Source organism: Pieris napi, chromosome 1 (assembly GCF_905475465.1).
Source record: "Pieris napi chromosome 1, ilPieNapi1.2, whole genome shotgun sequence".
Taxonomy (NCBI): Eukaryota; Metazoa; Arthropoda; class Insecta; order Lepidoptera; family Pieridae; genus Pieris; species Pieris napi.
Genome location: NC_062234.1, coordinates 11596157 through 11740335, shown reverse-complemented (window position 1 = coordinate 11740335; position 144179 = coordinate 11596157). Strand labels below are relative to the sequence as shown.

Genomic DNA, 144179 nt, shown 5'->3' with positions numbered 1-144179 from the left:
TGTACTTATGTAGATTAATTAACGTTCTATACGTTATAAATTTGTATGAAGAGAGATTACAGTGTCCTGTGTGTCCAAACGGTGATTTAAATACGCCTAAAGTTTAGTTTTTTCAAGTCTTCCATACATAAATCCTATATCACCTTCCCGTATTGTTCGTATTGCGTCTAGAATTACTATAGACTTACCTACTTAATTGCAAGGCGTTCATATCGCTGACAAAAAACGTGGTCGTTTAATTGGAAGGTAGAGGAATCCAATATCTCTAGTTTTAATTAACTAAAACACGGTTAAAATGTCCGTTGTCCACGTAAAATGAGTCGCAAGGAATATTCGAAATTGTTCGCTAAAAGTTTCTCTCGTGAAAAAATTCCCGCAACGCCGTTATTTTAGGCATTTTCAATTATGCACGTTGCTTTTTTTTCAAAACTATGCGGGTAGTTTTATTTTGAAACCTTGTTAATGGGTCTGCCGGAATAAAACTGAAATAAGTTCTGTGTGTTTTTGTTTTCGTGTGATCACCAATATATATTTAAGAAAAATAGTGCACAATTTTATGTGTTACTTTAAAACATGTGTGTACACGCGTTAGAAGTTATACTTCTTTGGCGTAACAAGATAAAAATGTTTTTAAAATCTTTCGCCTTATTCTACGTTTGTAGAAAAAACTAAACTAAAAGTAGAAAAAAGGTATTTAATACATTGAAAGTTTTATTATAACGCATTATCTAGTTAAATAAAGTTTATTTAAATATGATAAAAAAATGTATTTATTTTAAAATGTTGACTATGCTTACTTCAGGGTGTCGTTTTTTGTGACGGTGCGCGCGCCCATCGTAAAAAAATACTCTCATAATTTTTCCCTAACGCGCCAAAAGAAGTATAACTTCAAAAACTCGTGCATCTTGTAACAAACAATATATAATCAATCAATTTCAATACGCCCAGGTTCACTACTTCGTATGAACTGCGTGAACGCTTTGATGGTTAAGTTCGTACTAAGTATTAATTTTATAATTGTGAATTGAAGTATTAATTCCTGTTTCGTTGAACATAATTTTAATCACCTATGATTTGCCTATGTTCAACTAGAAATATTCATCATTACATGGGAAATTGATTCGCGGTTAATATGCTATATATACGTATACGTACATAACCTTTGTGTTGGTCTAGTGGCTTCAGCGTGCGACTCTCATGCCTGAGGTCGTAAGTTCGATCGCCGGCTGTGCACCAATGGACTTTCTTTCTATGTGCGCATTTCAGTCAAGAAACTGATATGGGTTAGACCCAAAAAATCGACGGCGTGTGTCAGGCACTGGAGGCTGATCACCTCCTTTCCTATTAGATTTAAAAATGTTCATGAAACAGATTTAGAAATCTGAGGCCAAGACCTAAAGAGGTTGTAGCGCCACTGAGCCAGGGAGCCGTTACTTTGATGGTTTATTTTTGTATCCTAATATTTAAATGTAATAAAAAAGCACCGATATTTCAATTATTCGAACAGAATGCTTTCAAAGCAGTTAGCTTGTTTTCCAATAAATAGAATGTTCCAAAGAGTAAATAAATATTTTCAATGTCCTTCCGACACGCAAGGAATCCAATCTCGGGCCGCAGTATAAAGGTTTCAAGACAGACATTCTAATATATTATCTTGGATACTGTACTTGAGGTAGAATGCTAAGAATGACCGACCGTACATAAAAGTTTTCTATATAAAAGCTAGTATATAGATTTTTTTATATTTTACATAGCTACCACTACAGTAGCCTAGTGGGAACGACTTTCAAACCTTCGTGCGTTCGAACCCCCGGCTGTGCCAATGGATTTTTCAATTTTTTTAGTCGGACAATAGGATAATATCGAAAGGAATCTAGTGTAAGTTTCAGAGTGAGATATAGCGCTAAGCATGACTCCCGTAAAATAATAAATCTTTTATTTGCAAAGCAAGTGGTACATTCAGATTGAATTATTATAAAAAACCGCACAAACTGCCCTATAAAAATAGGCATGTCATTATTAATGATACTATCGTTATAATAAGAACAGTTAAGATATTTATAATTGTTGTCAAAACGTAACATTAAAAAGGATGCCTTTCAAAATCTAATCACCTTCCCCTTGAAAGCATTACTTGGCACTTCTGGGAAGGTGATTAAATAGTTTGATAGTTATAACCCAAAAATTTCTAAATACGTTGTGGTACATGCTGACCCTACAGCCATGTTAGCTCCCTTGGTAGATGCTGCATTTTTCTAAATGTTTTGAATAATTTTGGACACTTTTGTATATGTACTCAATTGCTTCTAGGATATATAAACTGCGTACTGTCAAAATAACAAAATGGTCTACAGCTTACAACAGGTCCAACGCCCATAATAATAACTAATTTTTTTCTGAGTAATTATTCACATCCAACAAATTTCTCCATAAAAGGATACCATAGAGCAGAAATGAGGCATCACAGCCGTAATTGCTGCGTTTTTTGAGGCTTTGCGAGTTTGACTCAAAGCAAACTAAGTAGTATGTTCTAAACTAATTGGATTTTGACTTACCTTAAATCATAATCGACTGCGTGCGAGTTGCAAATGAGGCTGATTGGCAGTATACAGAAATGTAATATCTCTTACATATACAAGAATCTTGAATAACGTGAACAATTGACATAGCAAATCATTATTTGGTTGGATCGCCAATAAAGATAAATGTTATGTAAAATGGTACTAAAAGTCCCCCAGATAGAAGACTGCAATTGAACGCTGTTTTGAGAATGTATTAGTGCACAAAGTCGCACTATGCACTAAATTGCAGCCTTATCGGATGCTCCTTTACGGAAGAAAAGCAAATTCCTTTTCTTTTTAGAGGCGGACATATTTATATGTATGTTTTCTTATTTCGCTGTTTCGATGTTTTTGTTTTTTTTTTATCCACTTATCGTAATAATAATATACAACGGTAATAACAAAAAAATCCAAAGTTTCATACGAATGCATATGTATTAATAAATATAAAATTTATGTCGTACCAAAATACAAGAAGATTGTATAGGGCTTTGTGTACATTATTTATAAAAAAAAAAATTAAATAACAACCTTTTGAAAATAAGTATCTAAATTCACTTACTATTTACTTTTAATCATCAATAATAATCTACATTTGTTAAATGATGCAAAATCAGTACAAATACCCTCCAAGCTTAGCGGATCATGCGGCCTTGTTTTAAAAGCACCAAGCTCATAACTTTATTTATAAAACTTAGTCTTATTTATTCCACAGCAGTCCCTCTCTTTCTTAAATTGTGTTTATGAGAACCGCGTCTTGCTGTAGCCGTTTTTACGTACCAAATTCAAATACTTCGAAGTTCAGCATCAGCTAGTAACATTCATATGAAAGCCCATTAATTACAGTCGCAATAAAGCCATGATATATCATTGGAAATAAAACATATGAAAATCTGCAGTAAAACAACATTAAAATGAAATTTAATCCAAGTGCTGTCGTAATGACGAGCCACTCCACGGTATAAAGTAAAAAGCGAAATATTTTACGTCAGCTTGTAAAAATCGTTAATTACACAAATATGGTACGCGGAAATGCGGATTGCAGTATGGAGGCACAGTTTATGTATATCTAGATGGGAAATCGTTTTTCTTTTTTTTTTGCATAAATGTATATTATATAAATGTTATGTTGGTTTGTGTTGGCCTAGTGGCTTCAGCGTGCGACTCGAACATTCGATCCCCGGCAACGACCAATGGACTTTCCATCTATGTGCGCATTTAACATTTGCTCGAACGGTGAAGAAAAACATCGTGAGGAAACCCCTATGTCTTCCAGATAGAAGACTGGGGGACTTAGACCCAAAAAGTCGACGGCGTGTGTCAGGCACTGGAGGCTCATCACCTACTTGCCTATTAGATTTAAAAATGATCATGAAACAGATTCAGAAATCTGAGGCCAAGACTTAAAGAGGAAATGGACCTGAAATTTTAGCATGATATATAATCTGCATCTAGGATTGTTTTTATCTATTTTTTTTGTTTTTTAATTATTTTTTTCCACTAGTATTGCAAAATTAAACTTATTTAAATCCTCGAGGTTTTCATTATTTACCACTGTTAGTTAGTAGACTGTTAACATTTTTAAACCTTTATGAAGCCTCTGACAATTTTATATGAGGATCCCTTATATACATTATGTATTCATTCTTGTGAATCCATTATTTATAGTAATATTGTTACGATATGGAACATCTGAATAGATACACTATTGAAAAAGGGTTTATTTTAGATACAACCCAACATTTTGGCATTTATGACTTCATTTGTATAGACCCCAGTAGATGCTAAACTCAAAAGTTTGCAACGTTTGATCGGGGTGTATAATTGGGAATTTCGAAGAGATTCAGTTTAAAAAAAAATATAATATGGCCCCCATATTATATTTTAAAAAAAAACGAGTCCAACGAGAAAACCTAACACCTACTGCACCTTCTACCGGATTTATCATGAAGTGTTCGAAGCTTTTTGCCGCGCACCATCACTGTGTGGAACCGTCTGCCCACATTAGTTTTGCGACTAAAAGTCCATCAAGATAAGAGTGTACCAATTCTTAAATGTATTATTCGGTACCGTTTATTCATGTTGACTATTAATTTGCCTATGCATATAGACGCGTTACCCCAGTTTGCTCAAAGTTCTTCTGTATCTATAAATTTGATAAAAAATTGGTTTATAAAAAAAGGTGAAACTTTTATGTTGACCTTAAAGGATGGACACCGCAAGCCTCCCGGCGTTGCAAATGTCCATGGGCGCTAAGCTCTTCATTCAAAGTGACTTGCCTGCTCACCTGTGATTGCCTACTGTGCATTAATGTATGTATTTTTGGCACCTATTAAAGTATATGTTAAAATCCTTACACGTAGATTACAAATGCATAAGTCACCAATTAATGTAATAAAAAAGGGCAAGTAGACATTCCCTCTAATAATATACAGTCCTCATTCGCCCCGAAACCTATCAAATCAATTCGACAAAGATCTTGCATATAAATGCTGTGGCATAGTAAAGGAATAAAATACCAACCGAGGATTTTTAATCATCAAATTATTTATTTTTTATAGTATGTTTGTCTTTCAATGATATTCTTTTGTTTAATGACAAAACTCAGTACTAACAGTCTCGCTGTTTGCCCACGGCCATGAGCAATACGACACACGATTAAACCCATATAATATGTTTGAACAAATAAAATACTTTGAAAATGATGTACAAGTAGTCACGGGATTAGTTTTAATCGGACTGTAGAACCTTCAATTCACGTTTTACCCTCATGAATGAAGCTTAATTAAAAACATTTGAGCTGTTTGCGCCTGATTAACTCCCGAGGTCCCGGGTTCGGAGCCGCTCGTAAAAAAGAGAATGGGTTCGCATTGTTTAAAATATACGACGGTTTGAGTGCTTTTGTCGATCTTTGAGTGGATTTTTTGCTTTTGCTGAATGTGCTTTGGCAGGAAACACGTATAAATGACCGGATTGTTTGGTGATTGTAATATAACTGGCTTGTTTATGTAGGGTACATTTTTTTGGACTTCGTTTATTTAATAAAATCAAACTTTAATATGTTAGTAAAAATTTACCTAAGGCTAATTGTGAACAAAAATTATTTAGCGTCCCATCCTACAATTTAAATATTTAAATTTATACAAAACCTTACTTATAACTTTTAAATTATCAAAATTTTGGTTCTATATCTAATATATAAAATTTTCGTGTCGCGATGTTTGTAGTTAAACTCCTCCGAAACGGATTGACAGATTCTCATGAAATTTTGTGTGCATATTGGGTATGTCTGAGAATCGGACAACATCTATTTTTCATCCCCCTAAATGTTAAGGATAGTCCAACCCAAAATTTTTTTTTTTTAGATATTTTTTTTTTTATGATACAGGATACAAAAATACATACAACCCATAATTTTCACCCCTCTATAGTCGAATTTTTAATTAGACGAAGTAACTGACGTTTACGGTGTTGTCAGTTTTTAATGAAATAAAAATAGTGTTGTGACAAAGTAAAAACCCGTGAATTAATGATCGGTGATGGCACTAGTCGCCGCGCCGCGCTTTGTAATAAGACGTCAAAAAACTGATTGTAGTTACATAGTACTAGTACCTAACTTATATCAGAGCACTTTTATACAATTTTGAAATAGAAATAATATTCTTTTATTGTTTGAAATGATTGACTATTCACACTCATTGTTCATTCATCTGATTGAACAAGAACTGAACGCATCACTATTACTTTAAATATGGCAACATTATTTTACAAAGTGACATTAGCTACTGTCAGTTGGCTTCGTCTAATTAAAAATACGATCAACCACTATTTTTTATTATAAATGATATACATGGCAAAACGACGTTTGCCGGATCAGCTAGTTATACATAAAATTACCTAGATACCCAGTACCTACAGCCCAGGTTTATATACTCAGGTTATCAGACCTACTCAGGTTTTATATATATATAAACCTGTGTAGGTCAGGTCTTTCACTCAGGGTAATGCACCGAAGGACTGCTATTTTATTCCATTTAACATTTGTTTATACAGCGAAGGAAGTTCTTTCTCTCCTAAAAAAATAGTGACGAAAAAACTAGATCACCTACAACCTTAAAAAATAACATATTTAAAGAAATCTATGAAATCTGATGCCAAGACTTGCGCCAGAGGATTATTTGTTCGTTTTAGCTAGACAGGTTGTACAACTAATCTGAATTTTCTTAACATGTCATATGAAAAGTTTTCTATAGACAACTTTCGGAGATGTTTCAAAGACAAGAATCTAAAGAAGATACATCTGACTGAACTCAAATATAAACTGTAGCTCATACTTTCATCACTTTTGGTTTATTTCTGAAGCCTGGATGTAAACTTGAGTTCTATAAGTCAGATGTCAGGTGCTTCACAATAAGGGAAAATTTGCAGTCGTTGGTAGTTGTTTGAAAATATGAGTAATATATTACATTCGTCTGAATGTTGAGAGCGAGGGAGTCTTAATAACACTTGACAGTGCCAACATAATAACTCGGGTCTTATACGAAATCTGTTTGATCGTAAAATTTTTATTCAAGAAGCCAAGTATAGAGGTTACTGTACGTTTATATGGTATCTATACGACTGATTCAGTTGTCTTGATATCCTCACAATTAATGTCTCAAAAACTTATAGGTGAACTTCGTTTAATACTATTCTGGTGAAGCAACTTTTAAGTATTTTTATACAAACACTATAAAGGCTAGTAATAAATGTTAACAGTTCTTTATATAAAGAGTTAACATTAAAAAAATAAATCTTCATCGATCTTCATTTGATCCAACGCAGTATTTCCTGACGTGGGGGACAATTTGAATGTGAAGGGGTTCACTTCAAAAATCTATTTGGAATTTTATTTTCAATTTTTCACTATGTTTCAAAAATTACTCACAGTGTTTCGTTAAAAATGTCCTAGTAATTTCTTCCTAAAACCTATTATTAACGTTTCTTAAGTGAACAATTCAATTTTTTAATATTATAAGTGTGTATATTACATAGGAGAGCCTAGCCATTTTAGAAATTTTAAGGTGGAGTACGACACAAAAAGGTAGGGAAACACTGCTCCAACGATATCGCATCGTATGAACCTTCTTCTACTTTTTACGACATATTAGAACTTTTTATGTATCAGATATTCATAATTCATACTCTGCCAAATCAAGTTCATTCATGATATTAAGGATTTATGCTATTTCTACTTGTAAATATGTATTCTATATTTGTGATACTAAAATGAATGGCTGAAACAAGCATGAATTGTTATAAATATAAATGGAATTGTAACATTTTTCTGTCGCACATTCGTGAACATGATGTTTGCCAAATGTTTTCCCCTTTTCTTTCTTCGACACCTTAGTCATGCTTCGAGGTTGTCGGAGGAGGGTCGAGGTTTGATGCCTTTCAATTCATTCTATAGATTTGTTAAATATATAGTTTCTTTGATCCTTCTCTTTTTGGAAACTTATATCCAGATCGTATCCTAAACTGTAGACAACAATACTATATGTAATACGGTTTAATATATAAATAAAATGAAATCTTAGTTCCACTTAAAGTCTGTTACTATAACGAAGTTTAAATACTTTAGAAAGATTTTTGTATATTAAGATGTTTTTTATTAATTACTTCACGTGATTCATGTGTTCATTAATAAAGCTATTAAACCACTTTTATACAGAATTACGATAAATACGGTAATAATAATTGTGACGGCTCATTGGTCTAGTGGTAGTACCCCTGACTGCGGATCCATGGGTCCCGGGTTCGATCCTCGGCTGTGACAAACATCGATGTGATGAGCATATGGTGTTGTGCTTAGGTCTTGGGTGTTTAAACATGTATTTATATATCTATATATAATATGTATGTATATCCGTTGCCTAGTACCCATAACACAAGCTTCACCAGCTTAGCATGGGACTAGGTCAATTGGTGTGAATTGTCCAATCATATTAAAAAAAAAAATACGTTCGGGGCTACGTAATTATTACAAGTAGTAAAAATAGAAAGACTCCAGCAGTCGACGTGGACTAAAATCAACAAATTCCTTTTATGGATTTAAAAGAAATTGATGTTATTAATAAGTGAATGAATAATGTATCGAGTGATAACCAATATACAACGGTACTGACATGACGTTGGGTTATGTTTGTGTAACCGTCTGACAGATACATTTCGTTGATACTCAACGTACAGAGTGAGTGACTTGATTATAAGAATCTCAGTCATTTTAATTTACGTGGACTTTTAGAATAAGTGGAACAGAAATATTAAAAACGTTTATTAAAAATGATTGTTAAATTTTGAATTTCGAATACTCAACCAATGTCTCTCTCTTATAAAAAATATACACACAAAAGGCTTGAAAGTCGAATCATGTCTGTACAATCACCAAGAAAATGTTATTCCAAGCCTCGTTTCAGTTTGATTGACAGTACTTACTTATTCATTCGCGCCCTTCGAGCTCTGTGGGGTTCGAACTACGCGTGTACGTCTCCAAAATGTTATGCGTAATTGATATTATATTATTATTGAATCGTTTGAGTTGGCAATATCAAAAGTTTATAATTAATTTTGTTCAATTAGCATAATGAATGGGCAGCGAGGTAGTACCTACCGATAAAGGAATGTCATACCCAAAAATTGACGAAGTGCAACTTATATTGAAACTAGCTGATCCGGCAAACGTCGTTTTGCCATTGTTATCATTTATAATAAAAAATAGGGGTTGATTGTAGACGGGTGAAAGTTAGGGGTTGTATGTATTTTTGTATGTTGTATCATAAAAAATAGAAATTAAAAATTTTGTCCAAAAAATAAATAACAAAATTTAGGTGTGGACTACCCTTAACATTTAGGGGGATGAAAAATAGATGTTGTCCGATTCTCAGACATACCCAATAAGCACACAAAATTTCATGAGAATCGGTCAAGCCGTTTCGGAGGAGTATGGTAACGAAAACTGTGACACGAGAATTTTATATATAAGATTAATGATCCAGCAAAGGCAGAAATTTGTCAACCTCGTTTATTAGTGCTTTGTAATGGTGACACTAAAGGATTACTACATTTTTGATAACATTACATTTATTGTATTTACCGAACGAAGGGTAAAAGGGTAAATATTTTGAATTATCGTCTAGTTTCGACAGGCGTAGAACTCAAGATATCCCCTTTAAACAAACCTTGGGTCCATGGAGTCTCAATTATTTAGAGGGTCATGTGTCGTGTCCTATTTATAGACCCCGGAAGAACGGGAATATTAGGGTCTCTGACGTGACGACGTTTTGAGAAAAGGGTAACAGTTTTTAAACAGTTACCTATGGAAATGTTAAAGACATTGATATCATTTTAAAATCATTTACAGAATATATTGGTTTTGTGGAGCTTTATATTAAAAATCAAGCTCTTAATTTCATATAGTGTTGGCCTGGTGGCTTCAGCATGCGACTCTCATCGCTGAGGTCGTAGGTTCGATCCCCGGCTGTGCACCTTTCTTTGTGTTTTATCATTTAACATTCGCTCGAACGGTGAAGGACAACTTCGTGAGGAAACCGGCTTGCCTTAGACCCAAAGAGTCAACGGAGTCAGAAATCTGAGGCCCAGACCTAAAAAGGTTGTAGCGCAGTTTTATGTTATTGAAATAAAAAATAGTGTCCATTTGTAGAGCGCTGTACTGAAAAAGTTATATCAGTGTGTTAAAATAACTGATTTAGGTTAAAAAAAAAACATCGTCATTTGTTAATCTTTTAAATAGTTTTTATTGCAATATTTGTTGATACTTCGCAGCTTTCGATAATACAACGGTCTGACAAATAACATTTAATTACTTTAATTACACTTTTAATGAAACTTTTTGTAAGAAAACGCAGACAGTCCTTCAACGCCGAATGGACAGTATTTATGATATTATTCGCGCCACGTGCGGGTCACAGTACTATCGGACGCTAGAAAGGTCACTGATAAGAGGTTGTTGCCCCCGCCGTTATCAAATACGTGAAAATAAGCGTTAGATCGCGAGTGATCATTTCATGTTTGGGCTTAGTTTTGAGAGAAATTTTTGTTCTAGAAAGGTATGTCGCACATCTGATGTAGCTATTTTGCCTATCTAATGATTTAGTAGTATGTGAGTATGACGGTTAAAGTTTGTAATAACGTTGTAATATCACAAGTCATTGACTCCAACCTCTCTGTGTTAGTAAATTGAATTAGTTTTTGTCATTTTGTCATTCAAAAGTATGTGATTTCTATAGAATTAGTTATGAAAAATTACAAGACAAACTTAGTTTTTAAACCATAAATACCAATCGTAATTTATACGAATCGTGGATTTCTGTTTAAATATCTTTGTAGCCGCTAGATTATTGAGAAGTTAATTTACGAATCGTAGAAATTACGAATAGTAATGCATTTCCCGATGGTTTGGCGATATGAAAGATCGATTTTGCATAGTTTCGATATTGAGTTCATTTGACAATGGTATATAGATAATAGTACATTGAACTATATGTTGTTTTGACGGCTATTTTTTACGACTTTACCACTAGATAGAGAAGGTCGTTTTATTTTTAACAACCTTGATGATATGATTATCTGTTGATGTGGAAAAAAATTGTTTTAAAACTGCTGCTTATTTAAGCAGCTAAGTACTTTTGCTTGCTTATTTAAGATATGTATATCTATATATAAAAAAACGCAAAATATGATAAATTCAAGAATTATTACTTTTTACATCCTTGGACTCTGAGGAAGGTTTTATGGAGAGAAAAATTTGAAAATATTAAAAAATCTACTTTTATTTAGTACTTTTTATTTCGTAAAAGTGCACAGTTTCTATGGAGTGCCATAGAAAAATGTTCCATATGTTGGTATATACTAAAAATTTGGACTAAGTAAAAAATCACTATAAGGTGAAACGAAGTTCTCAGCTAGTTATTTATATAACTAGAGATTTACCATAAACGAAAGACTAATGAATTCCTTGCTAAATTTACAGGTATTTGAAATGGTTTCGAGTTCAGCCTGCCATAACATTTTTGTTTATTCGCACAATTCATTCCTAAAGATCGTGGACAATTGGTGAATCTATAGATATTTATAAATAACCTTTACCATCAAAACAATGTTATTGGAGCCAAAGATAATATTGATAAATTGAGATATTACAAGAGATTGTATTAATACATATACAACTTGTCAATAATCTGTGATAAGCGGTCATTTACCGGAGAAAGTAGATTATATGTCAATAACATAAAATTTCAATAATTTTCGTAATAAAATATTATCTATAAGAATATGTAACTACCTGTAGCTGGCTGTCTATACATGGGTAAATATATATAGACATTAGGCGTGTTTGATGAGAAAACAGCTTTTCATTTTCCTATTATATATATATATATATGCGCTGACTGAGATAAATGATAACACTTGTATAATAAACGTCACTTTAAATTTTGCACTATTAAATTTACATTATAAAGAAATGTTGATTTGGTTGGGTTGGTTCGATTATATCCAAATGTTAAGGAATTAATGGGTCACAATTCTGACCCTTCAATATTGTTTTTTATAGATTTTTTTAATTTCGTATTCTGCCTCGACATCCGATGATGAAACTCAGCTGCAGGTATTAAGCTGAACAACTCCTCTAAAACTCTTTAGATCAAGCCGCTCGGAAAGAGATTGGTCGTAGACGATTCGAACCGTTCTTCGTTGATTACGGTAAAGTCGAAGGAGCACCCGCCCAGTACAGTACTCCATGTGGGACCTAATTTGCGCTTGATAAAATAACAATAACATAAACAATATTTTAAATCTTTAAAATAAATTATTTAGAACACCAAATTTTTTTTATTACAAGGGCATCAAACTATAACTTATATTACAAACTCATACATAATTTCGATAATAAAAATAATAAATCATGTGTTTATCTAATGCAATTCGTTATAATTACAAAATATGTAAAAACAGGGCCGGCCTTAGAGCGGCGATTAAAGGCGGAAACATACTACTAAAACGCGACGCGACGTGTCGTGTCGACACCCGATGTCCATCGTGCACATTACCAACACGCGACACCACGACACGCTTGCAAATTCAAAAGTCATTTAGCTGATTTATTCCCCGCGCAATGTGCCAGCAAGTTTTTACCAATTTGAGGTTCAGATTCGAGGAATGTTTGCAGCGCAATGGTGCACACCTGGATGATGTTATTTTTAAGAAATAAATTTCCCAGATGTCTATTTTAATTGAAATAAAAAATTTTGTGTATTGTATTTAGTGTTTTTTTTATTTTTTTTTCAAATTCGCAAATCTTTCTGGCCCACCCTGTATTTCATATGTAATTTCATATGTAAACTGAATTTGGCAGGTTATTTGTATTAACTAACAACATCCTAACTCCCTGTTTTTGTCCTTGTATTGAGGTAATCTCATGTCATATAAAACAGAATATTGTTTCACCAACTCAATTAATTGTTCGTCGTTCATTTCGCCAAATAAATCCAAAAATATCTAAGTATATAAATTGACATTCGTGTCAAAAACTCGAAAGCATTGACGCATGACGTCATCATCACAACATCCACAACACGCCGATCCAAATCGATTGGATGTTACCGCGTGTGATCACATGGCGTGTTGTCTATGTGCATCTGACCATATTAAATATATGGGATTGATAAGTACTGACATGCGTCGGATGGCGTGGTGTGGCGTCGCGTTTTGGTAGTATGTTTCCGCCTTAACCCAGTTAGCTGGGCTCAGAATTATAACTTGTAGGAAGTAACGCCAGTGACTCAAGCGCATGTGCACTACACCTTAGTGTGGACTTAGGTTAATTTTTTAGTACATTTGTCATATGAAGACAAACTGAAGCTTGATGAGTCTATAATCCAATGCCTGTTTTAGTTGCAGCTCGATACAAGTGTCTTGTAATACAAAACCTTTGCGATTAAATTAAGTAACGGAGTTTTATTTCACTTCTTCTCATTCATTCTATGCCTCTGAAGAAATTATAATTTCATGCTCTTATCTAGAGCGCAGATAAATCTTTTTGAACAGTGTAAACACAATTTGATAGAAAAACACAAATGAATATAAGTATAACAATTAGAAGGCGAATGCTACACGCTCGATATTTATCGTGATATTTATCGTGATATTTATCTTGTATTTTTTTAGTATACTACACACTCGATACGAATCGCGTCAGTACGACGGTAAATTTCATTGAGTACACTCGTACATTTCGTGTTACAATATGAGTAACAATATTAAGAAAGCTTGCGTTGCCATTATTATTATTATTATTATCAGTATATGCTGATATACATCAATATCCAAGACTTTGAATTGTAAACATTTTCCGCTGCAGCACCAGATCGTTTCAAATCTGTTATTTTTTAAATTATTTTCTGTAGTTTGCCTAGTTTGCATTTGAGGTGTCCCATATGGCCGATTTACACGTATTAAGTTGACTAAAAATTTACTAAATATTAACTTAATTTTAAGTAACTTAACCCGTGTAAACAGTGAATTTAGTAAGAAGTTGCAAGTTAAAATTTAGTTGCAACTAAACAAGGTAGAATAGAATTTTGTCTATTTTTCGGTTAAGTTGGTGGGCGTGGCTAATCACTTGACACGTTTGGACAGGCAAAATTTAGTTAAATTTAAGTGAAAAGCATAAGCTGGCGGAGTCATTGCAAAGCTATGCTTTTGCTTTCGGCGCTGGAAGCTCAAAAACATATCCAAAACTATTTGTCCGATATGCGTATACAACAATTAATGAACAGTAGTAGAACCCCTTCCCCAATGAATAATAGTAGCCGTTTTACTCCTTCGCCTTCTTCAAATACGTATTACGTTGAGTCCCCAGAACCTTCACAATCATGTATTGGAGCATACAATACAGTAAATCCCCAATCAGGAAGAGAAAATCCTATAATATTTTGTTCTGTGGTCGTCCATCTTGAGCGAATAAATGAGTTTAACTAATTATTTAGTATTTTTACGTGTAAACGGTTACTTAAAATTAAGTCACTTGAAATTTAGTTAAGACTTGGCAACTTAATACGTGTAAATCAGCCTATACTTATAGGTAATGTTTCTAATACAAGTATGAATTCTCTATATTATTCCGCCACCATATATGCGCGTCCTCTTCCATCGCTGGCAGAATAATTACTGACGCGATAAATATCGAGCAGAGACTAGACGCTCGATATTTATCGACGATAATTGATACGGATCGTGGATTTTTAGATTTCTAGAAATCCAGCGATCCGTATCACGGATCGTGATACGCATGTACTACACATCGTAATTTTGGATCACGATCCAAATATCACGATAAATATCGAGCGTGTAGCATTCGCCGAATAGGTGTTGTGTGGTGAGCGCATGACTTTTAATTCTGAGAACGTCTCACACCAATTGACATTGTTTTTTTCGAACATTAATTATTTGTATTTTTTCAAATAATTTGCACGTCGTTATATTAAAAAAAACAAATAACATATAAATTATAAGGGATGCCGGTGCGGCCTTATCGCTAACAAGCGATATTTTCCAGGCAACCCTAGTTAGAAAACTAAAAAAAGAAATATGATGGGTATAGCACTTCTTGCATAACCAAATCTTAAATAAAAAAAGATATAATCACCAACCTTAATCTAAAATAATACAAAAAAAATTGTAAATTCTCTTACTAAAAGAAACTATCGTGAAGTCAAGTAAAAGTTTTAATTAAGCGCCTAGGGCATTCGAGCGCCATCATCAAAGTAGCCCAGTGTCTCAATGTTGTCACCAGCATGTTTTAAAATAAAGAAAACACTCATAATGCTTTTACTTTTCATGCAACACCTAAGTATCTCCATCATATTTCTACCAAAAATGTATGATAATCGGTCCATTCGTTTAGGAGTTACGACGCCCCGACACTGACATATTAAATTTATCAATGCGTGCGGCTTGCTTAACATACAAAGAACTATTTCTGTTTCGTGGCCTTCTGGTACTTCATACATTATAATACAGCCTGTATTGATAAGTTTGAAGTATAATTCACATGTTTATATCTTGATCAAATGGCTCAAGTTCACAATATACGTAGTGCATTAACCTTGTCCGTTTATCTAACATTCGTGCGGCTCATTACATACTCAATGTTATTGTCTAATTACAACCAAATAGGACGAACAACCAGGTCATTGGTGCTCGTAATAACACTGTTATTAACATTCGATTATATTTCATATTTATATTATACTAGCTGACTCGGCAAACGTTTGTTTTGCCATGTATATTATTTCTAAGAAACACTGTTTTAGTTCAATAAAAATAACTATCTGCTATAATAAAAAATAGAGATTGATCGCAGAGGAGTTAAAATTAAAGGTTGTATGTATTTTTGTATATTGTATCATAAAAAAATAAAAACAAAAAATATTGTCTAAAAATTAAAAAGAATGTTTTTGGGGTGGACACCCCTTATCACTTAAGGGGTTAAAAGATAGTAGCCGATTCTCAGACTTACTGAATATGCATAAAAAATTTCATAAGAATCGGTCGAGCTGTTTCGAAGGAGTATGGGAACAAACATTGTGACACGAGAATTTATATATACATACCTATAGAGATTTACACTAGGTTTTTTATTATTGTATTCAGAGACGATGAGCAGTGTTGGCCTAGTGGCTTCAGCGTGCGATTCTGATCCCTCGTAGGTTCAATCCCCGGCTGTGCACTAATGGACTTTTTTATATTTATTTATAAACACTTCGCTGCATACAGATATATAATACAATTGATATAATTAAATGAAAAGGAGGGCAACTGGCGACATTGTCGATTTCGATCTCTTCCAGGCGTTACCACTGTAAGAAGAAAAAAATTAGATAAGGTAGGCAAGACATATAGTTATTTAGACAAAACGAATGGAAAAACACAGTAATAAAAACATATGTAAACAGTAATCAGAAAAATATAAAAAAACGACACATGAAAAAGAAAAAGTGCACATGAATCACGTTAAGTTTAGATCAGTTTCACATCAGTACGAAAGTGCGTTCGCATTTAAGATTCGCTCAAACGGTGAAAGAAAGTGAGGAAACCGGCTTGCCTTAGACCCAAAAAGTCGACGGCGTGTACAGGGGGGCTGATCAACTTGCCTATTAGATTGACAAATAATCATGAAACAGATACAGAAATCTGAGGCCCAGACCTAAAAAGGTTATAGCACCACTGATTTATTATTTATTTTATTACTCTGAGACGAGACCTAGCGTGAAGTGTGATGGTAGTGTGTCAAAATTTTGGCAAACGGTCACACTTAGACCAAAAACTCTCTGAATCTTTACCTTAATGGGTATCGTTACTAGCGTTGACGCCTGGAGCATCGGGTTTGATAACAAGTCTGCCGTGTTTCGCATCAACCGAATAATAATAATAAAGCCATTTATTTTCACAAATCTTAATAATATTTATATATATAATCATATTTATTGCTACTTTAACCTTCTGTACCATTGATCGGAACCACACATGGTAAAGCCTCCAGCTTTTTCAAAATTGCCTATCTTCTATACACCTTTTTTGAGGGCGCCATCTTCTCCTTCTTTCCCTTGATCAGATTACTTTAAAGTCCATCTTTTATCGGTGGATCTTGCTATATATACTAGGGAATAATGTAAGACATCAATAACTTTTGTTTCTTCTCATTATTAGTACGCTTTTTTTCATTGCTTCCTGACTTCGACTTCGATTCGACCAAATGTCAAACCATTTACGTGGTTTCAGTAGAATTTTTATGATGATTGCAGAGAGGACACTGTTACGATAAAAACGTGTTAAGACACGTAAAATTACAAAATAATGGAACGTGAAAATAATAGAATTATAGATTAGAGTATACGTAAATTTAAAAAATAAATTTAAGCCCTGTCAATAAATACAATATACACGTCATTTTTTAATTTCATAGTTTGACAGGTTTTATAATTCTCAAGAAGCCTTGATATATAAATTGGAATAAAAATGTTAAGACTAAGACTATGACCGATCTTAAAATAAATTGCTCAAACTTAAATCGTACCCAAGATAAATATAGGACATAGAGCCTTTGTTCATCTAGATACGCTCATTATTCATAACATAAAATAAATGCAAACAAAAATAGCAATTGTAGTAAAAATATCATAGCTATTAATTTATGAGTAGGTACTATTCAAGTTTCAACATGTTTAAGAAAATTATTAAAAAAAATGCTTCGTAATCGTCAAATTCGTTATCAGATAGGTAATGGAAAGTAAAATTTCTCCGATTGTGAAACCGATAATTTATCTGTGACGTCACCATGACCAAGGTCAATGACCGGGGCTATGACAAGATCAAGGTTTTTCCATGTCCTTACGTTGTCTAGGTCATGACATTCGTTGGCCGTCCTTACCTAATATATAATGACGTATACCATTTTGATTTATGTAAAATTTTCCATCGTATAAACATTTGGATAATTTTACTAACATTAAAAATAATTACACGTTCGCTCGGCTTCGTAAGGAACTAAGTATGCCATCAAAAACATAACTTGTAAAAAAAACAACTCTCGTAACTCAGTTCTTGTACCGTAAAAAGTTGGAAGATCCATTCAGTCCCTACTTATGGGACCTTCTGTCTTAAGTTATTACGTAATTAGCTATCCTAGCAATATCTTATACATACCATAAATATTTTTAATATTATTAAAGGTATGTATTGTACCTTTAATAATATTAAAAATATTTTACGTTTTGAACACATACATTGAGTCAGGCTTATAGTTTTATCCACGACGAAGTTTCGAGCAACGAACGATGGTACGGCCGTGTCTTTTCCTAGACTTGACCCTTACAGTAAACTAAATATATATATTTTCACGTCTTCTTAAAAATATAGTATGACTGATGTCCCGTCCCCAATGAGGTAATAAAACCTAATGGATCAGCGTCTATTTCTTCAATTTGGAAGGCAAGGAAGTGAGAAAACAATTACCATTTCGCGGAGAATCAAATCCAGAATCACCGCCGATTATGTTGCGTGCATGAAGTCACGTAGATGATAAAATGTAGGTAAATTAAGTTGCTCTTATTTTCTATTAATAAATACTAATCCAGAGTTACAACCCTCTATGGGTCTTAGTCTATGTACCAGCATTTGTTTCGTAGATAAATTTTTCTAGTCAGTCGAAAGTCCAAATCCGTGTTTGACATACGTCAATGCACATTGCACGGTTTTTCATCAGTTCAAGTCGAATTAAACGTGAAGTTTTTATTATAATTCCAGTTCTAAATATCTGAGTTGTTGCTCAATATATCTAAATAATGATGAATTGTTGATTTAGATACTTATCGCAATAATCTGACTTCCTTTTGATAAGAAAATAAGTCTGTTGAATAGGTTATTACGGATATCAAGTACATATTACTGTTTATGCAGAATCTGAATCTCATCAAACTTTATGTATTTTCCGGTAATTTAACTTGAAATAATATTTATGGTGTATCATTTATCAAGGGTATATTTTATTGCTCACCCAGTCTAGCAATAGCAGAGATTCTGTTGCGGGTCGAATACCACATTCCCCTGCTACGGGGACGAATGCGCAAATGCATTTCGACGATACAAAAAGAAGAATGTAACAAAAGACTGGCGAATTGACCAAAACCCGACCCAATTTTAAACCCAGACAATCAAATAGATCTCAATGTACATAATGTAATTTAGTCAAACTACTACCCACACATACACAGAAACTTTCATGCGCCACACAAGCGTAAATGAAGGATTAACTTAAAGAACTGTACTGTGTAATTTAAAAATACTGTAAGTTTGCCATAATAAATTTCTTAGGAAAGAGATCCGCGTGTTCAAAAACCTTGTACTAGAACCAGTAGCTATCGCCGCTTTAATTCCCATTTCCACATTAAAAAATATACATTTCGGGATTATAACTGTGTCACATTTAAATTAAACCTGCATCTCTAATCCCTGCATGGAAGAGTCCCATAATAAGAAAAGAATAGAAGATAAATTAGCAATAGTTGTTATGTTTAAGAGAGTCAGTAAATTTTTTCAAAGCCACACAATCCCACCTGATGTTAAGGCATATGTGGCTTTTTAGAGGTCGACTATTAGAGAGACATCGCCGATGAACCCTTATTATACTGTCTAGAAAAGATTGGAACTTCTTGCCAAAAGTCTTTAGTCCCGTATCTATAAATTATCGATCATTACACATTGAGAGTCATCGACTATTAATCGAGTGATAAGTATAAAATCTTCGTCCGCCTCTTATCGTTATCTGTAGTCGTTAATAGTTGCGCAAATACATTTCTGCAATTTAAATATACCTATTATTCCTATTTTTTACAAATTAATTCAACTCAAGTAGACTTTTGTGTCTTTCTATGAATGTTTTGACGCTATGACAAGGGACGGATGTAGACCGATATACCTACTCTTTAGGTTATATTCCTGGCCTGCCTTGCGATTCTGTAACTCACTTTTCGAACTCACACAGCGGTTTTCACAGCGCGCGGCGGTCGCGCTCAAATCAGTCGTGAAGCAGTCATTTTACGATTTGGCATTCTGATAAGTAGGGAGTTTGTAGTTTATTGTTTATTGTTTACGCTGTGAAAACCGCTGTGTGAATTCGAAAAGTGAGTTACAGAATGGCAAGGCTGTAGTTTTAGGATATTGTAAGTCCTAAAGGTCCCATATGAGGCATGGGACAGACACATTTCTGTGTTTTTAATAAAATTTTGATGAAGAAATTAGCCATCTGCTTAACCAAACCAATTCAATGGCTGTAGGAATCGTCTTAAGAATCTGGTCTGATACGTGACTTGGTACATTTCCCTAAAAAAAATATTATTTTTCGATCTGGCTATTACATGATTTCCAGTACCATCGTCGGGACTTGACAAATGTCAACCCACTTATTTTCACTTGTGTTCATTCGAGTCCAAAACAACCCCGTGACTCAGTGGTTAGCCAGCAACTTACCTTGCATCCCATACAATAATTATTTCTGGCTGGTAATACCCAACATCTAGAAATGATCAATGCGTAGGTACGCGCTTAACACACCTATGGAGACACCGCTAGTGTAGGAAATACATATCTATTGTATACAAGTTCAGTGTAGGTATTTTCAAGTTTATAGAAAAGCAAACAAGATAACATATAAATAGCGGTGACTATGTCGCAGCGACAGCTTGTCTGCCGCCACAACTGATAACGCATGATAACACCGTTTGGAGTAGGACCATATGATTGCAGGTCACGTGATTTTTACATGTTGAGTGAAAGGAATATTCCAGCGTTTAAAAACGGTAAAAATTCCTATTAGGACTTTCACGCAAATTAATAATTGCTTAGTAAGAAATAATTTCTTCCCTTGCTTTTTTTTAACGTAAACGTTAGCTTTAGCGTGCGACTCTAATCCCGGACCTACGACAGGTCTGATGGTGCATAGCCGGGGCCCAATAGACTTCTGTCTATGAGCGCATTAAACATTCGCTTGAACGGTGAAGGAAAACATTGTGTGGGAACCGGCGTGCCTTACACTAAAAAAGTCGACGGCGTGTGTCAGGCACAGGAAGCTGATCACCTACTTGCCTATAAGATTGACAAATGATCATGAAACAGATACAGAAACCTAAGACCCACCCCTAAACCGGTCGCGCCATTGCTTTAAACGTACCTACATTTTAACTTACCTGTTCCACTTATCAAATTTGTTTTAAACTCAGGGCCCTCCAAGCATACCCATTAAAATAAATAGATTAATGAAATGTTAATAGCAATTTAGAAACAAAAAATAAATGAAATACATTTTAAGAAAATATTTTACATTTGTATCAATTATAACGTGCCATTATACTTAATACACAATCTGTATTTGCAAACCGTTGGATTCAATTATGAAAACAACTTAAGCCATTGATTTCGAAATTTCAGAGTTTATCTATTTCAACTTTCTCAATTATTCGACCCTTCGTAGTTTTCTGTTAGGACCTATGAGACCCATTTCACACAGAGTTGTATTCATAAAGTAATTACTAAGCTGTTACTAAGCTATAACAAAGTATATTTAGATTTAAGGACCTTTAAATTCTGTAACTTTAGGAAGTGACTAGTGTTGGCCTAGTACGACTTTCAACTCTGAAGTTGACTCGGAAATTGGCATTTCTTAGACTTCAAAAAGTGATGGTACTGCTAATCACCTAGCCAATACGTAGAATCAAATAACATACTAATAGACAGTGTTTGTACCATTCGGAGTAACGGGCTTTTTACAAATAGTAATAGACTTATTTGATAAGAGTGTTATTTCGGACGCCTGTCTATATGCCGACAGCGAATTGTATCTTATTTCGGCCATACAATGCGCAGAGAACTGATCTGATCGTGGTTGGTAATACAAAAAGATCACGTGGCGGTTTACCAAACAGATGGATCCTCAAAACTATACACTGTCATAAAAAAGGCGCTGGACAGAAACCGGTGGAAACAGATAGTCCGCTCCAGAGGCTTTCTTGCTGACCATGACGCTGCGACATGAGCTGCCGATTGAAGAGAGAGTGTTATTTACTTGTAATTTCTTTTATCGGGGCTCCGGAGCGCTGACGCCTTTGCTCGGTCACTCCTCCCCTGGCGTCGCTGTACCCGTAGTGACCTTCTAAAGGACGTTTAATTAAGCAAACTCGCAAATAAGATTCGAGTGCCTCGGCCGTCCCTTGCAGACTATTATTCAAATTTATCGCTTTAATTTTATATGCCCTTTCCGTATATTAGTCGACTCATTACTCATTTTTGATGACGCCATCAAATTTTGCCCAGAATTCTGAATAGCTTTATTTAATAACGGTCTGACGGACAGAAAAATTAAAAGGTCGGAACGTATCTCTCAAATTATGTTGGAGAGGGATGCAATTAAAATATAATAGTACGTTTATGTATGAATTTAATTGAATGCTTTTGAAATTGTATATTTGAAGTTGCCAAAGTCATTTGATGCTAGCTCATGGCCATTTTTGTATGAAATTAGGATTAAAATTTTGTCTAGTTGAAGTATATATAATTATAACATTGGTTTAGTTACAAATTCTAGTTGGAAATTGATCCCTTGGCGTTGCGTGGAGATGTGGGGACTCTCTGCATCTTCTACCGCATTTACCATGGAGAGTATACCCGGCAGAATACGAAATTCCATCCGTATCACCCTGACGACGATCGTTCTACAACTGGGCGTTATTTAAGGCGTATTTTTTCCACGCATCACCACTATGTGGAACCAGGTACCCACTGAAGTATTTCCGAACCAATTCGACTTAGGGTCCTAAGAAAAGAGCGTAACAATTCTTAAAACGCTGGCAACGCACTAATGAGCTCTCTTGCATTGAGTGTCCATGGGCAATCACTTAACATTAGATGAGCCTTCTGCCCGTTTGCATCCTGTTCTATTCTATTTCCGTACTTTAAAAATAATTAATTTTTAAAGTACGGAAATATCCTCCGTAACTCTGTAATTTCTTAAACAAATTTTCTGAATGCAAATTGTACTGGGTATATTTTCCAATATTTTTAAAATAAAAGATGCCTCGGTTCCTCTTCTTAGAACTGTACTGCAATGGACTTTTCTAGAAAGTGTATCAAGAGAAACCTTAATAATATATGGTATAGCTTTTATATAGTTTAAGTTAAGTTTATATAGATCGACAAACGTTTTATAGTTGTTATCTAATTGATATATTAAAAATGTATTCTTTACGATTAATTCATTCCACTCTTGTATTTAAATCTATAAACTCATTTGGTAATATAAACTGCCAGATATACTGCATACACCTACTTCCTACATTCTTATAATCAGTTAAATACCTCGGTGACATTTTACACTTGACAATTATCTGGTAGTAAAGAGTTTATGTGCTTGACCTCGCATCGGTTTGTTCCTCCTTCCTTGAGGAGGACCTTGTGTCTATATAGTGTCTTGCGCTTGGTACACTAGGCTATGCAATTGTCCTAATTAAAATAAGAATTTTAGTAGAATATATACATTTGATAGAGCTTTCTGTCTGGATATTATTTTGTTTATCCCTCCATACCAATTGTTTTTCATGTATCCCTAGTTGAATCTTAGATTCATACTTACTGATTGCTATATATGTATATCAATATGCAACTTTTTGTATCATGATTATAACTTAGAGGTAAAAGGGATAAAATAAAATTCGGGTTATTTTTTATAAACTGGATGATTTATTTTTTACCATATAATAATATATATTTATTATTGAAACAAAGTACGATACAAAATGTACACGATCGCCTTAAAATAACTACAGTAATGTTATTTCATACTTAACATTTTAAAAAACTACGTACATTATATGCAATAGTACCTAAAGAGATACGAGACAATAATTTATACAACGCCTGATGTTCACAAATTTTACGAAAATAACTTAAACATAAAAAGAACGATTTGCCAGTTTAGTTCCGAAAAGCCCCACCAGAGGGTGCTACACACCGGTTCAAAAGAACTGTGCTTCGTTTATGAGTTATTTACATTTTAGAACCAATACAAAATCCGACAACAGAACAAGTTGCCACTATTTGGTCAGCCGAAAGCAATATTCGTTTAGTGCTACTTAATATAGAGATCCATCGGTAACGGTGTCTAACAGCATCGATTATTTTTGGTATCAATTGAAAAACAAATCTAATAAAAATCAGGTATCAATTATGGAAAGGCCACCGCAAAGTCTGAACGAATCTACATGAACACAAGTCTGCCCGAATATCAAGACTAGAAAGTTTCGGAACACAGCTAATGTGTGACAGAAATCTAAATTAAATTGTGGCCTTAATTTACTATTTACAAAGACAGAGGTGACGATGAAATCAACACTACAGTCCAAATTCAAGTTTAAAGCCATGCTTTTTAGCTTCGAAAGTAGAAATTCGTTTGGCATTAGGTACTTTCAATAACAATAAGCACACACAATTCTCCAAAAGGTATACGTATGCAACTACTAATATATCACTACCTTATAATTACGTGATAAAGTTTAATGGACCATTTTTTTTATAAAATTTTTGTTTCAATACAATTATTTACAGTAGAAATAAATGGAATATTATGTCAAAAATTAAAAGCCTTTATCGCGTATACAATCGAAGCCTTAGACTACTAAAAATATACAGATAATATAGATCTAGACTTATTGTTTATCTGTTCGTTTTTAGTAAACTAGGAGGAGCGAAGGATGTACGCGTCGATACATATTTGGGGGTAACTACTCTATTTAGAAATCATGGAACGCAAATACTATCACACTTACGTTAATTGTTTATTTTCTCGTAATAATAACATTAACTTCTATTATTGTTACACCTATGTTAGTTCCTTGATTTCATTGTGCGAATCTTGTTATTATATTATCAATATAATTAATATTACCAATAGTTAATGACACAGCTACTTCAACAAGATACTTTTTATGGTAATCACTACTGTATGACGTATCAAAACATCGGTTAATATTTTTTATATTATAGACACCAATTATGATTAAGTAAGTGCTAACAGAAAGGTTCGTTGTGTCTCAAAGTGGAAAAGTTTTAAAAACCCTATAGAAGACGCTTATACTTATATAAAAACAACAATACATACATAATATGATACAGATATAGTTCAATTTTCACAAACAACATAACGAGAATAATTTCAACCTTTTTTTCAGTTCTGTGAATAATTCACTAACATTTTAAAGAATTTACAAGACATTATGTCATATAATATACGCTTATTACATATAATTCTGTAAATTCTACTTGCATTAAGTAGTTTAATGTAAAATCAGTAAGGAAAAACGAAAGCTTCATTCTCCATTGATCGTACATCCAAATTATAATATTGTGTTATGAATTAAGCATCAGGGTTTTATTATATTTTTGCTATTAGCGGTGCAATTTTAGGCTGAGAGAGAGGAAGAAATGTTATGATAGAAATTCATTTACAAAAATATGCAACGAGAATGAAGAATGAAGGGAACTTATATTGAAAAATGAACGAAGAACACATTATGTGGATCGTTATCCAAATAAGATTTACATAGTTACAAAGAGATAGACAGCTTTCGAAGTACACAACAATTTCTTTCATAAATATACTTTATTACATACAAAACCTACAACAACTACAACGTCCTCTATGATATTTATTTCTTTGAGACGCATACTATATTTATAATCTAATATTTCTCACAGTGTCGCTTTATTTTGACTTTTTCAATATAAACAATTTTTACTTATTTACATTATTACATACATATGTAGAAAGACCGAAGCCACTACGATAAGAAGCCTATGTTCAAGCAAAATAAGAAACTTGGGATATTACCTCGTTACAGGTAAGACATTGAAGAAGTTACTCTACATTTTAAAATGAATCGTCAAACCCTGATAAGTCCAATTATTGAACCACAACAAGCGCTACGTATATTAAATTCGATGTTGTTTTATAAATACTCAGGGGTCAATAATTATGTCTTCTCTCAAATCAAAATATATAGCACAGCAAGAGGCCACGATTGGCTGACAAAACGATGCTCGCCTTGCGGACAACATGCTATAATTTTAATAAGAAAGAAGATTTTAACACTAATTTGAGCGTTCGTGTCACTTATAAATTTATTGCTTGGAATCGTTGAATTCAAATTTGCAGTTAAAGCAAAATTTAGCACGTAAGAAGCCATAAAAATAAACGACAGTGGTAAAGCTGAGGTATATTCAAAACGTACTCGAACGGAAATTCTTGTAAGTCTGTTCCGAACTTATACCCAAGTAAAATTTTATTGTCGAAGTTTCAAAATACTCGTGAAATAAAGCACACAGAACGTGAATGTGGATAAATTGAAATGTGAGCATTAAATACATTCAAATGTTCTAAATAAATGGAGTAGAAAAGATTTGCTCGATGGATTTTTAATATTGATGTGCTGATACTGACGGAAACAATCCTAGTTAATCTATTGTAATAGGGGCCCGTTCAAGTATTACGTAAGCAGATTTACTGCATCTTATCCCCCCCCCCCCATTCTCTTGTCAAATAATAGTAAATAAACGTAGTAATTTTTCGTTTTCAAGCATAGACAATGTGTGGGGAATATGCGTAAAAAATTAAATAATTACTGTTGACGTAATCACCAAATAAGAAAATCAAAGACCCCCCCTTCCCCAATAGTGCTTACGTAATTCTTTTACGACCCCTTACGTACACGTAGCAAATTATATCAAATGCAAATCTGGCAATCGAAATTATCTTAGTGTTACAATTTTACACAGATTTTAACAGCTTCTACAAAACTACTTGCTTATAAAGATACTTGAGCATCGCTAAAATATACATTTGAAATCGAAATTTTCTTAGGCACGAATTTTTTTTATCCTTTAAGTATCGATTGTATAAATAATATATCATGTTGCCCTACAACACACAGTAGACAGTATAAATTACAGATTTGCAATACAATGTATAGATAACGCGTATTTTTATGTATCTTTAAAAATAATTGGATTTCGTAGACACTTACTAATTATTACTCGAAGTTTTTACAATATGTTTATAAGAATATAATAGTATAAGTAAAGCATTTTGTTTTTAATGATTAGAGCACAACGGATCCCTTGGTTTTATATTAGGGACACAGTAACTACACACACGTTTTCATTATCAAACTAGAGATAGCGTAACCAGAGTGTAATATATATCTTAAGATGAGTGAGGCTAATTTGTAAATATTATGCAAGTAACTGACATAATTTCCAATGAATTGACAGTTTACGAAAATACAAATACTTTTGTTGGACGCTAGTCTATGGAAATCGACGTCTCGCGACTGAATAACCACAGTGAAGCGAAATATCAAAAATATGTCTCGTTTTACATTCAAGAGTTATGCCCAGTTCTAAAAATTAAAAAAGATAGAGAAGCTAGCGCTGCTAAAACTAATCTATGCGATATCAGTCTCCACTATAATATTCTTAAAATTTAGAAATTCCGTAAAGTAAATCACAGAGTTCGAAACAGCAAAATATTTGAGTTTGACAGAAGTATAGTTTTGTTCTTACGATCATAACCGACCCGCGATACAGTACATTCCCCCTTTTGATATGTATCTTTCTATAGACTTTGTGAAGCATGAAGACATAAGAAATGAACTAGAAAGTTGAAGTGTCCCTTCGCATCGATCCTGAGGTGCCGTCATATCTTTAGACAAACTTTCGTACCCTACCAACGCACATAACCCTATCTTAAGCAACCTAACGTAAATATAGCAAGACATATCGACTCAAACTCCTACACAATACCAATGCCATGAATCTATTTAATGTATTTGAAAAAAGTCACGCGCGCGACGGTAAAAAACCTACCCGGCAATAGCAGGGCGCGAATGGCTCGATTCAAAAAGAGAAAACATTCACGCGGCAAGGGCTCATTCCCACATATAGTCAATGTTCTATATCCACTCTACGATCCGCACTCCGAATTCTTACGAATAGCATACCGATCAGCTTCCGACAGTGAAATCATAAACCAAACTATCACTATGCGTGCATCAAAGTATAAAGTGAACTTACGTACAAACGTAAGACAAACATGACTATAACCTAGTCTTAATTTTCTATTACGAATGATATAATATTATGTTTAGTTTGAACGTAAATAAAAAGATATCTACAGTGTAAAAGTTATAAAATAAAGTAAGATAGGAAGGAGTCGCGAACTTAGTTTGAAGAAGCCAACTCGAGTAATGTACTCGTAGAGAATATACGGACGCGACAACGCGACACGACTCCACGACCGTGCGCAAACGATGTGTCCGCGGCTTGCTAATCAGGCGACGGAGAGTTAGACGGAATTTTTTACTGAGATGCGTCTGAGACGTGCCGTTTGGAAATCTATCCGACGATTTGTTTTCAAAGAAAAAATCAATAAAAGCAACACGTTTAAAAAACCAACTCACAGCCTATTTTTTAAAACCGGGCGCCGCGTTTTCAGACGCCAGTTGCAACAGTTAGTTTTATAAACTAAACGATAAAACGAAGTTAAAGCGGCCACGTCGGCCGATCGACATTAGAACCGAAATTTCACACTCGAAATCTTATTAAATAACTTTGTACATTGAATCCAAATGTCGACACGTCGATTGGATGTAGGCACTCTCTAGGCGGGGCGGCGAGCGGTCGCCGCGTCGTCGGCCCCCGTGTGGCGGCTCGAAATGAGATCAGTGGTACCGGCCAGCGGCCGAGGCGACCCGCACACCACTCTAAGACGACGTGAGGTACGACGAAAACGCGGTCTCGTCCCAATCGCTCGTCACGCCGATCTCGCTGAGCATATCCGATACGTCCGGCGTGCAAGAGAACTCAAAGTGCGAGCCCGAAGAGGAAGAGGCTGTCTCGAACGACTCCATGTCCGTAAGCACGTCTAGGTCGACTTCACAGTCAGCCGGGAGGCGCAGCAGGTCCGTTATGGAATACAGGTCCGTAAGGTCTGTCTGCTCGCGCCGAGAATTGTCGTCGTAGAGACAAGCCGACTCAGGGGAGTCGGGCGCCCCCGCCGGAGATGCGGGCAGGGCTGGAGGAGCTGGTGTGTCCATAGGCATCATGGGGACGCTTACAGGTGTAGGCCGAGATCGTCGCCTGGTAACTCCTCTGTTGTTATTTGTGTCAGCCCGCTGCTTGCGTTTGGGCTTCGTGACACCACCATTTCTTGGGGCGGGCTTAGCGGTCTTCTTGCGAGGTCTATACTTGTAATCGGGATATTCTCGCATATGAAGCTGTCTAAGTCGCTCCGCCTCATCTATGAACGGTTGCCTCTCTTCGTCATTCAACGTTTTCCAAACTCGCCCCAAGTTCTTTGATATTTCGGCGTTGTGCATGTCCGGTGTTTGTTCGCATATTTTTCTGCGCTCGATCTGAGACCACACCATAAACGCGTTCATCGGCCTCTTGATGTGGTTGGGGTTGTTCTTTTTCGTCTGTGAACAAAAAACGTTACATTGAATTAAAAAGTTACAATAAAACTGCTATTAAATTGCTATGGATGGAGTCGAATCTATTAAGAAGATTTATGTTTAAAACAGAAAATCGGTGTTATCAGTTAAATTGTAGAGAACGTGATTATTATTTCAGGCATGTCCGATCTGCGCTCTGCCAGAGCCGGTTACCGAATTAGTATGCATGACGTGGCACCATTAAGTTTGCGTCCTTACTATTAATGATACTGTTATCATAGGAATTATTACTATTATTACAAACAAGTCAAAACGTAATAAATTCTAATAGACCATAAGAAAATATCCAACGCAACCAATTGAATACGTAATTGACTAATTCGATTTCACGTTTGGTTCGTGTTATGCGTGACCCAATTTTATTTCTATTTCAAATTATCTGGTGCGTAAATGTACGTGGAGAGCTCTCGGTAGCTTCCGCGTTTCGATCGAATGTTATAAAACATTGAATTGAATCTAACGAGGATATTAAAGGACGCAGGAAGTCATTATCGAATCGTATAGGAAGCGCGGAGGACACGTTGATATGGGATAATGTTGATCTTATTTTCCTTACTCCAATGCCGCGATATTTCGAAGAATATTTTCATAGAATGAAAAACTTTCTAGAGGAGCAAAACAACGCCACGCTAAGACCATAAGCGAATATCTCTTTTATTATTCAAATCTTACTTACGCTAAACTCGGCCCAGTCCCAATGGAAACGGCAAGGAAAAAATCTCACTCGACTTTGTATTTTTTGCTCGTCTTATTTATATTCAGGACAAAAAAGGGTTTGTCAGATGGCGACTAAATCAAGTTCGGTACGCCCACTACGACTTTCAAGGTGAACTGATAGTGTTTTTTGTGCAGTCAACAAATTTAAATTATTGATAGTAATTAGTATTATCACGATTTCTGTATTAGGCAATGTTAAACCTTCATCAATTCTGTATTGAGGTATATATAATCATCAATCACTGTTTCTTGGATTGGAACCAATTTATCATAACGAGCATTAAGTTCCATAAATGCAAATGGCTGTTTCAAAAAATGGAAAGACTGCATCTGTTAGAGCGCGTTTCTTGTATTCAACTTTAAAAGAATATAAAGGATAATATAAACAATTTTCATTCAAAGCTGAAAGACATAAAAGGGGATAGCGAAGGGACAGTTGAATAAAAGGAGCATAAAAACTCGGAGCTTATAAAAGGTTACAAATGAAGTTATATTTTGTAGAACGATAAGAACTATTTACCGGCAAATCGACGTCCCCCTCGCAACAAAATTACTTGATTTCAAGCTGACGTATTATTTCAACTGTTCGAGCTGTTTATTAAAATTTACATACAAAGTTGCTGTTTTTATTTCACTTTTATTTTAATATATACCTATAGCTACCTAGCTACTATTATGTAGATCGTGGCAACGATAAATATATCAATAATTCATTGTTATTTAGAAATACTACTGGATAATTTTGTACAATTATTTAATTAAATAAACTTCAAGGAAAGCCTAATCTTTGGTAGCGGAACTGAGCTAGAGGCGATATGACTACAACCTTCTATTTTAAGCAGCGCAAGCGCACGTACCAACAAGGGCAAGATCTCACTTCCTGTGTAGCCAAAAGGCTATTTAATGTTTTAATTCCATAATTAGGCTAATTAATGGTTCAGTGAGTTTGAATAGTGGCGCTACAAAATTGTGTAATTTTTCTATATAGGTATCTCAATTTCTCTTACATGAATATATTAATTTTAAACATAAAATTACATCCAAATTATTTATGTGATTATATATGTAAAAGGGGGATTTCTTTAGATACATCGACAGTCAAATCTTGCCAGCAAAGACGAAAGTTAAAAAACAATTGAATTGTGATTATATATGCAATATATAATTGTCATAATGACATGTTTTTGTGACACAAGAGGTTTTCAGTATGATGATAGTTACATAATTGTACCTTTAACAGTGGCATGCCACACGAAGCTGTTTGCATCCAACCCCAAGCAATTACTTCAATGAAAATTTCACAGGTCAAGCAATTAAGGTTGTTTATTGATGATAGAAATATCAAATGACAGTTTTTATCTAAATCATAATCATAATAAAACTGTCAGCCAATGAATAAAATTTATTTAATTAAAATCTGCCTTTAACAAATTCATGTGGCAATTTATTTAAGGTCGGATTTAATTTTTATCTGACGGTTAATCAATTATAATTCAAGCGCCAGTCTTTAATTAACAAGTTATAACCCATTTTTTATAAATATGGCAGCAATAAATCTGTGTCGACCGATCTGGTTATTTAGTAAATGTATAAATAGTTAACGTGTATTTTTGTACTATTTGTGTTTATTGCCAGATCCAGATATCTGAGTGGAAAATTTCGTGTATTCATACCAAAACATAATTAATATAATTTCGAATTAATTATTATTCACCTATATTCTAGAAATCTCTAATCTTAACTGCACCGAAATTGTTTAAACTTTGACTGTTTCCTAAGCTGGAATCAACCTAATTCAAATCACTCAAGACTTTTAGTTTCCGATATATATATATATTATATATACTGCTATGAAATTAAAGTTCAAAAATTATATTCTAGACTCTAGAGAGTCAAATCCAAATTGCTGTAGGATCATCTGATGATTCAGATCACAAGACGAAATTTTTGACTTAAATAACGAGAGTACCCATTATCTATTTTGTTAAGCATTACAGATTAAAATCAAACATTGACACCCGAAATTCCTTCACGTATAAATTGCCAAAAATGTATAAACATCGTTTCCTCGAAGGAAGTCGTTGTAAATCATCTTTAAAAAACCTTATCGCGGCCTCGGCGACTCGCGAAACGGCCGGAATTGAAAAATAAACGTGCTTTTAACACGGAAACCGATGCACTCAGCTCAAAGCCATTATTCAGCGTCGGGTGTGGCGTTTTAATGGTGTACAAATACTCAGGAAGGTCACTCAAATTGAGATTTCCTGAACCGAGACAATTTTTGTATATGGTAACTACGCAGCGTAACTGGTCTCCAGCTATGTTCAAACTCTATAAAAACTTAACCTCGAAACTTAACATGGATAAACATTTGCATATATCTTAATATCTCGTATATGTATTAAGATTGGACATATACACAGCAAACATAGTGCACTAATGTCCCCATGGGACTGTTGTACGACATAAACGGAGTATCGTGACCGGCGGATAAAGGTGTACAAATACGTCACAACCTAGGGCTGCAATTTGTTTTAAAAAAATCACAATTTATATTATCCCCATCAATATTGAAACTGACGATAACGTTTCAACACCGTACGAGCCGTATCAAAATTTCATCAACATCACCTTGATGGCTTTTCTTTTGCGAACTATCGAACTGTGGAATCGACTCCCAGTGGGGTCAAAATTTCAAAATTCGATTGTAGGTACTCCTCCCTCAAAGACCGGCAACGCACCCACTAAAAATGGGTGTCTATGGGCGTCCCGTAGGCTTGTTTGCCCCCCCAACAACAACGTTGTTTTTATTATTATAAAAAAACAAAACTCGAATTAGGTGTAATTAAATCTAAATACAGGTGGCATTTTATACTTATTTGTAACAAATTTTAGTCGTTTAAACGCATGGGCGGTATCTGTTTTATTTTTCCATTTTTAGTATTGAAATATCTTTGAGTATTGTTATAACTTGATCTGTTAAATAATCATGAATATGGCTCAAATGTATTAATAATTCAGTACACTCACGCCGCTCAGACTTCTCAGAGTAATAGTATATTAATAATATATATCTAATAAACAGTGCAACTCAGCGACCGATTAGTAAATTTAAAATCTTCATTAAATGCCTTAAGCTGTTAACGATTATTAACATCTCTGAGTACGTGCTAGTTAATCATTTATCCTCGATACATTTCACAATCGGCCATGTGTTTCTCAATGCAAAGATGAACCTTGAACACTACAATGATTATTACCTTATAATCAACTAAAGGTTATTTGTTGGAACCGTAATCTACACTATTGTAATATTGGAAATGTCATGGAACATTTGTTGATGCAATATTTATTATTTAAACTTTAAAATGCACCAAGACATCGTTTATCTTCTTGGTCAGTTATTTTATAAAAAAAACAACTACAAAAATATTAAAATAGATTTAAGTTCCTATAAAAAAGTTTCGTTTAATTTCGCCAGGATGATAGGCATCAGATCCTTACGATCATGGAACTGACGAATTGAGAACGTACTTTTTTTAGGTTTTATATAATTGTAAAAGGATTTCAAATAACCTGTAAGTAGAAGTTTACATTTTTCGATAATTTTTTTTTTGTTTTTTTTTTTAATCTTTTATTCAAAACGAAAAAAAATCGACACTAGAAATAATATACTAATAATAATACATCTAAAATTGATGTTTGAGAAGCCAAGCCCTTCTAATCGATGAACAATCACATTAAATAGTTATTATCATGTATAATAAGTGCGTGAGTAGTGACCGCGCCCTCTTTAGCAGTAGGAAGTCATTATCTGTAGTAATTGAAATACGTTTATAATCTGTAATTATGTAAAGATTTTATAAAGTGAAATCACGTCATTATCCTAATGAAGGATCGATTGCGAGTTGTGTAAATAATATGTGGTCAATTTATTTCATTTAAACCATGGTTAAATTTTGCTTAGACAAGTTGGTGGTAAAAAAAATGTCTGCTGTTTACATGTTTACAAGTGGAACTTGTATGTCCATTAGAAGCGACGTCAAGTCATTTTTATCTATGAAGTTTAAAGAAAAATGTATCCAAGAACACGCTTCATAGCTTCTGTGATTTAACAGAAAAATTAACATTTTGCGACTTTAAACTTGGAAAATAATCAGAGAAACCTTTTCACGGGTCCTTCGTCTCTAGTCATTGTCAATAACTGCAAAGGTTCCAAAAAGTTTCATTTCATCTATTGTCATTACCCACGAACAAAGGGCCTCATCTGAGCCTTCCAACAATGGCTCTAATCGGGGCCTTTGTCAGAATGGGATTGTCAACATAGCCATTAATATTTCACTCATTCAAAGGAGGTATTACTGCGTTTAACACTACATTTAAATTATCTTAAGAGCTGCTAAATTTATTTTGTAATAAGACAAGACTTAGACATTACCTTTGAACTGATAATGAAATACGTCCTTTATCCGGCCTAAGGCCTTAACGGAAACTTCGTTAATTCAACTCAATAAGTGCTTCTACAAGTATGCTTTTAATGTGTGCTTTTGTACAAGAACAAGTGCGATTGAGTAATCTGGCTGTACCTAGTGTAGAACCGCAAATATTTAATAATTTGTGAACAGAACAGACATCACCTGTTTAATGCTATAAGCAATGACATTTTCCACATATTTTAGCTTACAGCTTCGGGCTACTGAACCCTCAAAATATATCTAGTTTCCGGTTGACCGGAGATTTTATTAAAGCTCTGCCTTATTACTGAAGCAATTTGATCGGGTCCGTTGAAAATAAAGAATGGAATTTAGCCGCCATCTTGGGCGTTATTGAGTCGCCTTTCAGTTGAATTGTTTGTGTGAAATTATATTTGACTCGTTGGATATTGTAATTATAACAATCTTTGAGTGAAAATTTATATTTTTCATGAAAGTCCGCTACGTTTTAATATTTCGAATTGCCCTTAAATTAACGTAATATGGTTTTTCATATTACTAGAAGTCAATAGCTAATTCCAGCCCAAGTAAGATAACATTTTCTCTCAGATAGTTCTCAAACATACAAAATTTATAAATATATCATTTGTAACATACAACTCCTTAAGCTTAGGATGTTTTTCGAAACTTAAATGATTACTGTTAATCATTTAAGTTTCGAAAAACATCAGATGAAATCATATACAAAGATTATTAAATACAGATGTAACAACCTTAATATATGATTTTTATGATCAGTTTAGTTTTCCACTTATAAAACATATGTTTATGATTTGGCATTGGTTGGTAACATGAGCCTATGTGTTATTCATTATGACTATGAATTAAACATGACACCCCTTAAGGCAGTGCGAAGGAGCATTGAAATCGAAGCGGCCCGTGGGCTTATCAGGTAACTGACACTTAACGATATGTAATGTTAAATTCACACATAGGCTACTGTATATGGTACAGTTATAAATTACTGTATAATTTAAAGGTTTTATACTGATCTAATGTTAGTATAAGGGGTTGTCTGGAAGACATCGCAATATGGGCCGTTGTTTTGCAATTTTTTTGTATCAATATTATTATACGACATAGTGTTAGATACTTCATATATTAGTTAAGGTTTTATTCATATATTTTAATATAAAATTTATGTAATTGCAAGTGGATGCACTAGATTACTAAAAATATTCATACCTAAACTTTTATCAACATACAATTAATCGAATTCCGGACTAAGGGTTGATGAAGTATTTCTACTATTCCGTACTTATTCTTTAGTCTAAGCTAACGTAAAGAGCTGTACATTATTGGCTAAATTATATAGTCGAAAAGACTTTTTGGTGTCTTTTAAAAGTAGCACGTGTTTGCTTGTTGACGTGTTCGGGGTCACCGTTAACGTATACGTTCTCTTGTCTATGACACGCGGGCTGCATGACAACTAAGCAATATGTATGTGTGTATGTTTTTATGCAAATATCGAATATTATTGTTTGTTGATTTGTGAAGGCGTGCTTAGAATACATAGTTACACGTGAATAGCATTAAATGCATTTTTTTTACATGTAAGTTTTGTTTTTGCATAAACCAGATTAAATATTGAAATTGAAGAAGTATTCTGTCTAGAAATTTTAATGCAATAAAGGACGAAACCACAAAGACTGAAAAATATGTTACTTATAAATATTGAAATATAATTCAATATTTTGTTCTTTCTTCAGAACGTCATTTGTTTTTTTTTAATGATATAAACAAGTCGAGACCTTGCATGATTCTATTCAACGGTAAAAAGGTATACCTTTATTCATAAGATAATATTCGACTGTAGTATTTAAACGCTTTAAAAAGTATTACAAAGTGGCCTACAGAACACAGATAACACAGAAAGTAGTAAAAAACCTATGCGAGTCCATTATTAATGTGCTATCCTTTTATGGGAAGGATTATTGGTACATTGTATTTTGAAACCGGTACCGTACACAATTATGCACCTAAACCCGCGGTAATAAGATTGATAATCGTATCAACCTAACATGTTTATTTCTCGACGTCCCTAATGCGTTAATGTTGTGATTTATGTGTGTAATTTTAATAAGTAATCCTAAATGAAAAATGGAAAAGACGCTTAGCTAGTGATTTTTCCTGATTTCCTCATATTTAACGGAGATATTTCCGGATAAAATTATTTATTATTTAAACCGTCATGTGTAGAAAAGGTGGAAAGTAAGGTTGGTATATATACGAATTTATAAGCTTTTACAATATGATATTATATACATCATCCAACAAACATTGATGACATAAATATGTTCGCCTGTTACAGGATTTCACGATGATACAAAAGGAATACACGATATAGAAAATCTGAAGTAATAAAAAACTATATGCTTGGCCATCGCTCTGGGCGTTTTAATAGTAACATAAATATTATAAATATCATTTTTATAATTTGTTTTATGTGAATGTAGTACTGTGAGCAAATAAATATATTATTATTTATTAAATTTTTACATTAATATCCGGAAAATCGGACAGGATTCGCAGAATTAGACAGTGTATCCAATAAACTGTGATCTTTTTGTTCTAAATTTAAATAAATAAGCCTGTCGGATTGTATGTTAATTTTTGTTATACCAAACAAATAGAAAAGCGAAATAATAGAAAATATTTTTTAGATACAATACAAAAAATACTTTGTTAGAATCTGCTGACCGTACCAAGTCTCCCAACCCGTCTCGAATCACGTTCTGAAGCAGTAATGATTCAGTTTTTTGCCCAAAAGCCACAAATAATAGCTCGTTTGTAATATAACACTAGCGGAGGTGAAATGAAGGTCTAGTTTTTGTCAAATTACAAATATATCAGTGCGCAAAAAATATAGTCCAATAAAGGTTAAAATGTATGTTTGTTTTGTTATGACTCAGCTATTGATTGCTTTTTATGTTATGATAAAAAATATTCACACAAATTCATATAAAAAATGAGATTATGAAATGTGCAGCAGAATTTTATTAAAAGGGCATTGCCAAGATCGCATTCAAAAAGCATTCATTTGTTTTCAATAAGTCCAGATATAATTTTGTCGACCACATTAATATAAGAACAAGGATAGAATGGAAAAGTAGAAAGCGCCCAATCTAGCGCTTTTATTTTAGTTTTAAGCGGCATGGAAAAACTACCAAATTTATTGCTCAACTTGGGCAAAAGTTCAGCTGGTATGAATTATAATTTTCATAAGTAAATTAGTGCGTAAGGATCAGGTTTAGTACTAGGCCACAACGAGTTTCACTGGAGAGCTTGCAACACTACAATTATCTACATTAAACACTTACACCGAGGTGAAACTCAATCTATTAGACCTTAATCGTTTATACTAGGGCTGCAATAATTTTATATTCGAGGCATTCAAATGCATTACTCCCAAAGACAGCATGGTTATGTGGGCTCCTAGAATCTGTTTTAGAATGGGCAATACAAAAAACCAAGAATCCCACATTAAGAGGCCCTGAGATCGCTCTCCGTTTTTACTGAGTATGTGTACTTTGTTATACTTTGAATAATATACCTATGGCATTTTTTGGTTGGAGCAAAGATGTAGAACTGAGTTTTAATATTGATAGAAGAAGAAGGAATATGAAGTCCTAAAAATAGACCAATCCGTCTAGGATCAGACTTATATGCTTGTCTCTGTTATTCATTACGCGTAGAGGAAGAGAAAAAACTAGTGGTCCACAGCCGGAATTCAAATGCACAACTGTACTGTTATCAAACGCTTAAGACTAACAGTGGTTAAACTTAAGAATCAGAGTAAACTGCTCTACAGTGTGTCAAGATACAAAACAAGTTGAGAAAGTGATTAAAATTATTTAACTTTAAATTAATTTCATTATTGACATTACTCAAAGTATGTTCGAACCAATTTGACTTAGCGTCCTTCAAGAGCGTACCAAATTCTTTAAAGGCCGGAAACGCATATGCGAGCCTTCTGGCAATGTGAGTGTCCACGGGCGGCGCGGCGGTATCATTTAACATCAGGTGAGCCTCCTCCCGTTTGCCTATGTTACATAAAAAAATAGGAGTTTATCAATCGTGGCGAGCGTTGTATAAATAAGTTCACTTTAAAGCAGGTTTAATGAATCGTCCAGTAAGCCAAAAGTTCTATTAAGAACTCAGGCGTTTCTTATTACTGCTTGTTCACTAACTACATTTCCTAATCAAACTAGCAAAAACGCAGTGTACTATAAAAGTTCTAGAAACAATTTGTAAACTTAAAAAGAAAGCAATTTAAACGAAGTCTGATGGAAAATTTAAAACAAACAGAGCAACTTGCAAACTTCAATATGTGCCATTCGAAACTCGTTAACTTAGGAAAGTAAAGCTTTGGGGAAACCGATCAAATTAATATTAACTCACTTTTAACTATATTTTTAGTATTGGTTTTATTTGCTAACTACTAACTATACAGTAACGCGGTCCGGCTCTTCCGCGTTATAGGAAATCGCATTGTAGGAGTATTCTCGTAGAACTGTTTGAACAGTTTAAAGGAACACGAATTAAATTAAGTTATTTAGTTTATAACAACACAATTGAAACAGCTGCAAAGGCAGATGAAAACTAATTATGGACTTGACAAATCACTATAAATTTCACCCTACAGAAATATAACTTGAGAAAGCTCCGCGCTATAGGTCAGAAATACCGCGTTATAACGAGCGATTTGCTAACAACTAATGATATAGTTGTTAGCGAATGTTGTTAGCTTATATATGTAGGTTTCACAGTTGTTCATTATCTTTAATTGTAGATTATTTGTTATAATTTAAACGGTTAGAACGTAATGGCTAGTGAATCTTTTTAGCTTCCAATTGTATGTACGGTGAATTTATTTTGCTACCTCTTAATGAACGACTCTGAGTCTGAGAACGTGTTTACAAAAGTCAAACCCTTATAAGCTGGACCGGTTGATAATTGGAATCGATGTTTACCTGCAAAAGAGAAAAATATAATTAAATATCACTGTTTAATTTTTTTTTTGAATCCTTGAGAATCCTACTCACTGTATACGTACTATAAGGTAATAAAATGTAAGTAAATAATATATTTCCAAAACGTGAAACGTTTTCAAATACATTAGTAAGCATAATGAGGGTTTCAACGCATGTAAATGAAGTCGATTACACCTCTATAAAACATTTAATTGTTCATTCAAAACTCACTACATAAACTTGGTCGTCCTAAGTAAATAGAATTGACCAACATGTAGGAACATGTATGAACATGTGAAGCGAAGTATCATTTAGAGTAAAATTTATGAATTTAGAAGATAAATCGTTGTAGACTGGTTCGTGATTTCCTGTATGTAATGTATGCGAAACGAGCGGCTTGTATGAAGGTTGTCATAGAATATGTAACACGGGTATGTCCATATTTTTTAATTATTTTGTTATAATGCTAATCGACGGTAAAATTATTGGAAATTCAGTTTTTTGTAGGTGAACTTCGTATCACCTACATTAATTTGTGGTCTAATATATTTTTTTTTTAAACAGACCATTGGACCTCATACTACAGCTATGAAACGCAAATTTCTGAAGGGAAGGAATCTATAAATATATGACAATCAAGTGACAATATTTTATTTTTATCGAATATTTCTCAGCTCAAAACAGTTTTTAGTGGATTATTTTTCCGACCCAAATATCGGCCAATAGAATTGCACCATTCGACGTCACGTGGTATAACCTACATGGTATTATACTGATAATTTTTTGTGAAAATTTTCTCTGGTCGTTGCTTCAAGAAAAGTATTAAGTAGTTGTTTTATTCATTATGAAATTCTTATTTGTTAACTGTACATTTCGTCTCATGGTGCAATTCTATTGGCCGACATTTGGGTCGGAAAAATAATCCCCCGAATACCACACGAGCTTCAAAATTATCGGGCATTTCCCTCAAGGTTCCCTGCAAACAAATATAGTCGTCATGACGACTATATTAATTGTTTGCAACGAACCTATCGGGAAATACCCGATAATTTTGAAGCTCTTGTGGTATTATAAGTGAAAATTTAATTGTCGTTTTTAATATTTTTATTTACTTATTATTTATGTTTCCCATCGTTTAAACTTTCCCTGAACTTCCACAGTATTTCAAGATCATAACTAGCCAAATCGGTCCAGCCATTCTCGAGTTATAGCGAGACAAACGAACAGGAATAAATTTTTATATTATATATAGTCTCGATTTTATCTGAAGTTTCAAAATCACGTTTTAAGACCTGATGATGTATGTGATGCACATAACAAGTTGTTAATAGATAAATATTTGATTTTTATTACGAAAAATATTCAGATTTGACAGTTTAACATTACAATACACACCATTTTACTCACGGAGGTATAAAATCGTTGGTCACAAAAGGTAAAATTTATACAAAGCATATCTGTCCTACTTAGCTCACAGATCACGTAGGGCCGTGTGCTCTGACTAGTGATAGGTATTTTTTATGGCTGGCCACACAATGTTTATTGAATGCTATCGTAGTGCGTAGATCACCCTAGCTGACCTTATCGAAAGTTCATACATTTTATGATTATACACTGTTACGCGTACTACTTTTATGTATATAGAACCTTTTTAGGGATGTATTATTTATGCTGCATCTAAAGCACGAATCACCCCTAAGATTATCTTTATCAACTGACTTAATTCTACTAAAAGTAGAACGTTAATGAAGGGTTCAAGGACATGCAAGTTTTTTCATGATTTTTTCCTACCATGACAAGAAAAAAAATATTGTTGGAGGAAGCCCAAGTTTATTTTTCTGAATTAAAACACAGAAATCATTGTTTTTAAAACCATAAATATACAAAGAGTTTCTCGTTAAAAAAGTTATTTACATCCGAAATGAAATAGTCAACTTGTATATTGTAAACATATTTTATGTTTTGAAATAAAATCTCATCTCGAATGACGTGAGCCGGTGGACGGACCCATAAAAGACAGACGGACTGCATTATCTTTTTATATGTTCATAAAGTTGAAAATATACTTCTATGTCCGTGAACTCTTGACTAAAAATTTACACATTCCTTAAGTACCTACTGTAACTTTAAAACCCAGTCTTCAAGTTAACTTAGGTAATTAATCTTTATTTATATGCTTACAAATGATTAAACCTTCCATATTTGACATACGCTTTCGATTTTTCGTTTTCCCATGTTTGTACTGTAATAATAATAATAATAATAGCCTTTATTTCCAAAACTTAACTATAATAGATTAGAACTTTCATTGATTTTGAATTGAAAAAATTAACTTTTAACATTACGTAAAATACACTTTAACATTTGGGAATAATCATTTGCTTGTCAGGTTTTGGTTTGTCCACCGTTGGACATAGGCCTCCTCCATCCGTTTCCACTCGTGTCTGTCGTGGGCCAGATCAGAGGTGATGTCATCCGCCCAGCGCCGGCGCGGGCGCCCCTGTGGCCGGCGCGCATCGCGCGGGTACCAGCATTCTCTCGCTCCATCGGTTGTCGCACTTTCTTGCTGTGTGCCCCGCCCAACGCCATTTCAGGCGGCACACCATTTTAGCTGCATCTATTATTTTTGTTTCCTTTCGTACTGTTGTACATTGAATTCTGTCCCTAAGATTCAAGCCTAACATGCTCCTTTCCGCTGATCGTTGAAATGTTTGGATTTTCTTTATTATTTCAGCTGTAATAGGCCACGATTGGCAGCCGTACAGTAGTGTAGGTGTCACAACAGAGTCCATCACTTTTGTATGTACTGTATTTATATAAAACTACTATGTTAAATATCCTTATACTAAAAAGGATATTTAACATAAGAATGTGTCCAATAAAAATACTTACAGTCTCTATTAAGGGGAAGACACTGTTCTTGTGTACAATTATTTTTTTTCACTTACCACTGTTTAGAACTTAAGACTAATACAAAGATCTAAGTTATGTATTTATCTATCTAACAAAATCTATAGGTGCACAGCCTAGTATTTGAAAACACGGACTTGAGAATTGCACTTACTCAGACGAATTAAAAAAAGTATAAACGAAGTCTGTGAGTCTATTTGTCAAACGTTGAAGGACTTTCAAAGAATTTTAGTGTCAAAGGTAACATTCAAATGTGCATTTGCAAGATCTAGATTCTAGTGATGCAGGTATTTCCAACAATATTTTATTTAAAGAGTGCTCCATACATTTATGCTACCCCAATATTTGTTGATTCATTGTAGCATTACTGCGCGATAGCGATATTTTTGGCAGCTTTATTGATATTGAATTTTCATTTTTCTTTAGAAATCGTATTACTTTTAAACTTGACGTTCGTTTTCATCGTGAAAATTATTAGTTTTTATACAACCATTTTTTAGGTGTTTTTATAAGAAGTCCTTCCTTCATCATATAATGCATTGTTTGATGTAAACAATACAATACATATTACTTAACTTCGGTTTTTTGATAAGCTTTTCCAGATCCTACCCTCCACTATATGTCTATCCCTAGAACGCAATTAAATTCGTATTTTACCGGTTATTGGCTATATATAAAGTAATAACTTTACCCAAAGTATGTTTTATTAATACGCCTTTATAAGTCAAAAATTTAAACCTGCCCTTTTCCTTCCTTCTCTTTCTCAACAAACAATTCCAGAGACAACAACTTCTATAAACTTAAGCACTAAAGTCCAAGTACATTCAAAATACCGTTCTATGTAACAATGTCGCAATTAAGTTGTAAGTCGTTAAAAATTCACATTAAACTTCGAGAATAAACCAACAAAGTGTTTTTAACTATAAAGCCATTTATTACGCATGTTAAACTGTAGGAGACAGATGCAACTTGTGGAATCCCAATACCTTAATGACTTGCTGCTGGCCTGTAAGAGCTTGCACAAACTTCAATGATTTATTCATTATCTAGGGGTAGAGCGCGGAGAGTAAGAACAGACCGTCGAGACTTGTAAATGATTACTAGTTTATTATACTTAACATTTAGTTACAACCATAGAAACAAAATAAGAAGAGAAAATTTGTAAGTCTTCTTGTAAGTTTTGAAATTTAGTTAACAGTCAAAGCTTTTTTACTACAAATTCAGCGTTGGATAAACCATATTGACTATAAGTGTTACAATAACAAGTGTAGAAGTAATTGTAGACGAAAATTCAATATTTTAATTGTATTACCACAAATCATGTACTAAAAACTAAGTCACACACGCTCTCTATATTTTATTAAAGCACGCTTTTGAAGCTAACAAGAGTATGTGCCGTCGTGCCATAATTTATTAAATGATTGCACGAGAGATATCTTACAAAAAAAATTGCATCCTTTTTAAATATTAAGTAAGTGCTTTTTCAATATAATTTCTGTTAAATGGAAACATTTGAACCTGAATGAGATTAATGTTTCTTATAGACAAAGTCAAAAAATACATACCTTTACCTATTTCGTACTATAGTTTTTATATATTTTTTTAAAAAGCAGAAAGTTATTTGTTTTATCAAGATTATTACTGATAAAAGAACGTGATTTTGTGTCGTAACTTAATTTTGGAAAAATGACTTGTTTTCTTTAAGCTGTTCACAGTGAGTTACGGTAAATTCTACATCAGCTTTCCCTAAGCCGGGACTAATAAGATGCGCCTAAAAATTTGCTTCATCAGAGTATAAAATAAGATATCTAGCGAGGCTGGTCGTAAATTCTCCCCAAGTTTGTAATCCACGAAAGATGCAACGCCATTCTCCTATAGAATGTCGAGTAACCAGTGTTAAAAATATCACGTGATATCGAAAAGGAAAATGTTGTGTACGTTTTTCGCTTTATATTTTATCAATATTTTTTGCTTATAAAGTTAATCGAGAAGTAATAATTAACTAAATATATTTTCAGTCGGGGGAACCATTTCTAAAAACTTAATTAACATGCAAATATTGTTAAGACGAATATAACTTCACTTAGTTTTTGATTTACGTCAGAACCGACTAGAAATTAAAAATGATATTTTTATGATATAATTGGAATTTTCTTTAATTAGTCGAAAGTTCTGCCACATCTATCTAAGTTAAGTACTGTTGTTAACCGAAATCAGTATTATATTCAAACAATTTTTTGATTTCACACTGTTAATTATAAAATCAAGGCAAAACTGCGATAACCAACAAGTAAAAAAGCAAAAAACGATTTGCATAAGGGATCACGCTATACACAGATTGAATCTTAATAATTAGGTAGAGCGGGTGTTTCATACATTACCGTCCAATCTCAACAACGTACTTTCAATTTGTTTTATCATATTATACGGAAATATATTGAATTTGCGTTATTTGACCTACCATGGGATAGTATTATAAATTATATATAAACAATTAATACTATGCTGTTGTCTTTGAAGTAAAATATAGGTTTATTTTTTAATAATGACGCTATTGAGATTTGCCATACATAATTTCCGACATATACTGAAATTATTCATTATTTTTTTATCAAACGTCAAAATGATTTATGCGAAGTTGATGTACAAATAACATTGTTTACAATAATTACACACTCATTAGTAGTTTTGCTACGTTTACGACTTTAAGATAAGTAGCAAGTGAGAAATGAGATAATATAAAATTAAATTGTAATAAAAATATGTTTCTATTTTAATCCAATGTAAGTAAACAGATTATTTCAAAATTTAAAGATCTTTTTAAAGAAATAAATCCAGGGTTTCATGTCTGTTAACTTATTGTTGTATATTATTTGGTTTAACCTATTATTATTAGATATTTGGTACTAGATTTAGTGATTAATTTCAAATAAAAGTCACTGCATCAACCCTACCTATGGGTCACGATTTAGATTCGAGATTTAGCTAAGCCCGCACTCGTATGTCAAAGAAAACACCTTTTTGTCAAAGAAGGTTAAATTTAGCGCATTTTTATTTCTCTATAGGCCTTTACTATACTGCGCTATACAAGTTATTTAATAATAAAAATTATATATTTTCTTCGTTTATTAAGCTTTCTTATACCCCGCAATAACTCTAAACCCCGAAGTTTCTCGTACTAAAATAATTCAACATGATTTCATATCACGAATAACACTGACATAAAAACTAACAGAATGATACAATCTGCATGCAAACATTAACACGTAAACGAATTAAATTATTCACAGTTTTAGAGTAATTCCTTGAACTTACAATTCTTTACTTTGATTAATTAAATGATAAACAGGATAATTACAACGCTTTTCCTTGTATGTTTAACTGTTGATTTAAGCGAAGATGTCCCGGAGAAGTAAATTTGTTTATATCTTTATATATATAATTCTTCTGTGAGTGTGTATGTCACTGAACTTCTCTCAAACGACTGGACCGATTTTGATGAAATTTTTTGTGTGTGTTCAAGGGGATCTGGGAATGGTTTAGATTCACAAATCGGCCCGCCAGATGGTGCTGCAGTCGGTATGTACTTTTATACTTTGCTTTACTAATCGCTTGAAATATCATGCACGACAACGTCTGTCGGGTCCACTAGTCTTTATATATATAATTCTTCTGTGAGTGTGTATGTCACTGAACTTCTCTCAAACGACTGGACCGATTTTGATGAAATTTTTTGTGTGTGTTCAAGGGGAATGGTTTAGATTCAAAAAAAGCTACGTTATACGAAGATCATCAAAATTTATAAATGATATACTGTATACATGGCAAAACGACGTTTGCCCGGTCAGCTATATATATATATATATATATATATATATTGTTTGATTTCTATAATGTTTAATCACTGAAGAGAACAAAATCTATTTATAGTAATTACGAGTTTTTGAAACAAATTATTCATTATTAATATTTCAATTTCGTACCTTTCGTTATCGCTTAATTTTCTGTTTCATTATAATTAGTACTTCGAATTTAATATTGCTATTAACAACTTAATATCAAACAAGTTAATGAACCAAACGATAAATGTGCGGAAAGATAAGTGTATAATTTATCTTCATTTATGAAAATATAACATTAATATCTCATTACTCAAGTGGCTGATAAAGTAAGTACTCGTACTTCACTTACGCTACGCGGTTTAGACGTTTCCAGTGTCAAACATACTTCAAACATATCTGATCAGGGATAACTCAGAATCTTTTATACTTGTGATATTAGCTTTGGAGACTTAGTATTTATTCCGTACAACGTTTAAGAAGTAATTTTAAGTGTTATCTGTTGAAAATAGTTAAGATCTTAATTATGTAAATACCTTATACTCTTAGGTGTAATTTAGGGCAGATTATAGAAGAACAAGCAGTGTTGGCATAGTGGCTTCAGCGTGCGACTCTCATACCTGAGGTCGTAGGTTCGATCCCCGGCTATGCGCCCATGGACTGTCTTTCTATGTGCGCATTTAACATTTGCTCGAACGGTGAAGGAAAACATCGTGAGGAAACCGACTTGTCTTAGACCCAAAAAGTTGACGGCGTGTGTCAGGCACTGGAGGCTGATCACCTACTTGCCTATTAGATTAAAAAATGATCATGAAACAGAATCTGAGGCCAAGACCTAAAGAGGTTGTAACGCCACTGATTTATTTTTGTCAAACAAGAGGATGGAAAATAACTATTGACGAGGTATTATTAAAATAATGAATAATTATAGCGTTGCTTCCGCGTTTAACATTAGCCTAGGTCAATCACCATTTCAAAACTTCCAAAGTTATCGGTTTCAACGCAAATTTATTAGTCCAACAACTATTTGTCAAAATTATCCCAAAGGGTTCAAGGTATTTCGCAAATATCGAGTTGATCTGCCAATTTGTTCAGGACCCTCGCCGCTTGGACCTTTGAATATCTGACTTTATTAACTTCATATTTAAAGTATTCCAGCGGTTATGAAGGTCCGTCGAAGCGGTAATTATTCATAAACTGTCGCATAGGATTATTGTCCCTAAACTTTTGTCCCATAACTAGTTTGAATTCTGCGTAAAATTACTACTTAAGAGTTAATCAATCTTTTCCGCATTCATTTGTTTAGTTAACTCAGATATTCTATATTATTCGAAATTATTTTATCAAACATATTTGAATGTAGAAGGAACAATAAAAAGTCTCTGAAACGACAAACTGTTGCCCAGTTTATTTTACAAATAGTCATCCTTTGGCAAGTATTCCGGTCGGAGCCTGTTTCGCGGTCTGCCGGCTCGTATCGATAGCCTTAAAAACTCTAGCTCAAGCACAACTTAATAATGTATAGAGAAAACTTGCTTCATTCGACTTGAGAAACGCCCGCCCCGAGCCAACTTTTGTTTGCCTATTCCACTCCCTGTTTCTTTTTAAATACGACACTGCATCGGCTACAATCGAGGTCCGCTTTGAGATGCTCATTGCAGTCGATAGGATTGTTCGTTTAACTCCCGAGGGACTCGCTCGACACTACCGCGTATTCAATATTACAGCCCGTCTCGCCTAAAAGCAATAAGCGTAAACAAAACTTGAGTCGCTTCAGAAAGAGGTTCACAATATTCAAAACAGGAGGGGATGTTTAATGATATTCATGAATGTTAAAGCGAGCGCTGTTGTGAAATGTCGCTTAGACTTGTAAGTTACAAAACAATGACACTAACTTAAGACCGGGATGTAAAGCCGTGCTATCTCCATTTGATAGCGAACGTAAACAACAGACAGCCTTTATTACAGCTCGCCAATTTCGAATTATAATTCAAAGTTGCAAGAAACTTTGATCTGCCGGGATCCTTATGTTAAAAACACGGGCCCTAAAGCAAAAGTGTAATTCACTTAAATTCGTAGCTAACGAGACAAGTTCGGGCGCTTATCGCCGCCATTCCGGACCTGTCCGAAACTTTAAACAAATAACTAACTGTTTAAGAAAGCCAAACAAATTTACGGATCAACTTACATAAGACTCCTGAAAATGAGACTACAGCATAACTTCTTTAAACGAAAATATCTTTCAGTCTCGCGGCGGAGAAATAAAAGCATAAACGTGTTGTTTTAGCGCAAAATGAAATGACGTCCAGCCCACGAACGGAGAGAGAATAAATTAAAAGTAAGTATTGGTTTGTTGTTTTTTGTTGTTCTTTGCGATTGTATTCTATAAAATTACTTAAACGTGTTCCATCGGAGATACAAGCACTGTCATGCTCGACGATTTTACAGTGAATTATTAACTCTTCGCCTCGCAACATAGTCTAATATCATTTCCATATGATTTGTTTCAACCTTTTTCGTTAGTCCACTACTGGCGAGTCTCGTCATGATATAATCTCCCAAGAGCACGATACGGCGTCTCCGAGTAATTCTTAAAAATTTCTAGTATCGCCTGTTTCAGTCAGCTATCGTTATCGCTAAACACAGGATATTTAGTCGTCGCATACACAGAAGGTAACGCATTAATATGTCTAGACTATTTGGGATCACAATTTTATTTCTATTCAAAATCGTTTGCATAAATACGCCCGCCCGAACTCCATTAATAGATCCCGCAAACGGAATTTTATATCAGGGACTTATTGAAAATAAACGCGCAAAGGCAACAAAGTTGTATTTATGAGCGCTCTGACAAAACGTACAGCTGGATACAATTTTCCATTTCGAAATGCTTTACTTGGGCCACTATAATTTAATATTACACGAGAGAAACTACAATGGTGTACGGCTTTGCTTGGATTGCGAAAGTGAATAATTTGACTACGGAGATTTAGTCAAAAGCATGCGGCGACTGCGGATGCCTCTAGCGCAATTAATTTGGAACAAAATGATGTATTCATTGTTTTAAGCCCTACACCGTATATAATCTATCCATTTATCGTTTAATCTATATTGTGGTAGTTTTTACGTTCTTAAGCAAATTCGTGCTACAACTGAACAATATTTACAGCTCGTTATTGTTATCAATCGTTCCCCAAGTGTTTTGTGAAACGTTTTTATTTCTGAATGATGCATTACTAGAATTTAATTTGTGCGGTAACTTGTTGGTGCGGAATTGAGTTTGATGGGGCCCATTATTCTTGTGGTAACGGATCGAGTCGTCTCGAAATGTCGGTTGCGTCTTTTAGTCTTATTCAATTGTTTTAAAAGGTATGGCGAAACGGATTGAAAGTGTTTTTGGTGTAGTGGAATTATTTCGATATTGCTTTTCGTTTGAGCATTTATTTTAATTGTTTTTATATACCGAGACTTTATTTATATAACATTACTATTATCAACGTAGTCAAGTTGTTGGTAAAATAATTATTAGGGTATGTAAGGCTTAAACCTATATCGTGTAGTTATTTAGACTTATAATTAGTGTTGGCCTATGGCTTTAGCGTGCGACTCTCATCCCTGAGATCGTAGGTTCGATCCCCGGCTGTGCACCAATGGACTCTGTCTATGTGCGCATTTAACATTCGCTCGAACGGTGAAGGAAAACATCGTGAGGAAACAGGCTTGCCTTAGACCCAAAAAGCCTACGGCGTGTGTCAGGCACAGAAGGCAGATCACCTATTTGCCTATAAGATGGAGAAATGATCTAGAAACAGATACATAAATCTGAGGCCTAAAAAGGTTGTAGCGCGTTTATTTATTTAGATATATATATCCAGTCTCGAGCACTTGCCGTATAAATCTTTGGCCCTCAATCCAAGATATGCATACAAAGATTCAAATGGGCATTGTCTACCGATAATTTCTTCAAACAATGCCGAAGTGGAAAATAATTGATGCTGAAATCTGGACGTTAATCCGGGCACACAACGTTCGGACCCAACGTCCGACGGGCAAATAAATCAAGCGACAAAACTGAATCGACATCCCATGGCGCGTATAGAGGGCGTTATGACAGGGCGATATTTATTGTTTCTCGTTATAGTCGACTTTGGTCTATTCTGTGGTTGCGTTACTATACAATAGGTACCAATGTTAATTAAAATGCAATCTTAACCTTTGATTGAGTTACATCGCTGTCGGATACTCTATTTCCGACAGGTTATTGGCGAATTACGAATGTCGAGATCAGCTTACTCAAAATCAGATATCATCAATTTTAAATAAAGCTAAAAGTTCTTTCACTGCTCCATGCTTGCTGAAATCAGTCGTTAAAGACATTATGGCTCGTTCTTTATATAGTTGATTATAAGAAATAATTTATCTGATAACATGAAACGTTAGATAATTACTAAAAACACAAATATTGCGTCAACAAACTTGGTAAGTATATCAACACCAAAATATAGATTTAAAAATAATTTTTGAGCTTGAAACGTTTACGCGTTTTCTAGATTTCATTTTTCAAACCCTGAGACGTGCTACGGTTTATTAAAATTTAACAAAATTGCTTCTCGGATGTCATAGAACCATATATATCTTTACAAATACATTTGAGAAATATTCCACTGTCAATGTATAGTGTAGCGAATACTATTTGTGGTTAAGAATTAAAAGCTTTGAAAAAACTACGACATATTTATCTTATTAAATACTACTATGAGATAATATATTTTTATAATAATATAGTAAAACAAATAAAGACTTGTTTATACTATTCTCTTTTAATCTTAATATGGCTTCTAGAATACAGTATTACAAAAGTAAGGCTAACTTTTAAAGTCAGTTTAGGACTGATTCACACAATATGGAAATGGCATCACGACATATATATACATATATACTGATTCAAGTGCATTTGGTTACGATCTAGCAACATAATCAAATTTCGGTTTGTTTCAATAGCAGCGCTGAAGTCGCAAATTTGGAATAGCGTGGTACGAAAACTGAATACTCGTAAGAAGTTACGGTGTAAGCGTTCAGACGAGGCTAGTTCTAGTTCATAATTGAAAATTCTTAAGCCTATTGTTAAGTCGGGTTCATCAAACTAAAATCACCGTGAAGTGATCGACACTAAGATTAATTTAGGCTAAGGTCAAACTATTAGCGAGTAGCGGAAGCGATTAATATTATACGATAGGTACACAAATTCAATCAGTTTTGCGACGTATAACAATTAATAATAATTAATTAATTATAATGAAATACTCAAACTATTAGGAGCGTCGAGAGACGAGAAAATGTTGAAAACTTTTTGAGTAGACGGCAGCCGATTCCCTCTTTAAAAGTCAATCAGTGGCGCTACAACCTCTTTAGGTCTTGACCTCAGATTTCTGAATCTGTTTCATGATCAGTTTTAAATCTAATAGGCAAGTAGTTAATCAGCCTCCAGTGCCCGATACACGCCGTCGACTTTTTGTGTCTAAGACATGTCGGTTTCCTCACGATGTTTTCCTTCACCGTTCGAGCAAATGTTAAATACGCACATAGAAAGAAATTCCATTGGTGCACAGCCGGGGATCGAACCTACGACCTTAGGTATGAGAGTCGTACGCTGAAGCCACTAGGCCAACACTGCTCTCGATTCCCCCTTTAGTCCTAATATTTGTAATATACTATCACACTTATGTCCTAACTTAATACTTGAATAACAGTCAATCTCACCTCGTTCGCATTTTGTTCCAATATTTAACATTAATGAACATATGAGACATATATATTATATTGTATGTGTGAAACAGTTGAAAAAGTTTAAGCTTAATCAGACTTCACTGTTAGTCAGACCATAGGCCAATTTATCAATCAGGAGGTTACAACAATCAATTAATCTTCATCTTTAGTTTTTGTAATTCCAGAAACATATGGACCCTAATGTCAGAAGTCGGTATAAAAGTCGGTAGAAAATAGTAGGAAAATTATTTAAAAAAGCTTGCCACACTGATACATTGGCTTATGAAATAAAATACAAGATTTAAATTGACAAGCACTTCTAGGCAAACAATAAACACGAAGATGTGTGACTTGATAACTAAATTACTTGAATATCGCACTCACACTACGAATTAATTAAAATACCAGCAAACAACTAAGCTGTTTCTAAGGTAATTAAAAGTAAAAAATTTCCACGATGTTTATAAACATAAATTGTGGTTTTTATGCGTCTTACCTGACCTTATTAACACAAAAAATATAAGATAACTGTGCATCAAATGCATTAATCTGTGTATAAACCTTGTTTACAATTATTCATATAATTTTTTCTGACTTACTGTGTATTCACCAAAAAATGTTTGTTTTTATTTTCCGTTTGTGGACTGATATAGATTGAAGATGCAGATATAGGCATTACATGCCGGCAACGCACTTACGAGACGCACTGAACACTTCTGCCCGTTTTCTCAGATATTAAAAAAATATTAAAATACGTAATCAATTCTTATTACATTTAATTTCCTTATTATAAGACCAATTCCAATAATTGTTTTTAATTGAATTTGTTAACTGCCTCGCGATTCTGTAACTCACTTTTCGAACTCACACAGCGGTTTTCGCAGCGGCGGTCGCGCTCAAATCAGTCATGAAGCAGTCATTTTACGATTTGGCATTCTGATAAGGAGGGATGTAGTTTATTGTTTAATCATAACAAACAAGGAAAAATCAATATTCTAACAACCCTCTATGGTTGAAATCCGACATTTTATTGGTTAATGCAATATTACGTCAAATGCAGGAAACCTTAAAACACTCCCATTAAGGTATTATTTGTATTATTGGCGTAACTGAGTCTTCTATTGTCTTGTTATGACTGTACCAATTTTTACGTAGTGAGCTAATTCTGTGAGCTTTAAAGCTTCAGGAAATATTAAATAAAAAGAACTTTAGTACCAATACAAATTTAGTCAGACATTAATATGTATTTTTATGTAACCTACTTACTTGGTTTATATTAAGAAGGAGATTAATTTACAATTAAACAAAAAATTACATGCCTTGTCTTACATAGTTTTTAAGACACTAAACCTAATAAATATGGATAGAAAATAAACATTTACTATTATTAAAAACATTGTTCTTGTTATTCCTGGATACCTGTGTCTGATTGGTTACCAACATTTATTTTATTTATTATGTGTATGTATATCCATCCATATTGTAATTCATTATTAGTATCAAAAAACTATAAATTGATAATGACGCAGGACGTCAGTGGAAAATGATTTTCATGAAAATTCACTTTGTATTCGTTAAGCTCGGCTCGGCTAAGTCTGGTTAGATCCAGACAAGACGACGTTACAGCCTGTCAAAATGTCTGCCTCGAAATTCCCCACGTAAAATGTTACTTGTTATTTTGTGTTCAATGTTTTAAAATATTAAAAATTGCTATTGTAATTTTCGTATGCAAACAAGTTTTGTTTAAAGGATCTTATACATGCGTTGTATAATAGAAACGACAATGTTTTCTAGCAGTCACTTGTTTTACTGATCTTCTCATCATTCTCCTGTGCCTTCATTTTATTGTTCTGGTTGAGGAACTCCACGACTAACTACTAATATTTTTAAAGTATATTCTAAATTTAAAAACTTTGATGGAATGCTTTCATACTCTAGTCTTTAATTTTTTGGTCAAATGTAATCCAAAAATGATTCAAATTAATACCATAATATGATAATCGAGTGAACCGTTACGAATATGGACATTACATACATACAAAAGAACGGCTAAGTCGTGACCGAACGCTCACGATGCAAAAATTTATGTCCCCCATTCATAAGTGCTTTTACGAGAACAACTTTAATGCTTTGACAGTTTTCTTTTGTACGAAATTACTTTACATCTACATATTTATTGCTAGTTCTTATAATATATTTTTAACTGTTATTAACATTTTTATAACACATTCGGTTTATAGAGCAAAAGTTAAATAATATACGTTATTTAATTATAACCCGAATCATCACAAAATAGGTTTTTTAAACGAGTGCACCAATCACTGAGCCCATACTTCATGCAGGTTAAAATACAAAAGTACACGGTTATGTTGTAACAGCTTATTATTTTATATAGAGATATTTTAATACATATTATAACATGAAATATGAGGTGGTATTTTCAGAGATAATATACTCAAAAAACTTTACCCGATTAGCTATAATATCAATGAAAAGGATCCATTACAAAAACTTGGTTAAAAAGCGAACTAGCGAAGTTTAAAACAAATAGTTTAAGAACAATATTGTGTTACCATTGCAGTCTGCTTTTTTCTTTAAACTTATATTATTTTGCCTTCACTTGAAGTCGATCCAACGCGAACTCAACAAAGTGGCTTCGAACAATGGAAAAAAGAAAATAGAATCTGTGAACTGCGAAGTTCTAGCGTAAAATGTACGGCTTAGGGGTAGAATTTAAGCGTTGATTAAATATGTATTAGTTTTTTGAATATAGAACCTTTTTGTAATTTACACCGGTTACTATGTCTTATAGAGATTTGACTACTTTTTACAAGAATTATTTAATGGAAAGGAGTTTTTTCTGCCGTGCGACTCAATTACGTTACATACTTTACTTATTTACATAATACAAAATATTTCATACTAAGACGAATTTTAGGTAATTACTTGACTTAATATCATACATTTTTTCTTCGTATATCTTGAAAAATTTATACTTTAAAGGCAGGCCAGAGCCTAGTGTCAAAACGTAAACTATATCAGAGAATATCAAAAACGTATCGAATTTGGGCGGGATAAACCGCCCAGTAAGCCGTAGATTAACTACGGTTATCGTCGCGAACACCCGGTCAATACTAACGGATGGTTTAAGCCAGGCTTTATCGGTGAAATGTCACTTTCTGCCATTTTTCTCCAGGCTTAAATCGCACCTTATTATAGATTTTCAGGAGACTTTTTAAGCGACTCGAAAAATCATATCAAATGATATAATTACATGAATTTATATACGGCACTACATATATTAAGCGTTGGTGATACTATTATTTATTTGCTATATATATATATATGTACCGTGTTAAGATAGACATCAATATCTTACTTAATCAAATTTGTACGAAATTATTTATGTAATACTTTGCATATTAAAACAATATATTCGGGAAAATTTGCAATTAGAAAGGCAACGGGCAGCTATTGCTTGTGGCATTGGTAAGAAAAATAAAAATGGGAATGTGCCAACGAAAATACATATACATACGAGCAATAATATTAATGCTAATATTTAAAAATGAGCAGAGTTGGCCTAGGGCTTCAGTGTGCGACTCTCATCTCTGAGGTCGTAGGTTCGATCCCCGGCTGTGCACCAATGGACTTTCTTTCTATGTGCGCATTTAACATTCGCTCGAACGGTGATGGAAAACATGAGGAAACCGGCTTGAGTTAGACCCAAAAAGTCGACGGCGTGCATCAGGCACAGAAGGCTGACCACCTACTTGCCTATTAGATTAACAAATGATACAGAAATGAGAGGCCCAGACCTAAAAAGGTTGTAGCACCGTTGATTTATTTTAATATTTAAAAATAATCACGAAAAACTGACCTATTTATAAAAATAAATGTGATTAGAACAGCGGTTTTATATCAGCTAAAATATATTGATAAAAATAACACAGTAGTTGCGAACAATCGCAATATTTACGTCTGACATTAATGAGTTCGTCGGCCTTTACAACACATTTTGTATTATATTATATTACTACGAATTTTGAATTATTTTTTTAAATCGTACATTTAAGACTACGCCGTTATAAGATGAATTTTATGCCTAATACGTCTTTTTGTTATGTAACAATAACTTTAAGCTTAATTTTACCGTATTAGTGACTTATAAATGTTTCGTAAAAAGTTAACTTACACATGAACCAGCAAACACATTTCTGTGTCTCTTCACCTACTCAGTAATAGCTAACTAAGGTATCTGACGACTGGTAACTGTTAAACTAAAAGTATGTATTATCTTGATCGGAAATATACCTTACCAAAGTGTAGGTTACAGAGTGAACTTGTATTTTTTAATTGCAAGAGTCCCATTTAAGGTTGTTTTTCAAATTAATTCACAAACGGTAAAGTTAGTCTATGTCAATGTCCTGCCGATAGCCGAGTTCATTACACGCAGTTTTTGTGACCGCTCATTACGGCTGCAATTTTGCTTCAATTGTATAAAATTTAATCATCTAATGTCAGATAAATACAATTCATTATATATACTGGACATAAACAATTTTCCAGTTCATAACAGGTCAGTTGGTGCAATTGAAAATTAATGTCTAATATGTCCTCGAAGCCTTTTCTTAAATCAATCTCGGATGTACAAACTAAGATAGTTACCATTGAGTAGGTAAACCTACTCAGACACAAATAAGTTTTAATTGCAACCTGCATTTAACATAATATTGGATGTATGGTACAGAAATCTGTATAACTCGATAGATAATAATAATTTTATAATTAAAGAAGCTGAGAAATGTAATGCCCGGATAATTCATAATTTAAATTCATCCTGGGAACAGATATACTTTAATTTATAGCTTATAATGATTAGCTATTAGTAACATTACCTCTTGATGAACGAAGTATTAAATTACTATACGACCTGCTAAATTTATAAAACATGAAATAATCAATTTCCTTTTGAAGAAACCCCCAAAATTAAGTAAAACGCCAAGTTAGGGTCATGCCCCTCTCAAACCAATAAATATCATCACAAAGCCTCGTCTGAGACGCAGCCCTGATTCAGGTATCAGGTAAACAACCTTCAGGCCCTGTCTGCTCAACCTTTGGGACGTTCAACCTTAATTTTTTCTCATTTTCATACAACGGTATCTTTCTTTACGTTTGGGTAATTTTATAGTGTTTAAAATTTTAATGGACGCAAATTAATCGATTTCCGGTTTAGAATGAAATTTATTTATATTTAAACCTAATGAATGTAATGGATACCATATATATGTATAATGTGTCAAAGATATTTTTTAATATAATCTATCATGACCGCGAATTAACACAATTACTAAGCACCCTAGTAATAATACTATATGCTCAATGTTCATCGTATATCGATATGAAATACGAAATCACTGACCTACGAAGACGAAAGAGCGATGAGTAATAAAAATTAAAGCGTCATCAATCTAAAAGAAGACAATTCATAGCACTAAATAACATCACTATAGACCCGATATTTGACCACATTTTGTAAGCGTAACAGTTTATTCAGTTATGCTAATCTCATACGGAATATTGTAAATGTAAAAACAAAAGTCAATATACGTCCTCCGACAGTTTAACGACCTGTATGTAACCTCCTCAACCAAAGAGTCACACCGCTCTGAGGAATCACTCGATACAGGCTAATCTCAAAGAGCTGCTTCTAAAGCACTACAGATTCTAGATAGCTTTTAGAAAATCATTAAGAATTTAGAGATTATTTAAATTTAGAATCTTTTCCATTTTTAAAAATGATTATACAGTATATTCTATTTGCATTGTGCGATAGTGCTATTTATAGTTACTTATCTATCGTTAAGATAGGTAATGATATCAATATAGGCACTACAAATTTATTGATCCACTAATAGAGTAATTAAATGATAGTCAAGGGTCCTATTAAATCATAAAATAAAATAATGATTCACCGATAGTTTATCTGACGTAAATATGACGAAATCAGTCATAGCACGGCTTGCAAATTTGTCCTATATATTATTGCGAAGTTGATAATGAGGGCATTGACTCGGCCGTATTATTTAAAAACCTATGTTTTTAGATGAGCCGAATTAATTGAATCATTTGAATTTTACGTATGTATTCAAATTTGATTCAAGACATTTTGGAACGATACATTTCTATTTTTCTTATTCAAGATCTTACCATTGTTGGTAAATGCGCTTACCTGTAAAAAAAAATATTGTTAATATAAATTTACACTTGTACATAAGATATAGAATTTAATAAACACTACAAAGGCATTTCACAAACAAAACCTGAATATATCTTGATCCGTATAGTAAGCGTATGGAACTGACCGTTGATCTATTCCTCAACTTACGGACACATAAAAATGTATATCGGAATATATGAATGGAACTCATTCACATACGTCCATATGGCCGGCAAACTATGAATTATGTATACAAATACATAATATTATCATTTTTTTACATGTCAATATCTGGGTTTTGATGGAGATGTGTGAAAATTTGGCCGGACGTTCAACTCGATTTATTACGTCATAATTGTGTTGTATTAATACATGTATTAGCGTTTTTATACGATATTCCGACTGATAACACAAAGGTTTAGAATAAATATAATAAATGCACGTCAATTTATAATCAATTTTAAGTCTCTACAAGCGTTATTCTGTCTAGACAGAACTAAGAGATAGACGTATAGATACAGAAGTATATTTGTCGCCATAAAACTCTGAGCAGGCATAAGCTTCCAGGCAGTATTGTTGACAATAACATTTGTAAGGATTTTTTGAGCAAAACTTTTTGGTTCCGAATCATAGTCAAACACGATTGTAGATTCATATAATCGAAAACAGTCGCTAAGCAACCGATCGGCGTCTAATATTTTCCTTCCATTTACATTTTATTATAACTCACACAAAAAACAATATTCTAAACGCAATCTTACCCTATATTACGAACACAAAGAAAACTCCAAACATAACCATTCACATAACCACATAACCAGGCTATATTTTACCCCAAATATTACCCGGAATTTCCCCAAAGCCGTTCAAAGTTGCCAGCATTAAATATGATGTTACTGAATAAAATATAACGTATATTGGACGAAATTGTTTTGAATATTATCTTTTATATAGTTCCCAAGATCTTTGCTAGACATATGAGTTTCTCTTTAGATATGATCACGCATTATTAGTTACTAGTTAAAGGCGGCTCCCGAACACAAATATTTTGATAGGTGAGTTTAAAGCTTAATTTATAACTAGGAGTAATACTACTACAATACTTCAGGAAATTACGAATTTACGTATTGTTTTTTGGTTTAGAAACCGATGCATATATATAAGCATACAAACATAATATAGTATTTCATTAAAAAGTATAACATTTTTATAGTTATTTACCTAGTAATAAAATAAATTTAACCTTTTTTATTTAAAGCGTAGAATGGTAAAAAAATACTATTGAAATTATACATGACTCAGAACAGTCAGTGTTCCCTACGAACTATAAATGAAAACCTTTTTGAAACAAGAAATAAAACATTCATGTAAAATTATGCCCTAAATCCGTTCTATATCAACAAAATTAACCTTCGAGGACACATTAACCGGATACAAAAATTCGCTTCGAGCCAAATGTGGCCAAATTTACGACAATATTAAAAACAAAGCCACAACGTTATGTTCACCGAACAAAGGGGATGATGTATAACCTTTCCTTTTCTTTGCTATATTAGAAATCATAAAAATTTTACACATACGGAAAACAGACCAACGATTATGTAATTGAATGAAATCTTTAACATACATTTAATATTATCTGGGAGAATAAGGAAACACATAAAATCGTGGTTTTAGTTTAGATACCTAACTACAAAAACGAAGACTACTAGAACGTAATTCAATTCCTTATATAAAGTTTAAGACATGATGAAAAATCGTTTCATTACGATTTAAATAAAACACACGACGCTGAAGTTAACTAATTAAATTACAAAATTATAAATTTATATCGTAATTTAACCCTGTCCATATACGGCAAGACCATATCTGGTCGCACGTGGGCGATGCGTCTCATTATTTTGAGACTAACGTGATTGGAGTGGAAGAAGGTTGCAATCTAATCTTGACCTTATTATTAATTATGATGTACAGTTAATTGAATTAATAAAACATTTAAATAAAAAATACTTTCAAAATTCTTAAATTCTCTTTGGCAATCTTTATTTCCTACCAATCGGTAACAATTATAATTCCGCCGAGAATTGAACAAATGACACTCTTGGTTATATACCATTAAGTGAACTATTACACTACGTAAGTAATCAGTATATTAAATGGTGATATCTTAAGAAATAGGTGGAGGCCACAAACTTCCATACCGAAACTAATCGAACCATAATTAAGTCAGCAATGTACATAAAATGTAATTATTAAGGTGTAAATGTTAATTAAAATCAAGGCGATAATAACATATGATTCACATAATAACATCTATTTCATGAGGCCATATTCCTTAGATCTTCATTATAAATAACACGCTCGATTATAACCCTATATTTATTGCATAAGCGAACGAGAAGCGATTTTATATATTATAAGACCGTGTCAACCATTTTTTTTTGTGTTTACCACACCACAACTGGTTGCTATGGCAACATATACAATGCTACCTATCTTTAGTCTATGTTTTACAAAAAATCAACACCAAATTGTTTATAGTAGTTTAATTTCTGTTTAAAAATAACAGCAAAAATTACAGAATTTAATGATTTAGACTCTAGTTATGTTAATTAGTGATAAAGATACCTCTTAATCACAATAATATGAATAATCTTGGATTCATTCGAAAAACAACGCAATTATCTTAAATATTATTCATTGAAGATCAAGAGATAAGCATTTCATACATGTAACGACACGTTAATATCACATATCTTTCTCAAAAATAGTTTGTCAAAACAGACATTAATAAGACGTGGAGATCGTTAAAATAAAAATAAGTTACTTAAATGTGACACATTAAAAACGCAATAAAAGTTTAAAAGACATAAAAATTTTAGTCCATCTTTTAATACAATAAATACAACTGGTTGTTAAACTTCATTTCGTTTCAACGTACTCGTAAATATAAGAAGTGCTTTTATTCCTTCTTTCAAATGATCACATATCCTTGAAGTAACATAAATTATTTTGGTCATCACAAAAGCTATAAAATATAACAATTTTTCACGCATCACCCTCACTGTTTCAGAAATACCGGCCATAGAAAGTTGATCGCAAAAAATGCATTTTCAATGCCACAATAGAACCGGAACTCACTTTACTATTATAGTTCATTATTTTATAACAAAACATTAAGGGCCACTTTATAATCACTATATTTTGTTTGCTTTGCTGAGGGATAAAACGCTATTAAAATCGCTTCGCTTGTACAAAGGTGCTACCTGATACCCAAGGCTTCACTTAAATCTCATTTCGAAACCGGACCGTATAACCATTGTATAGATAAACATCTTGCGTGTATACTTTGGCGTTTTTGGGGAATAAGCTTCTAAATAAAAATGCAGGTGCGCTATTAAGTTGAACTAGAATATTAGAGGTATACATAATTTGGCCGGTGTTGATGGAACAATGGTGATAATTACAGCAAATTTAGTCGTCACGTTATGTTGAAATGTGGATTAAGATCTATTAAGTGTTAGGCCGCAATTATGTTTCACATAACCGTTGGGAAATTAGTTTTATTGGTATGCTTATTAACACGTTTATTAATTAGTTATTTAATTTATATTGAGAAGTTGGAATTGGACTTGGCTTACCCACATAACGTTATAAGAATTATACCTTTTTGGTATGTTGAAAGCTTAAAACGAACTGTATGAAATATTTTTTTCGAGCAATACCGCTCTTCCCAATCCCTTATACCTGTTTTATTCTTAACATTCACCGGGCTCATTGATATTGGAATGAAGGCTTGACTCGGTCGCCATGGCAACCGGTCGAGCACCCATGTGCTTCCTTTGTACTCAATCATTTTATTGAATTTGATTGTACTTTACATTCTCCCAGTTACCCTCATATAAAATTGATATATTTGATACGGTAATATGAGAAAATGCCTCGGGGAAAAATCAGGAAAAATGAGCTTGAAAAATATTCTTAAAGTAAAGCAAATTTTTACTAGACTTCCGCCGCTTTTATCGAGATTATTTTTAAATTCATTTCTTTGTTTTACATCGAGATAAACATTAGCGCTAAGACCATAACCATACGTAACGTTTCTAAATCTCACCCTTAGAGTTCACAATTCCAAAAACTTCATATTAAAAACATAGACTTGTAAGTTGGGCCTTCCGGTTGAGACATGCCGTCCTCACGTTGTTTCCTATCACCGTGCCAGCGAACACTTGGATAGTTCATTTGTGCACAGTCAGGAATCGAACCAAGGTTGAGAGACCGCTAACGCCACTAGGCCAACAATGCTCGAACTTTACAAACTTTACAAAGATATTGATTGGAAAAATATTTAGTAATAACAATCAGAACTCCTAATGACTAAATTAACATCCGCAATAAACTTTGTTTCAGGTCTGGTAATCTATAAATTATAAGTCTAAACATAACCAGCACTTTATGTGTGAACAATATACCCGAAACCTTAATGTGTATAATTATATTTTATTCTATTGTAATTATATAGCACGACCTCCACTAATGTAATATTAATTCTTTATTTAATTATAAATAATACACGTTCAACGTTATTAACATATAAATTTATGCTAAACTATAATTAATTGCTCTATACATTTTAATTGTCTGTAAAGAAAAATAAATGTACCAGTAAAAATCTATTTTGGATTCCGACAAATTTATGTACCGAGACCTACTTTGTATTTAACTAATTTTATTTGAATATTATGCTATTTAATTATGGTAGAAGATGTGATCTAATGTCTGCGAGTGCAAAAAGTCTATTTTAAATTTCCAGTGTCAAAATATTTTACACCTCGTCCGATAACTTTTAATATCAAAAATATTATTAAGAACGAACAAGCTAACTGTTTAATACACTATTCTGTGATTCTAGCCTGATTTCATTTCAATGCTAGGATATGAACACTAAGGCCGATAATATCGTAGAAAAAGTGAGCCTTGAGTGAGTTTCGCAATGGAGGTATCATTACGTGAGATTGTGCTCTATGTATCCGCGTTGACCTTGCCTCCATTCACCTCTCAATACATTTTAAAATAAAAAACTAACAGTCTATCAAAACATTACTGTTCATGCTTTATAATGTCTAAGATTCAAGTCAAGGGAGGATAACATTAATTGTTATGGTGAACAAATATACTTTGTATGCCAAGATGTGTGTGCTTGTTGATTGTTTATTTTTAACAAGTTTTTATAAAATAGGTTTAATTCATTTAAATAATCAGTAGTAATTTGGGTGCACTAAAAATTAATTTTTAATGGATGGTGAAAAGTAATTTTAATCCTTTTTTTATATAAATATCGAAAATGCTGTATCATTTAGACAAATTTATTACGTGAGAAATATCGATTTATAAACAGGAAATTTGTATAATAAAATACGGAAATCTACTATAAATCATAAAAAGGCAATTTTCCTTAATATGGTGTTGCTTGGCGCCAACCAGTTCTTGACAAATCAATTTTACGACGCTTAAACTTGTTTCTTATTTGCATAAATTAATATTAATACGAACATATGAGACTGTATCTTCATGACTTTCTCTATCTTTCATCATAAATAAAAGCTTCAATATTTGACAATACTTGAAAACATCAGAAGTAAAATTATTGATGATTTTTTGCAATAATTAGTTTACAATTCTAGTAAATAATATACTAAAACATATATACTTAAAGTGCTTTAAACTAATAATAAAGCCCTGTTGGTAAGAAAACAAACGAACTATGGCCAACTTAGTATTTCAAAGCTTACTGGTTTAGAATTCGAAGTTATCTGTAACTATTTTTGTAAATCCAATTATTGTTATTAATCCATACAACAATTGGTTTGTTTACATTCCTTAATACTAGTGTTAGTATAAGTTTTAATTTTTTTAAAAGCTTGTCTTTTTTTTCTTTTTTTGTGGTCTAGTTTTTGTATGGTAAAAACCTCCTCCATATTTTTCCATTTTTCTTTGCCTTGAGGTTTCTCAATACATCCAGTTTTTCCGCGTTAGTTCTATGATGTCATATGACCATCTTTTTTTTTGTCGTCCTATACATCTTTTTCCATCCTCCTTCCGTAAATCCAATACAACAGCTAAATATTTTATACACTCAATACTTTTACATAAACGCATTTAAAAGGTCACTACTTATTAAATTTAAAAACCAGATCAAAATCCGCAATTTTATTACAATTTTATATATTGGAGGGCAAAATAAAATGGTTTTATCGTATTAACATAATGCATTATCGGCTCCGGTGATAATCGCTAAATTAATTGCGGTTTCAGTCGACCGCGGACATTTATAACTTTCATATTATCATATTACTGAAATGTTAGACCTGCAGTCTAGACTGATATTCAACGAATGGTTTAGATTACTTATCGGATGAATCGTGGCTAGTTTTGCAGCGGTTGGTATATCGAATTTTCGATTTCAAAAATAAAATTATTTCGAAAATGACGTCACAAAAGCATCTGATAACTAGTAATATTAAGTTTTAATCAAAGCATGTTTTTCATGTATGGAAAGCTTCTAGAAACAAACATAATTAAACAATTAAGTATGCAAAGCAAAAGCAAAAATAATAAAACTACAATTATTTATAAATAATTTACAGCTGTGTATTAGGTAAAACATTATTTTAATGTTATGTTTCTTACAATAACCATTAAATAAGATTAAAGTGATTTCTCAGAACTAGGTTCAAGATAATGTCAATCTAGGCATATAGCGATATCCATCAATTTATGACTATGACTAAAACTTAGATACCTAACTTTAAGATAAATAGGCCCTTTCTGTTTCGCAATCCTTTTCGAAATCTCACACCCACGTCTCAAACGTTTATACAATAATGAACCTTAATACAACCCGTGGTAAACGAATTTAGCATAAATGTGCTTTATTAGTTAATATGACCTACTACTGAACATAAGCCAACATTAATTTTGTATTTATTGATGTCAAAATCAGTTGAAAGTGTCATATTGTGACAATGAAGTATCATTCTTTATAATCGTATTTTCGTGAAATCAAAATTATCGAGTCAAGCTCTCGCAAAAAAGTTAATTTTCGGAGACGCTTAAAAAAATATTCTCCAATCAATATTAGGCAACAATCTGTCGCCGACCAACCTTCTTCTACCTTCTAAGCTAAGCTTTCTCTTTGGGACTGAGCCTGAATCAGCAAACACCATTCCATAAAGGTCTTTACGGTTTAATTCTAATTTAGTTTTTTATTAAGTCCATAAAAACAGTTTTTTTATGGACTTAATAAAAAATATTTAAATTCTGTTTTGAAAGAGTGTTGGCCTAGTGGCTTCAGCGTGCGACTCTCATGCTTGAGGTCGTAGGTTCGATCCCCGGCTGTGCACCAATGGACTTTCTTTCTATGTGCGCATTTAACATTTGCTCGAACGGTAAAGGAAAACATAGTGAGGAAACCGACGCGTCTTAGACCCAAAAAGTCTAATTGCCTATTAGATTGAAAAATGATCATGAATTTCAAAAAGATCAGATTCAGAAATCTGAGGCCCAGACCCAAAAGAGGTTGTAGCACCACTGATTTATTTATTTTTTATTTGAAAGAGTGACTCAAGGTTTAGATGTATCCCTAAGACAAAGCTGCTCAATGCATTTCGACTATTTAACTTAAATTTTGTATATTCAAGTTTGTATGTAACGAGGTAGTAACAGGCTCTTCAAATAATTCTCACTTCGTCAGGAGACTGGGATATATGTTCTTATAACTTGTGAGTTCCCAATAAAGTATATCATTACAATACTACGTTATATATGGACAGCAAACTCATTTGCAAAGGTCAAAGAGACATTTTCGTAACATTAGAAGGACCTTCGACTATCTGTACTAGGTCGGGGTTGCGTTAATCTGCGTGCAAACATTTTATCGCACTCTTCAATACTATGAATATTTTATTTGTTTCTCAATTTAGTGTTGCCACTGTTATGACGGTTTTAGCTTATACAGCTATATTTCAAATCGCCTAATTTATATGAACTTTAATTTAATGTTAATTTACGTAAAATAAAGACATTTATTGCTACATTAAAATTGATCTAAATCGCACCATAAAAAACAAAATCCGAAGTGTAAAACATTTTATTAAAATCAATACATACATAAAAAGCTACTAAAATATTAAGTCACCGCTTCGAAGTCGATTAAAAAACACCACACAACTGTAAATTTATATTCGCGGTAATTTTAAACTTCAATCCACGAATGTGTATTAAAACGAAGGATAAAACGGAACATTACGCCATAAAACCTCGCGACGTTAAACGAAAAAACGCACAACTTCCGCCGTCTAAAACCTCCAAGAAGGCCTCAAGTTAATAAAAATCGCTCCCAAATGACTGGAAACTTAGCCGATACAGATACGGGAATACACCCCTCCGTAAACAAGGAAAAGTAATTTGTCAAGAAAATCCACCGCTGCTATTCTAAGCGGAGATAGCGGTGTCGTTAAGGCCGCTTCTGTGCTCGGTTTAGGGTCTTTTAGAGGTCCAAGTCACTGATCAGAGGGTCTATTTATTTAATAACTTATAAGCTTTTTTATAACGCTATTATTTTTATAGGAAGCTTATACAGTGACGTTAAGAGGACTTAATTGCCTACTTAGTTGTTCTTGAGGTTAGATGACTTCGATGTCCGATGGTATAAATAATTATATTTTGGTTAGGAAATGTAATTTTTTTATTTAGACTAACTTTTACGCCGTTTACGCGTCAGGTATTCCAGCTCTTTCATTATAAAAACACTGTTCAATAGTTATTTATTAAATAAATTGGAGTAAATACTAAAAATTTCCAATGAAAATTATTACAATAAAGGCGCTGTCCACATGAAATATATATAATGGCATGGAGCCCTTCTTGTCACACGATTCCAAGCGGAAAAATAATTTGTCAAGGAAATCCGCTCATATTCAGCCGAGACAGATATCATTAGACAATGATTTATTATGAATCGCCGGTTAATGATTAATGATAGTTGTAATAATGATTAAATTGAGTTTAGGTTAAAGTTTGACAAATGTTGTTCATTGAAACATCTTTAAAGTAGGTTGTGTTCGTTGTAATGAAACGTAATGTATAAACATATTCTTTACAATTGATCAAAAGGTTTCCAAAGTTGGTAGATATTTATCAATCATTTAACGTGATTTGAGTTTTGACAATTGAAAATATCGTCATTCTTCAAAATAGTTATTATAAATAAATTTGTGTTATTTTAACTTTTGTTTGTAGTAAAAAGTATTACAGCGTGTGTTCTTTAATATTCTACTACTTAGGGTCCTTCAAGAAAAGTGCGTTCCAATTCTTAAAATTGCGAGCCTTCTAGTAATGTTAGTGTCAATTTAGCCTCCTCCTCTGTAATATAAAAAATATTATTCTAAAGATTTGTGAACCTTCATAAACTAATTACGTTTATCAGGATTTTATTGTTGTCAAATAATTATGATACATTTCATACCTACTTTCCTGATTATTAAAATCTTTTTACAATCTGTAAAAGTCCCTAATTACTCACCAGATTAAATACAACAGTCACAAATTTGTTCAGCCATTATCAAATTATGATAAAATATTTGCACAGTATAAAATAAAAACAGTCGGGAGCATCGCTCTAAGTCCCCTTCTGTCAATTATCGTGATAAATGAATCTTTGAATATTGAAACGGTTATTTAAACGAGTATTATATTACTGTGGAGTACTCGGCTCAGTTATAAAGGCATAAAACAACGTTTTCTAACTTAAATTGATTATTGGGGGAGGAAAGGTTTTTTGTCAGTGAGTGATCTTTAAAGTACTTTCCGAATGTAAATAACTTAGCTAATGGTATTAATAAACCATTATTTAAACTTTTTAGTCCGTTACTATATTAAAATTAATTAAAAAAATATATTTCGTTTAATAATGTATTATAGCTTGCATTGCATTCGTTTCAAAATCTTAACATATATAAATTACGCGTCACGTTGTTTGTCTCTCTATGGAATCCTAAACTACTGAACCGATTTCAATTAAATTTGCACACCGTGTGCAGTTTGATCTAACTTAAAAGAAAGGATAGCTTAGCTTACATATATGTATATAATTCTACTGTACGTGTGTATGTCAACTCCTCCTCAACGGCTGGACCGATTTGAATATTTTTTTTTTGTATGCGTTTGGGTGGAGCCCTGGAATGGTTTAGATTCATAAATCAGCCCGGAAGATGGCCCTGCAGTCGGTACTTTCATACTATGTTTAATATCCTTATCGCTTGAAATATCATGCAGGACAACGTCTGTAGGGTCCGCTAGTATAATATAAAATGACGACGAATGTTATATTAGGAAGAAACATTATTTATATTATTATATTTTCGCTAAAAATAACGTCAAATTGATTGCATGTCGTGTTTAACTTCGCTGGCTCGCGAAGAACTCAATTACAAAATTAATTTGCAAATTCTGCCACGGGCTACGGATGGGCAGCCGAATAAGTTATCTGACAGGCGCAGACAAGATACACCATCGTTTTGTACAGCTGTCATCTTGGACAACCATTTTGAAGTCTTTTATTAAAATTATTGTTTCTAGAAGGATCTTCATATAAATTGAGTTTAAAAGGTATTGAGTTTCTGTGGCAATAAAATTTTTATTGGGGTTCATTGCAAAGTATAATGGTAAGGACCACCCACTATTAATGCCAGATTTATTTCCACATGATAAAGTTCTAAAACACTGTTAAATTCATATATAATCACTGTTAAAAGCATATCCGTCTTATCATCCCAAATTGAGCACAAAATGCCGTAGTCAAAACAGTGTTGTAAAAATTATCTATGTATTAATAAGAAAACATTTTTAGACTCTTTAAAATGTAGGTAATAATTCTCTAACACCAAAGTATTAGTATAAAGTCGTGTTTTATACTAAAAAATACCAAAAGTTTATTAATGACAGAAATATGGTTGTGACAAAATTGATCTAAAGCTAGACTGCACAGCCCTGGTGTTGTGGGAAACTAATATATATATATATATTTAATTTTTTGCCACCTTTATATTCAGGTAGGATTATCCAAAACTATAACAGTTCTTTACGGAAACATGGTGAAGAATATTTGGCAGACATCTACAAGCTAATGATCCCCTTGATTACAGCAAAGTGTTGCCATAAAGTGTCTCGGTGTTGCCAACTTGGAAAAAACAGTTGTTTCTAAAGTGTCTATTTTCTGGCAACCGATATCATGAGACAAACGTTTCGAGTGGTTGAGGGTGAAATTGTTAATTGTTATGGAAAAACTGCTAAGCGACTGATAAATAATTAAAATATCTTCTTTTGCTGATAAAATTGCTATTTTTACATTATTTCCATAACTTGACGTTTCGAATGCTTTTCATAAGACGTGGAAGAATTATATTTTAGATTTTAATACAACTCATATTTATCTATAAAATGTGAGTTGTATTCCTATATTCGACTAGCGATTTTTAAATAAAAGTGTAGCGACTGCACCTGTAGTTTTAAAGTGTGGTTATAAAATGGTATATCCAAGGACTATCTAGAAATGACAGACGATACTAAAAACAAAAACATAAATTTTAATGAGTCGAAAACCGAGAATTTTCTCAAGCATTTGGCGAGCAATATTTTTTCTACCGCATTTAATCAGAGTAAGAAGTGAAATGGTAATTTGTATGGAGCGCCCGATGTAAATTTTATGCAAGAATTCCCTCGCCCTAAAAAGGGGAAGATTTTTGCAGCGGACAGAAAATTTTGCTTAGCCGAGTGAAATTTTAACTGCCTCGACAGGCAGACATCGCGAATACTTAATGCTAACTCACTCCGGTTCATTATACTACATAATTTAGAGGAAAAAATGGATTTCAAAGGGTTCTTGTATTTATCATTTTACTTTGTATATAAAATATTTTAACTTTTAACTCGGTAATAAGTTTACAAATAAATGAATTGAGGGTTAAGAACTCCCTTTGAAAGAATATTTCGTACTTTTAAAATCTTATAAAATTGCCTTTTAATTATTACAAGTTTAAAATTGCTAACAAATCCGTTGAATGGGTTTTGTGTAATGACAACATATTAAAATTAATTTCTTTAAACATACAAATTCATCGTATATAAAGTCGGAACAATTGCATCGCGGGTTTCCAGTAAAACCCACGCGCAACCGCGCTACATTACAGCTTTATTGTATTGTATATATAAATACTCTGAGCTATAAAACTTGATAATTACAAAAGTAATTTAGAAATCAATAACGTCAAACTCGTTTGATAAATACAAATATTAATGAATTAATGAACGTTTCGGGGAACTTTTCAGTTTGTTTCAATTTGTCAAGTGATCGAGGCTCAGTGGATATGACAGAGGGGGAGTTCACAAAGGATTCCCCCTAATCTCATTATGTTGCAAATAGCGTATCTATTTCGTAAAATCGATCGTCAAAATTACTTTTTAAATAAACTGTTCATATAAAAATACTGTCCGCAATCGCAGAAAATTACAATACTCTTTTTGAATCACTGAAGGTGTCAGCGCGAGCGTCCCGTGTGTGAAAATTAAATACGTTTTTGACAGAATAACTCAACCCACTCTGAATTTTACTATTAGCTCATAGAAAGCGACACTACAAAAATACTTTAGATACACTTAACCGTGTCAATACGTGAAACATCGGACATAATCACGCGATTATTGCTAATTTAAGTGTTCAGTTTTTTGGATCGAACGTAAATGACAGTTGACAGTGAAACAGTATTGTCAAAGTCAAGTCACTCGAACCTGAACTGTCACTGCGTTTGTAATATGCACATGAAATGTGGAGATAGATTTTAATTAATAAACAATAATGATAGTTATAGTACGGTCCAATTATTATATTAAAATAATAAGTTCTTATACAATTTACATTTTATCTTTCTAGTTTAAATATTTTAAGTCGTAATACGAAGAATTTCTATAAGATCCAGAAATTAATATCAGGAGTTAATAAATTACAGCTGAAAGTTATTCCCACAGCGTATATAATTTGTTAAATTGAAATCTCAACCTTGTAGATACTTCATTTCGGCTCAATTTATTAGCTTTCAATTTCAATATAAATTCTCATTTATATAATATAATTTTAGTTATTTTCTTACAACATACCTACATGTATATAGATCTTGTTAACACAGCTAACTTCACTTCGGTTGTTCGATGTTTTGGAGAGCGGCTATCTTCATTCGCATTTGAAAAGTAATTGATCACGCGATTTTCATTTGCTAAACGTTTGACGCGCTGTTTGAAAAAATCTGTTAATACTACACTACGGTTTCAAAAAGTATCGAAGATTACTTCTTTATCGAAATAACAAATAGTAATGTTCTGAGTGAAATAACGAACTCAAATTGGTCGGTCTGAGTATGACACTGGCTTGTTTATATTTGGGGCACGCCTTTGTTAGGGGTTTTATTATTTTCTAATATACTTGCGGAGTTTCCGCTGTGAATTATAATTTTGTTGTACCAAGGGTAAACATTTTCGTAAAAATATTTTCAATAGTTGTGACATCTAAACCGGGGTTAAATTTATCATATTTTCTAATCATTAAAATTTTTTTTAGAAATAAATTCACTACCATATAAACGTGTAATGCGGTACGGGGTTGTCACACTACTTTTCAAACAAGGGCATGTCTTGGCTACCAATCCGAAATCATTTTCTTTGGTAATCGAAGCCCATGGACACACACCAGAAAAGTCGCAAGTGCGTTTCACGGTACACTATTTTTACGACGGCTTCAGTTTTAATTAAAGCAAGACGCACAATTCCACGAGACTAAAAATAGGTAATTTAATAGAGAGAGATAATTAAAATTAAGGTGAGTAACTGAGCAAATAAAATTAATGAGGATGTTACTACTTAACTAATACAAGAACAGGATACAAAACTAGATTAGTACTTAACGCCTCTTACTAAATATCAATCATTAACACTAATTTAAGTGTCGTTAGACACAGAAGATGAGTTTAATTTGTAAATACGTTTCATTATTTTTTATTTATAGGATGTATGTAGTGGACATAGTAGCCTATCAGACACGCAGTCAGGCAGATCTGTGGACGAGAAGCTACTGCCTAGCTAGAGGAATCTCAAATCTCCCATTTTCTAAAAAGGAGTTTTGTTGATTAAAGTCTGGTGGGCTTGGCATCTCCCACCCGGGCGACAACTAATGGCAATGTGTATATGAGCAGCGCGGCGGTATCACTTAATATTGGATGAGCCTCCTGCCTGATTGTCCACTGTTACATTAAAAAATACTGACTTTGAAACTACTTACGTATGTTAGAAACAGTCTATATTACCTGAAACAAAGAGTTTTATATTATTTTCATGTTAAGTATCAATCGATATCATTTTAAGGGGTTATATGGGTTGGCCTCAATGACATGTTGGTATGAATGGTTGGTATCCTATTATAAAACTGCATTTAATTGGTTTCCCAAGTATTCCTTTCCATATACTAATGTCATATAATTTTAGCTCTTTTAATAAATTCAGAGAAAATGCAGAAATAATCCGTTTACAATTTACGTTTTGTCTTCGCTTATAAAATAATAACACTCACTCAGAGTCGAGCTTTAAATTGTCTCTAATTAATGACGATTAGTTAACGGTTAATTAATTTCATACTAGGTCAGCGTAATCTTTCAATTGATGTATGTAGATCTTATTTTAATATTTACTAAATAGCTTAACTAACCGGTTAAAATAATGAGACTATAGGTATGGTTTGTTTTTAGAAATCAACTATTTTGTATATACGAAAATAATAATAAAACAGTAGTCCCCTATTTTATTCAATATTACTTTGTTTTAGCCAAGGCTTACCAAACTATTGACCCTTTAAGGTAAGTAAGCAATAATCAGATAGGATTGAAGTAGAAAGATCACGAGGTGACCTCAGCCAGAATCGTGCTCACGCGCATGCCCAAACAGCATGTGATTGTAACTCAAATTAGTATCGAGTTGCTTTGCTGTATTCGAATTGAAATGTGAGATTATAAAAAAAGACACCGGAACAGATTATACATTAGACGCAGTTATATCGAATTCCAAATTTAAAACTGGGAGTGAATTGTCTAATGCTGTCGTTTTTACTTTGTATTAGTTAGATTTTTGGAGCCCATAGAATACAGAGTTAATACAATTTATTCGAAATTCAAACAGTTTACTTGCTTAGAACATTCATTGATATAGGAGATCCCATTACACTGGCAATAGTGAATAAACATTACCTTAACCAATAAATGTTCGTATTTGTTTATGGTCTCTCGTAAATTAATTGGTTAACCTGACAAAATTTATAACATATCCAGCTATAATCGCAAATACAAAAACACAAGTCTAAATAAATGCCCTAAAACGATCGGCTAAGTTATGCGCGAGCACGTACAGACGAACAAAATAAAATAGAAGCACCCGAAATTCTCCTTTGAAGAGGTTTATACATAAATCTTTTAATCCTCTTACTTATACAATTTTATCGAGATTGCCCGACCGAGATTTTTTATTTTCGGTCTCTCGATCCCGTTTAGATATTTTTAAATCTGTAAACTGATTTCAATGTGTATTCCAATAAAATATTACGAGTTTTAAATGGCTTAAAATACGAAAGCGTAACTTGACGCCAAGAAATAAATTATTTATTTACAATTGGCCGGCCAACGGGCATTATATAAACTATACTTAAATACTACTATCATTTAGTTTATTTAAAGATGGGTGAAATAAGAAAAGTACTAACCAAATCGTCTAATACATAAAAGAGGAAGAATGCAAGCTCCTGGCAATTTAAAATATCTTCCTAATAGCGAGGTTTGAATCGAGTCGGTTTACGTACGCAAATACTACCTGCTGTCAGCGAAGTTACTTAGGGGATTCGAGTTACGCTCCAAAGGCAGACGAAGATAATACAATTACGGTTCTGTGTCACGTTTAAATTCATCAGGAAGAGTCTCTTAAGTATTCCAGACATCAATCAAACAAGACAAAATCGTACAAAAAATGTTATTGATGAAGACAGGTAGACTTATATCAGATGTTATGATGTATCATTCTATTAGATTCATATCGCTGTGTGCCACGCAGCTTGACTTTGATAGTCATTTTTATTACAGTAAAACGTTTAGGAGTGACTAGTGTAATTTGTCGTTTTTACTTTGTATTTGTTAGATTTTGTGTCAGATATGGCGATAAGAATTTGAATACGTTTGAGCCACTAAACTGCACATAGAATACAGAGTCTAATACAATTTATTCGAAATTCAAACAGTCCCCATACTTGCTAAGAACATTCATTGAAATGTTCAAGCCATAGAAGATACTCCAATTACACTGGCAATAGTGAATAAACATTACCCTAACCACAAAACGACCTTTTTTCACGGTTTTGGTTTCGAAAACTTAATATTCGTATAGTCACATATTCATTTCTCCGATTCGAAGAGCCAGTTTTTGTTGTAATGCGATACCCGAGCAGCGTGAGGTGTTTTTTTTCGTGTTTTCTTTCGCCCCCATATTGTGGTACAATAAAACGCAGCCTTATCTCCACTATGTTTTCGTTTAAAAACCATTTTCGTTGGTTCATTTTTTTTGCTACCTCACTTTGCCCTCATCGTTCGTTGGAAAGCAATCTGGCTTTTACATCTGTTTGTCGTGGAATGTTGGTTATCTATTGATTCCTTTTTTAAAACAACATATACTTCTACAACATATACTATGTTCTACTTATTTCAATCAAAACTATTCAGATTATTTGCACAGATGATGCGCAACTGTTGAACAGATGTTTTTTTCATTACTCAGATGCAAAAAGTCCAAATGGTGTCAGGTGGTATGATTTGCAAACCTACAATTTGGGGTCCTTTCTTCATCCATTATTTGACCATGTACCTGATGTTTTTATGGCACTTCCGACCACTTATAGCTGTGTTTTTACCTATATTTGAATGAGCATACTTAAAGTACTTAAGATTTTTTTCTCAGTTACCAGCACTTCGTCAGAAAAGAATCATAAAACAAATACTATACTAAAGTCTCGTAACCATTCATGGGTCATGGTACAGACATTTCTGCGACAGTTTATTCAATGGGTAAAATAGAAGTAGGTGATTAGCCTACTGTACCATCAAACGTTAAAGTATTATTGTACGGGGAAATGAACTCTCTTGGTTATATGCTTTGACAACCACGGAGGCGGTGCACATAAATTACATATTCATGTGTACACTAAGACGATAATTTCATAGAATTCTTAACTTCTTTACTTAATTTACTGACTTTTTAAGCTCATTTTGAAATTATATTGCAAGAGATAATAAATATAAATAATTTTAATGCGCTCTTCTTCGTAAACAGCTATTAAATTGTCCTTTATCACACCGACGAGTTATCGCGATAATTCTTAAAGCGGTCGGTTTGAAACTTGTTTAATTTGATGTCGACATCAAGTGGGGCTTAGAGAAAATATTGTTTGGACAAACATTTGTGCAGCGTCCTGCCTTGCGCTTATCTCTCTGCAAATACTTGGTGTAACTGACTGGTATTAATAGATATTAATAGGCCTTCAACTGTAACATATATATTTATAATTCTGTATTAACATTTTCTTGTGTATTTATATGGCAATACTTCTATATTTTTTACTATTCAATGATAAAGCACATAAATCATATACACGTAGATTTGTTTATGAACGTGAAACGACATAAAGAAAACAAACTACCATGATACATATCTAATATTTACCGATTGTCAAGAGAAATAAAACATTACATTTATCATAATCCTATAAATAAATAACATCTTAGTTATCAGAATGCAAACGGTAGTATCCGAGAACAGGTTTCGAAACTATTTGCAAGAAGCGAGGACTGGATTAAAACAATTGCAGACACATGTATTTCAATTGAACGTGTTTAAGCGTTTCTGATAAATTATTGCAATAAACAACTGTAGTATAACTTGTTTTAAAACTTACAGTCTCCATAACATTTAATTTAATTAATAAAGCTTTCTAAAACCATTTTGATGTATCTTATTAAGATTCTATAGAATAAGGTCAATGTTTAGAGCTACTTTTTGTTATTACTCTATCAAAAACAGTATTTATACACATGGACAAAATTTTCGTATGGTAAGTGAATATGACTTAATTCGTCACTACAAATATTATAAACAGTACGCTGCGCAGACACGACAATCAATATATATATATATATAACAAAATACCTTAAAACAAAATTCTTCAAAATCCGCGTTATGTCACTAGAATATATTATATACAAAAATATGTTATGCAAAACGTACAAAAAGTACATAGTTTTTTTGCTTATCAGTAGCTAAGCAGAATTAACTAGAATTAAACGTCAAGTTAAAAAAAACGCAAAGAAAACCCGAGGATGCTTATCTTGTTAGTTAAAAAACCTGACAATGCGTAGATCGTATCGCTATGTTAAATATAACCCGTTTGTATGAATTATGTATTTATTGTAAACAACTGACGATCAGGTTATATCTCATACGATGGATTAGATCAGGGCAAATTGGACAGTGATTGGACGGTAAATGATTGCTAATTAATTGTTTGTTTTTATTGATGCTACCATGTAGGAAATACAATCAGGAATACCACAAATCATGGCGGTCAAGAAGTGTTATTAGATACTTTTCCCATAAATATTATATAGAGAACATAGTAATGACCATTGATTATAAACCTTTAGTTGAATTCTTATTTAGAATTGAATATATAAGGAAATAACAAATATATTATATTATAACAATATTTACTATGTAACAATCGCAAAACCATGAGAATTGCGCAACAAACATTGATAACGTACTGCGTACTATCATCGAAAGTAAACACGTGCGCAGGCGCAAACAAATCTATCACTACATTGCGTTGTATTCGGTTATAAAAATACATACATTGCACCTAACACGCAATGAACATCGTCGATACACGTTCCGATACACACGTGTCGAGTTCCAAAAATATTTGCACCATGCAATGCGCGCGCGCCTTAAATACATTACGATACTTTGATACGATCAAATGAAGTGTTTAATGCCTTTTCTACTTTCATTTCACATTATAATTCTAGAAAATTTTACTTTACAGTTTGATTTGGTTTGTTTCGGGATTGTTTCATATTTTATCGTGGCAAAGAAACGTCAATGTTACGTTGACGAATCACTGACGTATTAACTTTTATCAGCTCTTCATAATACGTACGTTTAATATTACATCTTACATAAATTATAAATTATTATGATTTGATTCCCACCTTTAGTCTAGTGTTTAAGCGTGTTAACAAATGAGGTCCACAATCCCTGCTATACGCGGAATTCCTAGCTAAAATTAGACGCAAAAATTTACTAGATGGATTATTTAATATTGGTTATAAATTTACTTAAAATACATACAAACGTTAATTATAAAGTTATCAAATATGAAATTAGAACGAAACGTTATCAGAATATGTAAATATTAGAGAGGCCATTATCAAATATTTGCCTATTTCAATAATAAGTCAAATCAATTTGATATTCGTCGTTGTTAATTATGTTGATAAATATTATTTGTAAGGGTTCCCATGTTCCATAACAGTCGAATTGTTTATTGCTTCAAAACTGAAACGATAACAGAAATCTTTAATTATATTATGTATACTTAAAAACAAAAGAAGATTGCATTTAACTACTAGGTACGTTGATTGTTACTATATTCTCTTTTAATGATATAAATACATTAAAATATAGAGGTATCTCTGGACGGAAGTCACTAGCTATATTTCATCCAGGACAAGCAAATTGCGTATCAGCAGGACTCCGATACTAGTATTCGTTCCAAATCTGTGCACTCGACAATACGAGCGATATTTGAGCTGATTAAATGAGTGTCCAATCAAGGAGTTGTCAGAGTCAATAAAATTATCTCGTTACAATAGCAGGCCTTTGGCCTCGTGAAGGACCAGCACTTGAAGATAAGGGACTTGCTGATAGCGGTGAGGACCACACGCTTACTTCGCAAACACTTATAGGTATATGAAATCGTAATATCGGGACTTGAATAACAACATTGAAAAAAAACTGTTCGTTAGTTCTTTTTCTAACTTCGATTTCCTAATACCTAATTTAATTCAGTATCTATTATGTCTATGCTTCTGTGTCTAGGAATCTCTTTTAACCTTAACCTTCTTACACATTCAGTTGTGCTTATATTACTATCTCTAGTTAATAGATATTGTATTACAGTGAGTTCGTGTCTTTAACGGTATGGTGTGAGTATGTAGTTAAGCGTCTAAAACCATAAATCTTAACCATTTTATTTCGTACTTTTTGTATACTACATTAGATGAAGTCCATTCAAGAATGTGAAAACAAATGAAATCACCGATACAACTTGTTCTAAACCAAATAGTCGTATATTACATTATTTTAATAAAACTTCTTGATTGTACATTTAGAGTCCTTCACGTTCAGCGATAGAATATCTACTAAATGACTGAAAACCTGATGAAATCCGTTCAGTGTCACCCGCTTCCGCCCATGCGCATGCCCTGGCCCCAACAAACGTGAACGTCTATCTAACACGTGCTCGTTTATTAATACCGGCGCAGTGCTGCGCGTGTAATGATGTAACAGATACAACTGTTATTATGCATTATATGTATATAGTATCTATGCATGGTAATAGTGCTTATGGGTTCAATAATGGTGCCCCAGAATGGTCGAAGGTCAAAATTTTTGAGTCATTTATATTTTTAGAATCAGTATCCTAGGGAAAGAATGCAGTTTTAAAAGTTATCGAACTTGTTTGGAACGAACCTATTTTTTACTAATTAATAAGCTAAGTGGCGAATATTACTTTCACCACGATATACGCTTGAAGAAACGCTGTAGCCAATAACGTAGTCTTGATTATTGTACTCTTGTATTTGATTTGTTTAATATGTTTCAAGTATTGAAGTCTCTTTTCAGACGCTGTCCAATAACCACTGTACCGGCTTTAAAGTGTTAATTTCATTAATAGATCACACCTTTACATATTCGCTGTATTACTTTTGTACGGATTACAAAGGTTAACGCACTTGTTTTTATTGCCCGTCGAGTGAACTGACAAAAGTTCTTTTATTTTTATTTGTAGTAGTTAGTGTTTTTTTATTGTAATCTTTTTTGGAATTAATCTATTGTTTGTTTTGATTCGTGTATAATTTTGTTTAACTGGTTATGCGTTCTCGTCGATTAAGGTCACCTGTAGGACAGGATTGTGTTTTTTTTAAATAAATAAAATAAAAATATGTGATTGCGCTCAAAAGTACAAAAGTTAAGATTACTTATTTATTTTTAAGTTAATTTTAGTGAAACAGATGCCTCATCACACTTAAATAACAAATGAAAGTTATAATTAATTCATTATGACTCATATCAATATTCTGGAATCCTGTATTGAATGCAAATTTATTAAAAATACTATTTACAATAATTTGGGTCAGTGGGGCACTGCGTAGTCACTATTTTAAGACTATAAATATGTCAACGGGTGATTTAGGGTTACTACTAGTAGGTACACATAATAGCGACTTATGACCAATCTATAATACACACAAGAAATGTTTAAAGTCCATTTTGTATTATATTAAACTACTTATTTACATAAAATATTAGAAGCAAAACGCCATTACATTATATTCTAAGTAAACTATTAAGACAATTTCTATAGCAAATATTCTTAAGTATATTACAGATATACATTGATATTTGACTAATGGTATCTATAGAAGGGTTTTGTTAATTTTGAAATTTGAGTAATTTGTTTTAGTGGTAAACATCTTCTATTGTTTGATTTGGTTCAAAGGCGTATGGAATATTTTTTAATCGATTTAAATGCAACTTCTAAAGAGCAAAACAAAAATGTATGTATTCTGTTCAGTAGAATGCGTCCGCTCAAAGGATTTATCGCAGAAAACTTCAGTTTGGGAGACGGAAAAGGTTAAGCTTAAGCCAAAACGTATGCTGCGATTACAGGACTTCAGATGTAATCCACTCCACTAGATATTTTACTATATCTCTAAGTGTCGCATGTACGCAATAAACTATTGGCGTCTCAGCGTCTATCAACATTTGCACGTACGCCAAGTTGTAAACAAACTTATTAATAGAGACATATATTCCTTATTTCTATACTAGTTAGCTTATTAATTAATAAAGCGATACATCAAAAGTACTAGCTCTAAGTTTATACTGTATTTAAAGTTAACTTTAAGCCGTAGAACGGACAGGTTTTACTGTCAGGTTTACAATATTATTGCGCACGCAAGTTTGAACTAAATTGTATACTTTAAAAGAAATCAATGAAACAGACGCAAACTAATGTATATACCTCCCTAGTTATTAGTATTATAGTGATTATTACTTAAAATACATATTTTAGACTGAACCTAAATTTTGCAACAGGTTAATGTACTATGAATGACAACTTAATGTGACTTTGTGACATTTTTCTGGACCCACAGGAATAAAATACTTTGCAATTAGTATTAATTAAACAAAAAGTGAAATGCATTAGTAACATTTAAGAAATCAAATATGATTCAGTTAACTATCTTAAACTTAAATTAATGTTAGTATAAAATGCTTTATATTGAATCCAGTTTCTCTTCTGTATTATGGTGAAAATAAATCTTATAAAGCTTTAAATACCAACCTAAATCATAGCACTTACTAAGGTATAATACATATATTTTCACCGTAAAAGCTCTGTCAATCACGATAATTCATACGAGTAACGAAACTATTATCCAAAATTTCTAGGCTAGAAATAAATATAGACTCCACGTGTACGAGCCACGCAATTGTAATACGTAAATGTAATCAGAACATAAATTCGAATGTTTCTAAACACATTATATTCGTATTGGTGTAATAAATATTTAATAGAGAGATATAGTTATATCAATTGTAAATAACATACATTTTCCTCGCTGAATTCGTAAATTATGTTAAGAAACTGATGATCTCTGAAGCTGCTAACGAAAGCAGTATATCCTAGATATAATCGTATTAGATACAAAAATTTAAATAATTGATTTAGCTATACCTATATTAAAGTTTTACACTATTTGTTATGGTATGAGTTATGTATATGAATGTTAAGATAACGCACACACGAGTATTAACAAGTACCAAACCAGACGGGCATAATTTCACCGATCCAGCAAAGACAAAGTTGCTTAAGTAATCCGATAAAATACTTAGAACACATTGCATTCGATATACCTGGAAAATAGCAGTTACAAGCAGCTGATATAATTATACTGACATCATACTCGCTGGGAACAAAAAACGCATAATTTTCCGTAACTCATAAAGCACTATACTTGCCCTAACGGATCTAACCACTGCATCTTGCATGGGAAAGTTGCGTTCGACTTAACTAGAACATGATTACTTTAATATTACCATGCGCGTGATATTAGTCCACAAACAAGCATAATTCTTTATCTTTATAATTCCTAAGAATCTGTTTACTACCGATTCTAAAGACGTCCTATCGTTGTACTTAAAATTTTCCATATATATAGAGGTCCTTATCGCTCTTGAGTCACTTTGTAATTATATAAGCGGGATAAACAAACCTATTGTAGTACGTTTATTAATAAATACTTTTGGAACGAAGTTCCTTATCGCGCGTTGTGAAAGGGGGCTAGACGGAAAAAATTCTTACGAAAAGTTGTCACGACCCTTTTTTGCTATAGTTGTTATATTTTACATTTCGATTTAGCTATCGCCAACGTCCATACCACGTTGAATACACCGGTTCTCGTCCGATCACCGAAGTTAAGCAACGTCGGGCGAGGTCAGTAGGTACTTGGATGGGTGACCGCCTGGGAACACCTCGTGATGTTGGCTTTTTTTTTTTCGTCAAGGTTTGGTGTCGAGAAAATCTATCATACTGTTATGATACCAATTAACATATAAATTAATCGAAAGGAATTTCGTTCCATCCGGGTGTCCCTTGACACCTCTAAAGTTTTTTTAGTATAAGAATGAAATAGCCAATTTATGTATTTCGAAAAATCGTTGCTCTTCCCAGGCAATTAGCACCCTCGACCCACCCACAGGATGAAAGCAATATTGAGACGCATCAATATTAGTACAACTATTTAGCCGTGACCGGAATCACGCTTAAGGCGTAAACATTAACCTACTTTTAAAGCACCAGTGAATCTTAATTACAAAAATAAGGCTTTTATTTTAACTAGCTTCCGTCTGCGGATCTGTATGAACAACCTCTTTCTCATGGATATTGTAGCTTTCGAAAATAACTGTAGAAAAATTCAGTTTCACAATATTAGTTAGATCGTTGAAGTCTTGGTATCCATGTTGCGATCTTACAAATGCTACACAGACCTATGTAATCCCTAATAGGGCGCAGACTTATCCGTTATAAGCCTGTTCACAATTTTCCTAAGAGTATCTTATTGGTAACGGGACTTCTTGCTTCAAATTTAAAGTTATTAAATCTGTCGGAACAAATTACGACCAAATCTGTTATTCCGGTAATGTATATAGCCCCACTCCTCGAAACACGTGAAGTATTTTGGATGTGTCACGCTTTACCTATCACCTAATATGCCGCATAAATGGTGTTTAGGAGGAGTAACGTTGTTTGAAACGCTGTAGGCAAGCAGTTACTATGAAATTAACCTTGTTAAAATGAAATTATACAGAAGGAAACGACTGTAATAAGTATAATTTAAGTTTTAGGATTGTCACTCGTTATACTTATGCTAAGTAGAGCGAAATCGAGCTAAGCTTGTTCAAATAATTACATTTTATTCCGGTTTAACCGTGCAATCGATCGAGCAGCGAGCCCGAATCGCCTCCGCACCGCTAATTACGCACGGACATTTAACACTACGGATTTAATTACATACATAATAAGCATCATCATCGCCAGCTTCATTACTCACTCAGCTGGTCTCCATTCGATTCTCGTTTGAGCACGGTCAGAAAGCCATTATCGTGATCACAACGGCTTACCCGTAACTGTCACGAACCAAGAAACACATAAGCATATAATTATAAACGCATTATGTAAAGAGCTTTACTGTATAGGTTTATTTCTTAATGCCTCTTGTCTCTGAAAATGTTTTAAGAACGCCTGATTCCTTTTAATCTCTAAACGAATTTCGCCAAAAGCGGCACACCAATTTACTGAATAGGCCACTCGCTTCTTTATGTTTACACAGTGTACTGTAAATACGCTCGGATCATGGCGGGCGAAAAAAGAAACCTTATGTTTCAAAATTCAATATCTTCTCATCTACGGAACGAGGGATTCCGAGAGAAGGATAAAAGAAATCATAGACGACGTAAGTAAATTGTTTGATATGCTGACTCGGAGTCAACAATAGGGGAAAGATCGAAAAAGAAATTGAAGCCATCAATGGGGAAGGTACCGAACCAATTACTGTAATGACGCTATTACGAAGGGATACGTGAGCGATGATTTACTTGATATCACTTTTAGACGATTTAATTAAACGCAAGTAATAAATATTCAATCTTTCATCGCTCTTCTTAATTAAACTTTGAATAAGTAACTCGACTCGAACAAATACTCACAACTGTCTTTGTTTTCGAGTTAATTTCGAGTTTGCTTGTTTGATCAAAGGTATCGGAACGCCACTCGACAAGAGGGCCGTTTCTTTCATTTCCAAGGGAAGTCAGAACTTTTGTTATCCACGCAATCCGGTATGGGAAATGAGTCGAATTACGAAGTAGATACCGATGTTATCTCACACTATTTTATTCAGCAGCTCCCCTCGGGACCGTCAAGTGACCTGTTCGAACTATTCGCAACGACACAATCAACACTGATTAGCGTTATCATCTTGCGTGACTCGTGCCAGGAAACGGGAGCGACGGTAAAGAACGGAACGCAGTTGATATTCAAAACGAATCTCGAAGTCGGAGTTCGAATCTCGAATGGAAAAGTTGCCAGCCCCTTGGGACAGTTTCGATTCCACTCGAATATTTTGATGTGAAATGACGTATACGTCTAGCATACGCGAACGATCCGCCAGATGCAGCCAATCAATAAGTTGGTAGGAAAACGGACGCAGATGCGATTCGGCTAAAGCGATCCTGTACTTTGTTACGAATTGAACTTTTTATAGCCTACCAACAAAGTGGTCGAGTTTTCAACGCTGTAAATGTAAAATTTATAGCTCACATGCGCTTAATAAAAACTACGTGTGCGCTCGTAACGACGAAGGATGGAGTGAGCACTTTACGTTCATTTAAGCGATCGTAATGCCGATGAATTTCATTACAGATCACTTCAAATGTATTATAGATGAGAAACTATCCTATATTTTATGCCGTAACTATCTTGAAAAGGATCTTTATGGCGTCAGCTCACTCGCTCTCAAAATGTTTTATATTTTCATCCAAGATCTCGATCGAGTACACTACATAAACTTCGAATAGAAGTTCAAGTAGATATTAAAAGTAATAAATATAATAAGCGTCTCAGAATGGTTCAGCATTTTAAAAGTTTAAATATTTGTCATGCAGAGCATTATCATAAAATCAAACAAAATATTACCACAAACTTAACACTATTATGGCTCTCCGGAGCGGAACGAAGGATGTATTCAAAGAGTGTGTCGGAAAATGTTTGTTCACCGAAACGTAGACAGATCCCGGGGGAGGCTAGCAAATATTGGTATTACCAGTAACGACTAACTTTCTGAACTATTCGATTTACCGTATCTTGATGGCTTACTGGCTTCGCAGATTATGGCTGCAACTTAATTAAATCTTGCCAGTCTTAATTAACTTCAAACGGTTCAATCGTAATTCTTAATCGATGGCTAAGTTATTCCATTGGTTATACATTTATGAGAAAGTGTGTTTATTATATTAAAAGACACACGTAACTACGATGATAAACATTTAAAATCTACCAACACATACGAAGTAAGTATGCAAGTTTCAAATTTCTATTGAAAATGTGATTTGAAAGAAATTTAATTCAATTTTTATGAATGCTGAATGAATATGCAGGAGAACGGCTGACGACATAAAATTACCTCGAGCATTTCGAAAAGAACTTTCAATTCATCAGGTACAAACGCTCTCGTCACATCTATTTGCATCTTTCATCAAAAAAGGGGGAGACGGTAAAAAAAGTTTGAATGTGTTTGTCGAGACGGAGCCATATTTCGCTCGGCTTTCTTCATAAATCGTCAGCATCTGATCTACATATCTCCGAGTTTGCTCGTGAATTCAACATTTACTTTTTTTAAACGTTTAAAAGTCATTTCTCAACGCGGAGTGGAATGAATTTTCGGTTTTAAAATATGAGCCTCACTCGAGTTGGCTTTATACAAACGACATTCAAAAGTTGCCCAAAATTTAGTTAACTGACGCGGAAATAAATTAACAGGCTATTCAAATTTTGCCTTTTCTAACTGCTCCATGTTACCGAAAAACCTCATTATTTTAATTAATTAAAAATATTTTTAAATAGTTTTTTTATCATGAAACATAATAAACGTTCAGTTGCGACTGATTCTAAAGGCAATTAATATTTGTTAATAAACTAAAAAAAACCCAATTTATGTAAATTTACTTATCACACTTATCGGGGTTATCTTTTGATTGCGAACAATTATACAGCATAATCTCTTTCACGATATTTTTTGAATTTTTTTCTGAACTCGAATTTATTAAATTTATGCATCTCTCAAAATTAAATATAAATCTTAAAATACCCGAGATGTAGATCCTTATCCGGTCTGAGACCGGTTAAGTTATTGATTTAATAGGAACGTCAGCTTGATTAAGGTGACACTAAGCATACGATAAAACGGATGCATTTTTATTTCTGTAGCTCGCCTTTTCGGATGGCAAAAACGATTTTTAGGTTTTATTTTTATTAATACCCGGCTTAATTAATTCGAACTGGTAATAAATATGTTGTCACGTAAATATTAAATGTATTTGGAACCTGTCTGTACGTTGGATATTTTAAATGCATATGCTTTAGTTTGTACGGGCTTTAAAACGGTAATACGGTATCCGAATTGTGTTGCTTTTTAGTAACGTGACGGTGCGAAGAGCAGCGCGCAGTGGTACTTCTTAATTAATTCAAATCTTTAGATTTTAATCACTTTATAAAAACAGTTTTAAAATCACAACTGAAAAGTAAAGCATGTAATCTTAAATCAAATATAAATCTCGAGCATTTCACTTACACAAGCGAAAGGAAATTTTATTACTCTTCCTAAAAGGATGTTCTCAATTTTGTTTTTATGTGTCTTCCATAACTTTTGAATGACGTCGATATTGATGGATATTTTCTTGAGTTCTTTGGGGAGCTATTGGTACCCAATAGTGCCCCTATAGCCATATATCAAATGTACATTTGCTTCACTATTCTTAAATAAGTCTAGCTATAATAAAAATATGTTATTAGATAATTTAGTTTCGGTTAATAATAGCTTATTTGAACCGCCTATTATATCCGTAAATAACGATTTAAATAGCTGAAACATGACGCAAATTAAGAGCAAATAATACAATTACATCTGCTTCCTCCCTAAGTAAATAGGGGACATAAAAAGTCTAACAAATTGCCCTTTAAGTCCCGAAATAGATAACACAAATCCAGTGCTAATGAGCGAAGTAATTAAAAATGAATATTCAAATACAAACAACATAATTTATCTATGTGTAGAAGTGTGTTCTTTAATCACTGGAACTGATTGTATTCATTAAAATGGAAACAAGTTTCGGAATATACCAATTTGAAAGAAGATAAGGTACATATATTAGTTGATATAAACTTTTTTAGGTATGCCATACTTTGCATAATGACGTGAAGAAATATTATCTTGCACGACGATTCTTGCTATTCTTATTTTATATTTGAGACTCGTAGAAAAACAGGTGAAGATATACTTCGTAAATGAATATTGACAGTTTTTATTTGTATCTCGAAAGGTTACTTTAGATCTGTAAGGCGCTGATGGAAACAATATTATTTCAGTAGCTAATCCTTTATTTTCTTTCTCAATCGGTCAATTAGGAACTTTATCCGAGTTCCGAAGGTTTATTTTTGAGCTAACCGAGAAATAAATTGGATTACATTAAAGATTTATCCAGAGGAATTAACCAAGTAACTTTAAGCGCTGCAAAACAATTTACCATGTTTGAATTATTAATTTTTCAATCTATCCTTACTGAGATTTTCTTGCATGTTTAATGAGACTACTTTAGATATGCACTATAAACAATTATATACACAGTTCTTTTTTCAATTTACAATTTCAAAACTTTTCTATATTACAACTGAAAAGGATGTTGCTTTGTTCGCTTTCACTAAGTATCACCGAAAAGCACTGACCATATGGACTCCAGCTATAGTAAGGTTAAGAATTTATTCTTGTATATATTTTACAATAGTGATAAACATAAGGTCGTAGGTTCGATCTCGACTGTGCACCAATCGACTTTCTATGTGCGCATTTAACATTCGCACGAACGGTGAAGGAAAACATCGTGAGGAAACCGGCTCGCCTTAGACCCAAAAAGTCGACGGCGTATGTCAGGAACAGGAGGCTGATCATCTATTTGCCTGTAAGACAAATGATCATGAAACAGATTCAGAAATCTGAGGCCCAGACCTAAAAAGGTTGTAGCGCCACTGATTTATTTTTATTTTATATATATTTTACAATATATGAGATATTCGAATAATTAAAAAACTTTTCAGTATAGATTACGTATTTCATCCAAAACGTTTAAAGTTGAAGTCAGCTGTAAAACTTAACCAGATGTCGGACTTATCTGCTTTGTGTAAAAAAGCGTTTCTTTTTCAAGGGAATTTCGAGTGAACGTGGCTCGGAAGGGGAAATTCGAAGCGGGTGATTAATTTCACTGGCATTCGAGGGATTCGCTTCGTTCTCGAAGTCACGCTACTCGCGATGTAAATCATCCAAGTACCGCACTCAAACTTGGGGTTCCATTGGAAATTAAATATATTCAACGGTAGTAACTTATTTGCAAACGATACATCCAGTAACGCCGCTACAGCCGTTGTTTTTGGAGCGAATAATATACAATTTACGTAAAAGCTCCTACTGATAAAGAGAACGGAGAAGTCCAAAGCGCTTTGCTAAAACTAATAAGTAAGGATTAGGTACTCTCCGCCGGCAAATCCTCCAGTGTATTACCGAGTTCGTGAAATATGGACGGAACCAGTCTCGCGGGAATTGCGCGGATTTTTCGTAGTTAGTTGCAATGTGTTTAAATTTTAAGTTAAACAGGAATGCTTAACTCCCAACACGCTACCGGAGCCAGGTGCAAAGAATTTTGTATTGACTTTCTTTTAAGTCTGTACCTGACCGAAATATAAAGGGTATTTTACTTCAGACACTCGTTTTCGTATATTTGAATGTCGCATTTGACTATGGAACATGTAAGAAACTTAAAATTCAATTTTGTCGATCTATGATGACAGCGGAGCTAATATTTTATTCCGCAGTGAATCACGGCGTGGAGTTATCTAATTCTTTTTATACGCCATTTCTGAATAATAGAAAAAGTTCCGAGGACAACCTTTTGCCAGTCAAACTTTGCTAAACGCAAGTTTTTTTCCAATTGAATAAGAAGCTAATTGTATAAAAGGATCTGTCCACAAGTTAAACGGCTAACACGATTACCGGAGCGAGTGAATATCAGTGGAAAAGTTTTCAGAGCACGGAAAGTTTTTGAGATTTCGCTCGCTGCGGAGGTTCGTTATGTTTAGAAAAAAAAAGTATAACAGCAAAACTTTAAAAAGATCGCTAGACAAATCGAGAGAACGTTTACTATACACGAACAATTTCACGTACAGTCAAATGAGTTTCGATTATTCCGAGCAATATGTAGTTAAATCTAATAATACGGTAACATGAAATACATGAGATTAGATCGATTTAACAGCATAGAAACAAGTCTCTCGTAGACCAACCGGTTACAGCTGAACGAAATTAAAGTTCTAAAGGTCATTGCCAATACACCAACAACTATAGAGTTGAATTTCCAACCCATAATAGGTTCTCTTGCATTACGTTAGGGGTCATGATTGTGAAACTTAAAGCTTAACAAATCTCTGTCGTTGTACAATAAAAAAGAAATAAAACGTTGAGTCCCGAGCTGTATTTTGGCCTTATTAGTCTACGAAACATAATTATAGTTAATTTGCTTGATAATAAAGTTAACAGAATTAAGCTCGGTCACTTAGAGGAAAAAATATCAGTCTTACCATGTCGTATAAGCAAATTAATTACGCCGTAAACCGGGACAGCTGATAAGGAAGGGAGTAATAAAGTAAAATAACTCGAAGCTCAGAGAAATTCTAGTTTTAAAAATTTCTTTTTCGAAAGTTAAGGCGAGCGTCCTGCAATTTGAAAGCGTCGTAAACTTTATGGTTTTCGATGTTCCGTCGGGCAGAATTAAACGTGAATGGACAATTACCAATGATTGTCTGTCTCCGTTAATTATCAAGTCTAAAGTGCCTTCTTTAAAACATTTTCCAACCCTAAGTTAATAAATTATCATTTCTAAGGCGCAAATTCAAACCGTATTAAACCAAAAGTTTTGTTATTTCACTTTAGAAAAGATTTCTGATTGCAAATTGTAAACTATTACAATATATAAAGGTCATAGTTTTATTATTTGTTTTATTATTTGAAATTGAGTAAATTATTACGAAATTTAAAGTTGTTTACATTTATGTATGGACAAACAAGACAACCCGAACCAAATATGGTAGATTAAGGAAAAACAAACTCTCCATTACAACTATAAATCTAATTACAAATGCGGAATAGAGTTAAGGTCAGCAAGAAACTTGTGATAAAAAATTCAAATCAACCAAACTTCTTTAACAACGAAACATAAGAAAACACCAATAATGTGAGTCCCTAGACCTTCCATTACTTTCCAATCAAACTTCTACAATAAACAAGCCTCAGTAAAACACCTAATCAGGCAGTATGAGGATAAAGGCTATTTTTCTCGGTCCGTAGTATAGATTAACGTAATAATTTCCGAGTTAACGGTCGGGTACAAATACACATCGCACAGAAAATTATCTGCGCCAGTATAATCAACAAATCGAAATGGAGTGTTCTTGATAGTGTTTCGAAAGGAGTAAACACCACGTCGTATTAAGTTTTGGCTCTACCGAGCGTCTGATGGCCTCATTCCGTTTATTGCCTCCCAATAATCATAGCTGTAAAGACATTACAATTCGAAACAAAATTTTACAAGCTCCCATAGTTAATCATTGATTTATTTACCGTTTTCCACACTGGATTCGCTAATACAATGTAGCATTTAGTCGACGCAGCTCAAATGAAAGAGATCTAATAGAGCACAGAGCAGACATTAATGAAGCTCAATCCCGATTCAATTTCGACGTCCAAAGTTAATTGGTTCGCTAAACTGAAGATAATCAGACACGGGACATTAATAAGCGAAAGCGTGTTGCTACTGAATCGTACATTGAGTTAAGAGAGTCCTAATTTATTTACTTACTCGATCGGGTTTCATTTCCTGCTATACAAGAGGGTCATTAGATGAACCCCAATACAAGTTTTATAAACTATTGTACGTTTCGTTACATTTGACTAAACTAAAGCTTTAAATATGTGATGATAGGTTTAGTGGAAAAGTGCCATATGACAATGGATTTTCCTGTTCAAAATGATTCACCCTAATGACACAGCTAATGACAGTCCGTTACGCTGAAACAATTTTCACCTATTACAGTCAGAAAGCGCGATGTTTATTTTATTACCGTCAGGATTTGGTGTATTTGATGTATTAAAACTCCAAAGTAAATAAATTAAGCGATCCGAAACATGATTCGCTAAAATCCGTCGTGTTTACAATCAACCAGCGGGCACAAGCTTATGTGAAATTGAAAGATATATGGTTCAGTTTTGGTGTTTCGTGTGGAAGTTGCTCGTTGCAATTTTCAGTCGGCGTCAACGTGACCAAGGCGAATTTATTGCTATTTGCTGGACTTTCTGTTTTCACATGTCACCGTTGTTGTACAAGTTGATATTGTGGGTTTAAGATAAGAAGTTATCTAATGCTCTTTTAACGAACAATTTCAGTAATGTTCAGTAATGATTATATTAAGATTCGAAGCAAACATCCAGGTAAAATGTCTATACGCGAAGGTAATTCTTGTGCAACAAACGCCATTCTCTACTATAATGGCACCATTAAAACGCCACCCACAAGTGTAGAGCAAATTGCATACGCCGACATGGCCACGTATTTTACAATCAAACGTTGATTTCCAGTGCTGCCAACAGCGCATTAGGGTACATAAATTTGCTTACTTAAGCGATAAACTTGAGGAAAGGATTCACACAAAATTGATTTTGAAAGCGTCCAGCCTTAAACGTTTAATTTATTGTCTTACCGTGCCGGCGCTTCATTCAAATTTCAATTTAACTCATGAAAATGTCTCGTTACTTTAAACTGCGGAAATTTCTTAATCCATAAATTTTATATCTTCAATTAACGCTTATCCAGTATTCAGAATTAAAGCCGTACCTTTGAATACACATTACACAAATTGATCGTTAGAAAGTCAAGTACGATGTTATCGCCCTGTTTAGATACAATCAAAAAACTTAAAGCAAGCTAATGAGAATTCCCTAAATATCAAGACCTAGAGTTTCGTGAGTGGAAGTTGTAATCGACATTATAGCAGACAGGCACGAAGAAAAAGCTAACTCCGGTCGTGCCTTTTATTTCAAGGAAGTGTTTAAACTAAATTAAAAGCGGTCGTGGATAGTTCAGATCCTTAACAATCGGTGAATGTTACTCACAAACAACTCATAAATGTTGCCGTTCGGTTCAACCTTGAGAATAGATCTGGTTGCTACTCGGTATACCTGACTCGGATACATAGCGAATAAAAAACATAACAAAAAACTTTCGATACCCTTCTGTACGGATTACAGTCCAAGAATTATTTTTTCCGTAAAGGTAACTACGCTATTTTTTTGTATTAATTTCTCAATTGATGTTATTGACAGCTATTATCAACGTTTTTGCATACAATTATGATCTCGTGACTATTGTAACTGTTTTAATTACAAAAGCAATTGTATAAATATTATATTACAATGATACAATCCTAATTAATCGTTTCCTTATATTGCAGACACGATTTGCGCTTGTAAAGTTTTAATACGGTATTGTAATTTATGGCTGGTTAACTGGGGTCAAAGGCCCCGGCACAAATTATTATTTTACATGGTGACAGTATAATGGCAGAGCCGGCTGCTATTTCTGAAATCCGCTGAGACGACGTCGTGATAGAGGTAACAATAACAACGATCTGTCAAAATCAGTAGGAAAATTGAGCATGAAATAATGCGTATTAACTTTTAATGTTTTGTTAAATCCGCCGGCGCGAACGACCTGAGATTAACATTTCCTAGTAGTGAACGATTATTTTGAATGTGTGTGAACATGAAAGGCCACGCAAACACGCAAAGAGGATGACTAAAAATATTACGAGTTGACATTGAAATGTTAATGCACTCTGGGGTTCGCTGGCGCATTTTACGTATTTCGCTCGATCTCTGCAATAAAATCGAGTCGAATAATTTCATTTTATCGATTGTTATGACTGCTATAACTTTATCCGACATCGCGTGATCGAGTGTATCAAATGCGATAATACGAAAAAATTGTGTTTGGCGTCGGAGATTGCCGGTAGTTGGGTCGATATTTGCAATCGAATCTTTCGTTTACTTTGCGCACTTCTGAAGCGTTCGACCTTTTAAGAGACAACAACTTTCAGACCTTGGAAGATATTTATTTGTGCCTTTTATCATTGTTTACGAGCGTATATTTATTAGTACCCACTAATGGACACATTGAGACGAGTAACTTAATCAAATATTAATTGTATTTAAGATTATTTTAATAGTTTACTGTTTGTAATGACGTATTCTCATGTAATAGACTAGACTTGTGACGTCACAAGACCTAAGTCACATTGGCAGCGTGATATGATCACATTAGTACTTCATAAATTATTATCACAATTACCACGGCACAAATATGTATTATTGATATTATGATGTCACAAATAAAAACATTTGCATCTAAGCAAACGTAATTTTTTCAAATGCTACCAAAACTAGCTTTAATTATAATAATCACGCAAAGGTTATGCCAAAATTTTCTTAAATAATAATAAATTAAATAAAATTCCGTTGGCAATGTTATCAACGCACGCAAAATAGGAATTTATTTTATCGCATTTGAAAGTTTTAACCTGAAAGCCTAGGTGTTGTAAATAACTATAAATCCTTAATACTTTCACTTGTATTTCCTACCAGTTATTATTTATAGACCACTTAATTAATTACTTAATGTGTTTAGCTGTATTAATTTTAAAATCATTTTTATTTAAGACTTCGCATAACCGGTAGTTAAGTCTTTTTTTATTTAGGCATATTAGCAGTAATAATTTGCTCGTTATTAAGTCTAGTGAATTATTACTATTAGTACTAAAAAACTTTAAGGAACTAAACATGCACCAATTTTATCTATCAATATTTTATACTAATTTGAATTTTAAGTATAATGATTTTAAACCTTACGTTGATTAATATAGGAAACAGTCATTTGTCAGCGTAACTACAAAAATATAACGCATTTCCAATGTTCAAAACATGTTTACAATTTTTGTATTTATGGCGAAGTGATAACAATATTTCACGTGTAGTATTTTATCATTTATCTAGGAATATATTACGTACGTGAACGCTTATTTTTTTTCAGAAAATCTAATGGGTTGGGTGTTAAATACCACCTCACGTTTTTGACGATACTAATTATCTAGGAGTGTCCGGGGGACCTTCATTGGAACACCTCCAAGTGAGTTTTGCTCCGGAAACGCGTCTTAATATTTTTATAAAAAATTTAAAGTTTTGTGTAATGTATTAAAATTTGTAAACAATCCGCCATTTTCTACTTTTCTATTGGTTATAAGTGATGTGACGTTCACTTAAAAAAATCGTGTTTTTAATTTATCGATTGTTAATAATCGTTTTATTTATTTATCGATTATTTCCTCATTTTTGAAATTTAAAGTTATAGAATAATCAACATTGAAATTAACCTAATTTCGTGTTGATAGATTATAGGGTTCCGAAATTTTTTGAAATGATCGATACCTACTCGTCTGTATTTTCTAATTAGTACTTGTATTTCATTGTTTGCAACTTTCTATATTATTTAATTTTTACTAGAATAAAGTGTTTACTTTAATATCCAAAAAGTACCCAAAACCGAATCAGAGCACCCCACTATCCACGTGGTCTTGTCTGTCTTACCCCTAGAGTGTATATAAATAATCGGAGGCGCGGAGGAAGAGCAGCCCCCACCCGCTGTAACAAAGCACAGGCATTATGAAAGCTGTAGCGGCTGAGGCTGGTCGCCGAAGGCGACCAAAAAGCCGAGGTTGCGGAGGCTTGAATAAAATGCCTGTGCTTTGGTACGCAAGGGTGGAGGGGCTGCATTTCCCGTAGCGCCGGAGCTGTCCACAAAAACAAATATTATTTAGATTGGTTAGGTTAGAGTTAGTATATGAATATTTGGTCGCCGAAGGCGACCAGGACGCCGAGAAGCCGAGGCTTGAATAAACAATTACTATTTAGATCGGAGCTGTCCACAAAAACAAATATTATTTAGATTGGTTAGGTTAGAGTTAGTATATGAATATTTGGTCGCCGAAGGCGACCAGGACGCCGAGAAGCCGAGGCTTGAATAAACAATTACTATTTAGATCGGAGCTGTTCACAAAAAAAAATATTATTTAGATTGGTTAGGTTAGAGTTAGTATATGAATATTTGGTCGCCGAAGGCGACCAGGACGCCGAGAAGCCGAGGCTTGAATAAACAATTACTATTTAGATCGGAGCTGTCCACAAAAACAAATATTATTTAGATTGGTTAGGTTAGAGTTAGTATATGAATATTTGGTCGCCGAAGGCGACCAGGACGCCGAGAAGCCGAGGCTTGAATAAACAATTACTATTTAGATCGGAGCTGTCCACAAAAACAAATATTATTTAGATTGGTTAGGTTAGAGTTAGTATATGAATATTTGGTCGCCGAAGGCGACCAGGACGCCGAGAAGCCGAGGCTTGAATAAACAATTACTATTTAGATCGGAGCTGTTCACAAAAAAAAATATTATTTAGATTGGTTAGGTTAGAGTTAGTATATGAATATTTGGTCGCCGAAGGCGACCAGGACGCCGAGAAACCGAGGCTTGAATAAACAATTACTATTTAGATCGGAGCTGTCCACAAAAACAAATATTATTTAGATTGGTTAGGTTAGAGTTAGTATATGAATATTTGGTCGCCGAAGGCGACCAGGACGCCGAGAAGCCGAGGCTTGAATAAACAATTACTATTTAGATCGGAGCTGTCCACAAAAACAAATATTATTTAGATTGGTTAGGTTAGAGTTAGTATATGAATATTTGGTCGCCGAAGGCGACCAGGACGCCGAGAAGCCGAGGCTTGAATAAACAATTACTATTTAGATCGGAGCTGTCCACAAAAACAAATATTATTTAGATTGGTTAGGTTAGAGTTAGTATATGAATATTTGGTCGCCGAAGGCGACCAGGACGCCGAGAAGCCGAGGCTTGAATAAACAATTACTATTTAGATCGGAGCTGTTCACAAAAAAAAATATTATTTAGATTGGTTAGGTTAGAGTTAGTATATGAATATTTGGTCGCCGAAGGCGACCAGGACGCCGAGAAGCCGAGGCTTGAATAAACAATTACTATTTAGATCGGAGCTGTCCACAAAAACAAATATTATTTAGATTGGTTAGGTTAGAGTTAGTATATGAATATTTGGTCGCCGAAGGCGACCAGGACGCCGAGAAGCCGAGGCTTGAATAAACAATTACTATTTAGATCGGAGCTGTCCACAAAAACAAATATTATTTAGATTGGTTAGGTTAGAGTTAGTATATGAATATTTGGTCGCCGAAGGCGACCAGGACGCCGAGAAGCCGAGGCTTGAATAAACAATTACTATTTAGATCGGAGCTGTTCACAAAAAAAAATATTATTTAGATTGGTTAGGTTAGAGTTAGTATATGAATATTTGGTCGCCGAAGGCGACCAGGACGCCGAGAAACCGAGGCTTGAATAAACAATTACTATTTAGATCGGAGCTGTCCACAAAAACAAATATTATTTAGATTGGTTAGGTTAGAGTTAGTATATGAATATTTGGTCGCCGAAGGCGACCAGGACGCCGAGAAGCCGAGGCTTGAATAAACAATTACTATTTAGATCGGAGCTGTCCACAAAAACAAATATTATTTAGATTGGTTAGGTTAGAGTTAGTATATGAATATTTGGTCGCCGAAGGCGACCAGGACGCCGAGAAGCCGAGGCTTGAATAAACAATTACTATTTAGATCGGAGCTGTTCACAAAAAAAAATATTATTTAGATTGGTTAGGTTAGAGTTAGTATATGAATATTTGGTCGCCGAAGGCGACCAGGACGCCGAGAAACCGAGGCTTGAATAAACAATTACTATTTAGATCGGAGCTGTCCACAAAAACAAATATTATTTAGATTGGTTAGGTTAGAGTTAGTATATGAATATTTGGTCGCCGAAGGCGACCAGGACGCCGAGAAGCCGAGGCTTGAATAAACAATTACTATTTAGACCGGAGCTGTCCACAAAAACAAATATTATTTAGATTGGTTAGGTTAAAGTTAGTATATGAATATTTGGTCGCCGAATTTTCAATTATTTTTAATATTAAAATCGAATACAAAAATCGATTTTCACTTTAAAAAAAATCGATTATTTTTCACATCCCTATTAATTTTATAAACTTAATCGGCCATTTTGAATGTGGTTTATGCTAGACTAGCGGTAATTAGTTTTACAGTGCAAAGTTTACTTTATAAATCCGTTTCTTTTTTATTTTCACGTGAAAGTGCGTTATTTTATTTGCATTTTTTGAAACTTGGCTTTACATACATAATCAACACTGATTTCTCGCGATCATTTTCAGATTTATAGTGATGGCGTCTACAAGTTTTACTCGTGAAAATGATTTTGAGGACGATGGGTCCGTTGTGAATCGTGACTTGAATAGTGAGGAAGTGATCACATTTTCCGGAGCAAAACTCACTTGGAGGTGTTCCAATGAAGGTCCTCCGAGACTCCTAAATAATTAGTATCGTCAAAAAAGTGCGATGGTATTCAAAACTGTTACCAGGTATTTCCTATAGAATCTTTAATTTGGTGTTTGTATTCTAATATTAATTTATATTTCAACTATCTTCTAAATATAAGAAAAATATTTTAATGTAATTTTTAGAAAATAAAATTTTTCAAATTTTATGAGAATCTTTTCAAAAACATTACAAAAATCGTTATTATTTTTACATTTCGACAATGATACGAAAAAATATTGATTGCACGATATTATTGTTGAAACAAATTCACTAAGTTTTCATTATAAAATATATGTTTGTACATATCGATTTCGGATGAAATTGTTTTAGTATATTTATTATTAATCACATTTTTAGTTCGTTTATTTTAATCACAAAACGATATTTAAAAAAAAAAGTTCGTTAGAAATTGACGGTTGACCCTAATCGACGCAAATTAGTTCGTTATTTTTTGCAATATATAAATTTTGAATTCACTTAGCTTACCTGAGTGGCATCAGTGTAGGGTGTCGACGAATTTTTGTCGACTAATTGGGACCCGAAGATGGGAACTCCACTCGGAGTCGGTGATATAGACCTCACATCCGAAATAATAATTTGCTGAGGAACCATTTTGGAAATCCGAAAAAAAATAAAATCCTCAAATAAAAACAACACAACACAGTTCACCTATTGCACTTAACACTAATACTATTATATTGTGTCTGTAAAAAAAAAACTTAAAAACTTTTATAGTCCAAAAAGTAGCCTCTGTTTCGGGAGCCTCGCGGCAGGAATATCGCCGAAGACTTCCCAATATCTAGACACTATTCTTAATTTTCGGTATAGAACCAATAATCTGCCGCTGTCTATTTTGCCGGCGATCAGTCCAAAACTCATAATTTCTGTGAACCACGTACGTTTAGTTAGCAAGCGGCGTAAGTCGCATAACGTTTGCGGCTACGTGCGTACTCCGCGATGACAGAGATCTTACTAACTACTCGGCAACATGCAGAGTGCTGTCAATATACACGCTCAGCTGTTCGCCGGCCCTCGCTCACCGCGCCCCGCGACCCGCTCCCCCTGCACCCCACAACCCCCGCCTCAGTCGAGCGCGGTGTGTGCTCTTGAATGCACGATATTTACGTTGAGAGAGCAATGACACCGATCGCACGATATGCATCTTATAACAATTTTATAGTTTCCGATTTTAATATGAGTTGTATGCTGTAAAACATTTTGTAATAGATTATAAATCAAATAGATCACAGGTCGGACGGTGCTACGATACTTTTTGACAGCACTTTTCCATTTTAAACAATAATATATGTAATAGATAACATAAATTATGATAGAACGTACCTACTAGATAAAATATCGATATTCCACCCACTTTCTTGTTTTTACGGCGTAAGGTTATTAAATTGAATGAAATTGTGATCTTAGAGAAAAGTGTAATCCAACCAATACATTATCGAATTTTGAATATTGGACACAATTTATAAGCTACACTACACACACATTTTGCACAGGTGACATCAATCAGACTGTATCAAAATATCAGACTTGTGTTATGACAAAACTGTGGAATGTAGTATCTAAGAAGTATTTAGATTAGTATCTAAGAGTGTAGTCATTTAAAGAGTTTTGTTCCTGATTTTCATAACAATAAAACTACTGACAGAAATTTGATACTGTTCATACCTGTGTTATGAAGAAGTACCTAATTACCTCAGACAACACTCCACCTTGACCTCCTATTTAACCGACTTCAAAAGCAGAAGTAGGTTCTCAACTAGGTGTTTCATTCCTTTGGGAATTATGGTATAATATAATTATGATATTGTATTAAACGTTTATTCTCACATAGACATTTACTAAATTAAAGTACATGGTTCGAATAATAAACGGCTGAACCACATTAAATGAAATTTTCAAAATAAAATGTATTTTACACTCACCCTTTTACCTATATTTTTTTTAATATTCGTACTTGGGTCGTATTATTTCTCAGTTCCGCCCGCATACGTACGAATGACATTCAGGTGTACATTAGCAAATTTTTTATTAAAATTACTGGCAGCTGATCTAACAATTTACGACTTAAACGGTCAAAGTATTTAAGTAGTTTTACAAGTAAATATGGAGGTTAAAAATCGAAATTCCTCGATTTCCATCGAATCGCTTTTTTAACTAAATTTTCTGATTATCAAAATCCATAACGCAGGAAATCTCAATAGGAACTTGTTTATACTTGACTCCTCAAACTGGCGAATCGATCCTTTAATGAAATTCCGACTATATCTTGAAATTAAATTTCATAAATTAAAATTAAACACTAATAATTTAACACTATAATGAAGATGTTTGTCTAACATTTACAATAATAACTATTTATACATAGGTCCATATTGCGTCAATCTCCTACGATTCCTACGCGAATACTTAAAACAAAACAGCATCGTATTCATAGAGAATAGAATATTCTTTTTCTTTTTAATAAAAACAACAAACGTCATCGAATGAGTTCCTATATTAGCTATTGACGGTAGAGAATAATTAAGTTTTCAATTATAATCATAGGTTTATAACTACACTGTCGTGTTTTAGCTCGTATTTGTACTGTTATTTTATGCCCCTTTTAGGCTATTGCCAAACAAAGGGTAATAGCAAATGGGCGATCGAAATATTTGAAATTCCAGTAAAGGTCCGATTCAGTAATTACCAGGAATTTTATTCCACGTGAAAAGATTGATTTTCAGTTACGCTCTGAACGAAATACCGAACGAATATTTTATATTTATTCAATTCGATCGCTGTTCGATTTGGTTTCAGGTATTTTTTATGTATTTGTAAAAGACTCATAGGGCTATGCTTTTCTGATTTTAACTTTCATATATGTATTCATTATTAAAAACTATACATTTATAATAAAGAGCAAAGATTTGTATGTTTCTAACGAATTATTAAAAATCACTGGACCGATTACAAAAGTTCTTTCAGCAGATTGCCGTAAAATTAATGCCCAGCCGGGAAAACTAATATTATAAATAAAACAGATACCCATTTTCACCTTATTAGAAAAAACAAATTAACACAAAACAAAAGTTTTAGTCGCAGACCTAAAAGGTTGTGGCGCGACGGGCTTTTTAAAACATATGCTATTGATTAAAGTTGAATCATCGTCATACAAAAATTGCTGACACAACAGTACATGTCATACGATTCTTGTTATTAGTCATAATGTATCTACAGATCTGATAATAAAAAGCATATAAACTACTTGGAATTTTATATTCTATATATCAATTACTATATGAAATAAATTATATATTAAAATTGTATACCCTCATCCCACTTTACATGTTTTTAAGAAGCTGTTTTTACATTGTTCATACAAATAAACATTAAAATTGATACTATAAATTCTTGAATTTCTATAGATTTCTATAGTAAATAATTCATATATTTTTCTTGAGACAAGCAGCAGACGACTGTTTTATTATTTTGAGCATAGACCAGTGTTTCCCAAAGTGGGGCCCACGCCCCACATGTGAGCAATTTGATTGTTAAGGGAATTGGAATTTAAATTTCGGTTTTTCATTATATGTTTTGTTAATTAATTAATTAATTAATTTATTTATTTTCTCACAAAAACTTAAACTTAGGACATAAGGAAGTGACAGTTATATTATAGTATAAGATCCCGCTATTAAACATACTCTGGACTGAAATTTGCTAGGCAACCCATATGGATTATATTTATTGACATATTAAATTATATATAAAATAAGTTTCATTAAATAAGCATCTCGGTGAAGGTCGTTGTATAGCGGGATCTTAGACCATTATACTTCTGTTTATGAAAAAAGCAAGTCTGTGTGAGACTGATGCCTGCTAAAGGTAATAGTACCTGTGTTGCAGGTCATCAGGCCTCCACCACTTCGGATCGACAGAAGATACAATACAATAATGTACGTTAATGAACGTTAATGTACTTACTGTGTTTCGTTAACAATTTCCCAGTAATTTCTTACTATCATTTAACTTTCTCAAGTGAACAATTCAATTTTTTATATCAAGAATTATGCGTTTGGGGCATAAGAATCTAAGAAAGGCTAAAATGGGGCATGGCACAAATAGGTTGGGAAACACTGCCATAGACTATGGAATATTTACAATTATAAAAATTAAGTATGAATCGATAATGTAATCCAAAAACAACTGAACGTTGACAATAGAGCAAAGTACTAGTTTTAATAGTACAAAATAGTCCGGGATACAAAATATTTATTAAATACAGCTGCCCCCGCGGACTTCGTTTCGCCTTAATATGATTTTTAAATAAAATTTTACTATGCTGCCCCATAGCTATCCGTGCAATTTTTCCAATTCTTCTCTCCACAAAATCCTCCCTAAAAGTTCAAGGAATACTCGAATAAAAAAATTCTGGAATTGATCAAGAGTCTTTCGAGGTTTGCGCTTAGCAACATTTGCAATTCATTTTTATCAATATAGATAATAAAATAAATATTCGGCGTGGTTACTAACGCGAAAACAGAAATACCCTAACAAAATCTTTATAAATATAATTCTTCTGTGAGTGTGTATGTCACTGAACTTCTCTCAAACGACTGGACCGATTTTGATGAAATTTTTTGTGTGTGTTCAAGGGGATCTGGGAATGGTTTAGATTCACAAATCAGCCCGCCAGATGGCGCTGCAGTCGGTACTTTCATACTTTGCTTTACTAATCGCTTGAAATATCATGCAGGACAACGTCTGTCGGGTCCACTAGTGTATATATATGTAGTTTAAAATGACGAATCAAGCAATGATTAGTGAACGAATTTTGTCGACGAAGCATCACCCTTGACCAGAAGTGAGTCAATGCAAACTGGTTATATGATATGTTTCAAAACATTATGACTATTGCTTTGGAGTTAGAACTAGGAAATGAGACCTACATTTTATTTGGGTTAAGTAAGATCTCAGAGTTATTGAAATGTTACTTAAGCTTAAGTACAAGTAAATTACAGTTACACTTTAGACTAATAGATTATTTTTATAAACAATGGAATCGTTTAGATTCGCTTTCCGGCCAAACAAAAGTTCAACAAACATTCAAAAATTCAAAAAATCACACAAGTCTAGTTATTTTTAAGCGTATTCCTTGTACTTAAACTTATTCATATAATAACATTTTACTCCCATCTTAAAGTTATCATTGAAAGTAATACAAACCAAACGTAAGAAAGTCGAACAATATTAGATAGGTCAACATCTATCTCTTTCGTTTATTCGTATTTATATTGCTATCCCTTTCGCATTGTAACCGGTTCAGTGCATCAATACAGTCTCCGCTTACATTAAATTAGAATGAATATTAAAATGATGAGAAGAGAACACAAGTTAACATATATTAATTTATTATTTCACCTAACGCTTATAACTATGTTTGATATTATTTTAGGTCCAACTAACTTTCTTCCGCAGCTTCGCCCTCGTTTATATTTGCAAGATTTTGTTACCTATTCAATAATAATCTTATAATACAAGTCTTTCTCAGAGATCGTTCGGTAAAGAGATTATCGTGTTCTTAAATAATCTTCTCTAATCCTATACTTCCAAACTGAAATATAAATTCAGTATTACTATAATAATCTGACACTAGGAATATTAGGTTGAATAAACAATATCAAACATGCCAATTAATATATCTAACCCAAATATGTAATTAACAAATATTAGTAAAACCTACTTACAATCAATTTTATCTAAAATAAATAGTGGTCCGTCTGTATTTAAGTGAGATAAGTTCTGGCCCCTTATGGCCTGTACATAAATATCGACTAAAATACAGAAAGGTATAGATAAAATGAGGTCGGTAAAAACGTACATCTGCACAGAGTAGAGTAACAGCTGATTCTTTTTTTATTTAGCAACATTACAAAAATTAAAATTCTAATTAATTCAAAGCAGTTTACATAATCTTTTCTGACACTTACAAAAACAGACCAGATAATTATTTTAGATATTAAAGAATAGACACGTCATTTTCGCAGGGTGTTTTAACACAAAAAAAATTCGTTCTGAACTTGGTTAAAAGTTAAAACATAATAGTGTTTTAATTTAGTATTTTAAATAAGGGATTGGTGATGTCTGAGAAGTAGCCAAAGAATCGATTGGTTTGTGTTCGTACGTCTACTCAGATTACATATTACATATATCACTAAGTAGCATTTTTATATGTTCATAACCTAAAGGTTTTTATTGGCTTCCAAGCACGTGTGCTAAATTGTAAGTGTATATATTTGTGTGTGTGTCGTCCATGATCATTGCTTTATTTAAGGTACAAATAGTTACTGTTTTTACAAGTCAACAGTTACTGTTTCATAAAATTCGGGTTAGTAGATTGTGAGATGTGGGTATGGGTGAAAAATTTCAAAGTCGTTAATTAAAATCGGTTGATTTTGTTAAATTTATTTATTACAATTAATGTTCTTGCTAGAAGTCAATAAAGATTTATATTTTCATTTATAGTCCTCCAATTACGTAGTTTTGACCTGTCAAATATAATGTTCACTGAAAAAGCAGCCATATTCTCTCAAAGCAAGGGTCATTTCGGCGTGTAGTTCGATGTCTATGAGACCGTGCGAAGTTCAAACTTATGTCTGTTCGTTTGTTTTGTGTTTACGATTCATTAATATTGATCTTGTAATTAAATTAGGTGCTGTTAATGTGCAGACAATTTAACCGACTGTGAGAAATAGCGGCTTATGTAGATAATGATTATAATACCATGATAAGGGATGACAAAAATCTATGTTTAAAAACTATTTTTAGAAAAAAAAAATTCTTCTATTCAACAATAAAAGCACTCACTAGATTTATGTAAATAATGGTATAATTTCGCGTTTATATGGTGGCTTCAGCATGCGACTCTCATACCTGAGGTCTTAAGTTGGAACCCTATGGCTGTGCACCTATGGACTGTTCTGTCTATGTACGCATTTAATACTCGCTCGTACGGTGAAGGAAAGCATCGTAAGGCATGCCTTAGGCTCAATAAATCGACGGTGTGTCAGGCACAGAAGAGTGACCACCTATTTGCCTATTAGAAAAAGCAATATATTACAAATTGGGCGCTTTTCTATAAAAAAAAATTGACACATTTTTTGCTAATATGACTGCTATTACTACAACTAGAAGTTTTGTTTAGTATAGAAGTTACAAGAGAGGGTCTTTTGGGTTAGATTTTATTTAAATTCTATGAGGAACAGTTTATAGAAATGAGTTTATATATGTCTTCTATAGAACTGAATTTTAGAATATTTTTTCTAATTAGTAATTATCCGGAGCTGGATGTATTATGTAAATATAGTATTATGTACTATGTGGTTAACTTGAATAAATAAATAATAATAATAAATCAGTCCTGTAGTTTTGGAGCCAATTCAATACAAACAAACAATCACATAATATCAGTATATACATATTAATATCTATATCGAAACAAGATATTTTAAATTCGAAAATATTTATAATATTACTAACAAGTGTGACATTCCTTGAAGCTCTTGGCAGTATTTTATCAATGAGAAGTCCCGACTCTCCAGAATACAATTTGAATCTATCAATCAAATGTCAAATTAAGATTTATTTCAAGAGAACTGAAAATAAAACTCGTTTCCTTTCATAAATATATTTGGCAAAGTGATCAGATTTTTCCTCGAATAAAATTAACTTTGGATTCATTTAGGACTTTTATAAAGCCTGAAAATTATGTTTTATAATAAAATTAATTACAAAAATACGCAGATCGCGTATTGCCTATTTTGGTTTTCGATTTCCAGTGAATAGTAATTACATCGGCTTTGTCGCTCAAGCTCATTGAAAATATAATTAAAGGCATATATGTCGCTGCCCTATGGAAAGTTTTCAGGACTACAAGTAAACCAATTGCCTATAAGTTTTTTTTATATACCTGATACGTGACAAAAATATGCACGAAATAATTAATTAATAATACCGCCTCCCTACACATAATTTATCCTTCGAAATAAAGTGATGCAAAGAAAAAAATTAAAACGGGAAATTGAAATGAATCGTGGTTTTCGAAAAACAAATGCACGAATAAATAGATGTAAAAAATTGAATTTGAAATTCCTTACCGAAGCGGATATATTTGAGATCAAAGTAACCAGTGCGACAAAACGCGAATTTTATATGTAAGGACCTAATATTACAATAATTAAATATTCTTAACATAAAAGCTTTTAATTATATTTAAGACACACAAAGTACTTCCAGAATATTTTGTGATTCTTACGAATATACCTACTATTATTGATGATCTAATACTTTAGAAACTCAGAAATGATAGTATTGCAATCTTATAAATCCTATAGCAAATTGTTTCGTGAAATTCTTCAATGATTACACGTTTTGTATGGAATGCATCGCCTTTGTAATTTATGTCGTCTATCACATGTTACAGGTAATTTAAAAATTCTTTTTCTTTACTAAATGAAGTGTCACGTGACTGTATATAAATACACCACTTAATATTGTAGATACATTTTGTGGTCCTTCTGCGGTAGGTACTCGCGTCCGTCAGAAATATCCTAATGCAGTATTTTGTTGTGTTTGTGTTGTTTGAGTTTTGTGCCATACCCCACTTACCCCACCAACAAAATTATTACGCAATGTAACATACATAATTTTTAATATGAAAAATTAAATTGCTCACCTAAGAAACTGAAAAACGTCGAGTCCATTTTCGAATTGCCCCCCATATCTATCAAATTGCCCTCCTATGGGGGACGTGGGCCTCACGCTGTGAAACACTGTCCTAGTGTCTGTAAGATAATTCAACAATAGCATAGGGTTTAATTATTTAAGTTATTCTATTATTATGTTATGTCCAATAGTATATTAATGTCAAAAAAAGAATGCATTTCACCAAAATTTCTCTGAGTAATTAACGAATGTTTCAAATAGACTAAGAGAATATATAGCAATTGATGGTTCATTTTCCGTTTACAAAAGATGAACTAAATACTACTATACTGTATTTCACTGATTCATTTTCATACGTTTATTACTACATAGTATTTTTTATCGTTTTTTACGACACTTTTTGTTACAGTGTAATTTTCTCGACAAAAAAAGAAAAGCCCTCTAAGCGTCGAGCTATGTTAATAATTTGCGTTATAAAAATTTTGTACGTTAAAGAATTTTATATATATATTTCTTGTACCAGAAGCAAAATTCCCCGAATTGCCTGTAACACTAAGAGGTGAGTACAATAAGCTAATATTTAGTCTTATAAAATGTATTTGCATATAAAATAGAGATAATGATTTCTAGTAAGTGTTATCACGGCATACCACGAATGCTTTTACACAGACGAATCTCTGCTTAGGAACGATCTAATTTTGTTATCAAAATTATGCGTTATCTAAGGTGGGTTAAACGTGAACCGTTTTTTATTATTTTTATTTAAACACGTAGAGAATTAAGGCCACAGTTAAAAATATGTATATTAAAATTAATAATGTATCGTTGTATTTTTTTATAGAAAAGGGGGCAAACGGGCAGGAGGCTCACCTGATGTTAAGTGATACCACCGACCATGGACACTTTCAATGCCAGAGGGCTCGCGAGTGCGTTGCCGACCTTTTAAGAATTGGTACGCTCTTTTCTTGAAGTACCCTAAGTCGAATTGGTCCGGAAATACTTCTGTGGGCAGCTGGTTCCACAAAGTGGTGGAGCGCAGCAAAAACTGCCTTGAAAAACGCTCAGTTGTGGAACGGCGGACGTCGAGCTTATACATACGGATGGAATTTCGTATTCTGCCTCGACGTCCGATGATGATTTTAATTTAAGTTAAATTTAAAAGCCGGCTCCAGGGTTACAGGTTTCGGGTGCCAAGTGTCTCAATTAACAGTTTTTTTAATAGAACAGGGAATTTTTTTTTTCATGTTTTGTTACACATCTGGACACTCTTAATGTCAGAGGGCTCGCGAGTCCGTTACCGGAAAATTAAATGTGTGGTGTTTGATTATCTAGTTGTAATTTAGTTATCAATCGTTCGTATATACACCGCCTAAATCCACGTTCTCGAATCGTGCTCGTATGGGCCGATGATTCAAATTAAGATTCTGCTGAGTTATCACGTAGCATTTTTCCAAGAAATTAAATTGTATGGAAAATTTGAGGGGGTCGTGATAACGCAACGCTTTCACAGAAATGCCTCTCCATTAGTTTTGATTTGTATGAGATTTCCATAGAATATTTATCATAATCCCTGTGTTGTGCAAAATTTAATTATTTTTCTCCCTGTGCCAGTGTACTTAAAATTCTGGCAGCGTTTCATTTCAAATCAAACTCAAAATAACTTTATTCATATCGGTAACCAAGTACACTTATGAACGTCAACAGAAAAGATGTTAAATTGATTCTAAATTTACATTAACTACCAGTTCGCAAGTCAAGGGTGTGGAGCGGGCGAGAAGAACTGGCAAGACACTCTCCGCCACTCGCTTAATCGCCAAGTTTTGGGTCATACAATTGTTTGATGTGGAGCAAACCAATTCCAATGATTGGGATCTAAAAGAAGTATCATTTCAAAAAATCACACTACACAACAACAACACCCTCTGGATCTTGGCCTCAGATTCCCGTATCCGTTTAGTGATTTTTTAACATTTGTTGATTTTTAGGTTCTTTATACCTAAAGCGAGTGTAAGGCACCCATAGAAATTGAAATCCATTCCATCCAGTCATTTATTTTACTAGTCCTGGCTACAGATTTTTGCTGGTATTTATCTTTATCATTGTATAGGGCTACCAAGTATAAATAACTCTAACACGAGACATTCCACTTATAATATTTTGCTTCATCACATAAACGATAACAGGCATACAGATAAATCCATTGATGCAGAGGGCCGATCAAGCACTAGCTCCACCAGGGTTGAGAATCCCACCACAACACCAGCTCCGCTAGACTCTAATCTTAAAGATAACAAACTTATACACGAGTTTTGAGTTCATATATCAAATTTCGGTAAATAACTTCGTGATTGTAAGTATATTTCTCTTTTCACACACATTCAAAACCTCGGACGTAGTATTTGCCAAAAATAAAGGTGTTATTTAATTTCTCCCCTCGTATTCAACGGTTATTTATGAGCAAAGTTCGCACAAGAATTCAATTCGCGCATAAAACAACCACCGTTCTACCGGATTAGTGGATTTTTACTAACCCATAGGGTTGGCTATAAAGCTTAGCCGAATCCTTCACGAAGCTTCGACAGTGTTGTTGAAAAGTGAAACATTCCATTTTCAAATTCTTCATTCATACGTTTTCATAAATCGATCATTATAGTAAAACATCGATAAAATTTAGATTTTTTCTACCATGATTACGATGTTATTTCTATCAGAGGGGTAGGCGGAGACTATGGATCTCTACTTGACATACGTCTCTCGCTTCATCCACTTTCATGCTATCATGACAGTCACCATGCCCCCCGTACCCCCCTACCCGTATCACCTCGACGACCTTGACATTGAACTGAGCGATTATTAAAGCAGTTTTTGCCGCGCACCACCACTATGTGGAACCAGCTGCTCACTGAAGTATTTCCGAACCAACTTGACTTCCAGCTCTAGCTAGCCCACTGGCATTGTTTTACATCAGGTGTGCCTCCTGGCCCTTTGGCCCCTGTTCTATAAAAAAAAACATATTCGTCGATTATGGGTACTTTTACCCTGTCCTTTTAAACAAGGATGGTAGCTCATAACAAATATATAACCGTACAAACTTTTTCTACGAGTTATAATAAGGCGAGTGTTTAAGATTGTATTATCATGGATTGTTTAAATTGGCGCCTGGTAGATAGTACCGGTGACCCCAGAGCTGGTGCTTTCCTCGCTCAACGTATACCTAAGTATCGCAATACAGCGAGCGATATTTTAATTTTCTTTTTATGAATTTTTGATTATTTTTATTATTACTAAGTTTAAGGTTAAGAAAATTGTAAATACTGTATATTTGATTGTAATGATTACTATGACCGTGGATTGTATTTGTGTGTATATTAATAAATGTTACATTAATTCTTGTATATGTCAATATTACCAGCCCTACTTGTAGGCACTTATTTGCTTTCGTCCAAAGTTAATTATTTATCGTTTTGTTTCTTTTCCCGTAGAAGTTTTCCTTCAATCTAATTTTAATGACAAAACTTCCTTGTTACCTCATTATACTGAGTAACAAAAACCTCTGTTATAACTTTTAATATGTTATATACATATAAAGCAGCTAACAAGTGGAATTAAGAAAATGCTGTTTAAAGACAAAATCTTACTTATTACAATTTAATTAATTAAAATATTGATATTACAATTCAATAATAACAAACAAATCTGTTTATGGCCCCATAATAACTAACGTAATACTTGTGAATTTTTATTGTTTTCTTACTGAGCAGTGTTGGCTGGCTTCAGTTTGTGACTTTTATCCCTGAGGTCGTAGGTTCGAAGCCTGGCCGTACACAAATAGACTTTTCTATGTGCGCATCATCATCATCATCGCAACACTCACTCGTACGACGAAGGAATATATTTGAGAACTGGCAGTAAATGTAAAAATAGAAGCATTTAATTTATATTTCTTTTTGACGTTCATAAGTGTACATTGTTACCAATATGAATAAATGTTTTAATTTTAAACGTTTATTGCGGAGACTCGAACCCAAAGACACTCGTCAAAATGCCAATTGCCAACTAAGCCACAAGAGTGTAGTGAACTGATAACTTTACTTTTTTAATTAAGGCCTTCAAGGTGTTTGGATTTATAAAAATAGAAAGTTCTATTAGCACGGCTCGATGTTAATTATTTTTACATTCATAGAATTGATTTAAGCTAGTAAATTTAATTGTTCTACATAAAGCTTTTAGCACTTTTACATAATAAAAATATAACGATTTTTTTATCCAATGGACTTTGTGTCTATGTGCGCACTTGCTCGTACAGTGAAGGATAAAATCGTGAGGAAACCGGCATGAATTACACTCTAAAAGTCGACTACGGCACCGAAGGTCACCTTCTTCCTTTTCCTACACAACAGGTGTAGGAAAGAAAAAGAAAGAAAAGAAAAGAAAAATATGAGGCCCAGATCTTGTAAGGTTGGAGCGCAATTGTTTATTCTTATATGTACAAACAATACTTTTACGTGTTCATTTATTTATTAACAACTTCGTTTCGATTCATCTCTTCTAGACCACTACTCTAAGAATTTTTTTTTAAATAAGATGAGCGCAAGAAGTGCAAAGCTACATAAGATCTACAATAACTTAGACATAAAGAATAGAATAAAGCATAACATGAACAATGAAAATGGGACTTAAACAACGAATAATTTCTTATCTATGTTAGGAATACGATATGAACGCTGCTTGTACAGTTCGTGAAGTGAGTTACAGAATCGCAGGGCAGTAAAGACTTAAAAGAAGGGAATAAGGACAGGAAGTGAATTCCATAGAAAAAGTCACCATGAAAGTGTTTCTATGAAATTCACTAAGGGAAAAACATTTAGTGTTAAATAACAATTTCCTGAATTTCATTAATATAGGACTTCTTGTATAATAAGACAATTTTCCTCTTACCAGTTAATGTTGCAATCCCTCGAACCCGCGCGGCAACCTTCCGCAATTACATCGTCTGTGACGATTTAATTTCCAAATATTTTCTTTTGTCCGCCCCAATCTGGTACAATTTATAAGCGGAAATATTATTTATAATGCAGATCTTTTACGCTCTAATACAGATTAATAACTGAATATAAGAAGGAAGGAAATTATTTAATTATTTAAATTTAGCGTGTTTCAAAAATATGACTTTGATTTGCTTTATCTTTTTCGTTCAACCAAAAACTATTAAGATTTTGGTGAATTGAATTTACTATGTTTGTTTGAGGTACTTTTGTTTACTAACCAATACTAACATATCACCTTAGAATTAATGAATCAAGTGAATTCTATCACTCTAATATCTTGTAAAAAATATACTAATTAATTAATTAATAAACAAAAAAAACAATAACTAACTTTAATCTTAAGATATAATAAATAAAATATATTATTAAAAAGAGTCCCTTTCAAGGTTCCGAAGATACTGGCAGCGTTCCCCCTTTGAATAGCTAAAAAATAAATCTAAATCTTTTAAAATGGAGGTTACTAACTGAAACACATATTAGTCAATAGTCGAATATACATAACTAAATACATAGATTGTTCTATAACATGCCCGTGGAGAAAGGATGGTGAACAGGGACCTCCAACCTAAAGGATCCTCGAACAGTCTTACCGCTGCCAGGCCGAAAGCTCCAGTGACTAAAGAGAAATATTTCCTTAGCTGCCGGAATAAGTTCGTTAGCGCGTCACTACATGCCTATCTCCTAATATATCATAAGGCAGTCAAAAAATTAGGATTATTTAATTTTTCGCTACATCTCACATCTTAAGGCGTGGTTCATTATTGAAAGGTCGCAATATCCCGCCCATGTCTTGTCTCCTTAATTAGGATATCTGCTCAGATATTACCCCGAAAAGGTGCGACACAGGCTGATGGTCAGCTGGCATATTGGAACATGGTGGAAAAGGAATCTTGGTAAAATAATTGCCTCAATATTAAACGATAAAATATTATAGACTAAATTTGATTTTAAATAGATATATAACCATTATTAAGTTTGAAGTAGACTTTTTAAGTAATGTATTCTAGAGAGATTCTTATTGAAATTAATAATTTTAAAACTAAATAAGTCAGGCCTGAGGCTCTAAGGCAAATCTTTGAGCCAAATACCAGTTTAGACCCAACAGGCCGGCAGAGCAGTGCAGAACACAGTGTAGAAGAAGCTGGCTACATAAAAAAACGTGTGTGTACTTATGTACACGCGTTAGAAGTTATACTTCTTTGGCGTAACAAGATAAAAATCTTTTCAAAATTTTTATCTTTCGCTTTATTTATTTATACTTCTTTGCCATAATACACATAATTATACATATAGAAAAAAAAACAAAAAGGAAGTAGGTTACATGAAATATTAGGCAACGGGCGGCCTTATCGCTAACAAGCGATTTCTTCCAGGCAACCCTAAATTCTACGTTTTTTCTGTTTCTTTTTCTAACCCTTTATTCTACGTTTGTAGAAATAAACGAAACTAACAATAGAAAACTTTCATCATTCCCTAACGCGCAAAAAAGAAGTAAAACTTCAAAAAAACTAAAATGTTGAATATAGCTAACTTCAGGGTGTCGGTTTTTTTGGGACGGTGTGCGCGGGCATCATAAAAAAATACTCTCATCATTTTTCCCTAACGCGCCAAAAGAAGAACTTCAAAAACCAGTATCCTCCAGATTTCTGTTTCGGGGTCATTGGTATTTTTTAATACAAAGAAAGCCCATTTGTGCAAAGCCGGGGTTAATCTACGACCTCAGGAATGAGAGTCGTACGCTGAAGCCACTTCAACACCACCTTGGCAAATTTGTGATTTGGATGTTAAGATCGTTACTATACTATACAGTATCTCTAATCAAACAATAAAACAGTGAGTCCTGTCTTTAATTGTAAACAAAACAGTGGTTTTGCCTCAAGGAAGTATGCAATCGTGTTGAGGGGGTGTGCAAACATTTCAGCTTAAGTAGGTAAGTGGGGCTGTAACAACATAATATTGTTTGTGACAACATATAATATTTGGAGCTATCTGAATATCACCATATTTACTTTTGACTCGAATCTGTACATGAGGAAGGGGAGAATTTTATAATTCCTAAGATATGTAGGGTTGGTTTAGTTTTATCGATAAATTTTATTTTATGAATAGAACTGCATTAGGATTGATTTTAGTAGATGATTTTTATGAAATATGATTACCAAGAGCGTGAAAAAATACGATACATTGCCGCAATAATTATAATATCCATGTACCTAAACATAACAATCAAATATACAGTATTTAAAATTGTCTTAACCTACATAGTAATAATAAAAAGGAAATTAAAACAAATTTAAAAAGTTCTGTCTGTGTGGCAGTGTACCATTAACGCTGGCAGCAGTTCCTCGCTGTATTGCGGTACTTATTCGTTGAGCGAGGAAAGCACCAGCTCTGGGATCACCGGTACCATCTACCAGGCCAACTTTACTCTTTAATTAGCGCTTGTGCACTTGAATCCCATGGCCTAAGAGTCTCTTCTATAAAGGGAAGAAAAACGAAGTTGGAGGATAATAATTTTTCAATTGTTCTATTAAATATTTAATCAAAATGAACGCAGCTACAATGACATAAACTGAAGCTTTTACTGCACAAACTTTCATATTATCACTAGATTTAAGTGTATTTTCTCGTTCGATCCATTTAAAATCTAGGCTTAGTTAAATAAATTGATTCACTTTCGAAAACCGGTCACAATACGCATGTGCGAACGTTAATGGTTATGCTAATTAGGACTAAATTTGCGAAACAGCCTCGATTTTAACCAAAACAGGTTAAATCTACAATTAAACCAGCAGTTATCTGTTCAATACGCGAATCGAAATTATACAGCTAATGCAACTATTTAGAACCTCAAGTATTGTATATTAAAATGTACGACAGATTTTCCTTAATCATACACATGTGAAATAAAATTAACTTGTTTTAACGACCTAACTAATATATGTAAGTTGTCGATATAATAACATCACTAGCCTCAAGAAATGAGGTGAGCTCACCAAATATTGACACAAAACTTGGGAGACGACGCAGAAATGTCACCAAACAGAGGTGTCTGTTTATTTGTCTAGCAATAGAAATCGCAATAACGCGCCAACCGTCTGCGACACTATGTAGTGTAAGTGTTACAATTGGAGCCGAGTGTTTGTGATACGATAATAGTTACATCACTATGCTATTCACGCAATACTATGTTAGTATATTAAGCTTAAGTGTATAACATTAATATGGTATACGTGCTAGAACAAGCATATCAAAAATATACAAATTCGACTAGAATTTGGTGTTGCAGGCAGAGCGCGGGGAACCTGTCGCATTACAATTTAGGGGAGCGGTCTATGTCCAGCAGCGGACGTTGACAGGTTGAACGAACTAAACATTTTAAAGAAAAAACGAGACTAATATCACATAATGCCGTGATCTAGACTAAAGGAGCTAATAATTAGTCTAAATGCTATTTTCGAGTCCATCATTTAAAGTCCCTTCCGTAGTAAAAACCCTTCCTTCTGAGCATATAAAAACCGTATTGGTATTTAATACTTAGCGCTTAATCTGGATCATACTTATAAAATGATACGTCTTATATAGACAAATACATGACAACAATTTCAATTCGTTTGTTATATACAGTAACAAACAATAGCATCATTGAAGTTTAGACTTTAAGAAACATTATTACTCTGCAATTTGGATACTTAATTCAGTCGTTACCTGTTTAGTTATTATTAGCTTCATTAGAAAATTGAAGGTATAGATACTGCGATACTTAATTTAATTTATCTGCAATGTTGTCCACGCAATCTTATGCCTTCGGTGTTGCCAATCACTATGAACTTTTCTAGGTTCTCGCCGCCCCTACGCATTTTGTGACCAAAGCACAAAATGATGCGATATCTGTATATGGTTGAAAATGGGTTTTAACATGGAGCTGCGATGTATAAGCCATTAAATTTAAATAAACTGAAATTTTATTTAATAGGGAAACAAACAGTGTACCGCATTTTTATAACACAGTAGAAAAAGGAGTATTTCCTTGAGTTCATTCTCTACGCTGCGCTCTCTTCTCAAATAGGTGCGAAATATCTGTTTCGCAAAAACTCCGTGAAGCAATGTATTATTTAATCCAGCTACAAACTTATCTACTTAAAGCAAATTGTTTATTTTCTAACTGTAAGCGAATTAGAGAAAATTCCAGCAAATCATTTCCTTTTCCCCATTAAAATCAAATCGCTGATTTTCGCAAAAGAAAATTGTTAATAACGAGATATTCACAACAGCCACTTAACGGCATCCATCTTGCCGTTTGTCAATTTGCGAATCCCCGAAGAATTGGGTGATTCATTCAGCCATTCATTTTAAATCGACATAAGGCTCGATCTTACTCACAAAATATAATTTTCATACGTACATAATATATAGGATGGATTTTCTTTGTGCCTCGAAGGTAATTGACTAATAAATTGTATATGGAACTACTACTGAATTTTTAACGAACCGGTGTTAAGTAAAATAATTTCTTCAAATTAAGGTAATGGAACACGGTACGCCTATGATCCATAAATTTACATCTGTCAGTTATAGAAGACTGTTTATTTTTTTTCTATGGCTCTGGCACGATTTGTGCATTAGCCAGCGTCAAGTATAGGATTTTTTATAATTCGTGCTTGTCTTTAGAAATTCGACCGTGTTCTCCATGTAAGGTTTAGGCACTCGCCCGGTACCGCACAACCCTCCCAAAGGCCGAGAACAAATTTAAATTAAATTAAAACTTGCCCTCGAACCGGGAATCGAACCCGGTACCCCTCACCTAGCTGCCACTTAATAAGACCGCTAGGCTATGAGGCCCCTAGAAGACTGTTTATGAATTGCCAAAATAAATAATAAGACAGATACAGAAACATGCGAGGAAATCTTGTAGCGCCACAGATTATTTTATTCAAACCGTTAATTGGTTTACAATAGCTAATAACGAATTAACAACAACCTAATAATGTCAAAATAAAGAATACATCGTCAAGAAGAACAACTAAGGTAGCAGATGTTACATTAAAAATAAATAAACCTAAGTGGAAATTGGCGGGGCAAGAGGAACAGGAAAGTGGAGCAAGAAACTGGTGCCCAAGGATAAACGGATAAGGAGCAGACAATTTAGAAGGTGGAGAGACCAACTTAAGGAAACAGCATGTCGTACATGGCAGAGAGTGGCAAAGTTCACACAGGAATGGATATTTCGAGGAGGCCTTTGCCAAAAAAAGCCACACAGATACCTAGCAAGAATAAGATGATAGAAATAAAACTGTGTTTATGTGTAAAAGTATCTGAAATAAAACGCTATAATTATTATTAACAATGTCAATGTATGATTCCACCGATATTGCAAAGTTCACCTGACGTAGTGTATAACATACCTTTAAATACCTTAATTGAAAATCAAAATAGGCTGTTTTATTCATAGGGAAAATTTCTTGGGCAAAATAATTAGCATCTGAAAAGGGAATTAGTAATGACTGCGAGTTGAGTATTGCTCAGATTTGTGAAACGTTTGATGTTCTTAAAAGATCCGTTAACGACTTTTCATAATAACACAATTACATTTTAATATGGACTTAGGAAAATCACAATCTCTGATGTTTCCTTCTATGTGAAGGTAAAGTTTGAAAATGTTCGGGTAATCCCTGTTTGAAAATTTCATAATTTAGACAAAGGGAGTATGATGTTTCAAACGGTTTTGGTAATTAAAATGTATTAAATATTACTCTCATTATCTGTCTATCCTGTACAAGAAGAATAAAATAAAATACTAGAAAATTCAGAAAAAGTTTTGTCCTAGTAGTATAGTCAATGCTATCATATCAAAATACAGCGAAGATTTTATTGTTTACATGCTGAGCGATAAAAAAAAACAATTAATTAAAATAAGTTAAAAATAAAGCTATTATTTTTTATTTAAAGTCAAACGTTTCATTATTGCTACATAGTATATAAAATAAATTTAAATAAAACCAAAATGAGCCAATATAGAAAATTTACTACGTAAATATAAATTACATTTAAAGAATACGAAATTATATGATTCAAAATTATCTGAATACGTAATATATATGTATGTATATTTTGTATATAAAACACAGTTGTATGAATAATTAATAGTAATACAACATTGGGGTATTATATTGTAGTGCAGATCGAATCTCATTTCCGCTACATTGTTCCTGTCATCGACCGATAATAGACCCTTTTTTTATAATCGTTATGCAGCCATAACGACAACACCTCGGCGAATAACTGTGGTTTAGATTCGTAATAAAAACTTAGTAAAATCTTGTAGTACTATAATCACACTGATATGAATACATTAGTAACAATAGTCTGTGGTTTTTGAACATGACGTACACAGACTATGCTAGTCGAGGTTTCTCTTTAACATTATAAGCATAGATAAAACTAAAATTAATTAATCTATGGGCAGCGTTTACGCGCTAAATCCAACATTTCACAGAGCACCGAGCATCTTTCCGTAAGAACTGTTTAATTTGTAATAAAAATTCAAATAAATTGTCTATTGACACTTTACATCTAATATTCAATAGAAATATACAAATAACACGAGTAGCGAAACAATAAACAATTATATTATAACATTCATTAAAGCCTATATATATAAAATTACATAATAAAAATAGCAAGTAGGTATAATTAAAAAAAAATCTGACGAAACTTGACATTAATTCCTGATCAACTTGAACCTGGTGACTTGCTCTTTAAATCAATTTGTAAGATTTTGAAAAAGTAGTTTGGAGTACCTACGTTAGAGTTCGGTATTTTGAGATAACGGATATTTTATATCGACCAGTCCCATTATCAAGAGAGCTCTTCACTATACACCGCTGAGATCCAATATTCCCGTTTCGGTTTAACTGAGATTTGATTAGGTAAGGATTGGCCCCTTTTGTGTTTAGGTCACGTCCACAAAGACCCAAAGGTGCGTTAATTTATTGCCTATTGTGTCCTTTAGATTGCCTGTTTACTTATTTTTGTATCGGATTTTTTGCTGCTTTCACTAATAAGTTTCTGAAAATTGTAGAGACAATCGGAAGCCGACTTTACGTTTTTAGAATAGTAAATAAATAGTTGGAGTCCTGATACTCTCACGAACGGCTAACTCTTAACTAAAATTTGACATAATCTGTTAAATAAGGGGCAGCATATGTTCGTCACATTATATTTGCATGTACTTTTAATTAAAAAGTTCTTCAATTGTTCTTTTCAATCGAATGAAAAAATTATTTCTGTATGAAACTATTTGATGGTTTGTGGGAGTATCTGAGATAACCCAAATTGAATGTTTCAATATGTTATCATTGTCATTCTCGTTTTTTATTTATTTATAGTTATTTAGTAAAAGCATGCTATTTACCTGTTAAAGTAGAATTAATTATTATTGTTATTTTAGTTTGTTGATGTAAGATTTTATTTTAATGTCCATTGACAAACCTCTCTTTAATATATAATATAACCCAGATAATTTACGAATGCTTAATTTACTAAAATGATATATGATGCCGGAATATTGTTACAATACACACTATAATAACCACAAACTCTATATCATTACCACTTGAGGAAGCATAAATATTTATAATGAAACCTTCAAAAATCTTGATAGCCCTTACATACTTATTTAACCCGAAAATGCGACAGGGCTCGCGTGGCCCAAACAATTAGTATAACGGTCTCACAGACCGTGCGTTATCTAAATTGTAAATATCGTACACTGACGTGTTAACTTGTGCCAGAGCACCGTGAAAAGTATAATTAACTTTGATTGTTTGTATGTAACTATAGTTTTAACCATTTGTTCATGCATCTTATTAAAATTACTTCCAAATTTCAATTTGTTTAACTACGCATCTACGGCACACTTCTGTTATCAATACGTCTATTTTTACGGACAAGCAGTAGGCATTTGCAACATTAAAAAACGCAATAAATTTATGTAATTTTAGATAAATCTGTGTAGAATCAAGATGCAAATATTATTAATAAATTACTTATTTTATTATCTAATTTCATAAAATATTTAAATCTGAACCTTAATCTTAAAAAATTCACACATTATTCATTTTCACTTTTACACCATACCATAGCCACTTTAACCACGCAAAGTTGTGGACATTAGCTAGTATAATAGATGTAAATAGGACGTTAAAATAAAGAAAATACGGATATAAAGCCTTGCTTATGGTAAAGTGTTGGCATTGATTGATGGTGTGTTTTCAATTTATCGTCGAATAAAAAATTAAGTAATTATGTCGGCATTTTTCTAAAGAGCGCTTTCATTGTTATAAAATTATGAACGTCGAGGTCCCGTGTACCATGGTCAGGAAATGAAAGGGTTATTAAATTATAGAACAATATTTTGTAATTGAAAAATCAAAACACGATTGGAGAATTTCATAATACGTAGTTTAGTAGACTTTTACAGGCGCTTTTGTAAATAAATGTGTTTAAAATATCGTTTACTTTACCACACTGGGCCTGTCTATTCAACCTGTTTTATTTATTCTATTCTGAGTTCACTCTACTAAAAGTAATCATAATCCTTATTTATATCTATTTGCGTATGTGAGTGTTACTTTTTAAAGCAACTCAAAAAGATCACGTGTTTTTATACCTACACAACTATTTGCTTTGTCTAGATAGACCAGATTATCAAATATTATGTTTAAAGAAAAACGCTTTTTACCGGATTAAAGTTATGTATTATTATTATAAATTTACAACTATTTGACATAACCATAGACACCGTGAGCCATTTTTGCCAAAACCCTCCATCTTTTAGTCGATACCAACTCCGGGGAAACAAATACAGATAAGGCAACTTTCTCTGCAGCTGCGATACCTTTTGACATTCAACATCTTTTGTCTTCAGTCACCGTGACCACGCACGCTGTAAAGCACGCGAAACGTCGGATAAATTTAAAATTATGTCAAATAGTTGTAAATTTATAATAATAATACATAACTTTAATCCGGTAAAAAGCGTTTTTCTTTAAATGTGTAAAGGTTATGTAAATCAAAGACAATACTAAATATTATGTTCTTTATATCTATAAAATATAGGAGAAGATTCTATGTCAGTTTAAGATTCTAAGACAATAGCGCTAAGTCTCGTCACTAAATCGAATACTGAATGACAACCGTATGTCTAAAACGTATTCTATTTTAGCATAGGTAGAGTGTACTTTCAATCTTACCCAAGTTTAACCACCTTAAGACTGCTTTTTTACGTTGTTAAGTACATTATACTCGTACTATTGTATGGATAAAACGCGTATTAAAGATTGCTTGATTAGTATTAATAAATTCATATATACATCGCCTACACGGTATCATGTTTCATAATATGGTAACCGTTTTGTTTTCGTCTTAATTAGCCAGTTTATAACTTTTGATTCACTTTTAACCGCTTATTATAGGTCACAATATCGCCTAGTTTAAACGTCAAGGATCACGGAAAAGATATATCAGATAAAGGACTTTGGTAGTTTTTGGTATTAAAACCAGTAAAGCTGCTTTGAAACCTAAGAAGTAATAATAATAATCTAGTGGCGCAACAACCCTATATGGCCTCAGATTGAATCCTTTTCTTTGATCATTTTTATTTGATAGACGAGTAGCTGATCAGCCTTGTCTGACACATGTCGTCGAGTTTTGGATTTGTTGGCCGGTTCCTCGCGATGTTTTTCAGCGTACAAACGAGTTTTAGATGCGTACATAGACAGAGTGCATTGGTGTATAGCCGGGGATCGAACATACTTCCTCGGGGATGAGAGTCACACGCTGAAGCTACTAGGCCAACACTGCTTTCCAAACCTGCGTCATGTCTACTGTGTTAAACCTGAATTAGATCTCATAGAATCGTTTTGGACATTGATCTTATTGAAAATTCTTTATATTTCCGTGTTGTGTTCCGTCTAGTGTAAATCTACAACGAAAATATTATTTTAATGTAATAGGAAGCAAACGGCCAGGAGGCTCACCTAATGTTAAGTGATACCGCCGCCCATGGACACTCACACTGCCAAAAGGCTCGCAAGTGCTTTGCCGGCCTTTCAAGAATTGGTACGCTCTTTTCTTGAAGGACCCTAAGTCGAATTGGTTCGGAAATACTTCAGTGGGCAGCTAGTTCCACATAGGAGAGATGCGCGGCAAAAACTGCCTTTAATCCTCATATAATAATATATAATAATTAATCCTCATTTATTATTAATTGATTTGTAATGAAAAGATGGTTCTTGATGAAACTAATTTGCTTAATCTAATTATTAGGAATTATCTTGTGTCAAAAATCAAAACACTTATATTTTATCAAGAAAGATAACGTTTTCGAGCATGCCAAATATCTGCGATTCGTATGGTATAAACGGTTTTGAAATAATTCAAATAGCACACACATTGCTTGCCGTAAAATGATCCGAAAACTCATTTTCTCTTCTATAAAAAATTATTTCAAAAAGAGTTCGAAGCAGAAAACACTAATGAAACAACGGCGTTAAAAAGCCATTACGGCGGAATTAATTACTTTAAAAAATATACGAGTACACTTGGCATTTTGAGGGTTATTTTGTGCCATTGTCGAAGTATTTCAATCCTTATTGTTAGTTAATACGGTTTGAAATTGCGTGAATAATTTTAAGTTTAGGATAATGTTGATAGCATCACCTATGTTTTCAAAAGTTGGTCATTTGCATGAATTAATTTTTAAGGTTCGGATGGGATTGTTTAAGCTATGAATTTTATTTTTTTTATACGGGCTTAAGCACATTCAGTAATTAGGTAACATGGCAATTAATTATGTATTTTATCTGATATAACCAGGTCGTATTTAATGTTTTATGTACTTTTAGCATTTTGTTTAGTGACGTTAATTTAATTTAGCAAATATGTTTTACATACTTTGATAATTTTACTTAGCAGTTGGTTGCTACACGGGAAAATGTAGTTTTATCTAACTCTAAAAGGATTTCCATTAGCAGTTTTTGAGATTTCTTCCTACATAGATACAAACATGCCATGTGTACATATATATTTAATATAATAAAAATGTTTAAGTTATATGTTTTGTTTATTTGTGATATTATGTTCTTAGTTTAATTTTTTATATTTTTTTCTGTTGCATTAGTATTAAGTAAACATAGTAAATCATTAAACAAATAACTTTGATTTGCATATATTGGATATTTAAAATTGTATAAATCCAAAGTAATCTTAAGGAATTGGATCCCAATTTCATTTTGTATTAAAAATTCAATGTGGATTTAAATATATATCGTTAACTATTAATCAAGGTAAAATCTAGTCAACGTCCAATTCAACTAATTTGACGCCTGTCATCAGCCATACAGGGGCTGAAATTATTTGAGGGGTGATAAATATTCCCGAACTTCCCCAAGGAATAGACCCAAGGTTACTTGATACTATTGTGCTTTTTGGTAATACCCATTAGTGAGTCATATTAAAACATAACAATATTCAGTTATATTAATAAAATGGTTTTAGATTTCTTTAACTGAAGACAATAATACTTTAATTTATATATGACAGCATGATCTTATATAAATTATACAGGCAGAGTTGGCCTAGCAGCTCTTCATTCCTAAGATTGTAGGTTCGAACCCCGGCTGTGCACCAATTAAGTTTCTATCTATGTGCGGATTTCGTTCGTACGGTGAACGACGACATCGTGAGAAAACCAGCATGCCTTCACTCCAACAGTTAACGGCATGTGTCGGGCACAGAAGGTTGATCACCTACTTGCCTATTAGAAAAAACAAATAATTATGAAACTGATACAAAAATTTCAGGCCTAGAAAAGGGCACCAAAGTCCATTTAGTCGTTGGTATTACCAGTTAATTTTGAAAAAACATAACATTATATATTGCCATAAAAAGGGGCTTCTTGGCTCTTAAGAAAACGCCCATTTTATATTATTAGTACCAAAGTCGGAAGTAAATTACCTACTTATTACTTCCGGATTTTAACTTTAATCCATATTGATTTGGACAGCCGCTTATAAGTTAAGGTGAGCAAACTATTTTGGCCATAAACAAACTGAACAAAAGAGCTTAATAGTTATCTTGTATATAAGGGGAATTTATAGAATCAACCAAATGTTTGCCTCTATGGGTTAGTGAGAAAGCGTTTCAGAAGTTCATCGAACAGGTTTCGCAAATGCTATTGAGACTCAGAAAAATTGTTTATGTGTGAACAGCAAAGAAATTAAAGTCTGATATTTGTTATGTCCTTCAATCAAACCCGGATTTTGAAAATCCAATCATTTTCGAATTCGTTACAAAATACAAATTTTTACTGTTTAAGTTTTAGTAGTCTATAGTTCTAACAACTTCAATTTTGAAAACTAATAAACGTGCCAAAAGTTCACAGTTAATTTTATGTTTATAAGTAAGACAAGGCCCACCGCCTTTTGTTTGAACCCAAAATCTCTGGTTTCTCCAATACTAAAAATTCCGTCCGTCAGAGCGTAAAACTCTTTCTCAAAAGCGTTCCGTACATTGTACTAAAGGCACTTGAACGTACGTCAATATTTTAATGTCCAAGTAATAATTCATAACGCAACAAAGCGAGCACTTAACTTCTTATATCTGTTTGAAAGCAATAAAAAGGGCAGCGTTATCAGTGAATTAACAAATGCTTGTGAAATAGGCCCTAATCACCAATTTGTCATCGAAAGCTCGGCCAATGAGCTTCTGTCCGATAAGCTTGAGTGTAACACCGGGTTGGCTACGCTTTACATAGATTATTCATTTTATAGAATTACTAAATTTTAAATAAATGGATGGAACTATTTTACTCATTCGCTGTGTCTTGGAACACAAGAAATTATTTATGGTAATATTAGTATATTAGCAGATTTGGTTTGATATATATATTATATACCCTGTGTTAAGTGCCGATGTTAAGGCATTTTTTTTTACTTCTAATACTAAGGTATTTGTTTATAAGACCTAACAATACTGGACTGTTTGTGACATTGATAACGGCAATAATATTGCATAGCCGGGCTTTTATACGCGCCTTGAAAGTTGCGAAAACATTTAAAATGGATTTTTCAAGGCCAATCAAGTATTGAACTAATATTTTGTGTCTTTTAATACAAAAGTTGAGATAAAGAAAGATTAAACATATTGTTTTTTATTATGTATATTAATTAACAATTAAATTCACGTTTATACTCTTGTATTAGTAAGAGATTAAAAAATCCCATTCAATTTCAAAACTCCACTATAATTGATCGTAAAAAAAGCTGGAAAACCAAAATCATTGATAACCCTTTATTACGCATCATCCATCATCGCACCTATAATTTAAATAATCTTTGTCCGGAAAGGTGTTTTAAAACAAACTTTAAGAGTTAAGTTTCAGCGTTAAAAACACCATTAACCTAGTTAAATCGAAAGTTGCTTTATGGGTACTTTGATTTCTTTCGTTATAAATATATTAGTTACAATGAAACGAAGTTTTTTTCTTACCAAATCATAATTAAAATTTATTATTAAAAAATACTTGAATATCAAAATCTATTTTATACAACGAAACTTTTAGTTTATATTTAGAAATATATATAGTATATATCCTTCACTTCAGTAACATTTGTGGGTTAATTTACTGATATATTTACTGTTATTTACTTAACACCACCCGTGACTTTGTCCTTCATAATACACAAGTATTATATTTCTCCTAAAGTTACAGTAAAATAAACTGTTCAGAGGAGTCGTTCGGATTAATACCTGTAGCGGAGTTTCATCATCAGACATCAAGACAGAATAAGAAATACCACCCTCACCTCGACGTCCGTCGTTATACAACTGAACGTTTCTTAAGGCAGTTTATGCCGTGCACCCCCACTATGTGGAATTACCTTCCACCAAGCCGTGGCGTACCAATTCTTAAAAGGCCGGCAACGCACTTGCGAGCCTTCTGGCAATTTAATCCATTGGCGGCGGTATTACTTAACATAAGATAAGTAATCATGATCAAAATTGCTAAACCTTTTTGATCTACTAACTTGTAACCATCCAGATTTTTGTTTGTCTATACCGAAATTCATCATAATTAATACACAGATTTGGAAGTTAAGCAAAACAAACACCACTGAAATAACAGACATTGATATTGCTATTTTTACTAGGTCAAGTATATTAACCTGCTCACTTTTCAACTGAAATTGAACCCAATACCCCCGGGTTATACCACAACATATAACTCATGGTAATAACCACTAAGCCAGGGAGGAGACAGATATTAATGGAAGTGCTATAAATCTTATAAACAGTGAAATAACAAGCGGTCAATAGTTTTGTTATTATTTCTGTTTTATAGCTTTCTTTACGATCCTAGACGAGTTCTGAAGACCTTTGATGTCCTATTTTTCAACGCTATTTCGGTTTTAACATTTAACTTCTTATAAACTATTAACTATGGTTGAGTAATATTTCTTTACAAGACGTGAGATTTATATCGAACTAAACCTACCCTCTTTCTCCAAATCTTACGAAATTGTAGTAAACAATTTTTTATAATAATTCATACATACGGAATAATGGTTACACTATTAATTTGCATTTATTATTTTATTTGAAATTCATAGAGTCTGTGTGATCGCAGGGCATAATCAATTTTTTTCTACACTAACTGTTACGTTATTAGAATTCGACAGTCAGTCAAAACAATTATTTAGATCTCAATAATTGTTGTGAATAAATGATTATATAAGTTCGCGTTTTGCTGCTTTTTTCTTTCCACAGAAAACATAAGTGCCTACATTAATAGACAAAAAGAAAACTCAAAATTAAACAAACGACAATTAATACCTAATATTAAGAAAATGAATAACCTTATTCTAAGCGAAAATATAAAGACATAATTTGAAGTACGCAGTAGTAATTTTAAAAGAAGAATAAATTCTATATTAAGTAACAATATTGGTTGAAATGATATTCACCACGAAACCGTGCCAAATAGTGCATATGCCTTAAAAATACAAGAATCTTCAATATTGAAAGTTTCAAGATCAAAACAAATGCAGTTTGAAACAAGTAACAAGGAATAGACAAGTCAGGACAAGTTGCTCACAAAAGTTGCCCCAAGTTGCTCAGCCGGTAACTTTTGTCGACTGCACTTGATCGCCACCCTCGTGTCCTTGCGGAATCCTATTTTATAACTTTACACTTTTAAACTTAAACAGCGAAAAATCTACTGCGACGCGGAGCGAACCGAGTTTCATTTTCAAACAAACTCAACATCGTATTCGTGGAAACGTAGAAGCTGAACGAAGTCTCATAAAAGGTTTCGTCCTAATATTCGAAATAAATAAGATTTGTATTTTTATTTGATGAATCAAGTCAAATCATTTATTTCAATTAGATCACCTAAAATGGCACTTTTGAACGTCAAACAAAATACAAAGAAGATTCTATTTGCCCCTTCCAAAAGGTAGTTTCGTGTGGAGAAGAATGGGCAGGAAACTCCACACTTACTCTTTTAAAATAGGTTTACAATATTTTGTTTACATTAGTTAAATAATAAATTCTATACATTATACATTGAAATAAATAAATAACTAACCTTAACATAAACTTGTTGTTCTGCACTTCTCGCACGCATCATGTTTCTTTTTTTTTTAGTTTTTCTTTTTAATTAGGGTTGCCTGGAAGAGATCGCTTATTAGCGATAAGGCCGCCCGTTGCATCCCTTATAATTTTTTTGTATTGTGTTTCATTCTTTGTTTTTTGCAACGAAGTGTAAATAAATAAAATAAAATATATTATTAAAAGGAGTCCCTTTTGGCAAGGTTAAATAATTATATGTGAAGACACTACTCTAGTAGCAGTACTCTTAGAATAAAACTACTATACTAAAAAAGTTAGTATACATGTTCCTCACATATTTACAAATATCGAAACCGTCGAATATTATACATTAAAGAGTAATATAAAAAAACACAATAAAACAGTGTGCGAGATAAAATAAAATAATTGCATTTAGTAGTATTATAAATTTAAAAAAATAACAAAAATATGTTAAAGCAAAAAATTTGCAACCAATTTGATTTTGTCCAGACTCTATGATTGTCCTATGGAGCAAGACCAGCACGTTTCCAAGCATTCTTATCTTGAATATAATCCTCTAATTTGTAATATGCTTTGTAATCCAAACTACATGAACGATTTCCAAAAGTTCTTTTTGAAAACATTATCCCAAAGTAACATAGGCAATTTTTTGCAAAATATTTAATAAATAACTGTTCAGCCAGGATGGGCCGTGTAATAAATGAACAAAGTTTAATAAGTAGATAATTTCTTAATGGCTCAAACTTTATCTTTTGCCGCTTTCATGGCTTAGCTGGTAGAACGTTGATTGTATTTTGAAAGTCCCGGGTACGATTCTCAGTAAAAAAATATTCGTTCATTTGCGTTGGAAGTGTATACGTAGAAGAAAATCTTGGACAGAAACTATAGCACAAGGCCCATTTTTGGTTTTAGAATTTTTAAATATAATATTTAAATATCATAAAAAGTAAGTAGTTTTTAAAATTATTTCACTACTACGTAAGTTTGTTCTTCTTATGCAATTTTATCACATGAAATAAAAACACCTACACACACCCGTGAAAAACTGCAACTAAAAACCATACATTATCTACAGTCGCCGCTGTCGGACGTCAATACAATACGTAATGTAAAAATGAAATAATTTTGCGAAACCAGTCTGGTTTTGAATATGATTGCTGCACAAAGGGACACACGACAGCCCTTTGTACGGCCCCAGGCATAGGTAATGCACTTAACAGTCACAGCGTTGTATAATTGATAAAGCCTACTGTTGTGGTGAATTTTATGTCATTTACAGAAGAGCTTTTAAAGCTATATTGTCGTTCACAGCGTCCGTTTATTTCTGTTTTAAAGTTTCAATATTTTCTTCTATTTTTAAAGTGATGAGTTTGTTGTTAGTATTTTAATAGTTTTGCAAATTCCTCGTTTTAAGTACATTGTTAAATATATTTTATACGCTGCATTGCATGTAACAGAATTTTTAAAGGTGGAATTTTTTGTGTTGGAAATAAATTCTAAGTATTGATTAATAGAGTATGGATTATAAGTATCTGCGGAGCAGTGTTGGCCTAGTAGCTTCATCGTGCGACTCTCATCCTTGAGGTCGTAGCTTCGATCCCCTGTGCACCAATGGACTGCCTATGTGCGCATTTAACATGTCATTCATCGAACGGTGAAGGAAAACATCGTGAGGAAACCTTAGACCCGATAAGTTGACGGCGTGTGTCAGGCACAGGAGGCCGATCACCTACTTGCCTATCAGATTGACAAATGATCATGATACAGATACAGAAATCTGAGGCCCAGACCTAAAAAGGTTGTAGCGCCACTGATTTTTTTTCATAAGTCTATGCAAATAATAGTTACAAAAGACAGTTTACGTGTAATTCCGCAGTGAAACGGTTGTATATGTTTAAATCAATAGTAAATCTATCGACAAATAGGAAATATTAATATGTCTGTCATTCAACCGGATATTAGAAGGTAAAATAAATCGACGGCCATAGTGTTTCCGGACCTGCGTTTGTCATTTGTTTATTGTTTTATTCATATCACGTGAATTAATTTTGCACTAACCGTATCGCTTAATGAAGTTTATGGCTTATTACAAATGATATGTGTGTATCTGGCTTTTAACTATACTATTTCATTCATTTTAAAATGTTTAATTAATTGTCTAGTACCAGAGTTTGTCGCATCACTTTAAAGTTATTTATATAACATATTTTCCTTTATTTAAAGTTATTTTTTGTCTAAAATACCGCTTTCTCTCAGAGAGTCACGGCCCTTATGACTTTGAGGCGACTTCCGGCGAAATTACTATTGAACAGACTGAGGCAAATAAAGTCACGGCAATCTTAAAAATATTGGTTTATAGTACATATAAGATAACATAAGCAACACATTTTTATTTACGAATATTTTATATTTAATTTGTAATCCCTGAGGTCGTAGGTTCGATCTCCGGCTGGACCAATGGACTTTCCGTCTATGTGCGCACATAACATTTGCTTGTGACGGTGAAAGAATACATCGTGAGAAAACCGGCTTGTATTAGACCCTAACAGGACACAGGAGGCTGATCACCTACTTGTCTATAAGATATAACCTAAAAAAGGGTGGTAGCGCGACTGATGAATTTTAGTAGGAGGTCCGTCTTGCGTTCATAAGAGTTTCACAATACGCATCACACGTGAAGCTAAGGAAAAAAAAATTGTCAAAAAGGCCTTATTTTTTAATTCTATTATTTTCAAATTTATGCGTCCCTAACAAAAAATAAAATATATTAAAATGGAATTGAGTTAAGGTATGTCATAATATTTAATAATACATGCAAACAAGATGATACTATAATCTCTAATGTAAAGAATACAAAAAACATTTATAGTTAATTAGACAATGTTCATCTATACTAAAGTTGTACGAAAATAGCCACGAAACATGTCGATATGAACCCATGACAACCAAAACGTATTACATAGAAATACAAATTGAAATTGGAAATGTTATACATATTTGCAATTGTTATACCACCGAACTTGTATGAATTGAGTACAAATACTCAAATAATTAATACGAAACCTTATTCATCAAACGAATCGGTCCGGAAATCGAACCGAATACCCTAAAATACAACTTCAAAACATACAAATAAATCTACAAGTCCTTCGCCTTGGTGACAAAGTTAATATATCAATTATTTATAGGAATCTAAACCTTATTGCTGTGTGGTACGAGTCAATTTCGCAGCATTAAAGCCTTTTAAAGTGTAACAAGTCTCCCTGTAGCGTAGACTGGAGACTCTTGTTTTGTTTTGTGATCTTGTAGTTTTGTTTTTAACCAACTTCGCTGTTTTATAGAAGGGTTATGGTTAAAACTATATTGAATCTTAATCAAGGAATTATCACAATTAGTAAACTGTTGTTCGAACTACATAATTTTGATTTAAAAGTTTTATGAGAGTGATCCCAAATATTTTTACTCGGCCGATCCTCACATTTTTTGATTAGTCTTTGTTGAGATTTACTCGGGTTAGATGCATTTTAATATATACTTTTTGTTAATGGTAATAGTTACGTCCACTTTTAAGAATTTTTTACTGAGTGTTTAGTGCGTGTTTAAGAACTATTGTGAGGTAAGGTATCAATCAGCATCAGTCTAAATCCTTACGGCTGACAATATTGTGTGCCTTTCTTCCTGGTAAGGAGACATTATAACGAGATACGTATTCAGGACTTATTATATTAGTATGAATTGTGTATCGACGGCCACCGAACCGTTCTTAGTAGTACAACTGTTGTAAACAAATTTGAAAAGGATTGACTGATCATTCGTGGCCGATTATAGTATACTTACAAAGTGGTTATTATTACGTCAGGAACGGTCATAGCTTCCTTGTGATATAGATGATCTTCCTAGACAAAAAAAAGAAATTAGTGGCGCTACAACCTTTTTAGGTCTGGGCCTCAGATTTCTGTATCTGTTTCATGATCATTTGTTAATTTAATAGGCAAGTAGGATATCAGTCTCCTGTCCCGCACGCCGTCGACTTTTTGCATCTAAGGCAAGCCGGTTTCCTCACGATGTTTTCCTTCACCGTTCGAGCGAATGTTAAAAGCGCACAAAGAAAGAATGTCCATTGGTGCACAGCCGGGGATCGAACCTACGACCTTAGGGATGAGAGTTGCACGCTGAAGCCACTAGGTACATTGTCTTTTCGCTGAGGCATTATAGAACATTACGATCTAGCCTAACATTCCCTATGTTACGTACGTAATAAGTAATTTAAGTCTAACCTAATGTACCAAAAAGGATATTTAACATAAGAAAGTCTCCAATAACACTACTCACAATCTCTATTAAAGGGAAGATACTCTGTTGTTATGTTATATTTATTTACTTACCACTGTTAAGCACTTAAGACTAACGTGCAATAACACTAATTCAATCTTCTCAATATGTTAGACACCTATACATTTGATTCCGATTAGCGTTATTTGGCGTTGTAACGATTTAGACTATAGCTGGTCTTCCTGATTTTAATACGTCTTGTCTAGTGTATTAATGTATTGATTATCGCATTATAGTATAAATTTATGAAGTCGTAAAAATTAAAAATATTCCAGAATTTGATTTAAATAATAACTCTTATAGTCCATAGGTAGCTAAGAATATAAAATTATTTGATTAAATCACAAGTCGTTCAGGTCTCCAACCATTACCAAATTGACTTGAGAAAAACTTGTAACATATTACAGTTTCAATACCGGCGAGTAAACGCAAACATTTTAAAATAACTTCCTCGCTCTATTTGTTATTACTTAACTTTTTACTTTTCTACAAATAGGCCATTATATACTTAACGCCGACAAAAAGTATTCCTCGATTCATTTATCTGACTTTTTCCATTTCTAAGCGAAGGATTAAAAGTTCAAAGCTCTAGTTGAACGGAAAGCTCGGTCAAAGCTTAAGCCCGAGTGTCGCGGGTTTGCTCGGCCACTGCCATGTGCTAATATAAACCGGTTTTGAGTTCCTTTACACGGGGCGATAACTTTACGATATGAGATACGTCTTAAAAGTACTTAGTACTCTTCTTACTTAGCTGTAGACTGGCCTGAATCATTCCCGGAAAAAGTATAATTCCTTTGCGCTCATATTTAAAAACAGTACTTATATTAATTCATATCAATTATTTATTATTTACAAATGATTATTTTAAATAGTTCCCTTTTACAGTAATGTGAATTGATTTGGTCATTTCTTATCAGCTTTTACATTTCGCGAAAGTGTTCTAAATTCAAATCTTCCTTAAATCGATAGATAAAGAATTTCGCCCACTAGCTATTTACGTATTTTCATTACCAGTCTCACCCAATACGTATTGGATACACATTTAAATTATCGTGTGTTGTAAAGAGGTATCGAATTCAATTTGCCCGATCACAGCTGAGTTACGAGTTACGACACGTTTCTATGCACAATACTCTTACTTTACTCAATATCATGCTAACTTTAACCCAAGGCGATTCCTCTTACTCTGCACTTATAATTTAGTTAATAGTAAAGTACTGTTAGCGAGACTTATATTCAACATCAACGCTTTATTAACATATTTAAGATATAGCTATATAAACCTCGATTTGTTTAAGCTATCGCAGAATATGCTTTTAAAACAATTATGTATTCTATCTTTGGCGATATCTTTTGTATAATTATTTTTCTTATATATAATTTATGTTGGCTATAGGAGTACAACATAAAACAATTTTCTTTTAATTAAGTAAGTGTTTTGATGTGTTCTCTACTTTTAAATTTAGTATGAATATTAAAAATAAATATTATATATTATGGTATATGTATGAAGAGGTCATCAGGTTTCTATCTTAATATAGAAAAGAAAATCATACAAAACTATCTTTCTCTAATTAAAGTAGAAAAAAGTCATTTTTAACACTTCCAACTATAGTGGTTTAAAGGAACATGATCAGGCACGAAAATTTTTGATATAATTATTAATTATTTTTATACCAACTGGTATCTTTATTTAATTTGCCGAGAATCGAACCCAGGTCGTTCGATACACAGTCGGCACTCAGACACAGGGTGTATATTAGCCTAACAAATATATTAAAGTCCAAATATGGCATATGTTAGTACAGCGTGGGCCAAAAAGTATATTTTTGTGTTCTGCGTTCGTACACGTAATATTTCATTAAAAAATTATCGCTTTTCTCAAAGAGAGCTTGTACTTAAATTATTAAACCGTAAAACTAGTAAAGCAGTAAAAAGGAAATAAAAATGTAATAAATAAGCACAGCAGTGAGTCAGCGATAGCGATGCGCGTGCGACGATGAATAATTGCGCGTGACTCACTTGTTGTTAGGTGGCTTTTACTATGCGCTTCATTTAAAGGTTAAAGTTTGATCCAAATGTTCTATATCATTTAAAACGGAACAAAGTCTTCACAGTCCTTCCTGTGTGTGTTAGCAGCACAATGCAAAGGTGAAAACCAAGTTTCCTAAAAAATCAAGATGGCTGCACATGGAGCCTTTCTTCAGCTCAGATATCGACTTGCAAAGAGCTTTGGACTCTTTGGATTAGATTAAGAAACAAGACAGTACTAAGTGTACTCCTGTATGTCAAAAATGTATTGGATTTCGACTAACAGCACAATATATCTATGATGATGTGGCGGCATTACTATTTTGTTTCTCTTTCTCTTTCTGATATTATAAATATAATAGAGAGGAAATCTCTATTTATAGTCTTGCGTATAATAGCTGAATAAATATACACATACGTACAAACAAGAGATGATGAGGAGTATAGTGGAAAAAGGTGGAATTAGTTTTTCAGTCCACCAGGACGTCTAACAAAATTTACAAATGACAATATGTTCAGACAACACAACAAAATTGTATGGCGTAAATTATAACCAAGCCAATTTGCATATTAATTTCGTTATTTAATATCCAAACACATAAAATAAATGCATATTAGTCTAACGCTTACAAGATATTAACAAAATTACTTCATCGTCTGCAACTATGAGTTTATTTAATACACTAGTGGACGTTGCACTAAGTTAGCCAAAAATTAATTAGTAACTTGCATTTTCGTACTTCTCGTCTTTCAAAAGTTATATACTTGTACATGTAGATAATTACTACAGCTAGCTAATATAGTCTTCAAGTCGGCAATGAAGGAAATTTAATTAATATTGAACTACTCGGGAATTAAATATCAGTTCTGAACTAGCGATCATATACAATTTAACTGGTGCCCAAGGTACAATAGACGCAAAAGAGGAAGGCAATTTAGACCAGATTAAGGAAACAGCAGGTACATGGCAGAGAGTGGCATAGTGCAGACAGAAACGACGGGATTTGGAGGAGGGCTTTGCCAAAAAGGGCACCTAGGAATGACTAGATGATTGAAATATAAATGTAATCTGAACTAAAAGACCTTTATTATTATCTATACTAATAGATTAAAGCCGAAATATTTGTGTGTTTGTAACGAATAACCTCAAAGCGATTGGAAGGAATTTAAAATTTATTTTCCCGTTAGAATTTCAAAGTGTCCCTTAGCAAAATACGTCCCGCTAAGCCGGGATAGGCCGCTAGTACAACGGCCCTTGTACTGTGATATTGCGATCACGAAAACAAAACGTAAGGGCATCATCTCTCACACGGGTTCACAATGATTCCATATAAATCAGTTTAATGGAGGACAATCACATTACACCTATTCCTTCAGATTACGCCCCTACTTTTGTTGATTTCCCTCGCAGAGCTGACGTGACAACATTTCGGATATGCCGAAATTCGGATAGCATTTTATTCAACAGACATGGCGAGAATAACGCTCACTAAAATATTCGTTTATTTTTTTAAGAAAGAATATTTGCTTATATACTTAAGGATAAGGATCCTTACCCTATTTTTTTTCACAGTGGTTGCCTGGAAGAGATCGCTCGAAAGCGATAAGGCCGCCAGTTGTCCTCCTTCATTTAATTATTTCAATTGTATTATGTTTGTGTGTTTGGCCTAGTGGCTTCAGCGTGCGACTCTCATACCTGAGGTCGTAGGTTCGATACCCGGCTGTGCACCAATGGACTCTCTTTCTATGTGCGAATTTAACATTTGCTCGAACGGTGAAGGAAAACATCGTGAGGAAACCGACATGTCTTAGATCCAAAAAGTCGACGGCGTGTGTCAGGCACTGGAGGCTGATCACCTAATTGCCTATTAGATTTGAAAATGATCTTGAAACAGATTCAGAAATCTAAGGCCAAGACCTAAAGAGGTTGTAGCGCCACTGATTTATTTTTTTATTATGTTTCTGCAACGAAGTGTTAATAAATAAATATTTATTAACAAGCATTTATAAGCAATTATAAGCAAGCAAGTCAAGACTTGCGAATTTGTAGTAAATGTAAATTTAGCATTAATTTAACTTCTTTTCTGACGTTCATATGTGTAAGTGCACTTTAACTACACACAGTTTACCTATATGAATAAAGTTATTTTAAGTTTGTGTTTATAGAGTTAATAATACAATTACAGTATAAGTAAGAGCGATTCCGAAACTACACTTTCTCAATAGTGAAATAGTACAAGAAAAAGCAGTATTTTGAGTTGCAGTACTTCTTTGGGTCAATATACAATCTTCAGGCTGAAATGTTGGTGAATATTGATAATTCCCGAAACTATTACAACGCTTAGAAGAAATCAGACCAATCCTTAGAACTAAATATCTAGCTAGAGGTCTATGGATGATGTTACTTTATAGTCCTCTCGAAAATGGGCATCGAACTATCAAAAATGATTTTTACCATTTATTTGTATAGAATATATTTTAAGTAAAATAAATGGTATACTATATGAAATACTTAAATGCCATTTAGGTCTACAGTAGTGGAATTTACAAAAACTTCTTCCTTAGTGTGATGCATAAAAATATGCATTATGAGTCAATTTAAAACTGATTTTTAGGTTTTGACGTGACGAATCATAACTAAACTGATGAAAATGGTATTTACCTAAAACATCGACTCCAAATGTTTCAGAAATCCAAATCAGTCCGCCTAGTTAAAATAAATTTATACGTTGAATTGATAACCAACCAGTTGGTATTTTTTAAAGTCAGTTTAATACATATATTAAATGCGGTTATATAACTGTGCAATGCAATCTTCAATTTAATATAAAAGAAATGTAAAGAGTCGAGTTCACCGTAGAATTACAAATTCTGTCAAATTTCCATAACCTAAGAAACATGTCTCAGATTTTTAATTTAGATAAAAATAGACGAAATTTAGATGGCATCGTATGCGTGCGACTTACTTTACTGTGGGGTCTTCACACATTTATTCGTATGGAATGTAAAATTTTTAGCTATGTTCTTATAATAAATAAAATACTAATAAGTAAATAAAGAAGATATATGTGTTAAAAAAATATATTGGCTTGCCCACGCGAGGAAGGAAGTGTTAAACGTGTTTTTTTAAAGTTATAGATTACTCCATTTTCGTATTCAAATGTTGTACCATAGGTGGTGAAGGTACCATGGTGGGTAGCCATTTTGTTTATGACAATTACATCTAGTTCTGTAACTGAGACAATTTCATCAACACAAATGTAACTCAATAAGTTAATATATTAATATTTTGTTGTATAAAATTGTATTAATAATTATTTTTATAAACTGTAAAAGTGGCACTTAAAGATCAAGAAACTACTTAATGCAGTTTGTGAAGAGATTAATTGTTAGAAACTTCAACGCTGTGAACGTAATCCGATTATATGCGGACGTGTTTGGGGAGTCCCCGAAGATTTCTAGATACGAGGGAATAAGTTAACTCCTAGAGTTCCGGGCTAAAATGAGAAAACTTGTGATTGCCCAATGTATTAAGTGCACGTGTATTTTTATAAAATTATGTTCTCTTGGCAGTTTATATCCCTCTAAGGACTTCAAGAGAAAAGTGCTCATTAAAAAGACATTTTCGTAACGAAATAAGCTAATATGATTAAATAAATGCGCAGGTAAATGTTTTTCAGTATGATCAAAAGCTGTTTTACTTATTTATTTCATTTTCTTTTGATTATTACTAACACACAGTATTTAAAATATTATCAACCTAAGTAGTAATAATAATAATAGTAAAGAATGTATAAATTTAAAAAGTTGATTTTTATTTGATTTATAAAAGTACACCATTATTATATAATGCATTTTCTGCTGGATGTTATAAGCTTTCTTTTCTAAAATCTAAGACAATTATGGTGAACAAAACTTTTACAAAATATGTTTATTAAAAATTCACTTCTAATTTTAGTTTTAACTAGACCCTATCATTATTTTGAGATTAATTAGGTTAAAACTATGTCTAAAACAATTGAATACTTTATACACAAGTGAAGAAAAAAGGCGTAGGAAAACCAAAATCATAAAATAACAAAATGGTCGGTTTAAATAAAAGATTACATAGATGAGTAGAAAAACTACAGAAGTGACTGTTAATATATTCAGTAGCGTAGTGTGTGCCGCATTTCTTATGCAAATCACACTATATTTACGAGCAAAGGGTTGGCCATAGAACAGTTATAGATCAAACAGATGCGATACATAAAACCATAGTAATATTACAAAAATACATGATTAGTATTCCCTTGTTTTGGCTTGTACTTATGTTTGTAATATTTTTAATAGTTCTCATACAAACAAAATAATTGAATGGTTGCTAGTTTAAACACATTTAAAAGGTGTTGTTAATTATAAAGGATCACTTGTTTTGTGAGTAATTTTTTTTTTAGTAAAAAGTAAAAGTTTTTACATCCACTACCCTCTCTCTACTCAGTGTTTAGTGTGCGTTAGACAATTACTGTTGACTGTGAGCATATAACCTCAATCTATCACCGTTTTTGAAAGACGTGATTATACAAAGAAAGTAAAAATATGAAGCAGAGGGTGATCTTCGGAACTTTACGGAATTAAAGTAAGTTGAACTACCTAGATAAGTTTAAGATATCACTTCTGACGGGCGTTCTTTTTTATTTAATTAGTAGTACTTACAAAATTTTAATGATTACATACTAAAAATCTGGTTTATGGAAATCAAAGAAGTAGATTTTTTTTTAAAGAGTAGATAGTAGATTTTGAACCCTTTTGGAATCATCCCTAAAGGAATCAGCTAGTTTAGGCGTTAATCTAATCATTAATACATCTGAAGAACAATTAATCTTTGGCATGGGCAGAATTTTAAATATAATACACGTGTGCAGCGATGTTCGCGCTGTTAAATTTGAATAACATTACAAAACTGCTTATGTAAATAAGTGAAATAATAAGGCTGTATGAATTTCATATTTCTTTTCAGCCAAATGTAAAGCTTTGAATTTTGCTATTTTAATTGTATTCTTAAGCATTTTGATAAAAATATTATTCGGAATATATTTTCTATGCTTTTAGCTTACAATACAAAATACAAATTTCCATTTCATCGTTATATGAACACCTGTGTAGATTTTTAAAATTTTGACGTTCATAATTTAATGTGATTAAAAAATGAATGATGTTGTTGCTGGACTGTTTGACTCGACTTCATACCTTAACATATCGCTTATCCAAACATATTATATACCCAAGTCATATCGTAAAACGCGGACTAGAGATAAACTCATATATTATGAAAAACTCATAATAAACTATCTATATTATGTCTAAGTGAATCTCAGAAATGTCATGCATGTGAACCTGTATTTGTATTCTTGTTGGTATCCACCATAAAAAATAATATGTAAAATAAAACTCCAAAATGATGAGGCACCATAATAAAGTCCTCATAACGTTCTATAGTAAAGGAGATAAGTGTAGTGTAAAGAACAAATTAATTTTATTTGAGTTTTTCGAGCTGTGTATGGAAAGAAAAACTCGTATTTGAAAATACAGATAATTATACTAGACTTTGGTGACAGTAGCAATCAATTCAGCGAAGTTTCGGGTAAAATTTGGTAATTAATATTATCGTACCCTATTTAATTTGGCTTAAGTGACGAAACTGTTTTGGGCACAAAAGACTAAGTTTCGTTTTAATAAAAATGAGCAGTGCCACACATTGTTTCTCACAACGGTTAGAACCATTCTTAGCAAGTGTTTTTAATATTTTGAATTCTCGAGAATTTGAATCGCCTTAGTTAAGAACACTTAAAATTACACAACAATTTAAAGTAATAGTCCTGTTAATTTGTTTTATTGTTGGCATATCTATTTGGAAGCCCCCAACTTTTAAAACTTGTGCGATGAGTGTGGGGGTCGGTCCGTGAGGTGCAATGGACCCAATAAAACCTAACAGCGCAGCTAATCCAAATAAGTTGTTTTTAATTTTAAAATAGATTTTTTTTAAATAGTATAGTATGTAAGTTAATATATAATTATTTCTTGGCATGTATGCTGTTATTAATAAGGCTTTAATAATATTATATATGAACCTATAGAAACTAAATAAGTTTCACGACCCCCGTTCCCCTGTCCAGTCGTGACCCATTAACCGTATAAACAAGTCGAGATCCCCAAAACGTCAGCGGCACAATGGACGCATCTGTGCATTAATTTATTATTTGATATCACTTCAACTTTTTGTGATTCACTCGCGTGGACTGAATCGTGAATCTTTCCCGAACGGGTTGGGCACATTTTTGTGTGGGGGATCACTTTTGTGTTCGTTACGTAATATTCTTAAATTGAGGTCTATTTATAGGGAAATGTGTTGTATGGTCTGACGTGGGATTTTATTAAAAATTGTTTATTTTTGATCTAGAAATTGTATAACCATATCTATATAAACATATAATTGAATCATGCAAGGTTTAAACAGTGCCTTAGCAAGTGCCTATCTCATACATAATCCGCTATTTTGGTAATTCCGCTGGTAATTTTTAATTCTGCTTAACATAAATTACTGGTATTTTTATTTTATTTTTTGTAACATTTATGCTTACCAAAATTGTTATTTAGTTTACATAAAAGAGCTTGTATCATATACCGTAGTATTATGTATGATGTGGAACTTGATTAAATAAATAAATAAGTGCCTTAATAAAGATAATAATTTTTAACAAAAAGAAACCGAACTTCGAAGGATCATTTTATAATTATTTGATTTTGATCAGATTTTAGAAGGTTCTGATTACTCTGGGATGCCATCATCAGATTTGCTTATCATGGTACCACCCTTGGATATCACCTTATCAAAAAAAAAACCATCAAAATACAGTACATCATAAACGACGAAATTCTCCACGAACACACATGAAAAAATATAATATATACGAATTGAGAAAATGCTTCCTGTTTTTGAAGTCGGTTAAAAATTAATAGCGCCACTATCGGTGAGTGAAATACAAATGCACCTGTTTGACGATTTGATCACTAATTCTTGTCCCCTCCATAATATTATATATTGACCATACCATGAAAATGGTAAAACATTGATTGGCATAATGATAAACGAAATTTTTTATAGAACAGAGGGCAATGGTGAGCCACCTGATGTTAAGTGATAATATGATCCGCTGCCCATGTACTCAATGCCAGAGGTCTCGCGAGTGCGTTGCCGGCCTTAAGAATTGGTACGCCCTTTTCTTGAAGGACCCTAAGTCGAATTAAGATTTGATTCAACCATATGTTCAATCATTTCATCAAATGGTCGTTGTAAAATGTCAATGTTATAGTTAATATTTATATGTAAAATGTGCTACAATTTTAACACTGGACCTCAGATTTTTTTATGTTCCGTGAACATTTCTAATAGGCAAGTTTGTGGTGTTCAACTTTCTGTGCCAGACACACACCGTCGACTTTTTGGGTCTAATGCCGGTTTGTATACGATGTTTTACTTGGTTTCGTAATATTTTTTATTATTGAGTCTCCTCTTAAATTGTAAGAAGGCGCTTAACGCTCAAATGCCCTTAATTTTAAGAAAATTTAAAAAAAAACTGTACTAAGTGCGGGTCGAAATGAATTTCGAATTTTCTTTTTCATAAGACCACGATTTTAGCATTGCATTTGACATTTCTAGTGAATTCATAATAGAAACGAACAAATGATTTAACTTAAAGTATACTTTAAAACTATCTTCAGACGGCGTTAGCATAATCCACCCATTCACCTTCTAAATGAATTAAAACAGTCTTCAACAAAAGTCTTCGTTGATCCAATAATCTTTTAATGCATTGAATACATTTCTGATCTCGGCTTACGTAGAGTAATCACTCAGGTCATGAGACCACGCCTAGACTTAGAAAAATTGGTATTTCCACAAATATACAGATACAAAGGATCCTCATACCAATCCATCCATCATCAATATTACCGGAATAAAAACAGTCGATATAAATAAATCAGTGGCGCTACAACCTCTCTAAGTCTTGGCCTTAGATTTCTGAATCTGTTTCATGATCATTTTTAAATCTAATAGGCAAGCCGCCTCTAGTGCCTGACACACGCCGTCGACTTTTTTGGTCTAAGACATGTCGGTTTCTTCACGATGTTTTCCTTCACCGTTCGAGCAAATGTTACATGCGCACATAGAAAGAAAGTCCATTGGTGCACAGCCGGGGTTCGAACCTACGACCTCAGGTATGAGAGTCACACGCTGAAGTCACTAGGCCAACATTGCTCATTTTATTTTAATAGCAATAATATTACTATGAAATGAACCCGGCCGTTTGAACGGGATACATTTAAAAAGAACCGAACGGCATTTATACGATATTCTCCTATAGTGGACGTCCTGCGAAAGGATTTGTTTTTCCATCCATTATGTTTTTTACGTAAATTGGCTGAAATGTAACGATTTATTCTTAAAATACCGGCAACGCCCTGTAGCATTGAGAGTGTCCATGGGCGGCGGTATCTCTTAACATCAGATGAGCCTCATGCCCGTTGGCCGCCTGTTCTATATAAAAAAAAATATAATTGAAAAAATACATAACATTTATGCCCAACATGTTAACATAATGATTTTTCATTTGTACAATTGCAGCTTTTTAGACAGGCAATTTTTAATGTGTTTTTATTAATATTTCATATTAAAAATGTAACTGGAACATATTTTTATGAAGCAGATGCTTTCTAATAAAAGTTAGTATGTGCAGCTGCCCTATACCCGTGTACGTAGAAAGCATTTCCATAGTTGATGTGATCACTTGTTATTTGTCAGAAAGAACGCTATTACACACTGGAAGATGAGCGATACGGCCACACGCCTATATACGTATATGCGATAATGGAGATATATATCTCATATATATCTCAAAATAATATTCAGTCTACATATTTATTTACACAAATTAAACTCAACTAATCGATTAATATTTATGTAAAGTCTAGGTACTCAGCTCCTTTGATAAAAATATAATTAATTTAGCATTTCTTCAGCGCCATCTATTTCAAAGTCTTCAGGTTTCATTATGTTTAGTCATATTTTAAAGTTAAGTAATTCTACTATACCTAAGCGTAAAATGTATACCTACATTTAATAACGTTCCTAATAACATGTATTTTAGTATGTCTAATATGTGCTGTGTTAGAGCAGAGTTAGCCAAATGGTTTCTACGTGCGACTCTCATCCCTGGGGTCATAGGTTTGATCCCCGGCTGTGCACCAATGAACCTTCTATGTGTGCATTTAACACTCGTTCGTACGGTGAAGGAAACGTCGTGAGGAAACTGGCGTACCTTAGATCCATAAAAGTCCACGGTGTGTGTCACAGAAGGTTGATCACCTACTTGCCTTTTAGAAATAATCACGGAACAGATACGAATTCTGAGGCCCAGACCTAAAAGGTTGCAGCACCTTTGGTATATCTGTAAATAATAATATGTGGTGTCTGTAAAATGTGTGTGACTCATTTGATGTTAAGGGAGGCTCACAAGTTGCTGGCCTTTTAAGAACCGGTACGCTCTTTTCTTGAAGGATCCTAAGAAACCCATTGAAGTATTTCCAATTATTTCGGAAATACTTCAATGTTATGAAGACGTCGTGAAACTTATGGAAGAACTTCAGAACTTGAATAATAACATTAAAATATATAATATGTTACATACTTCTATCTCAACACTTTGTTCTCATATGAATGATAAAAAAATACTCGTAGATTTATAACTACACTTTATTCTCCATCTCCGCTCACGATATTAGTCGCTAAATATTTTAGATCTTCGCTTCCTGTGGATAGATGCACTAATGGTAACTTTTATTGCCAATACGTTTATTTATTAAAATATTTTTCATATATTGACCTATAAAGTTGCCCCATTTTACTTAATCATTAAATGTACCCAATTAATATTTCTTGTATAACGTTCTCTCTGTATGGCAAGAAATTTATCGAATTTCACCTTATTATTTCGTAAAAAGTTATTTATACAATTGGAAATAAACTTAACAATTCCTAGGTACAATGAACAGTTATGGATATTTAAAAATTAAACTGTTTATTTGGTAGTATTTCGTTATGTCAGTTCCTATACTGTAAAATATAGTTTATCTTTTTCTAAATATCTTTATTTATTACTGTTTATTGTTGAGTTGTTTTTTGTATGTGTATGTATTGTTTTGAACATTTACAATAATAACACATTTGATAGTCTTATTTGGGCATCCTCCAAAAAAA

General features: G+C 33.2%; 1 protein-coding gene, 1 long non-coding RNA gene and 1 other non-coding gene across 3 annotated transcripts; 2 read left to right on the top strand and 1 right to left on the bottom strand.

The window, feature by feature from the left end:
* Positions 1-23886: 23886 nt before the first annotated feature.
* LOC125063800 (transcription factor Sox-12-like) lies at positions 23887-99096 on the bottom strand. The gene is made up of 2 exons (XM_047647114.1): positions 98583-99096; positions 23887-29698 (listed from the first exon to the last, which is right to left on the bottom strand). The coding sequence occupies exons 1-2, from the start codon at positions 98706-98708 to the stop codon at positions 28985-28987; spliced, it is 840 nt and encodes a 279-aa protein (XP_047503070.1). The 5' UTR covers positions 98709-99096; the 3' UTR covers positions 23887-28984.
* On the top strand, positions 82557-82679 carry LOC125055503. Its single transcript, XR_007117915.1, has one exon. It is a non-coding gene; the product is annotated as a 5S ribosomal RNA (ribosomal RNA).
* On the top strand, positions 97634-98136 carry LOC125048499. The gene is made up of 2 exons (XR_007116839.1): positions 97634-97852; positions 97931-98136. It is a non-coding gene; the product is annotated as an uncharacterized LOC125048499 (long non-coding RNA).
* Positions 99097-144179: the final 45083 nt, after the last annotated feature.

What these genes read in the sequence shown, in the direction of transcription:
- LOC125063800 (XM_047647114.1), bottom strand. Translation starts at nt 98,708, where the DNA reads ATGGTTCCTCAGCAAATTATTATTTCGGATGTGAGGTCTATATCACCG. An exon ending in CCTACACTGATGCCACTCAG is followed by an intron (nt 29,699 to 98,582) that starts GTAAGCTAAGTG and finishes TTTTGTTCACAG; the next exon opens with ACGAAAAAGAACAACCCCAA.